The sequence below is a fragment of the Acomys minous genome, assembly GCF_964271855.1.
Source record: "Acomys minous genome assembly, chromosome: 6".
Lineage (NCBI taxonomy): Eukaryota > Metazoa > Chordata > Mammalia > Rodentia > Muridae > Acomys > Acomys minous.
Genome location: NC_140487.1, coordinates 110,514,520 through 110,655,365, shown reverse-complemented (window position 1 = coordinate 110,655,365; position 140,846 = coordinate 110,514,520). Strand labels below are relative to the sequence as shown.

General features: G+C 49.1%; 5 protein-coding genes and 1 pseudogene across 11 annotated transcripts; 2 read left to right on the top strand and 4 right to left on the bottom strand.

The window, feature by feature from the left end:
• The first annotated feature begins 14,196 nt into the window (after positions 1-14,196).
• LOC311600786 (ATP synthase subunit ATP5MJ, mitochondrial) lies at positions 14,197-14,593 on the top strand. Its single transcript, XM_084787820.1, has one exon. It carries the CDS (start codon positions 14,208-14,210, stop codon positions 14,448-14,450), a length of 243 nt encoding a protein of 80 aa, XP_084643946.1. The 5' UTR covers positions 14,197-14,207; the 3' UTR covers positions 14,451-14,593.
• A 53,896-nt stretch (positions 14,594-68,489) lies between these two features.
• SYF2 (SYF2 pre-mRNA splicing factor) lies at positions 68,490-76,827 on the bottom strand. The gene is made up of 7 exons (XM_084788364.1): positions 76,722-76,827; positions 76,459-76,563; positions 72,999-73,124; positions 72,347-72,464; positions 71,896-71,986; positions 70,613-70,711; positions 68,490-69,099 (listed from the first exon to the last, which is right to left on the bottom strand). Exons 1-7 carry the CDS (start codon positions 76,743-76,745, stop codon positions 68,934-68,936), a joined length of 729 nt encoding a protein of 242 aa, XP_084644490.1. The 5' UTR covers positions 76,746-76,827; the 3' UTR covers positions 68,490-68,933.
• Positions 76,828-81,074: 4,247 nt separating this feature from the next.
• Positions 81,075-85,555, bottom strand: RSRP1 (arginine and serine rich protein 1). 3 transcript variants are annotated; one of them, XM_084788354.1, is made up of 5 exons: positions 85,382-85,552; positions 84,696-85,275; positions 83,211-83,344; positions 81,637-81,720; positions 81,075-81,523 (listed from the first exon to the last, which is right to left on the bottom strand). In XM_084788354.1, exons 2-5 carry the CDS (start codon positions 85,228-85,230, stop codon positions 81,407-81,409), a joined length of 870 nt encoding a protein of 289 aa, XP_084644480.1. In that variant the 5' UTR covers positions 85,231-85,275; positions 85,382-85,552; the 3' UTR covers positions 81,075-81,406. The 3 variants fall into 3 exon arrangements, 1 of the variants encoding a protein (XP_084644480.1); XR_014780431.1 differs by lacking the exon at positions 81,075-81,523 and having other exon boundaries at positions 82,807-83,344; positions 85,382-85,555; XR_014780432.1 differs by lacking the exons at positions 81,075-81,523; positions 81,637-81,720 and adding an exon at positions 81,785-82,601 and having other exon boundaries at positions 82,807-83,344; positions 85,382-85,555.
• Positions 85,556-91,782: 6,227 nt separating this feature from the next.
• Positions 91,783-92,243, bottom strand: LOC311600785 (large ribosomal subunit protein eL30-like; annotated as a pseudogene). Its single transcript has one exon. The product of its transcript is annotated as a large ribosomal subunit protein eL30-like (transcript).
• Positions 92,244-93,490: 1,247 nt separating this feature from the next.
• Positions 93,491-109,981, top strand: TMEM50A (transmembrane protein 50A). Of its 4 annotated transcripts, none has more exons than XM_084788370.1 (8): positions 93,491-93,649; positions 95,887-95,991; positions 98,407-98,501; positions 100,788-100,900; positions 104,007-104,074; positions 105,972-106,064; positions 108,256-108,316; positions 109,569-109,981. In XM_084788370.1, exons 2-8 carry the CDS (start codon positions 95,934-95,936, stop codon positions 109,612-109,614), a joined length of 534 nt encoding a protein of 177 aa, XP_084644496.1. In that variant the 5' UTR covers positions 93,491-93,649; positions 95,887-95,933; the 3' UTR covers positions 109,615-109,981. The 4 variants fall into 4 exon arrangements, with proteins under 4 accessions (XP_084644496.1, XP_084644498.1, XP_084644497.1 ...); XM_084788371.1 differs by lacking the exon at positions 93,491-93,649 and adding an exon at positions 93,700-93,913; XM_084788372.1 differs by lacking the exon at positions 98,407-98,501.
• Positions 109,982-110,486: 505 nt separating this feature from the next.
• Positions 110,487-140,316, bottom strand: LOC311601012 (blood group Rh(D) polypeptide-like). Its single transcript, XM_084788325.1, has 10 exons — positions 140,155-140,316; positions 131,930-132,122; positions 129,089-129,239; positions 126,253-126,415; positions 123,749-123,915; positions 121,406-121,543; positions 118,608-118,720; positions 116,894-116,973; positions 115,286-115,359; positions 110,487-113,200 (listed from the first exon to the last, which is right to left on the bottom strand). Exons 1-10 carry the CDS (start codon positions 140,297-140,299, stop codon positions 113,174-113,176), a joined length of 1,251 nt encoding a protein of 416 aa, XP_084644451.1. The 5' UTR covers positions 140,300-140,316; the 3' UTR covers positions 110,487-113,173.
• Between the last annotated feature and the right edge of the window lie 530 nt (positions 140,317-140,846).

Below are 140,846 nucleotides of genomic sequence, written 5' to 3'. Positions count from 1 at the left end.
CACACAGCTAGAGGGAACCCTCCTGTCATGGAAGATGGCCATGGAGGTGAAGAGCCCTCCCAGCGTCATGGGAAGGAAGCTGGCAAGTGGGAGCTCACTGCCCTCAGGAACCCCAACCTTCCCCGTCCATCTCTCAGAGAACTCCCTGCTTCACCTCCCATTAGGGTTCCAAATTTGGTTTCAAACCGTCCACAGATGTCCATAAGGTAGGAGCATCCGGTGTCTCCAGGGCCCTGTGAACCAATCCACACATCTCTAGCATCGTCAAAATAATTTGTGAATGTTATTCTATGCCTACCTTAAAAGGGAAAGGCTAATTATTTTAGAAGATTTACTTATTTATTTATTTACTATGTATACAGAGCTCTGCCTGCATGTACACCTGCAGGCCAGAAGAGGGCACCCGATGACATTATAGATGGTTGGGAGCCACCCTGCGGTTGCTGGGGATTGAACTCAGGACCTCTGGAAGAGCAGTCAGTCAGTGCTCTTAACCTCTGAGCCATCTCTCCAGCCCGGGGCTAATTTTTTAACTGCAGTTTTACTTATTTTGTGTGAGTGGACGTGTAGGCGTGGATGTCAGAGGGCAACGCGCAGGAGTGGCTCCTCTCCTCACACCGTGTGGGTCTCACTCAGCTATCCGGCTTTAGGCTCAGCAGCAGGCTCGTGTAGTTACTGAGCCATCTTGTTGGCCCTGAAAAGGTCAGTTTCTGAAAAATAATATCTTGGACTAGAGGAATTTAAGGGAACATGGAAGAAAAGAGAGGGACAGTCGGGGAGCCGGTGTTCAACGCCTGGGAGGTGTGATTTGGGAATCTCTGTGCTCACAGGCCTGCTATGGCATGGTGTGAGTCTTCAAGACAGAACCTATGCCTTATGGGTCACTAAGTCTCCACCCAAAGCATCTGTGTGATGGCACACAGTAGATGCTAACCAGGGTCCCCTGGACCCACCGATGATGACAAAGATGGGGAAGGGGGCTGAAGCAGATGGCTCAGCTGGCAAAGCACTTGTTATGTAGGTGTGACGAGGACCGGAGTTCGAATCCCCTGAACTGTTGGAAAGGCAGTTGTGGTCGAACGATACCTGTTAATCCCAGCACTCCAAGGGTGAGATGAAACACAGAGACAGAAGACTCTCGAGGGTCTTGAAGAACAGCTGGCCTGGCACAGCGGCGGAAAACGAGAGACTCTCTCCAACGAGGAGGACAACAAGATCAGTATCTGAGCTTGCCCTCCAGCCTCCACATACACACTCCTGCATTCACACACACACACACACACATACACACACACACACACCATAATGTGCACAAATATTAAGAAATAATAAATAAGATATCATTTTTTTTAAAAAGAAGTTTTTCTGGTTATAAAGCCCAAAGATGCTGTTTTCTGCCCTCCTGCTGGGGTGGGAACAGGGCCCTGTGGGTGTGCGCTCTGGGACACCCTGGCCCTGCCTGGAGCGCTATCTCAAAGCCATTCTCAGCCCAGACAAAGCACTTCTCAGAACCCGCTGCCCACGGGGAGGCTCGAAGCCTCACTCCAGGCCCTAAGGAGAAAGCACATTTGTTTACTTGACCTGAGTGACATGTTCATTGATTTATCTGGAACAGTTCATTCATAAAGGCAAATTGGGCCCCTCCTGGGGATGCCAATGGCCTTTTAACAAGCTCCCTAGGGTGGGGGTGGGGGGTGAGGGTGGGGCAAAGGGGGGACCTTCTGAAAATGAGTTGCAGACGAGCCAGAAATGGAATCTGCCATCCCAGCCAGGGAAGAGGTGCCACCTTGTGACTTGGTAGGTCAGGGACCTCCATCTGGCCGACGACTGGGCACAGCAAGAAGGAAGGGCCAGGCTGTTTCACACTGCAGAGTCCCTGCTGGTCACGTTCAAGGAGCTTCTTGCTCCAGCTGTCCAAATTAAGTCTTCCACTGTGGTCAGCCTGAGGGAGTGAACGCAGTGAGAGTCCACATAGATTTCAGTTTGTATATAAGTGTGCATGTATGTGTGGGGGAGGGGTATGCGCATGCATGTATGTATGCATATAGATATGTGTGTGCTTGTGAATGGGTGTGTGTGTCAGGGGTGGGGTATGTGCATGCATGTATGTATGCATGTGGATGTGTGTGTGCTTACAAATGTGTGTGTGCGTGCGTGAGCATGTGCATGGGGAAATCTGTCTATAGCAGTGTGCATGTGGATATGTGTGTGCTTGTGAATGTGTGTGCATGTGTATGTGTGTGCATGGGGAAATCTGTATAGCAGTGTGCGTGTGGGTATGTGCATGCATGTGTGTATACATATGGATATGTGTGTGTGTGTGTGTGTGTGTGTGTGTGTGTGTGTGTGTGTGTATTGATATGGACCAGAAAACAACTTTGATGTTGTTCATCAAGAGTCATTCACCTTGTTTTCTGAGACAGGGTCTCTCACTGGCCTGGAGCTGGCCACGTAGGTGAGGCCGAATGGCCAACGAGGCCCAGGCATCCACCTGTCTCTGCCTCCTCGGTGCTGGGACCATTAGCGTGCACTAGCACACCCAGACAGGCCTTGCCCCACATCGGCTGCTCGTGGAATCTTCTTGCATGCTGGTTCAACTCTCCCTCCACACAGATGAGGAAACAGACGCACAGGGAGGTCACGGCCAGGAGCCCTCCACAGCTGCTCCCCACACACAAGCAAACGGGTCTCTGCCCTCCATGGTTAGGCTTACTCTGTCCTTCAAACAATTGTGAAGCGGTAGCAGCCGCCCGGCATCTTAGTTTGCTTTGCTACAAAGTTGCTTTCCACTGTTCTTATCCTGCCCTCGTTGTCACCTCAGCATTCTGCTTGAGGAAATAGCTTTTAGCCTTTGATGTCTCCAGATGTCCCGCTGTAGCTGCTCCTCAGTGCAGGCTTCCACAGAGGCTCATCCCTCCTCAGCCTCCCCCTCTCCTCCTTTCTCCTCGGGAGCAGCTGGGGAGCGGTCCCCAAAGCAAACAGAGATGAGCCCTGGCTGCCCCCCCCCCAAGCCACTGACTTGGGGTGACCTCAGGCAGACCGGCCACCTCATCTGGGGTTCGACTTCCTCATGTGTAAGGCTTTGAGCTTTGAAATGGCTTCCAGCTGCTCCCCCCACCAGAGAGTTGATAGGCTCCAACTCTGTGGCAATTCTGTAGATTCAAGACCGAAGCCCATAATATTTCTGATCTCTGATCTGTCCGCGGCATAAAAGCCGGAGAAAGTGGGGAGCATCTGTGAGGAGACAGACGGAGGGGGGCAGCCCCCCCCATTCCCGCTGCCGAGGCCACCACCCAGCCTCTCTTGAGACACTGCTATGATGAATTACCAGAACATTCCCACTGGTGAGGGGCCCTCCGCAGGCTGTCACCCGGGATCAGGGGCCATCTCACTCCGCCCTGATTTTATTGTGAGTGACGCGCCTTGTCACTATTGATTCAGCGTTATTGAGAGAGTAGCGACTTATCCCCTCTAAGGGACTGTGGCAGCACTTAAGGCGCTCAGCGATGGCCCCGGCCTCTTATACTCCAGTATTCAAAGTTGATATTAAATTATTTAAAAACTAGATAGTCCTAGAAGACCAAGATTCTCAAGGAAAGCAGCTCATGAGCACAGCACAGGACATCTCTCCGCTGTCCTCCAGCTAATCTGCTTGGGGTTAGGGGTGATTTGGTTTGGGTTGGGTTTTTTGTTTTGTTTTTGTTTTTCAAGACAGGGTTTCTCTGTGTAGCCTTGGCTGTCTTGGTCTCTCTTTGTAGGCCAGGCTGGTCTCAAACTCACAGCGATCCACCTGTCTCTGCCTCCCAAGTGCTTGAATGACAGATGTGTGCCACCAGGGTGGGTGTGCCATAACCCAGTCTCCCTTGTATCATGTACAGATTTGTCAAGACCCATCTTCCGGTGTCCCCTGGAGTGGCTTTGAGGAGCAAGGGCTCCCTGGAAGAACGGATGCTTCAGACCTAAGAGCCTTCAAGGATGGGTGTTCAGTTGCCTCTGGCTTTGCTTTTTCTAATAAAAGAAATGATGGCTTAGAATTCATTTCAAAAAGCAGATAGTATTGGTTTTGATGGAAACATAGATGCTTATAAACTATTTCTTTCTTTTCAAAACTATAACAAACCGCATATCTTATGAGGTTAGAATGTTGTGCTGGACAGACGGCTAAGTGATTAGGAGCACTTACTGCTCTTGCACCCAGCACGGGCATGGCAGCTCGCAACTGTCCATAACATCAGTTCCAGAGGACCCAAAACATGTTTCTGGCCTCCTCAGGCACCAGACACACATGTGGTGCACAGACATACATGCAAGCAAACACTCATACACGTGAGATAAAGAGTAAATAAATCTTTAAGACTGTAATGTGGACATCCCGGGTGGGACATCGCTCTGCTCAACACAGGCATCTTTTGATTTCAGGAAAACCTGAGCGATGGGTGTGGGAAACAGCCACGGTCTTCTCCCCTCCCCATGCTCACGCCTCTTCTCAAGTTCTTTGTCAATAGATTGAGATGGGTTCTCTGTGTCTTGTTAGATTGTGTGTGTGTGTGTGTGTGTGTGTGTGTGTGTGTGTGTGTGTGTGTGCGCGCGCGCGCGCACGCGCCTGAGTGTAGGTTTGGGCACCACATGCACGCAGTATCTGCAGAAGCCAGAAGAGGGCGTGGGATATCAGAGAACTAAACTGGCAGGCCGTGGTGAAGCCGCCACGTGGGTGCCGGGAACTGAACCTGGGTCTTCTGCAAGAGCTCTTAACTGCTGAGCCCACTCTCCAGCCCCAGCTTTTATTTGATTGTAAATAGTGTGTCTGTAGCCGACGTGGTGGCTCACTCCTTTAATCCTAGCACTCAGGAGGTAGAGGCAGGAGGATCGCTGTGAGTTCGAGGCCAGCCTGGTCTACAAAGCGAGTCCAGGACAGCCAAGGCTACACAGAGAGACCCTGTCTCAAAAACAAAACAAAACAAAACAAAACAAAACAAAAATAGTGTGTCTGTATGTGTAAGTACAGGTGCCTCAGAGGCCAGAAGAGGGCATCAGATGCCCTGAAGCTGTGGTTCCAGGCAGTTTCGAGCCACCCGATGGTTCTGGAAACCAAACATGGGCCCTCTGGAGAAGCAGGGCACTCTCTTAACCACTGAGTCATCTCTGCAGGCCCTGCTTGTATTTTGGATTTCTTGTTTGGTTGGTTGGTTTGAGTTTTGTTTCTGTTTTGAAGCAGAGTCTCAGTCTGTAGCCTAAACTGACCCAGACCTCAGATAAGCAATCCCCCTGCTTCAGCCCCCCCAAGGCTGGATTACAGGCCTGAGCCACCATGTCCGGCTTTGTTTAGGGGTCTGGAGTTGGTCATGTGATTTTCTTCGGCCAACAGGACATTAGCAAATGTGATGGAGCAGAAGTATTAGGGTGACCCAATCTTGTTTGTTCAATGAGCTTTTTAAACTTAAACATTTCAGAACAAACTAAATATACATATTGGCTTGCCTACTCTTGCCCCTCTGGGAGCCTTGTGACCATACCCTTGTGCACCTATCCCTAGCAGACTGCTGCTGCTGAAACATAACCCTGCTTCCTCTGTTACCCCAACCTACAGCCACCCCTAGACCTCACCTCCACATACATGCCTCAGTCTCCACTCCTGACAACACCCTGATCCACAGCCCTGCCAGGATGACAGAAACCACTGAAACTCTCATGATGCAGCCCACGCCCACAGAAACCCTCTCTAAGAATCCTGGTCTTCCAAAACAAGGAGCCATATCTCCCAGTGTGCCAGGCAACACCATGCCATGCTGGGTCCAGATTGTCACAGGCCTCCCAAGGCTTTGAATAAGACCCTAGGAACACATGACCTAAGTGAAATTGGACACCATGTCAGAAGTCCAGCAAGTTTGAGCTCACCATGATGTGAGGAAACTCAACTAGCCATGGGCATGTGGCAGGGGAGATGTCCAGGCATCTCCAGATTGTCCCCAGCCACCAGCTGAAGGGATAGACTCATGAACCAAGAGGGTTGTAGTATATCCAGCCAAGACAGACCATAGGATGATTTTGGCACCATTTCTTCTTCTTCTTCTTCTTCTTCTTCTTCTTCTTCTTCTTCTTCTTCTTCTTCTTCTTCTTCTTTGGTTTTTTGAGACAGGGTTTCTCTGTGTAACCTTGGCTGTCCTGGACTCACTATGTAGACCAGCCTGGCCTCAAACTCACAGCAATCTACCTGCCTCTGCCTCCCAAGTGCTGGGATTAAAGGTGTGCGCCACCACGCTCGGCTTCCGCACTATATCTATAAATATGGCTCCAGAGAAGCAATCTCCACAGAGCCATGTCAATCTACAGAGCTCTCCTCCGTGGGAGACAACTACTAATTAACCATTCTTTGCAGCCACTGGGTGTGTTATGAAAGAGTGCATCACCAGAAAAGCTCCCAGAATTCATCAGGAGTCTGTTGCCTCAGCCTTTTTTCCTTGATTCAGTCAATAAACTCTGAAAGCAAGGAACACCGAGTCCAGTCTTTGGGGAGTCACACTCAAGGAACACCCTCAAATCTGTGGCATTAGGCCATTCCCTGCCAGGCATGCCACCGAATTCCCGTCATTTGAATGAGTTGCTAGAGCTGAGGCTCTGCCATCCACATCACACCGCCTGGGTCCAAGTGTGGTGTCAACACTCGCTCCCTGGTGACTTTGGACAGTGAACTTGACCTCTGTTTATGGCTTCCCTGCAGCAGCATAGATGGAACCCCAAGTTAAGTCCCCCACCTACCTACTCTAGCATCTAGGGGAGACCCAAAGGTCCTGTGCCATTAGGGAAGGATGGCATAGAGATGGCTGGGAGGGGTAGCCGGAATCTCAGATGAGGCCCCAGTGACCCCGGCTCTGAGGGAGTGTCAACAACCCACAGACATGTCCCAGGTGGCCTCTTGCAAACAGGCACAGCTAAACTGAGGGAGATGATGGCTGCCTAGCCTAGGGGACTGCATTCCACAAGTGCATAATGCTCCAGTCACCTCGAGGAACTGCTGACATTGACATGACCTTGAGCATCTTCTGTATTGGGGGAACTTCAGGAAGAGAGAAGGCATAGATGGGAAAACAGGTCAGAAGTGAAGCGATCAGCCTTCAGGATTCCCGGTGAGGGTGTGACCCATAAGGCAGGAAACCCCTCAGGAGCCAGGGGGCTCCCAGCTCCTCTTCCTCAGCACTGGGATTACAGGTTTATGCTACCATGCCCAGCTGTTTACTTGGGCACTGGAAATGGAACTCCGGTTCTCCTGCTTGCTGGCCGAGCTCTATAATGCTGACTGAGCCATCTCCTCCTCCCACTTCTGTCTCTCTTAATGTGAAACCTGCCCCGCCCCAAGTTCACACCCCAACTCCACCACTTTCTAGCCTCATGCCAGATGATGGAGATCTCTCTGGACCTCAGTTTCCTGATCTGGAAAGTGGGACTGAATTAGAATAAACTCACACATGCACCCACACACGCGCGCGCGCGCACACACACACACACACATACACACACACACACACACACACACACACACACACACACACACACACCGCCGGAGTTCTGAGGACCACCCTGCCTCAGTTTCCCTGTTTCTCCACTTCCAAACCCCCGACCACCTTCTACTGTCCTACTGGATGCCCCTTATGCACACACACACCTTTCCTGCTCCTGCCTGGCAGCTCATTGCTTTGGGGGTGCCTAGGCAGGGGCCCACTTCTCTCCTGCCTGCCGGTGGGGCCTTGCATGTTGAAATCCTTCCCCTCCACAAGGCCAGACACTTGATTATGTTATTAATTGAAGCAAGATGCTCAGCCTGGGAGATTTATTTTCTTTCTCATATCTGTGGCTATAAATGCCACTCACAGAGCTCAGAGGCCCGTGTCAGCCGGAACCAAGCTCCTGAACAGACGTTTTGTTCCCGATCTGGTCTCCTGGGGGGCGGGGCCTCCTTCTCAGCGGCAGGAAGGAAGTGTGTGGTGATACACGCCCCTCACCCCGATTTCCCTCACTTCATCTGTACAAGGCAGAAAAGGGGGGTGGGAGGGGTGCTGTGGGACTGGGAGGGAATTTTCCAAGAAATTTGTTTTAAGTTTCTTCCTCATCATTAAAGGACTTTCACGTTGCTATTTTTAGCGGCACGAAGGAGCCACACGCTCACCGCCCCCGCCCCAACCTTTGTTTATACAAAGCACATGCTGAAACCATTATTTTAAATCCCCCAAGCCCGTAATTGTTCAGGTAGATGAAGAATGCGGCCTTTATGGATGGGTGGGGGTGGGGGGCAGATGGTGGGGGGACAGGGGGATGGGGGGGAGTACCGTGGCCCGTTCACATTTGGATCCTCCACAGGAGGCCCCAGCAGGGCAGCCGAGCTCCTGTGGCACGCAAGCTCTCCAGTCTAGAGGAGGCGTCAGCTCTGCAGTAACGATGCTGGCTCTGGAAGTCCACAGGACCTCGTGGCTAAGATTCGAACCCAGAGCTCCCAAACTCCTGCGTGGTCCTACTCAGCCTTCTCTTTATACCCAAAGCGGGACGGCTTGCGCTATGGTCCTAAGTGCCACTTATTTGCTGGAAGGCCTCAGACAAGTTCCCAGCCGCTTCTACACCTTAGCTCCCCTCACCATGATGTGAGGGCACTAACAAAATAATACCCAGTTTCCACCTGTGACTGGAGGGAGACCACAACTGGCAACGTGCTGGCCTGGCAAGCATGAGGCCCTGAGTTTTATCCTTAGACATCCTAGAGGTCACATTAGAAAACAAGGAAACAAGCCTGGAGGTGATGACGCACACCTTCAACCCCAGCTTTCGGGAGGCAGAGGCAGCAGGATCTCTTGTGAGTTTCGGGCCAGCCTGGTCTGAACAGAGCAAATTCCAGGACAGCCAGAGCTACACAAAGAGAAACCCTGTCCCTAACAAAACAAACAAACAAAAATCCCACGAGCAAACAAAAAGGGTGTGGTGGTGCAAAGGGTGTGGTGGTGCATGCGTACAATCCCTTCACTGGAGAGGCAGAGACTGGCGGGTCCCTAGGGCTCTGTGAGCAACCAGCCTAACCAAATTGACATTTTGTCTCAAAAAAAAAAAGAAAAACAAAACAAAACAAAACAAAACAAAACAAAAAGAAACAATGGACCAAGAAAAAACACACAAGACTGACCACTGACTCTCTCTCTCTCTCTCTCTCTCTCTCTCTCTCTCTCTCTCTCTCTCTCTCTCACACACACACACACACACACACACACACACACACACCGCCCCATGGTCAGGTGTGGTGACGCACACCCTAATCTCAGCTGGAAGGATTCTCTTACTCATCGTCCTCCCGGGCCCTCCCTAAGTAGACAAGCATTGGCTGTCTGGCCAGCACCGTGTGACTGGCCCTTCATCGACTCCCCCCATCTGTGGATTCAGCTGATCTCAGACAGAAAACATCCCCCACAAAAGCTGCGTCTGTAGCCAGAAAGATGGCCCAGTGGGTCAACGTGCTTGCTGACAAGCATGAGGCCCTGAGTCTGACCCCAGGAATACGCATGGTAGACGGAAAGAACCGGCTCCTGCAAAGTTGACCTCTGACCTCCACACACATCCCATGTCTACTGGCTAGATCTATGGCAACTTGACCCAAGCGAGAACTACCGTTCTCAACCTTTCTAACTCTGTGACCTTTTAATACGGTTCCTTGGGCTATAGTGATCCCCAACCATAAAATTATTTTCGTTGTTACTTCATTACTGCAATTTTGCTACTGTTATGAATTGTAATGTAAGCATCTGTGTTTTTTTGATGGCCTTATGTGACCCCAAAGGGGTCATGGCCCACACATTGGGAACCGCTGAGCTAGAACCATCAGAGAGGAGGGAGCTTCAACTGAGAAAACGCCTCCATGAGATCGGGCTGTGGGCCAGCCTCTACAGCATGTCTTAATTAGTGATCAATTGGGAAGGGTCATGGTGGGTGATGCCATCCCTGGGCCGGCGGTCCTGGGTTCTATAAGAAAGCAGGCCATGTGGTGGCGCACACCTTTAATCCCAGCCCTCGGGAGACAGAGGCAGGCGGATCACTGAGAGTTCGAGGCCAGCCTGGTCCACAAAGCTAGACCAGGACAGCCAAGGCAACACAGAGAAACTCTGTCTTGAAAAACCAAAACCAAAACTAAACAAACAAACAAACCAAAAAAAAAAAAAAAGAAAAGAAAAGAAAAGAAAGAATGCAGGCTGAGCAAGCCAGTAAGCAGCACCCCTCCATGGCCTCTGCATCAGCTCCTGCCTCCAGGCTCCTTTTCTGATTGAGTTCCTGCCCTGACTTCCTTCAGTGATGGACTAGGATGCGGAAGTGGAAGTGAAATAAACCTTTTCCTCCCCAAGTTGGTTTGGTCATGGTTTTTCACCGCAGCAGTAGAAACCCTAATAAAGATACCATAACACGTGTGCTCCCTCTCTCTCTCTCTCTCTCTCTCTCTCTCTCTCTCACACACACACACACACACACACACACACACACTAACAAAGCTGCCTCTGTGCTGAGCAGGAGACCTTTCCCTTGTTCCGGAGACGTGAGGGTGTGACGATCACACAGCGTTTGTGTCCTTAGGTCTCCTAAGAAATCACAGAGCGTCTAAAGAATGCAGGCGGGTCCTTGGGGGTCTGTGCAAATGTCGTACCTCATTACAGAAAGGACAGACACATCCTCAGATCCTGGGATCTGCTGGAGCCCTTGAGCCTTCTCCCCATAGGTACAAAGGAACAACTGCAGATTGCTTCAACCTACCTGGACACCAGGTCAAACTCCTTCTATTGGCCCCAAAGAACCTCCATCACACACTCGCTGCCATACTTGGAGCCAGAGTGAAAGGTGTCCCTGCGCATTCTGGATCTGCGTGGGCTCAACCCAAAGCATCGTAACCAGCAGGGGGACTCCGAACCTCTGACAGTGCGCTAGTGACATGGAACCCCGCCACACAGTCCCTGCTCTGGTGGTCACCACACCTCTGCCAGGATTCTTGTGGTAGCAAGAGCCACTCTGCAGATGAACAGCACTTCTCTTTGAGGAGGCTATGGCCTTAAAGCAGAACCCTGGGAACCCACTTGCTCTCTGACTCTCCCATGAGGCACCTGGTGGAGTCTCTCCACGGGTGAAGTAATGGTCCCTTGGCGTCCCCTCTTGTCTTATCCTGGGTTGACTCTTCCTGATCTATTAGTTGCCACGGTGCCCACCACACTATCTATTTCCCCCTTAACATATCCAATTTTATTGCTTGAGACAGTCAGTCAGCCTGGGGTTCAGTGAGAGATGCTATCTCAAGAAACAGGGTGAAGAGCAGCGTGGGGGAGGGAGCACTCAACATCAGCCTCCGATGTGCACACACACACATATACACACACACACACACACACACACACACACACACACATATCCACACAAAGAATAAAGGGAGTGAGGGCGGTCAGCCTTCTCAGATGTTCTAACACAAATGTAAACAGGGCCAATTTTATCGTTTAGTCCGTGTTCCCAGTTTTGAAGGTATAGATGCTTGAAATGGGCGCCACTGTCTGCGTACAACTAAATTCTCACCAGTTCCCACATAGAACCATGAATATATATATATATATATATATAATATTGGGATCTGGATTCAAATTCAAAACCCATCTCCCCAGATTTCAACTCCTCATTTCTCATTTCCTTCACACACTCACAAAGCCAAGCTCTTACACTCAAGAGATTTTTTTTTAAAGATGTTTTTATTTTTATATGTACAGGTGATTTGTCTGTATGTATGTTTGTGTACCACATGTGTGCAATGCCCACAGAGGTCAGAAGAGGGCGCTAGATGCCCTGGGAACTGGACTCACGCATGGTTGGGTGCCACCAGTGCTGGGAATGAACCCTGATCCTCCATAAGCGCAGCCGTTGCTCCTAAGCCCTGAGCCGTCTCCCCAGCTCCATTTTTGAAATCACTAATGATTCATAATTTCTTTCTTGGAAGAAGGGTGCTCATTTTCTCTGCTCCAAGATTGCAAAAGAGTTCTATTCTTAGACTTGCAAACACCAATTACAAACAACAAGCCAATGATATTCCCTAATTTCTATTTCAGCTCTTTCCTCCAAGCCACCTTAGCAAGAACACCCATCTCTGCCTGTGTCCACTTAGGGACTAAAGAGAATTGAATTACAAACTCAGTTAAGTTCAAGCTTCCTCACAGACACAAGAGACAAAATCTGCGGCTACACGTGGACCAGTTACAACAACAAAACACCTGGGCTCTCGTCCCAGAATGGCGTATGGTTGACTAAGCAGATGCGAACACCACATTTCCTTTTTATTTTCCCCTTGAAATTTTGTTTACCCGTTCATTGTGAGTCTGGAAACAACCCACCCAGGACATTGCCTGTGACCACTCACCACGTGGGACTCCACGTCTGTGGTCAGTTCACCATCTTCATTTGGTGCCGTCGCTTGTCGGGGGCGTGGGTTCTCGGAATCATCCGACCATCCCGGGACATGTTTCTCCATCATCTTTCTCCTTGTTTTCGTTATAGAGGGAAAGGGGCGAAGTCTGACTTCTTTTATGTTTGATGGAAACAAGACTCCCACTGTAAGATGATGATGTCTGACACCCCACCCCCCACCTCACTCAACAGGGTCAAACTCCTGGTGTGCTTTAACTTCTCCACCTCCTGAGTACGAGTACTGCTGGGGTTATAGCCTGGTTTACCCAGGGCTTCCCGCATGCTAGGCAAGCACTCTACTGATCGAGCTAAGTCCAGCCTCCCGCCATGTCTCTCTGGGTAGCCCCGGCTGTCCTGGACTCGCTTTGTAGACCAGGTTGGCCTCGAACTCACAGAGATCCGCCTGCCTCTGCCTCCCGAGTGCTGGGATTAAAGGCGTGCGCCACCACGCCTGGTCTCCTCCATACTCTTATTATATTGTCTGACAATGCAGTGTTTTAGGCCAGCGGATTATTTCCAACTTGCTACCCCGCTTCCCACCCCTCTTACACACACACACACACACACACACACACACACACACACACACACACGGGTACGGGGGGGGGGGGGGGGAGGAGGCGGGTGTATGTTCTGGAGTCCAAGTCTGAAGTGAGTCTGTTAAGATTTGAATGGGAAATATCCCTTATAGACTCGTTTGAGCATTTGGTCCCTGGCTAATGGGCACTGTTTTAAGAGGTTGTGAAACCTTCAGGAAGTGGAGTTTAGCTGGAGGAAGTGGATCGCTGAAGGGCGGGTCTTGACGTTTGTAACCCAGGCCACCTCCTACTCCCTGGCTACTTCTTGATCTGCCCTGATGCACAGGGCAAGCTCCCCACACCCCAGCTGGCAGCTGCTCCTGCCACACCCTCCTCATCATGACGGACTGTGCCCCAGTAGACCGTGAGCCAAGAGAAAGCCTGCCTCCCCTGACTTGGAGTGACACCGACAAACAAAGCCAACACAGGGTCTCACAGGGCTAAGATCAAGCTGTGAGCAGGACTGTGACCTTTAGAGGGAGGGCCGGTTCCAGAGTCTCCCCTGCCTCCGGAGGCCACTCACACCCACAGCTTAGTTTCACCATATTAAAAACCAGCAAGGCAGCTGGGCGTGATGGTGCACGCCTTTAATCCCAGCACTGGGGGTGGGGGGTGGGCGGGGCGCGGAGGGCAGAGACAGGCGGATCGCTGTGAGTTCGAGGCCAGCCTGGTCCTCCAGTTCTCCTCCTTCAGAGCCGCAGCTTCTTGGGTGAGTGTTCTAGCCACACTCCCGGCCATCACGTGATTATTCCAAGTCACCCAGATGATCTAGACTGATTTCCCACCCCCCTCCCGCAAGTCACCCAGATGATCTAGACTGATCCCCGCCCCCTTCCCGGTACTAATCTCATCTTCAAATTCTCTTGTGGTATAAGGAAACATCCGGGTTCCGAGGGGTGGGGTGCGGGCGGCTTTGAAGTCCAACCTGTTGCTCCGCACAGCAACACGCTCAGAAACTGTAGGACCACCACAGCCACGAGGACTCGTGCCATCACGTCCTCCTTCCGCGTGCGTCCGTCACGGCTCCGCTTCCTTACTGTGTTAGACCTTTTAGCATCCCTGAAAAGTAACGATGGGCTCATTCTTAGGCAGAGGAACTAGCCAAGGGTTCTCAAGGGATTAAAAACAAAAAAATTAGAGCCCGCCTTCCCGGCAGGCCCCGGCGGCGCTTGCATGCTCTGTGACCTTTCCCGGTGTGTTGTATACTGTGGCCTGTGGCCTTGGTCCGCGGAGATGCTTCAAAGCCTTATTAAGAATGTCTGGGTCCCAATGAAGCCCTACTATACCCAGGTTTACCAGGAAATTTGGGTAGGAGTGGGGCTAATGACCTTCACCCTTTATAAAATCAGGAGTGCTGATAAAAGAAGCAAAGCTTTGAAAGGCTCCAGCCCTGCACCTGCCCATGGCCATCATTAACCGTTCCACGTGTCCACTCAAGATGAAGCGTGTCGACTAAGCTTAAGCAAACTGTGTTAGGGGGACATGGCCCGTCGCTGTACACTTGTCTAAGTACCACTACAGTGTAGCATTAATAAATGTGAGAAGCACCAAAAAAAAAATTTAGATTAATAAAATCCAATAACTTATCTGAGACTTATGAAACTGCCCAACGGTCTTGCTTGCAAGATTCTTTTATTTTTATTTTTATTTTTACTCTGTGCTGTGGTGGTGGCAGTGGTGGCTGACACCACTCTGTAGCCTGGCTGACCTATATTGGGCAGGACATCCCTCTTGCCTCAGCCTCCTGAGGCCTGGGATTCCAGGTGCATGCCACCACACCAGCTGAAAGAAATCCTTTTCTCTTTAGAAATGACAAGTAAGCTAAACACAGTGGCACACACCTTTGATCCCAGCACTCGGGGAGGCAGAGGCAGGCGGATTGCTGTGAGTTCGAGGCTAGCCTGGTCTACAGAGAGTTCCAGAATAGCCAGGTCTATATAGGAAGGAGGAAGAGGAGGAAGAGGAAAGAGAGAAGGAAAGAAGGAAGGGAGGAAGAAAGGAGGGAAGGAAGGAGGGAGGGAGGGAAGGAGGGAGGGCTAGTACAAATTCACTTTGTTCTTGGAAGACCTCACATGAAGAATAAAAGCTGTGAGGTCACAATCCAGAAAGACAGAGCTATCACAGGAGAGACTTCACTAGGATCCAACAGAGGACCCCAGGCATATCTGAGGGTCAGGCTGAGCTCAGCCCCAGCCCTGCCCACCTCCACATGGCAGCCTGAGTCCCCGACTCTGATTCTCAAGGGAGTCGGCTGTTCATTAGAGAAAATTAAAGTCAAATAAGAAACCCCACCTCAGCCAGGCGTGGTGGCGGCGCATGCCTTTAATCCCAGCACTCGGGGAGGCAGAGACAGACAGATCGCTGTGAGTTCGAGGCAAGTCCAGCACATCCAAGCCTACACAGAGAGACCCTGTCTCGAAAAAAGAAAGAAAGAAAGAAAAGAAAAGAAAAGAAAAGAAGCCCCACCTCCACCCTCTCCCACCCCACCCCCACCCCTATGCTTGTTAGTCTGCTGATGGCATCAGATGAGGATTTCAGTTTTTTGGTTTTGTTTTGTTTGGAGTTTTTTTTGGGGGGGGCGTTGTTGTTGTTGTTGTTGTTTCCGAGACAGGGTTTCTGTGTGTAACAGCTCTAGCTGGCCTGGAACTTGCTCTGTAGACTAGGCTGGCTTCAAATTCACAGAGATCGGCCTGCCTCTGCGCCAAGTGCTAGGATTAAAGGCATGTGCCACCATGCCCGGCCTAGGATTTCAGCTTTTGAAAGACCAGAAAGCCCATTACTTCCCAAATGAAAACCCGGAATGACCCTGGGAGCATCTCCCGACTCCAGCCTCCTGAATCAGGCCCCCCTGGGATGCCCGGACACTGGCATCTCAAGTTCCCCGGAGCCACTCTACTGCAGGTAAGGTCTGCTGGTGATGGATCCGCATGTGTCCACCAGCCCATAGTTTGTGGCCCCTAAGCTGCTTGTGATGGCTTCACACTCAGGCCTGGACCCTTGTCCCCATGTCCTGAGTCTGGTCCTCAGCAGACCTTGAATAAATATTTGCTGAATTTATTATTTCTTTCTGTGTGGGCACATGTGTGTGTGAGCATATTCTGGGGGGGGGGCACACATGTGTGTTGGTTTGTGAGAGGCCTCTCTACTGGCCTGGATCTCACCAAGTCAGCTCGGCCATCTGACCAGCAAGCCCCGAGGATCCACCTGTCTCTGCCTCCCCAGAACCAGGGTTACAAACATACCTCCACACTTGATCTGTCTCTCTGTCTCTGTCTCTGTCTCTGTCTCTGTCTATCTGTCTGTCTGTCTGTCTGTCTGTCTGTCTGCCTCTCTCTCTCTCTTTCAATGTATTTTTGAGGATCAATTCAAGACCTGATGCTTTCAAGGCAAGCACTTGATTGACCGAGTGAACCAGCTCCGCAGCCCCTGAACTTATTTCTATTCTCTAGTCCAGTCAGTAGAGTGAGGAGTATCCTTAGTATCATTAAACCAACAGACCAAAACTCTACACATCTCAAAGTGACACCGGAAATAGGTCTAACTGGGGCTGGAGAGATGGCTCAGGGGTTGAGAGCACTGACTGCTCTTCCAAAGGACCCAGGTTCAATTCCCAGCACCTACATGGCAGCTCACAGCTGTCTGTAACTCCGAGATCTGACACCCTCATACAGACATACATGCAGGCACATAATGCACATAAAATAAATGCACCAATGCACATAAAATAAAAAAAAATAAATTTTAAAAAGAAAAAGAAAATAGGTCTAACTATGGTCCCTCGGAGCAAAGGCATTTCCCAGGTCCTTTTCCACAAAGTAAGCCTATACCTTAGGCCAGCAGGATGCCAAGACACAGGGTGGTAGAAAATTGTCCCAGGCCCCTCCAGACAGTGACTTGCATGCAGTATGCCCCTAGCCCTCAGCAGGACCTGCTGGAGCACAGCTAATACAGCCTCAGTGCTGTGCTGCCTGCTCTCCCTTCATAGACTTCAAGGGCATAAGGCATTGTCCTTGGACTGCAGTTCCTCTGGTCCATGGACCTCGCATCAAGTGCTCACAAGTCCCAGACATTAAAGACAGACGGTACAGGGCAGCTCCAGAGAGTCCTCCCTGACAGCTGGACCGGCTGTGGGCTCCTCTTCTTAGACCCGCCTTTCTCCTCATCCTTAGCCTTTTGCTCTTTGGGAAGGGCACACATTCCTCTTCCAAACTTGAGGGTCACCCAGGAACTGGATGAAGAAAAGGTGTACATGTAGGCAGAGCACTGTATACATAATATTAAATAAATATTTTTTTTAAAGATCCAGGAGTAGTGGCACACTTGTAATCTCAGCACTGGGGCAGCAGAGACAGGTAGGTCACTAAGGGTCACTGTCCAGTCAGCCTAGAATCAGTGATTTCCAGACCAATAAAAAAGCCTGTGTCAGGATCATTGTGAGTTCAAGGCCAGCCTGGTTTACAAAGTGAGTCCAGGACAGCCAAGGCTATACAGAGAAACCCTATCTCAAAAAAAAAAAAGCCTGTCTCAAAACCAAGGTGTACAGTGCTCTGAGGAAAGGCACCTGAGGTTGATCTCAATCCTACACACACACACACACACACACACACGCGCACACACGCATGCTCACACACACATATACATACAAAAGTGGGCACACAAGCACACACAGACACATAAGTGCACACCAAAGCTGGTTGCTGAGGACACATTTCCTGGGCCCTGCTCACATGTGGCCTGGAATGTCCTTTACGTCTGGATCCCACACATCTCAAGTTCACATTGAAAGCATCAGAAGACTCTGCGATGCCTATCCAAGGGCCTATTTTGCTAATTGAGGCAGACCGGAAAAAAATTAAAAAATCGCATAAGGCCACAGACTTCATACTCTTTCCATGTTTCTGGGCTTCTGGAGAAGTCACACGGTCCCCCAAGCCTGTGGAGATCCAAGACTGTCTGCCTCCGCAGCCCAGCCATTGGCCACTTGCCGTCCTGGGTCACCTGACTCGCCTCCCTACCAAGCTGCTTGCCTTGCAGAATATGCCCTGTTTAATGTTTTATTTCTCCCACTGTTCCATTATTGATTCGGCCCCTCGCTGCCGGGTCTGACCAAGTAAGCTGGGAGCGTTTGTGTAATGTCAACTTCATCAAAAATGCACGAGCTGGTGTTTACTCGTCTGCTGCGCACTACCTAGACAGTTTAAGTCGATGGTCGGCGGTTTCAGTGAGCCAGGGAGGGCACTGGCAGCCATGGGCTGGATGCTCTAAAGGGAGGCTGGGTCTGCAAAGATCTGGGGAGCCTAGCATCCCCTAGTCCCTCGGGGGTGGGAATGAGTTTTTTGTTGTCGTTTATTTGCGTGGCTGGTTTTTGTTTGTTTGTTTTCATTTTCTGAGGTAGGTTTCGCTCTGTCATCCTCCAGCCTCGGCCTCCCATGGCTGAGATTGCAGCCCCACTCAGCCAGCACCTGGTAGTGTGCTGTGTGCTTCTATTTATATCCAAAGGTTTGGGGGGGTTTTGTTTTGTTTTTAAAGCCTGTATGTCAGCCGGGCAGTGGTGGCGCACACCTTTAATCCCAGCACTCAGGAGACAGAGGCAGGCGGATCGCTGTGAGTTCGAGGACAGCCTGGAGTACAAAAGTGAGTCCAGGACAGCCAAGGCTACACAGAGAAACCTTATCATGAAAACCCAAAAAAAGAAAGAAAGAAAGAAAGAAAGCCTGTATGTCTATCTACTCAAAGGGGGAAAACTCAGACAGGAAGGAGCAGCGCTGACGTGCCATCCCTGAGTGTGCTGTTTAGTCCCCTAGCTTCTGCTCACCTGAATTACCTGCACTCTTTGTTTCTGGTGCGACATGGGAGAACTGACGTGTCCTTGCGTTCGACTATCCAAGAAAATAGGCAGAGAACCGCAAAGCACTTCTCGCTGGATCGCTTCCATCATCCCAGCTGGGAAATTCACCACATCTTACTCCCTGAGGCACCAGAGGACCACGAGGCCGGAGCACTGTATGGCTTGTGGTGAGGGCCAAGAAGTCTAATGCAATGTCCCCAGATGCCCACCAGCATCCACAACTTTCTACCTCCCTGGGAGTGTGTGTGCCAGCACCCAGCCCTCTAGAGAAACCAAGCTACGCGTGCCTAGGTGCCCTCATACCCACCGAGGCTATTGCTAGCCAGCACCCTGGCTCTGAAGGCCCAGGAGGCAGGGTGATGACAGCCCCAGGGGCTGATGGTAACCATGAAAACAGACTCCCCCTCCACCTGAGGAGTTTCCCATCTGATTGGAGGCTTCCAGTTGGGCAAAAGATGCCCCCACCCCCACCCCAGAGTCCCAGCTTTTGACAGCCAGAGTCTTAAAGGCCAGCAGGCTAGGGAAGAGAAAGGCAGCAGGCTGTGGCCTACAACCAGAACTGGCAGGCATTTGGAGCATTTGGAGGGCGCTTCCCCGATGGGTCCCATTTATAACTTTACTTATGTACCAAAACCCAGCTGCTCATGGCCCACCTGACACCCCATGAATTTGGATGGTCCAGGGCCAAGCAAGGTGCAGGAAGAACCTGATGGAGGAGGAAGAGAAGTCTTCAGAACCATTGGAAGCTCCCAGTGCCTTGGGCTCTGGCACCAAGCAGGCAAGGCACCAGAGTTCCAGCCAGCATCCCTGGACTCATCCCATGGATGGGGTGAGGATCATTCCTGCCTCCAAGACCCCATGCTTCAGCTGCAGATGCCAAGGCTGCTCTCAGCCTTTGAGACCTGCTGGAGACAGGATGGCTGCTTCTCCTGCTGCTCCTGCTACTCCTGCTGCTCCTGCTGCTCCTGCTGCTCCTGCTACTCCTGCTACTCCTGCTACTCCTGCTGCTCCTGCTGCTTCTGCTACTCCTGATGCTTCTGCTACTCCTGCTACTCTTGCTGCTCCTGCTGCTCCTGCTACTCCCACTTTCTACAGAGTTGCTCTTAGTAGACACCCAAAGCCCTCTGAGAGCTTCCACCAGCTGTAACTCTTCTCAGAGGTGTCACGGCCTTGGGCTTAGCACTCGTAGCTACCAAGAGTTCAAATTTGTTTTCTTTAAGTTGGCGGTTACCGCAAGGCAACCTATTTAAAGATATTGCCTTATTGAAGATTGCTAATCCCGAATCAGCAATAAACACTTCCATGCCTCATCTGCCCACCTCAGTTTTGGAAGAATGGACAAGAAACCCAGCAGAGACTGGAGGTGGTCTCAACTTCAGCCATCCTGATAGCAAGGCTGGCACCAAGCACTTTAAACCATTTTATTGTCAACATCATTTTCCCAATAAGGAGTCAGAGGTTCAGAGAGGCCAAGCCACTCGCTTCAAAGTCACACAACCAGGGGACTGTGGGAGCAGCAAGCTGACTCCAGATCCTACACCCTGACCACTCTGCTACACTGTCTCCCTCTCTCTGGTGGGACTTTAGTTGCAGGGGGGGGAGGCATCACTGTAGAAGGGCCCCTCTGCAAACACTGGTGACCTGAGGATGACAGCGTGCTCTGAACACCCAGAAGGTGGTGGTGTGGGACTTCTCCTGAGGAAATGTGGGCACCTGCTCACCCCAGAGTGAACATGGCAGACCGGAGCATTCCCCTGAAGTCCAGCTTGGTGGTGATGAGTTCTTAGTGGGGTGACTATGGGAGTAAAAACGAGGGGTCACTCACAGGGCAGAGATGACGCAAAGATGACCGCATCACCCAAAATCCCATCCCAGCGTGGGTGACAGCTGCTGAAGCTGGAACCCTGCGTACAGGCCGACGGCCTGATGGGAGACAGGGCTCCTTCTAGCAACTGAGCTGGTTGGGCAGTCTTCCACCAACAGCTGGTGACTGTTGCCACAACCTCCTGGAAGGACCTTGTGAGCCTAATCGGTTTCCAGAACTTCCTAAGACTTGCGTTCTTTACTTTCTGGCTGTCATGAGCCGTCTTCCCCCTTCTCCATCCTCCTTTCTCCCTCCTCCTTCCTTCCTCCTCCCTCCTTGATGCAATTAGGAAGAAGTCACGGGGCAGGAGGCAGCTAGACACTGAATCCAGGGACTAGGTGTGGCTGTCAGGTAACCCTAGCTTTGAAAGCTACTCACTCACTGCTCACGTGTGACCTTAGACTTGTTCTTTGGCCTCCCTGGGGCTCTGTTTCCTCATCTTTGACCTCCCTGGGGCTCATCTTAGGGTGACGAGATGCATCATCACACTGTCCCTGGAGATAAACAAACATCTACTCACCTCAGATAGGGAGCTGAGAACAGGAGCCATTCCTTGGTCTCAGTCGTCAGCCAAATGTGTAGCATCTGTGTCAAGGCTTGCCTCAGAGCTTGCAGACCTGAGCTCTATGCCAGGAAGAGGGGCCAACTCCCCCCGAGCTGTCCTCCTACCTGCACATGCGCACTGCACACCCATGCTCCGACACTAAATAAATAAATGTAATTTTTTAAAAACACAAGGAAAAAGGAGGCTGGAGAAACGACCCAGTGGATAAGAGCACTGACTGCTCTTTCAGAGGACCCGAGTTCAATTCCCAGCACCCACATGGCAGCTCACACTTGTCTTTAACGTCATGATCTGACACACTCACACAGACATTCACGTAGGCAAAACACCTATGTACATAGAAAACTGAATGAATAAATAAACAAATAAAAATTTAAAAACAGAAGGAAAAGAAAAGGTGAAAGAAAGAAAAGATGAATAATGAGCAGGGAAACAGCTCGAAGGGCTCGACAGGACACGCCATGCATGTACACACCCCCGGGAATGTTGAAGCGCTGCCGCTGGGCACAGTCTGCCCTGAGTCTGGTTCACCATTCAGAACTTTTATTTCCCGCTTAGAGAAAGAACTTTTCAACTTGGGAACTTAGTTATCTATACTCAAGCGCACCAAAAGTGAAAAGTGACAGACATCAACTGCTTACGGTGTCCAGAAATATCTTCCCGCTGAGCACCCTCCTTCCCCTCAACCGCTTAAACTTGGAGCCCCCGGAAGTTCAGGTTTGCCTACAGCGGCTTCCTCTTGTCAAGTGGCCTTTCCCAGAGAATTCATGAGGGAACTGAAGCTGTGGTGCAGGGTTTTCACCCTGCCTATGGTGTGGTGCTAGAGGCTGGCTTTAGCATCTCGCTCCATGGAGGTAAGCCTGTCAAGTGTGTGTCGTACAGATGGGGAGTGGGAGCTGCAGAGAGAAAAGGCTCACACCCTCAAGATCACACTGCTGGGGGCCAGGCGGTGGTGGTGGCTCACGTCTTTAATCCCAGCACTCAGGAGGCAGAGGCAGGCAGATCGCTGTGAGTTCGAGGCCAGCCTGGTCTACAAAGTGAGTCCAGGACAGCCAAGGCTACACAGAGAAACTCTGTCTCAAAACAACAACAACAACAAACCACACCACTGGGACTTGGAGCCCCCGAAGTTCAGGTTTGCCTACAGCGGCTTCCTCTTGGGACTCAAGGCAGGCGGCTCGGCTCCAGACCCGTGCCCCCCATCCCACGCGCTGGCCCAGGGAGCCTTCTGTCCTCCCAAGACCCCTCCCCATGTGGTCCCCAACCCTGTCGACTTTAGAGGTGGCAGCCCAGTCCTGCTGGGAAGCGGATCTCAGCTGTCAGGCTCAGAGAGACTGATGGTCTTTCTCTAGCCAAGCCTGGCTCTTAGCTCTCTGCACGCTGGACCCTCACATTCAGAAAACAAATGCAGGATGCGTGTGGAAAGAAATCTAATTAGGCCCCGTCGGAGCCCCGGCTCTTCCTCTTATTACATTAGCCCCTTTGAAGTGAGGCCAGACTCATTAGAACAATTCCAACCAAGGAATTGTCTTCTGTACTCCTGAGCTGAGAAAAATGACTTTCACAATTGCATTTATTCGAGTCCCGTGTCCCAGTCTCTCCCAGTGGGACAAGGGGACGTTTCAATGCCCAGAGAACAGATCCTGCTTTAGAGCCTCGGGTGGTGGGGGTGGGGGGGGTTCTAGGGAGCCAGCTTCCCCTTGGACCAGCATCACTGAAGCCAGGGATGGGAGCCCTGTAGGAGTACAGAGAGGGCTATTCAAGTGCCTTGCCACACTCGAGCCATGGCCCTAAGTCAGAAAGCATGCCAAGAATGGGTGGTCCCAAAATGTCTTCCTTGAGCAAAGAGCCCACGGCTCCTTCATATGCTCCCACCCACTTGGTCCACAGAGCACCCCACGGCTCCCCCATATGCTCCCACCCACTTGGTCCACAGAGCACCCCATGGCTCCCCCATATGCTCCCACCCATTTGGTCCACAGAGCACCCCAGAAGCCATAGTGTCTAAAACCCACAGGTTCTTTGGAGGCCCAGCCAGGATTAGGCCCTTGCTAATCCCTAGTGACTGGGACTCTGTTTGGGGACTTGGGTCCCATGCTCACCCTATACCCTGACTCTTTACTGGAGGCCTGGAGAGACTAGTAGGCAGTAATAGAAGGCAAAGTGAGGGCCTCCCAGACTGGCTGAAGACTGTAGATCGGCTCTGGGATCCTGTTCCCTTCCCATCCCAGGGGCCTGGGCTGCCACCTTGTGTCCTCGAGACTCTCCAGCCTGACCTTAAGCTATTTCTGCACACCCTGCGCCTTCACCAAGGACATGAGCTGTATACTCGGGGTCAGGGATCAGGGAGGTGAGGGTCAGGGATCTCTCATCTAGACCTATCTCAAATATAACCTCCTCCCAGAAAGGCCTGTCCCAGACACCCAGGCCTACTCCCATCCAGAGCCTACAGCCCCCAGGCCTCTCCTCTCCCATAGACCCAGCTCCAGATGTTTTGTGTAGGTCACTCCACATCCCTGGCCACGAGGAGCCAGGGTTAGCAGTGTCGTTGGATTTTGTGCATTGGGTAGCACCATGAAGGATACCCCAAAATGGGTCTTCTCAAAGCCAGTCAGGTTCCCCATCCAAGTCTGAGCCAACTGCCATCCCCTCCTCCTGGCATGGGCACACAGCCACAGTCTCTGTCCTAGGCCCCCACCCTCCTCTACCAGCTCCTTGCTCCTAGTGAGAAATCAGCAAACACTAAGGTGTCCATCCTGCCAACAGACTCTCTAAAACATAGCCAGCTGCCCCCCAGGCGATTCCCCTGAGAGGCCCAGATGAGGCTCCACACATTGGTGAGCCTCAAAAAGGAGCCACAGCATTCTCCATTTAGAAAGACGGCTGTCACAGTAGCCCTCTCTACTCCTTAGAGCCCAAGTCATGTTGGCTCACCTTCCTAACCAAGGGCCAGGTCTCCATGCTTGGGGGTGAAAGCTGAGGGGAACAGTAGCTCCTCACCTCCCCCTGCCCCTCCCCCGCCGAGATCTTAAGAACTAAGCTAAATGTTTGGTTCCAGAAAATGATTGCACGAACAGCCATTAGCGGGACCCTGAGATGGAGCAGGTCCAGCCTTTGCATTAGCTTGCAAAGAGTTGTCCTGCCATGGCATTCCAGTGATGTCAGAGGCAGGCATGGGGGCAGCCTACAGCAGGACAGACATCGGAGGCAGCCCGTCAGACCACAGCTTCTTGCTTTCGGTTCTTCATTCACACCCGGTAAGGCTCTGTCTGCACTGTGCCTCAAGGCTCAGAACCCACCAGCCTTCCCAGCAGCCTTCAGATTCCCTCCCATTGGAGTTCTTGCTGTAGGCCTGTCCAAGTATGGACGGTCTTCTGTGACCCCCTTGTCCTTCGGTGACCTCCAAGAAGGTATCATAGCAACTTTAGCATCCCAGGAAGCTGGGGCCAAGAGTGGCTTTGCCATCTCTGCCATCTCGTGAATTTGGGAGAGTCATATAATCTCTACGCCTCAGTTTCTAGGTCTGTAGAATGGGCGCAGGTGCGGGCATGGCTGTAAGTTTATGTATCATGATTGATGTATCAATGGCATATCACGGTGCTTGGCCAAGAAGGAGGTTAAGGGGTGTTTGGGCGCTAGGGAGATGGCTCAGTGGTCGGTACAGAGTAAGGCTCTGACTCAAAAATGAAGTAATAGCAAATAAGCTGAGGAGAGGGCTACATTTGATCCTTAAAACTCACATGAAAATCGGTGAAATCCAGGCCAGCCAGAGAACCTGTCTCAATAACCGTGTGGACAAAGTCAGGGAACAGCAACAGAGGAAAACCTCTGGCTTCCACATGCATAGGTACTTTCATAAACACATACATACACATAGATAGATAGATAGATAGATAGATAGATAGATAGACAGACAGACAGACAGACAGACAGACAAGCATTAGCAAAGCAGGAGGCAGAGCCAAAGTCAAGCCTCTGTGGCATTCAAATCCACCATGCCAGGCAGCCCCAGGGTGGCCTCTGTCCCCACAGAGGGCCGGCTGGCACCACAGAGGACTCATCCAACTGCCAGCAACCCACAGCCTGAGAGACAGCGGCAGCTCCCAGATTCCTGATCTCTGAGTGCAGCTTGGGAGCTTTGCTCAGAAAGCTCTGGAGCCAACGCAAACGTGGGAACTCCACAGTGAAGTCTTACCACTGGAAGGAAATCCAGTAATGTCACCCAATGTGACCCAGCCCTTCCAGCAAAACCACACCAGCCCTGTCCCCGGCAGACGCTAATTAGATGAAGGACTCTAAATGAAAGAATAGTGAAAGAATAGGGCCGGGCTGAGCAGCCATGCCAGGGGTCATTGGAGCTGAATCGCCGTCTAGAGAAGACCGCAGGCAGGATGGGAGTCATGCCTGAAGAGTACACAGAGGAAGCCGGTGGGTCTGGCCATGCTTAACCTGAGCTGACAGAGAAGCAGTCAATATAGGCCATCACGCCACTGACCCAGCAGAGTCCCCAACCTGCCTGCTGGTCCATTAGCCATCCTCCCTCCCCGCCCCCTGCTCCTCAACCGCACACGCATGCGCACACGGGTCTAGGTACTCTGCCTCCGTCTTCCCCTAAGCTCCTGCTCCCGGAACTGCATGGCGGGGAAGACAGAGAGAGCAGGCCAGGGTTACCAGGCCACATGTTCCTTCCCCGTCCTACACCAGGTGCACCATCCCCTATGTACTCCCTGGAGAGGGAGGAACAACAGAAGAGCGAACAGACAAGTGGGCAGAACGTTCAATCCCCGGGGCATCCGTCCAGAAGGGAAAAGCAATCCCTCAGCGAGGAAGGGTTTAGACGGAAAACAGAGGATGGACGTATCTGGGGGTCTTCCACCAAAACCACCAGGGTGCTTTCTACCAAAGGAACAAATACACTACAGCACACAGGAAAAGGAGCCCGATGCCACTCAGTTATAACCGTAGTGAGCCAGGCAGGAGGAGAGTGCACACCTGAAACCCCAGCCCTAGGGAGCCAGAGGCAGGAGAATCAGAGAAGCCAAAGATCATGGGGCCAGTAAGATGGCTCAGCCGGTAAAAGCACCTGTCCCCAGGTCGGCTGGTGGCTGCCATAAAGGGCCCTTGCCTACACAGACTTGTGCATCCTAACTGTGTTCATGTTTGCATCCTGTGGCTGTCGTTTGATAATTTTGCATAATGTTGCTTCGGGAGAAACTGACTAGAGATGCACGCAGTCTCTTCATCGTGTCTTTCTTGCTCCTGCATGCAAATCGCCAACCATCCCCAAATTAGGCATGTGTGTGCTGCTGGGGACAGGGTGCAGAGCCTTGTGTTGATAGGCAAGCCCCTCTCGCTGAGGTATCTTCAGCCCCCTAGTAGTCTTTTTTTTTTAAGTTTTTTTACTTTATGTACATGCGTGCATTCTCTGCATATATGCATGTGAACCACGTGACTGCTGGTGCCCTAAGGAGATCAGAGGAAGGAACCAGATCCCCTGGGGGAGATGAGCCGCCATCCTCTGGAGCTAGCACTATGAATGAGCCACCATGTGGGTGCTGGGAACTCAGCCTAGGTCCTCACAGGAGTAGCTGGCACTCTTAACTGCTGAACCATCTCCCCAGTTCCTCCCATCACTACCTCATTATTATTATTTTTTTTTTAATTTAGAAAGGAGAATGTTGAGGCTCAGTTCGAAGAGCACTGGCTGCTCTTCCAGAAGACCTGAGTTCAATTCCCAGCACCCAGAAGGCATCTCGCTACCACCTGTGACTCCAGTTCCAGGAGATAGACTGCCCCCTTCTGGCCTCTGCAGGAACTGCATGCATGTGGTGCGCAGCCTCAGAGCCATCTCTCCAGCCCTAAATAGATTTTTTTTTTTTTTTTTTTTTTTTTTTTTTTTTTTTTGGTTTTTTGAGACAGGGTTTTTCTGTGTAGCCTTGGCTGTCCTGGACTCGCTTTGTAGACCAGGCTGGCCTTGAACTCACAGTGATCCGCCTGCCTCTGCCTCCCGAGTGCTGGGATTAAAGGCGTGCGCCACCACTCCCGGCTCATTTTTTTTTTTTAATGGGTACGGTTGATAGAACGGCTCAAGTGGAGCAGTCCTTGCTGTCCAAACATGAGGACATGAATTTTCTCCCCACCATTCATTTAAAAGACAGAATATGGGCGTGCACACTTGTAATCCCAGCACCAGAGAGGCGGACAGGCCATTCCTAGCACTCACTCGCCAGCCAGCCTGTCTGTCAAGCTCAGGCCAGAGAGATACCTTGTCTCAAAAAATAAGGTGCACAAAGCTGAAGAACAACACCTAAGTTTGACCTCTGATCTCCATATGTACGTGCACACATGTACACATGCATCTGTGCACACAATACCCATACATACATACAACACACGCAACACACGTGCACGCACTGCCTGAGACCCCGCCAAATTGCAAGATTGATTTACAAGGCCTGAAATGAAGCTTCGGTTTGGTTTTTTGTTTGTTTGTTTGTTTAAGTCTCCACAAGTGTTAGAAAAACAACACAATGAAATTACTTCCAAATTTCATTTGCCTAGAAATTTAACTTTTTAATGTGAAAATGTATCAAAAAAAAATTCAAATGTCTTGTGGATCCAGGCTAGAGTCTGCAGTATCCCCAGCAGAATAGGCCAGAAAGGCTTGGCAGATTAAATTAGGACCCCAGGAGCCTCCTGGTTCTGCTAGCTCGTGGTCTGTGCAACTTGGAGATGATTCCCATTACAGCCAGGAGGCGGGCGAGCATGTGGAAAGACAGGAATGCTGGTTCACAGAGGAACCTAGCCCTTCTGCCCCACAGCGAAATCCCCCAACAAGCCCCCTTGGCTGGCCTTTTGAAGGTGACAAATAGTGTGCCCCCAACAGGGACAGGAACTCCTCTCATACCGTCTATGCAGGAGGCGGGGCAGCTGCGTGGGGGGGGGGGGAACGGCAATGAGAGCTTGGCCTTGTTTTTATTATTTTTCTCCGACTCTCTCCGTAATTAACCGACTAATTATCCTCTTCTGCCTGCTAATGAGTCACTGGAGACCCAGAAAGGAGAAGAATTAGCTGAGGTATTCTGCTGGGAGGTCTCCCGGCTCCCTTCCCAGCTGTCCGCAGGCTCTGCCACCAGGCATGGCTCCTTCACCATTCCAAGCAGAAAGCTGTAAACTTGTGATCTGAGGCCAGTTAACTTCGCAGCCATGTGCTGAGCAGTTAACGTGCTGAGCAGTGCTCCAGGCCGCTTCTGGAGCCAGAGCAGTGAGACGGAAGGTCCCAGGAATTTGTGGTCTCAGAAGCTGAAAACCCACGGGAAGGGAGGTCCCAACTCCTTTCAGAAGAGTCAGCTGTTTGCAGCAGTGGCCCCAGCCACAGGGTACTGACTGGGTTTACATAGACGCTGGGGGTGCACACAGGTTCTCATACCTTACTGACATGAGTCATCTTCCCACTCCTTTCCGGAACTTTCTAAGGACATGGGGAGCATCTCCCAATGGCCTGTAGATGGTTAGTGCAGAGAGACCCAAAGGGACAGGAGGCCTGGACTTCCCGCAGCAGAGAGAAGATAAGAATGAACTGTAGCCAGGCAGTGGTGGTGCCCGCCTTTAATCTCAGCACTTGGGAGGCAGAGGCGGGCGGATCTCTGTGAGTTCGAGGCCAGCCTGGTCTACAAAGTGAGTCTAGGACAGCCAAGGCTACATAGAGAAACCCTGTCTCAAAAAACCAAAAAAAAAAAAAAAAAAAAAAAAGAACTGCAGCATCACACACAGCAGCCCCAGCTTCCCTGAGCGGCCAGGCAAGAGGCGAGAGGCTGGGGTGGCCATTCAGATACTTCCCTAGCATGTGAGAGTTCCCCTATGACTATTTAAAGCCCATAGAAATACTACTTTGTGCCCAAGGCTCTGTGCTACGAGACGTTTTTCAATTAAGTCCAACATTACAAAGCTCCCTGCGCACTAATCCAGGCTTCTCCGTAGAAATGTTTGGGACACACAGCAGGATAGTGTTTCGTTACACACTCGAAACTTTGCTAGGGTTCACTTCAAGGGGGACCAGCTTCAAGAGACCCAGGAAGCTAAGCTACCTGGCAAGAACGGAAAGGCTAAGCTGGCATCCTCATAAAAGGGGGGGGGGGCCTGCGAATCCATCCGGAGACCCAGAGGTGGACGTGGGGAGTGAACGTCTCAGAACTGATGTTGCCCAGGCTGACTTGGGACCCGCAGGCTTTGAGCAGGTGGCGCCACTTCGCACCGCTGTAGCTCAAATGCGGAAGAGGGTTGTGGATAGGAAAGTCCGACAGCCGATGCCTGGCTTCCTATTACCTGATGTTAACCTGGAGTTAGCAGTGAGTCTGTCCCCTTCTGGCCACCTCCCAGAGTCACAGAACCTTAACGTGTATCGGAATAGGAAGGATCCCACAAGGATCAGGGGATGGAACGTCCGCGTGGGGAGCTGGGCGGTGGTGGCGCACGCCTTTAATTCCAGCACTTGGGAGGCAGAGGCAGGCGGATCGCTGTGAGTTCGAGGCCAGCCTGGTCTACAAAGTGAATCTAGGACAGCCAAGGCTACACAGAGAAACCCTGTCTCGAAAAACCAAAAAGAAAAAAGAAAAAAAGAGCACGGGGCTGGACCCCAGTAGAGTCTCTGCCTTACAAGCATGTGGCCCCAAGTTTGATTTCCAGCACTTAGCCCCATGTTGGCTCACCCCTGTAATCTCAATAATTGGGAGGTGGAGGCAAGAGGATCAGAAGTTCAAAGTCATCCTAGGGTATGTAGTGAGTTTAAGGACAGCCTGGGGTACCTGAGACCTCAAAAGGAAATAAGCAGGACCAGTGAGAGCGACTAGTAGGTAAAGGTGCATGCTGCCAAGCCTGCTGACCCGGGTTCAAATCCCCAGAGCACATGTGCTACCCAGACACATTAACCTGAGCATCTGCAGCCAACCCGGTGTCCCTGTCGGGAAGACAGGAGATGAAACTGCAAAGGGAGGCAAGGACAGTCACCAAAAGTTGTTCTCTGATCTCCGGATGCACACTGTAGCACACAAGTCATGTCTACAATCACACACAAAAGATAAATTAAAAAAAAAATACTAAATAAATGGAAGAAGTGGTGGAGGTCCAGTGAAGGAGAGGTCTTGCTCCCAAGACCCCTGGGAACCCAGAACCTCCATTCCAGAGCAGCCCTAGTGTCTGGCATTACTGGCAGAGCAACGACCACAGGAGGATGCCAGGGACTGTTGCTGAACTCCTCCTGCCGTTCTCCCCCCCAGCACAGGCTAGAGAGCCTGCAACTGTACTAGGGGGTCTACCACACACTGATGTCGGCCCTTAGAACCCAAGACTCTGACCACAGGGTGATCTGAGTACATCAGTTGAAAACTGGCAGTGGCGTCTACTTGACTCCTCCCCACGAGTAAAGAAGAAGATGCTCTCTCTGAGCCAGGTGTGGTAGCCCAAACCTGTCATCATAGCGTTCGGGTCATAAGTTCAAGGCCAACCTGGGTGGTATAGCAAGACTCTGTGGTGTGTGTGTGTGAGAGAGAGAGAGAGAGAGAGAGAGAGAGAAGACTTGTGGTTACTGAGGTACCTTCCTTTCCCAATGTATCAGCCAAACACAACCTGCTATGGCCATTAATAAGGATTAAATTAAATAACATCCAAAAAGTACTTAGCCTCTCCTATTGGCAGGTCCTTAGCCTGGGGGGTGTCAGGAGAGCAGGGAGAGGGTGAGGCCATCAAGTCCACTCTAAACTGCAGGATCTAACAGAAAAAAGCCTGGCCTTTAGACCGTAAGCTCAGTAACAGAAAAGCAAATGAGCGAGTGAGTGAAACACTGAACAAATGAATGAACGCATGAGGAAATAAGCACGCCAGACCAAAGGGGAAATCCAGCGCTGGGATTGCTATAGCCTCTATGTACGCGTCCCAAAACACGTTAAGAAGGAAACATCCGGAAGGAGAGTTGCAGGTCGTGTGCTTGCGGTGGTACAAATGCTCTCTAGGCCTTCCGACCTCAAACAACCGAAGGCACCCGCTGGAGACCCGTGAGCTCACCGGCTTGAATACACTCTCAGAAACAGAAGGTGCATTCAGAGCCAAGCACCAATGGAAGGCTGAAGGGTGTCCCTGTACTCAGAAGCCGCAGACAGCGAAGACGAGACACAAAGCGTGGAGCCCACCCAAGGTGAAGGTTTTAGTAAAAGAAAAGAAAAAAAACCCTCTATAAAAAGCTAAGTCCCCACCGGTGGCAAGGTGACTAGGACAAAGCTCTCTGGACTCCTTTCTGCCCCCCCCTGGAGACTGCCTGGCAAATCGCGCTCTGTGGAACCTTGGCGAGAACAGGGTGACACTCCCTCCTTCGAGTTTGTAGGGGAAGCCAACCCTAATAAGAGGGTTTGCAGCCTCAACTCATTTCTAGGTGGGTGGTCTCAAAAATACATAGCCAAGAATTCAGTCTAAAGTGGTCCCAAGGCGGGAATGACCGCAGGCTCCTGGCAGGAGCAGGGGCCCTTGCTAATCCTTCTGTGGGAACCCACCTTCCACCGAGTCTCACAGATCTCCCCAAGGTGTACACCGAGCTATAGGGGGTCTCTGGGCACCCCTCTCAAGTGTCAGCGGAAACAGCAGGCAGTAGAGTGAGACCCCCCAGGACGCTAGACTCTGGGTTCACCCAGCACAGGATTTTATTTGTTTGTTTGTTTATTTATTTATTTATTTTGGTTTTTTGAGACAGGGTTTCTTTGTGTAGTTTTGGCTGTCCTGGACTGGCTTTGGTAGACCAGGCTGTCCTGGAACTCACAGCGATCCACCTACCTCTGCCTCCCAAGTTCTGGGATTAAAGGCATACACCACCACACCCGGCTAGCACAGGATTTTAAAACAACTTTATCAGGCAAAGGCTGTATCCAGCTCACTTTTTCCTTTTTATGCGATCCAGGACCTCAGTCTATAGTATGGTGCCGCCCATATTTAGAATGGGTCTTTCCACCCCAATCTAGAAGCTTCCTTGCAGACATGGCCGGAGGTCTGTCTCTAAGGTGATTCTAGACACTGTCAAGTTTGCAATAGTAACATTGTAGCAAGTACTTGCTATAAATACACCCCAGAGTGGTACTGTAAATGCATCTGCAGATCAATGGGCTGAGGCAGTGGGTAAAGGCACCTGCTGCCAAGACTACTGACCTGAGTTCAATCCCAGGACCCACATGATGGAAGGAGAGAGCTAACTCCTGAATTTGTCCTCTGACCTCCACACAAGTGCTGAGGAGCGCTTGTGCACACATGCACACACACTAATTATAACGAAAAATTTAAATGTGTTTGCTACTTATCATCTGAAACTCAAATTTCACTCGATTCCCATTTGTTTGTTTGTTTGTTTTTGTTTTTGTTTTTCTGGCAGCTCATAGGAGTGAAACTTCCACTCACCACACAAAAAGGCAGAAGTTTCTAAAAGCACTGAAGGAAAGAAGACTAATGACCTCTAGGTCAGACAATTGACTTTTTTGGGATTTTTGTTTGTTTGGTTGGTTGGTTGGTTGGTTGGTTTGGTTTTTTGAGACAGGGTCTTTCTGTGTAGCCTTGGTTGTCCTGGACTCACTTTGTAGACCAGGCTGGCCTTGAACTCATAGTGATCCACCTGCCTCTGCCTCCTGAATGCTGGGATTAAAGGCATGCTCCACCACACCCAGCTCCACAATTGACTTTTTTCTCCCTCTTTTTGTCATGAGCATTGGTGTTTTGCCATTGGTGTATGTCTGTTTGAGGGTGTCAGATCCCCTGGAACTGGAGTTTCAGACACTTGTGAGCTGCCATGTGGGTGCTGGGAATTGAACTGGGGTCCTCAAGAAGAGCAGCCACTGAGCCATCTCTCCAGCCCCACAACTGACTGACTCTTCGAGAGCAGCCAGAGACAGCAAACCTCCATGGAAGCTGCAACCTGTGGGAAAAACCTACCTGGTACAGTGAGACTCAAACAGAGGTGTGTTCAAACAAACAAAAACCGAGCGACTTCCGTCAAATTAATGCTCATCTTCAGAATAAATCACCAAGCCAGGAATGGTGGTGCACACCTTAAATCCCCTGGAGAGGCAGAGGCAGGTGGATATCTGTGAGTTTGAGGGCAGCCTGATCTACATAGTGACAGCCAGGGCTACATAGAAAGACTCTGTCTCAAAAATAAGATAAAATATTAAAAAACAAAAACAACCAAACCCATGACTTGTCAAAGAATGCCCTCTCTCAGCAGGACTAAGGTGATGCCAAGCAGAACTGAGAGAAGCAGGGGACGAGGAGGACATGAGGGAGCACGGCAGGCTAGCCAAAATGCTAACACTGCGAGGGCCTGAAAACCAAGGAGGAGTGAAGACAAATGACAATTAGATGGCCCAGAAACGCTGGAACTTGAGAAGATTTTGTGTGTGTGTGTGTGTGTGTGTGTGTGTGTGTGTGTGTGTGTGTGTAATTTGAGCTCAGAATCTCACCCAAGCTACATAAGCTCTCTACCACTGAGCTACACCCCTACCCCTCTTTTCACTTTTATTTTAAATTTTATTTATTTTTATTTAATGTGTATAATGTTTACCCAAATGTTTGTGCCCATGGTGGACAGAGGAGGACATCGGGTGCCCTGAAACTGCAGGTAAAGAAGGTTGTGTGTAGCCATGTCTGTGCTAGGAACCGGGGTCTAGTGCTCTTAACCACTGAGCCGTCTGCAGGCCATCTGTTTTTACTTGTTATTTTTGATTTTTTTGTTGTTGTTGTTTTGGTTTGGTTTGGTTTTTGGTTTTTTGAGACAGAGTCTCTCTGTGTAACGTTGGCTGTCCTGGACTCACTTTGTAGACCAGGCTGGCCTCGAACTCACAGCGATCTGCCTACCTCTGCCTCCCAATACTTGCTATTTTTGAGACAGGGCCTAAGTTTTGTAGGCTAACCTGAACTTGTTCTGTAGTCCAAGCTAGCTTTGAACTTGTGATCCTCCTACCTCAGTCTCCCAAGTAGCTGGGATTACGGGCCTGAACTATGAGGTCTAACAGATTTTTTTATAAAGATTTTCATATTTGCAAGAAAAGGATAATGATTACCTTTGTAATTTGATTAGGTAGATACATTGCCATTTTTAGAGTTAAATTTAAATTTCAGATGATAAAGAACAAATACATTTTTAGAATTGCTATGTTCCAAAATATTACATGTGGGTTATTTGTACTAAAATTAATGAGAAGCTGGAAGCTCATCACTGAGATCAGGAATAGGGCACGCAAGTCCCCTCTGACACCCCCACTCAAGGTCACACTAGAAACCCTAGCTAATGCAATAAGGCAGGAAAAGAAAAAGATTTGCAGATTAAGAAGGAAGAAAGCAAATAGTGTTTCTTCACAGGTGGCTTTAGTTTTTTAATGTAAGAAATTCAAAAGAATCAATCACCAAATTAAAAAAAAAAATCTTGTAAGAGGCCAGGATTACCACCTACCTCACCCTCCTGAGTGCTGGGACTACGTGCCTCCTGCCCTGTGCTTAGTTTACATGCCCCTTAAAATTAAAAAAAATAAATAAATTGTGTGTGTGTGTGTGTGACTATTCTATTTCAGAATGGCTGTAAATTAACAGAAAAGTTACAAGAACAACACAGAGCATTCCTACCCACCCTCCCCAGTTGTCCCTTACACTTAGCCTCTTACCACTGTGATCCAGTTTTCACTAACAAGGGCCAACATCGGTTCGTTACTATCAAGTACGGCCCGTGTGGATATCTACGTCACTAGCCTGGCCCCTCCCCATGCTCACTGCCTGCCCCTAGATGCCACCCAGGTCATCACATCTTGCTAAGCCATCATGTTCCCTTCTCCTCTGGTCTGTGACAGCTCATCTGTAAAGGACAGAAAATGAAGCACACGCAAAGCCTTTTCTATCTTTTTCGTTTGAATGCTAATGACTTTTAACCAAAATGTTCAGGAGCCTGGGAAAGTGGCTCAGCGGATAAGGGTGCTTCCTGCAGGAGTGTGAGGGTGAGCCTAAACCTCAGGGACACACATAAAAGTCACATGGCCACACGTGCCTGTAACCCTGGCCTTGGAGGGAGAGAAACAGGCAGATCCTGGGGGCTCAGCAGCCAATTAACCCTTAGGCAAAATGATGAGTTTCAAGTTCAGAGAGAGACCCTGTCTCAAGGGAATAAAGCAGAGGGTGATACAGCAGGATGTCTGACATCCCCTCTGGCCTCTGAGGAATAGTCACACACACACACACACACACACACACACCTACCACACATGCACACACCATGCACATATCACATATACACATACCACATACAAACACACCCCATTCACACACACACACAGTACATACACTACACTACACACGCACACACCACATACACACATACCCCACTCACATATACACACATGACACACACACACACACTACACACACCATGGACACAACACCTACACACAAACCAGATACATACATGCACACTACACACACATACCACACACACAATACACAACCATGCACACACCACATACACACACATCACACACGTATACACACATATACCATGCACACACACAATACACACACCACACACACACCATGCACACAGCACATACACACACATGATACACATACCACACACATACATACCCATGCACATACCATATACACACATCACATACACAACACACACACACACACACACACACACACATAAAAGTAGTGTTCTGCAGCCAAAAAAAATGTGAACAAATGTCTGTCTAGACACAGGAATCTGAGTGATCAAAATAACTATGCTTTGCCATTTTCTGCATAACCAAAACCTAAGATCTTAGGCAAACTTAAGATCTGCGTGTACAAAGGCCCTGAGGCAGGCTGAAGCACAACCACTCTACTCTAAGACCAGTGAGCAATAAAGAAGGTGGCGGGGCTGGAGAGTTGGCTCAGTGGTTAAGAGCACTGCCTGCTCTTCCGAAGGTCCTGAGTTCAATTCCCAGCAACCACATGGTGGCTCACAACCATCTATAATGTAACCTGATGCCCTCTTCTGGCCTGCAGGTGTACACACAGACAACACTGTATACATATTAATAAGTAAATCTTTTTTTTAACAAAAGAAGGTGGCATTAGGATGACAAAAATTAAGTGAGATTTGATCCCATAGCCACAGAAGACAACGCCCTTACCACACACTCTAGAGGACCCACCCCTGACAGCTCACAATTTTCCCAAGGGCTCCTGGATCTGTCCTACCCCAGGTCAGGCTCTGCTCTCTCCCAAACAGGACAAGCTCATTGTCTCTCTTTTCCAAAGGCTACTTTTTTCAAAGAGGTGTCTGGAGCCACCAGGTTCCTGTGGGCAGATGCCCCGGGATGCATGCACAAAGGCTCGCTTGTCTGGTGCCCCGAGCTGGACCAGCAGAACAGGATTTCATTTGGTTCAATGGCCCCACATCAAAGAGATGATGTCAAGCCCCAGGAACCACTCAGACACAGCCCAGCTCTGATACCAAGGGCTCCCGGGAGGCTGATCTCATCCTTTAAGGTGAGAGAAGAATAGAAGCAGCTAGCTAGCAGGAGCCAGGGGGCGCTACCTGTGCGTGCTGGGATCCTCGGCAGCAGAACTGCCTGTGCTGAGCTGCCGTTGGCATGGGCATAGTGGAGAAACAGTAACCACAGTGTGTCAAGGTCACACGGCCATGCAAGCAGCCAGCGTGTTGGTTTCCCAGTTCTACATCTTATCTACACAGGACAGCTCTATCCAGCAGGCACAAAGAGACCAATAGAGGGGCTGGAGAGATGGCTCATTGGTTAAGAGCACTGGCTGTTCTTCCAGAGGTTCTGAGTTCAATTCCCAGCAACCACATGGTGGCTCACAACCATCTATAACATGATCTGATGCCCTCTTCTGGACTGCAGGTGTACATGCAGGCAGAGCACTGTATACATAATAAAGAAATATTAACACAGAGAGAGAGAGAGACCAATAGAGATGCCAGGAAAAGCCCCCCAAGTCCCACCACTTAGTCTTAGTCCAAGACAGCACTGGAGTCTTAGAGCTGACGATGGTTTTCTTGAACTTGAACTTGCGGGCTGCTGAGAGACATGTCCGATGTGTGTTACATAGTCAGTCAACACCAGTGCTCATTTCTGTGTATAGAGATGTGAGACCAAAGAGCAGGTTCCAGGTGACAGAGCACCCCTGGGCATCTCTAAGTTGGGAGAAGAGTCTCTCCAAAGGTCCGGCAACCCTGAAGGTTGGCATTTTCTGTGGCTGTAACAGGGTGCTTGCGACTGGGCCTATCATAGAAAATGCAGAATTTGGCCCAACGTTCTGCACAGCCCACTTCCTGAAAAGGCCTTCTCCATGCATGACAACATGGCAGAAATACAGAGGCAGCACCCAGAAACTGCTTTACAGTGAGAGTCTAGAACCAAGCTGAGTTTATCCTTTCCCCAAAAAAAATCCTCTTCAAGAATAACATGTGTCCAATAAGGGGGCTCAGCCCCTGGGCCCTAACCACCTCTTAAACACCCCAGCTGTTCTGTTCCTCTTTTATTTTATCTTTTTTTTTTTTTTGAGGGTCTTGCTACACAGCCCAGGCTGGCCTCCAACTAACATCTTCCCAACTCAGCCTCCCTGGATGGTGAGAGCATAATCACGGGCCACCAAGACTGGTGTTTCCATCACTTAACGCTCTAACAATGACATTTAAATTTCAGCAGGAGCCAGGCACAGAAACACGCACCTAAAGGCCAAGCATGTGGGAAGTAAAGACCGGAGGATCAGAGCTCTGTTTCCATGGTGATTCCAAACACCATCGAGCTGGCAGTCAGGAGGAACTGCCCCATCAAGCCGTGAACGCATCTCAGGTGCCTTACCCTCATGATCTAATCCCAACTGTCTCCAAAAGACTCCACATCCAAGCATTGGAAGATTTTTTAATCTTTAAAATGTGTGTGAGAGAGGAAGAGAGAGAGAGAGAGAGAGAGAGAGAGAGAGAGAGAGAGAGAGAGAGAGAGAGAGAGAGAACACCCAAGAAGGCAAAAAAAAGTGAGATCTCCCAGAACTGGGGTAACAGGCAGCTATGAGCTGCCCGGTGAGTAGCTGCAAGAGTAGCCAACCATCTTAACCGTTGAACCATCTCGCCAGCTGAAGACTGAGTTTCCAGTGCCTGACTTAGAGGGACACATTCAAACCGTCACTTCCCGCAACTGAAAGGCTCCCGCCTCTGCGTCTCAGTGATATCTGGCTCCACAAGCCTATTTAAAAGATCAGCCCCCTCTTCCCACTGTCCCTTATTCGTCATCTGATTTGTGACCTACCTACTCTTCCACGGGAGCAGGGCCCAGGCTGGTTCTGTTCACTGCCGTGTCCCCTCTGCTTAGGGCAGTCCCTTGGGACAGGAGCCTAAGGGAGGTGCGTTGAAGAGATGAATGAACAGGTTGAGTGGGCCGTGTCCCTCCAGGTGCAGCTGGTAAGAAGGAGGTGAGCATCACCTGGGAGACACACTTCAGGGCTTGCCTATGGGAGCGTCTCCAGAAAGAACTGAGTAAGGAAAAGACCCACCCAGAATGTGGGGCTGCACCAAGCCATGGAGTGGGGCCCAGATGACGTTAAGGAGGGAAAGGAGAGTGCTAGAGGAATTCTGTAAAAGGAGACAGAAGAAGGGAGAAAGGGAGGGAGGGAATGAGGGAGGGAGGGAGGGTGGGAGGGAGGAAGGAAGGAAGGAAGGAAGGAAGGAAGGAAGGAAGGAAGGTGAGCTGGGCACCAGCATTCATCTCTCTCTGCTTTGATCATTAAGACATGAGGAGCCCAGGTGCAAGCTCCCACTGCCATGAGCTCAGCACGCTTTCCCAACTGTGAAGGATGCTACTTTCCCACAGCTCCAAGCTGAAACTAACTCTTCCTCTCATATGCTGTGTGTGTGTTAGATATTCAGACACAGTGACAGGAAAGGGAACTAAAGCACCGGCTAGGAACAGATTTGTGACCAGCCTTTGGAACTGGGCCCCTACTCCTGGAGCACAAACAGGGTCCATCACCAAAGGAGAAGACTGAGAGCTCCTGCGGGGGGCAGTCAGCAACCTAGGACAACTACAGAGAGCGCTAGGGAGAAATAAAAGCCATTCCAGGTGGGTAGAGTGACAGTAGGGCTGACGGTAGTCCCTGGAAACTTGTCACATCCCAGGCATTGGGCAGAACACTTCCCTGGAACCCTCCTGCCTTTTCAAGTGGTGGCAAATACAGGCGGTGATGATGGGGACAAGTGACGGTTATTCCCAGAAACGAGCTGTAACCAGGGTTTTACAGAAGAGCAGAGCCAATAGGATCGATGAATGGATGGATGGATGGGCAAATGGATGAATCAGTGGATGGATGGATGGATGGATGGATGGATGGATGGATGGGCAAATGGATGGATCAGTGGATGGATGGATGGATGGATGGATGGATGGATGGATGGATGGGCAAATGGATGAATCAGTGGATGGATGGATGGATGGATGGATGGATGGATGGATGGATGGGCAAACGAATGAATCAGTGGGTGGATGGATGGATGGATGGATGGATGGATAGGCAAATGGATGAATCAGTGGATGGATGGATGGGCAGGCAAATGGATGGATCAGTGGATGGATGGATGGATGGATGGATGGATGGATGGATGGATGAATCAGTGGATGGATAGATGGATGGATGAATGGATGGATGGATGAGAAAATAGATGAATCAGTAGATGGATGGATGGATGGATGAATGTGTAGATATTTGATGAATGGTGGCATGGGCGAGTGGGAAGATAGATGGTTAGATAGATGAGTAGATGGGTGGATGGATGATGGATGGATGAGCCTGTAGATGGGTGGGTAGATAAATTGGTACCTAGGTAGGTAAATGGATGGGATGAATGTGTAGTTGGGATAAATGTGAGATGGAAACAGGGTAGATGGAGTGGCAGACAGGCCAACAAGCAGACAGGTAAATAGATTATTTTAAGGAACTGGCTCACGTGACTGTGAAGACCGCTGTGTTAAAATCACCAGGGCCAGTCAGCAAGCCAGAAATCCAGGCAGCAGCTGAGGCTGCAGCCTGAGGCAGAGCTTTCCGTCATATGGAGGGGAACTCCCCTTTCTTAAAGGCAACTGATAGCAGATCTGAAGGACATTGACAATGTCACCGCGACACCTAAGTTGTATTGTGGGGCCCCCATAGCCTCACACCCCATCCTCCTCACCACACTTCCCGAAGTGAGATCTCCCCCACTTTCCATTTTCCCATCCTTAGCTAGAATTATCCAGGTAGCGTGCCTGACAGGGTCCATGTCAGAGAGGGAGTGGAATAAAGCAAAAAGAGCCGAAAGTAGGGCAGACCCCAGGGTCTGTGCTAAGCAAGCGCTTTGCACCTCAGCCCTCTTACTTCCCAGGCTGGCCTTGAACTTGTCATCTTCCGCCTTAACCTCTCAGGTAGCTGGGGTTACGGACCTGGAACCACCTTTCCCTGCTTCAGAAGGAGTGACTGTCAGGGGCCTGAGACGAGACCTCGATTCACTCCCGAGACCCTGACAAGAAAACCCTGCTTCCCCCAGAAACACTGATCCATCCCTGGGAGCTTGTCTTTTCAGCTCCCTGAATTCCTTGGGACCCGCTGTCTCTCGTCAACATATTTCTGCAATCTGTATTGTAAATCTGCTTCATTTGAAATTCACAGCTAATGACCTAGCCCTCCTCGCATGCAGGAAACGGAGTGAGGTTCCGGCTTTTAGAGGCCAGGAGTCTACTAGCCAGAATATGACAAGTATTACAAAGTATCGGCCGGCTCTAAAAGCACTTAAGACACGGTCTCAGTCAGAAATTTCCAGAATACCTTCAAATAACATCATTTATCTGCCAAGAGGCCAGAGGGGGGGAAGGCTGAAAAAGGGAACAGCCGGCGGGGGGGGGGGGGCAGTGCTGAGGGGAGGGCCAAAGAATAAATGAGTATTTGATCAAATCCATACTTTCAGTTCCCCAGGGAAAAGAATAAATATTTAGTAACCCTTCTCACCCTGGTGAGGCTTATGTTCATGCCTGTGTGGGTAAAGGGGTGTGTGTATGAGGTGGCAAGCTCAAGCCAAAATGTGCGTGAACCAAGGCGGGCAGCCCTTATCAGTGGGTGTCCCCGTCCACCAGCCCCCATGGATGACACAAAGACTCCGCCCTAATCGGAACTCAGTAATTTGATAAAGCCAGCATCCCTGTTTTAGGGGCCCCCCGGCCCATTTAACTGAAACCCAAGGCCGGCTCTGGGGTAAATTGGACCAGGGAGGAATCGATTTGGTTCATCCGCACTTTCTCATTTTCAATAGAGTCAGGGCTTAACCAGGTTAATTTCTGTTAAACGCATTACGCAGGTGCTCTCCTCTTACCAGCCCAATGATTTTGTGTCGGGCCTGAAGGATTGTAATTGGGATGCGCTGCGAAGCCCTCAGTGCGGGGTGATTGAGTGCAGGCTCCGCGAGGGCCCAAGCTGCGCCACCTGCCACTGTGCTGCGCCGCCGCCGCCGCTGTGCTCAGAACCGCCCTCCTTGACTCTTATCAAGACTGATCGCTGAAAGTGCAGAGCAAGACCATGAGGAAAAAGTGTCCCTGGCAAGGACAGTAGTTCGTGCCTTTGGACACTGATCCGGGATCCTCTCCCAGCCCAGGGACAGTGAGGGACTCTCTTTTCTTTCTTTCTTTCTTTTTTTTTTGGGGGGGGGGGAGGGGTTGGGTTTTGGGTTTTAGGTTTTGGGTTTTGGAGACAGGGTTTCTCTGGGTAGCCCTTGGCTGTCCTGGACTCTCTCTGTAGACCAGGCTGGCCTCAAACTCACAGCGATCCGCCTGCCTCTACCTCCCGAGTGCTGGGATTAAAGGCGTGCGCCACTACGCCCAGCTCAGTGAGGGGCTCTTTTATCGGACCGTCTGGGAACTCGGCATCCTAGCTCAGGCTTAAGTATTGCTGGCCAACCAATGTCATACTCATCTCCAGGGTGTGCCCCCCCTAACTACTGAGCAGAGAACACTGCCCAGCCTTCCTTCCTGGTCTCCTCCTGACCCCGGGACTCAGGACAGACCCAGAGATCTTTCTAGACCCACTTCCTGCTTCTCCATGCTCCCACACAGTCGGGTTTCTGTTTGCCCGTTGGTCACCAAGCACGCCTGTGTTCCGGTCTCCTCACCTACTGGGCAGGTGTGGTTCCCCCATGCTCACAGAGAAGTGAGGACACAACCTAAGGAATAGAGTCTGACCAACAGGAAGTGCATTAGAAGCAATATTTCCTAAACCACTATAATTTGGAGGAAGGACCTTTGGGAAGTGGTTGAGCGGTGAGAGTCTGGCCCCGTGGACCTGTGGATTGCTGGGCTGTAGGGTGGGTTTGTCCTCCATGGCCTGTCATGTGAGGCCCTCTGCTGTGTCTGACGCAGAAGGGAAACCCTCGCCAGGTGCCACACAGATGCCAGAGCCAAGCTTCTGGGCATCCCGGCCTCAGAACTACAACCTGCATTTTAAAAGCCCTGATTCACTTGGTTGTGATAACAACAGAAAACAGATAAGGACAATCCACCTTTTAGTGTTAACTGCAGTCGTAACAAGAGGAAATAGCCAGTGCTATGACGGTGAGAGATGCCAGATCCTGGGACACTGCTGATGAGTGAGAAAAATGGCACAGATGCTTTCAATGCATGTTGACATCCTCTTTTCTTTCTTCCTTCCTTTGTTTCTTTCTTGCTTGCTTGCTTGCTTGCTTTCTGTTTGTTTCCAGATAGTTTCTCTTTGTAGCCCTGGCTGTCCTGGAACTCACTCTGTAAACTAGGCTAGCCTCAGACTAAGAGATCTGCTGCCTCTGCTCCCCTAGTGCTGAGACTAAAAGCATGTGCCTCCGCCGCCTAGAAGTTGCCATTTTCTTTATAAGTTTTTTTGTTTTTTGTTTTTTACTAAACACCTAGAAATTTTACCCAAGAGAAATGTAAGCATACGCCCAAGGACCTTTATGTTAACATTCATAAAGTCTCAAAAACAAAAACAACCCACATGTTGTCCAACCAATAGAAGGGGAAACAAGTGTGGTAGGTCCACATCGTGGAATATTATGCAACCATAAAGAGGAATGATATACTGACAACGAAGGCAGAGGCTGGACCCTCGGCTTATCAGAAAGGTGGATGCCATTGCTGGCACTCATGTCTATTAGTTTGCTTTGCCAGGCAGGTTGTAAATCTTCCTTGGAACTGAACAAGCTCATCCCTGTGGATTGGGGAAGTCCTCCACTAGTAAGATGCTAGAGATACATGAAGGCCAGGGATGACCCCCACCCCCGCAGCATCACACAAACATGTGGAGGCTTGCTGCACATCTGCCATCCCGGCACTCAGGAGGTAGCAGCAGGAAGATCAGGGGTTCGAGACCATCGTCAGTGATACAGTTGAATTTGAGGCTAGCCTGGGCTACCTGAGACCCTGCTTCAATAAAGAAATTCATATCTGTGTCATTAATGAAATACTAGTGCAAGTTCACTGGTGAGGGCCCCGTTGGGGTGTTGGAGACACAGGTAGCAGGCCTGGCCTATAATCCGTTAGTTCTCATGCACTGGGGAAGTCTGGGGGACTATCTGCCACTGGGTATCAGACACTCCCCCAAACCCACTGTGAGTGGGAACTGGTCACATGGCCGCAATGCCACGCTGTTCCCGAAGCATCTTCTCATGGTTGATATTTGCCAGCTGGAGGGAGAAGGTGGGAGAGGAGAGATGCAGCCCCACAAAGTCATCCTCTGACCTCCGCATCACATCTGCACATCTGCCCTCCAAGGCAGGGACTGTCTTTACTCCCATTTTACAGGCGGGAAGACTGAGGCCCAGAGGGCTGAGGTGACCGCTCAAGCTACTTTCTGGCAGAGCCAAGCTTCACCTCACAAAGTTTGACTCCAGAATCTGTGTCCTTATCCTATGGGAAGGTTCCAGAAGAGAGTCGGGTTCTCTGTGAGTCACTGAGTAACATTTCTGTTCTGACAGGAGGAAGTCAGAGAATGGACTCTAAGAAACGGGGTTATCCCTAACAACGGGGGGCTGTTTTCAGCCAGTCCCTGTACCTCAGGCTCTTCATCCATACAGTGGGAACAACAGCCACACAGAGCAACTCCTGAGGTGGGGGTGCCTGGGATATCCTGACACACAGCAGGAGCCTCGGAAGTGTTTTATTGAAGTCAATTTGAGACAAGCCCTGGCTTGCTTAGGGGGGGAGAAAAGCACAGACCCGCTCAAGGGAGCTGAGTGGTTAATAAGGAAAATAGACAAACTACCCACTCTGGGGATTGTTGCTTGTTTTGAGAAAGGTTCTCGAGTAGCCCAGGCTGGACCAGAGTCTGTGCAGAATACAGGAATGCGGGGCCACTGAGGAACTGTGTCCTGGTATTTTGGAGAGAAACAGCCACTGTGATGGGGCCATATGCCACCGTTCCCTTGTCACCTTGACTACTGAGGAGAGAAGAAAATCACTCAACCAGGCTGTGGTGGGCAAGGAGGACAGGGGCTGAGGCGCTGGAGGGTCAGCGAAGATAGATTCCCATTAGGGGGGACAGGAAGTGGAGGGTGTGGCTGTAGCAGAGGAATGGTTTCATGAAGTAGCTTTGTGTCAGAGAAAAGCTGGCTTGTCACTGGGCGGTGTGGCTGAGTGTGAGCGTTAGGGGCACGATGAGGGACCAGCTGTAGAGCGGTGTTAGTCATGAAGACGCAAAGAGGGTGATGCAATACAGTTTTAAGCTCCAGTGAGACCCGAGGACCCATCTCTAAGAAGTGGCAGTTGGCTGTTGCCTTCTCCCTCTGCAAACCGCGCCCACTGGCAGGAGGAACCGGCCCTTAAGCCTTCCACACATTTCCGGAAGACAGAAAAAAAAAAAATAGCCATCTCAGGAGAAGGTGACAGGAGGAAGACGAATGGGCGCCTACTGAAGCCAGAGCTCCAGTCTCAGCTGACACCCTACCCCACAACAGCCACTTCCAAGGAGCAGGAAGCAGCTGACCTGGTTCGCTGGGCTGGCCATGAGGCCTGGCCTGGGCGATCATTTACAGGTCATCTGTGCCTCAGTGCCCACCTGGAGAAAAGCAGAGACGATGGCAGTCTCATCTTCCTCCCTCGGCTGCTGCAAAGATTTTATTCAGAAACCCAGGTTTGGAGAGCTGGAGGTGAGGCTCTGTTGGTGCCTTCCCAGATCTGCCCAAGGCCTGGGGGCTGTAAGCTAAGAGGCCAGATCGTCTGAGCTTCACAGAGGGCAAAGAGGCCGGACGCCGTGCACACACCTGCACACACCTATGGGGAAAGTGTAGGGGTTTCTCTGTGTAGCCTTGGCTGTCCTGGACTCACTTTGTAGACCAGGCTGGCCTCGAACTCACAGCGATCCACCTGCCTCTGCCTCCTGAGTGCTAGGATTAAAGGCGTGCGCCACCACGCCCGGCTAGAGGCCTCTTGATACATCACACTGCCTGCCCACTGAGTCCTCCCCACCCTGTTGTTGACTCTCCCTGCCCCCCTCACCCTCCTAAGACCAACCATACGGCCCATGGCCAGAAAGCTCAAAAACATCAAGAGAGGAAACCCCTGAATCCTCCCAGACCGAGGAAAGTCCAACGCCCTGTCTTAGGCCCTCCATCACAGTGTCAGGGATGAAGAGGTAGCTCAGAGTGTGTTCTTTTCCAGAGGAAGTGAGTTCCATTCCCAGTCAGGCAGCCCAAGCCAGGCCTTTCACAACTGCCTGTAACTCCAGCTCTGGGAGACTCTGCTGCCCCCTTTTGGCCTTCAAGTGCACCTGCACTCACATGCACCTACCCAGACACAAATATACCTAATTTAAAAAAATAAAATCTTTAGGGCCAAGCATGGTGGTGCACACCTTTAATCCTAGCACTAAAGAGGCAGAGGCTGTCAGAGGCCTCTGTGAGTTCAAGGCTGGCCCTGTCTCAAGATAAAAGAAAAGAAAAGAAAAATCTTTATATGAGAGAGACTTGTGCCCAAATGCATGTCGCGGTTTTATTCACAACAGCCAAAACATTGAAGTGACTCAAATGCGCTTCAACAAGTGAATGGGAAACAGTGTGGTTTTCCCTGCAGAGAATAGTACTCAGTAATGAAAAGGAATAAGCAATGATCTATGAACAGGACAGGGCAACCTCAGAAACATGATGCTACTCGAGAGACGGTGGCAGGAGGTGACAAACTACAGACTCCATTCACAAAGCTCCAGAACACATCCTAGTCAGGGATGCTAGAGAGCAAAGGCAGTGGTAGAGCCTTTTAGGAATGATGATGATGATGATGATTTTGGTTTTTCGAGACAGGGTTTCTCTGTGTAACAGTCCTGGCTGTCCTGGAACTCGATTTGTAGACGAGGCTGGCCTCGAACTCACAGAGATTCACCTGCCTCCACCACCCAAGTGCTGGGATTACAGGCGTGTGCCACCGCCCAGCTTGAGTGCTGATTATTTTTTGCTCCCCATCTTGGACCACAGTGATGGCTCAGCAGGTGCGTGCATGTGGTAAAAACTTATCTAATCATTTACTTTATATACACACACAGCTGATTTTTTTAACACGTTTACATATGTTCATTTGGGGGCCACAAGCATGTCACGGGCACACATGTGGAAGTCAAAGGGCAACTTTTAGGAGATGATTCTCCCTTTTAACCATGGGAGGCCCAGGGAAAGGACCAAGCGCCTTTCCCCACTGAGCTGTCTCAACCACCATCTTCTCACTTTCTCCTTTGAGACACAGTCTAACTAAGCTATTTAAGCGAGACTTCCAGCTCTAACTCACTCTTCTCCTACCTTAACTGCCCAAGCAACTGGAACTCCAGGCCTGTGTCTTCAGACTCGGGTATACAGCTTGTATAGGTCAATTACACCTCAACAAAGCTGTACATGTTTTTAAACATTAAAAAGTGGGGAGTATCCTGGTCTATGTAACTTCCAGGCAGGGCTACGTAGTACTTTCCTACCTCTGAAAATTTTCAATTAAAAAAAAAAAAAACTTTAACATGATTCAGGGCTCAGAAAAGCGACAGGTTCCAACCTAGCTGAATTACACTGGGCCAGAAAGTAACGGTTCACATCCAGGGTCAGGACGTCGCAAACACAGGCGGATGCAGTGGTGTGAGTCCCATCCTGTGGCCTTTGCCGATTTCTGCGGCGTCACTAATTCCTGCCATGGCCAATTCCAAACCGCTCACGTGAAGTCACTCGGCAGTTTCCACCCCAAGACACGGCAGCGCAAATGGTCTCAGAGCATCCGTCAAGGCAAAGCACAGGAAAGTCACTAGAAGTGGTGAGCTCAGAGAACCTGCGGTCTTCTTAAGTCTGTTCTAATTGTAAACCTGTGACTTGATTCTTAATGATGCCCCACTCACCAGCTACTGAAGTTTTAACAGTTGGGTCCAGCAGCCCTGGCCTGGCCAGCTCCCACGGGACAGAATCAAGAACCCATGACTGAGCCAAAGTCCGTCCCCCCCAAGCCCCCAAGCAATGTCCCACTGATGGAGCAGGACTTGGGTGATAGTAAGGTGACAATATCTGGCTTTACAGCAACAAGGAGCTGGTGGGATGTCCCCGAAGAGTTGGGCCACCAGATTCAGAACCCAAAACCAGAAAAGTGAGACATTTCAGTGGGTATGAGCAATTGCTGCGCAAGCCTGGAGACCTGAGCCCAATCTCTGGGCCCACATGAAAGAGAGAGAAAACTGAGTCCTACACGTTGTCCTCTGGCTTTCACTTTGACATTATAGTGCACATGCATGTGCGCATATAATAAATAAATTAGAAATATATAAATAAATATCCAGCTGGGAGTGGTCATGCACACCTTTAATCCCAGCACTCAGGAGGCAGAGGCAGGCAGATTTTCATGAGTTCAAGGCCAGCCTGGTCTACAAAGCAAATCCAGGACAGCCAAGGCTTCATAGAGAGACCCTGTCTCCAAAAACCAAGAAGAAGAAAGAGGAGGAGGAGGGGAGGAGAAGGAGGAAGCCTGGCATGGTAGTGCACATCTTTAATCTCAGCACTCAGGAGGCAGAGGCAGGTGGATCACTGTGAGTTCAAGGCCAGCCTGGTCTACAAAAGCGAGCCCATGACAGCCAGGACTGTTACACAGAGAAACCCTGTCTCAAAAAACCTAAAAAGAAGAAAAGAAGAAGGAGGAGGAAGAGGAGGAGGGGGAGGAGGGCCAGGCGTGTGGCGCACGCCTTTAATTCCAGCACTTGGGAGACAGAGGCAGGCGGATCCCTGTGAGTTCGAGGCCAGCCTGGTCTACAAAGTGAGTCCAGGACAGCCAAGGCTAACACAGAGAGAAACCCTGTCTCAAAGAAAAAGAAGAAGAAGAAGAGGAAGAAGAGGAGGAGGAGGAGGAAGAGGAGGAAGAAGAAAGAACCGCTGAGTTTAGAAGTCTCCATCTCAGACTGCAGTGGCTCTACCCGAGCCCCCAGGAGACACTAGACTCTCTCACCAACACTCTGCTTGGTTCTGCTTCAACAGTAAGTGAGTGTGGAAAGCTCACACTTGCAGACACCATCCCAGAAGCAGTGCGGGGAAAGGCTTGTTGGATCTTTCCAAGCAACTCTGTAGGAATGGATGGTTATTATCCCTCTGTGACACAGGAGGAAACTGAGGCACAGAGGGTTTAAGGCATACAGTCTGAAAGAGGCAATGCGGAGTTTGGGAGCTAAGCTGGACATCTCTCTCCTGCGGCCTGTGCAGTCTTTGACACTGTCCCCTGGCACAAGCCCCGGAGCCGTCGGCGGCTGGGCAGCAGCATTGATGGGTAAGTGTGATTTTTCATCTTGACAAGTAGCCCTTTCACAATTCCTATTTCCCCTCTGTACCTCAAGAGGAAATGAGAAAGGGAGAAAAAAGAAAGTGGGACGTGGCAGGGCCTGATGGATGTGTAGCTCCATGACACCTTGAAACCAAAATTCCATTGTCTTTTGTCTGCCCAGAAAATGTGTGAGAGTGGGGGGGGCAGCCCAAAGGCACACCCAAGCCTATGCACCTGACAGGAGGACTTGGCACGCCTCTGGATGCCTGGGCAGGGCTCTGTCAGACACCTTTCCCCCCAGGACTGTGCAGGCAGGGAGAAGTAGGAAAGGACATCTGTGCACTAGCATGACACACTTCCAGAATAGCCAGGAACTGCCAAAGCTCCCTGGAGGTATGAGCCAGCTAGACCGGAACTCACTGCTTGTGGGTGACTTGGAGAGTGTCTAGGAAAACTTTTCTTTTTTATTATTGTTACATTTGTTGCTGGGTGCCTGTAATCATAGCTCTTGGGAGGCAGAGGCAGGTGGAGCTCTGTGAGTTAAGTTCCAGGCCAGCCAGAGAAAATGTCTCAAAACAAGGGGCTGGACAGGACTTATTCAGCAGCTAAACGAGTTTTTTACTCTTGCAGGGGACCCAGAGTCAGTCCCTAGTACCTATGTAGTGGTGCACAGCTGGCTATAACTCCAGTTCCAGCAGAACCAGAAAAACTCTTGACCTCCAAGGGCACAGCACACATATGGTGCACAGACATCCATGGAGGCATACACATGAAATAAAAAAGAAATTTTTTTAAAGACCAAACATTTGTTTATTTGGAGTGTGTGTTTGGGAGGGCTGTATCCAAATACGAATACGTGCATGCTGTGGCATACTTGCGGAGGTCACAGGGCAACTTGAAGAAAGTAGTTCTTGCCTTCTACCATGTAGGTTCCAGGAATCGAACTCAGGATATGAGGCTTGGCAGCAGGCATTTTCTCCTGCTTGAGCCATCTCACTCGCCACTGGAAAAAAAATTTCGTTTGGGCCTCAGATCCCTCGAAAACCAAAACAGCATGCTTGAGACCTAGCCTGCTTCTGGGGAAGCCATGGCTAGGAAGCCATCTGTGCTCCTGCATGCAACACCCATCTGGAGACCACAGGGTCAGCCAGTGTCCCCACGGGCTTCCAGGAATAAGCTGAACACACACAGTACCCCAGGCTTCCAGCTGTAGAGGAACATTAATTCAGAACATGGCTGTTCTGGCAAGAGATCACATCCAAAGGTTTTCTAGGTCTGTGTGATCTGGCTGGAATAGAAACATGCCTTTAATCCAGGAGACAGAGGCAAACAGATCTGAGTTCGAGGCCAGCCTGGTATACAGCAAGTATCAAGTAAAGAAAAGCTTAGGTCCAGGCGTGGTGGCACATGCCTTTAATCCCAAACGAAGGTAAAGTTTGTAAAAGGAAGCACCCATGTTTGAAAGTGATATCTAATTGAGTGGCAGAAAAAGTAACAAATCAGAGAAGATTTGACAGAATGACAGAATAGGATACGCCCAACTCTCATGAGAAGAGAGAGGAAAGGGAAGCTACTTGAGAGGCAGTTGTTTTGCCAGGACAGTAATAGAGAGATGGGTTGCAGACAGAGAACTCAGGTGAAGATGGAATGAGCCAGAAAACGAGAAGAAGCCGGAAGACTAGAGCAGATTGCTGAGTTAGTTTGAGGCCAAGCAGAGCACTTCCGGGAGAGAGAGAGAGAGAAGCCAGATCAAATAAGTCAGCTGGGAGAGGAGATTGAGCCACAACAGCTGAGTTAAACCAGCCAGCCCGGAGCTCAGAAAGAACAAGGTGAGCTTATTAAGCAGTAAAGTCTCAGAGGCTGAAAACATTCTAGGCCTAGGTTAGATTGTACAGAGGCTAGAAGCTTCCAGGACTAGGCCTAGGTTAGCAGACAGAGGCAGTTAGCCTCCCAGACAACAATTGAGCTAAGAGAATAAAAGTCACTTTTACAGCCAGCCGTGGGGGCTGGCAGGGAGGGCGGGATAGGTGAAAATTGAGTGAAGAATTGAGTCACATCTGAGAGGCTGAGGCCCAGCTGGTGGAATGGTCACCTAATGTCTATGAAGGCCGGGGTTTGATGGCCAGCATTGCATAAACCAAGTGTGGGGGTGCATAGGCGTAACCCCAGCACCTGAGCCGTGGAGGCAGGAAAACCAGATAAGCACATCATCCTCAGTTGCACAGCCGGTTTAAGGTCAGCTTGGACCATGTGAGACTCTGTCAAACAAACAAACAAAACAAAACAGCTGGAGAGATGGCTCAGCAGTTAAGAGCACTGGCTGCTCTTTCAGAGGACAGAGTTCAGTTTCCGGCACCTACATAGTGGCTCACAACCATCTGTAACTCTCGTTTAGGGGGATCCAATGCCCTCTTCTAGCCTCAGGCACCAGGAACACACACAATGCACATACATGTAGGCAAAACGCTTAGACACGTAAGATTTTTTTTAAGGCCTGTTGTGGTGGTGCATGCCTGAATCCCAGCACTCTGGAGGCAGAAACAGGTGGATCTCTGAGTTCCAGGCCACCCAAGACTATATAATGAGACATTGTCTCAAAAAACCAAAATAATAACAATAAATACTTTTGAATTTTCAAGACAAGCTTTCTTTGTGTGGTCTTGGCAGTCCTGGACTGACTTTGTAGACCAGGCTGGCCTCGAACTCACAGAGATCCACCTGCCTCTGCCTCCCAAGTACTGGGATTACAGGTGTGCACCACCACTCCCGGCTATAAGATTTGTTGTTGTTGTTGTTGTTGTTGTTGTTGTTGTTATTGTTGTTGTTGTTGTTAAAGCAAATTTGCCAGGCAGTGATGGTGCATGCCTTTAATCTCAGTACTTGGGAGTCAGGCAGTTGAAGTCTAGCCTGGTCTACAGAGTGAGTTCCAGGACAGCCAAGGCTATACAGAGAAACCTTGTCTCAAAAAAACTGGGGGGAAAAAAAGAGAGAGAGCAAATTCATCAGCTGTGTATCAACAGTCAGGCTCCAGGCACACAGCAGTGTCTCCCAGAATCCTTCCCACTACTCCATGAGGTACAATCCTCTAAGAATCGGTTCTTCCAAAAACCCCGCATGAGTGACTGATGTGCCAAGATCACAGCGAGTGGCAGAGCAGGGTACCTGAAGATGGGCAATCAGCTCCAGGAGACTAAGGGAGACTTGAAAGAATGAAGTTTGGGGCCGGGCGTGGTGGCGCATGCCTTTAATCCCAGCACTCGGGAGGCAGAGGCAGGCGGATCGCTGTGAGTTCGAGGCCAGCCTGGTCTACAAAGTGAGTCCAGGCCAGCCAAGGCTACACAGAGAGACCTTGTCTCGAAAAACAAAAAAAACAAAAAAAACAAAAAAAAAAAAGAATGAAGTTTAGGGGGACCAGCAGAGACCTTGGGGTGCTTGGGCAGGGAGGGCATGGTACGGGTGGAGGGGTACATGCCCTGCTCCTGATCTTCAGGGACCCTGAGAATCCACCTCTGCCAACAGAACCAGCCAGAAGGGGTTCTGAGTGCTCAGAGCCACCTCAGCAGGGAAGGGACATGTGCCCAGGGGGTTGGGAAAGCAAGGTGGCAGAGCACACCTGCCAGGCCTTGGCTGGAAGCACACAGAAGGGGATGTGGATGGGGTAGGAGTCTTGTCCCCTCCTACCAGCTGGCAGGTATCCCCCTGCCCTGGGGTCTTTGGCTGGGTTTAGCAACTGAGCCTCTTGGATGTCTGTGGCTCCCCTAGAACGTGACCAGCCATGGCGGCCCACCAGCCCCTTCCAGACATCACTAGATGAATGCGGGTGCCCAGATTCACTCTGAACTGAGGCAGACAGGCATGTGACCCAGAAGGGATTTGGTACTCAGAGACCATAAACCACCCTGGTGACAGCAGTGTGACGGGTCAGAGTCCTTGGTGAGTCATCTGCGCTCTGGTTAATGGCTCTAATGATGAGCCCTTAGCTCCTGGGAAGCTGGGAGAAGAGGAAGGAGGGGCCTGTTCTTTTGGGCACTTGATGTTGGTCTTTCTCTCTTAGGGGTGTGTGTGTGTGTGTGTGTGTGTGTCTGTCTGTCTGTCTGTCTGTCTGTCTGTCTGTATCTGTCTGTCTGTCTGTCTGTCTGTCTGTATATCTGTCTGTGTGTGTGAGGTGTGTGTGTGAGTAGATGAGTGTGTGAGAATGTGTGAGTGCACGAGCATATGTGAGTGTGTCTGTGTGTCTGTGTGTGTGTGTGTGTGTGTGTGTGTGTGTGTGTGTGCATGCTTATCAAGGCCAGAGGTACCTTCAAACTCAGAGACCCACCTGACTCTGCCCCCTGGGTGCTGAGATTAAAGGCGTATTCTACCATGCCTGGTTGCCATCTTATTCTTTTAATTATTATATTACTTGACAATTTCACGAATGTAGTCTAACTGCTCTCTGCCCCACCCCTTCTCCCGTCTCCTCATCTCTGCCAAGCTCTCATTGAACCTGGGGCTCGGTGACTTAGCCAGGCTGACTGCGCTCCAGAGAGAGTCGCCTGTCTCCACTCTCCCAGCACTGGGCCTACAGATACGGCTACTGACGATCTGAACTCGGGTCCTCTCGTTTGTACAGCAGGCACTTTGCCGACAGCCGTCTCCCCCACCTCCCCACCTCTTTTCTCTGAGACAGGGTCTCACAGTGTAGCACTGAGGATGACCCTGAAACTGACTGATCCTTCCATCTCTGCCTCCCCAGTTTTGGGATTGCAGGCTCACACCACCGTGTCCAGTTTATTCTGTGCTGGCAATCAAACCTAGGGCTTCATGAGTGCTGGGTGAGCTCTCTGTCAACTAACTACTTCCCTTTTTTTCTCCTGATCCCCTTTGTCCCACCTTAGTAGGTAAAAATCTGACAACAGCTGTCAAGAGCTCGTAACTGCAGAGGACCCAAGTTCAGTTTCCAGCAGCCACTGGTAACTCCAACTACAAGGGCTCTGGTGCCCTCTTCTGGCCTTAGTGGGTATTGCATTCATGTGCGCGCGCACGCACACACATACACACACATACACACACACACACACACACACACACACACCACACACACACCACACCCCCAAGCTCAGACTTCTGATTTAAAATAATAATTCTAACTTGGGGCACAGAAAAGTGACAGCCACCATATGTCTCAATGTTTTTTTTTCCCCTCTGGTCCAAAATATTTCTATGTCCCAAAGCACACAAGCTCACCTTAGACCAGACAAGGAAAAAGGTATGGGGGTGGGGGCGGGGGGGCAGGGGGCGGCTAGGGGACAGGGTTGGAGGCAAAAGAGAAAGTGATAGGGGGGTGACGGAATTGGGGTTAGGGTTCGTGGCTTATGCTCCCACCAGGCCTGCCAACCGCAGTGTGGTCTCAGCCACCAGGCCCTGACTCCTCTCTCCTTGCACCCCAACCCCCAGTCCATCGAATGACCACCAACGTGAAGAGCAGGGACTAGCCCTCAGCCCTTGTCCCATAGCCAGACTCTCTGGGTCCTAGCTGAAGATTAACACAAATCACCCAAAGCCTAATGGGCCTGAGATAGAGGCAGGGATGGAGGGAGGCAGAGCCAGGCAATCGGAGCCGCCTCTGACAGGCTCACTGCCTCCGGAAGGAGTCTAGCATTCCTTGGCAAGTCTGACTGCCTTTTACTTAGGTAATAAATGTGGAACCCAGGAAGCAGGCGCCATGCTCTTGTTTAATCTCTCATTCCTGGGCTCAGCTCTGACAGGCAAGGCTGTGCCGCCTGCCACAGCCAAGGCACGGCAGCATGTGGGCACGCAGGGCCAAGGCTGCCCAAACACACATTCCCTTCTGGTTCCAGCTCTTTCCATGTGGAGAGAGAGAGAGAGAGACAAGCAGGGACAGCAGGCACAGAGCAGAAGCCAGGCGCTAATTCCATCAAAGGCCCTGGTGCACACTGTAAACCACCCAACGCAACCGGAGCGGTTTGTCACCAAAGCCCCAGAGGAATTGACTCAGAAGGCTGTGTTACAAATCCTTCCAACATGAGGCCGACTCTGTTGTCTGGAGCTGAGTTCCTGCTAAGGAGCAAAGCAGGAAGTATTGAGACCAAGTTCAATTGCAAGCCATGTGGTGGCAAGAGCAGCCAAAGGCAGGCCTTCGGCCCTTCCAGCAAGGCCTGAGGTTGGGGGCAGAGGGAGAGACAGGCCTGAGATCAGAAGCCAAAGCCTTTGGGCAGCTGTTTCTGCATTGTCCTGAGTCTGAAAGACTCACACCCCTGGGCCTCCTCACAGAGACTGAAGCTCCCGTGACTACAACACAACAGCCCTCTAACGTCAGGTGGCAGAGAGGCAAGAAAACTGGGAAGAGCTGAGAAGTGTTTGAAATGAAAATCCCAAAAGTTTGATTTTGTGGAGGGGGGGGGCAATAAAGACTCAGGAGCCAGATGCTGGGGTGAAAATCTGCTAGCTCAGAGAGGCAGAGAAAGCAGTCATCTGACCTTCCTACCCATGTCTCAGAGGAAAGACCGAAAAAGCTCACTAGCCCAGCTGACAGCCCAGGAGGAAAAGTAAAAAAAAAAAAAAAAAAAAAAAGCAAAAAATAAATAAATAAAAAGAAAAGAAAAGGCAGATCTTTGTGAATTCGAGGCCAGCCTGGTCTACAAGTGAGTCCAGGACAGCCAGGGCTACACAGAGAAACCCTGTCTCGAAGAAAGAAAGAAAGAAAGAAAGAAAGAAAGAAAGAAAGAAAGAAAGAAAGAGAGAAAGAAAGAAAAGAATTGGGAATTTACAGTTCACAATCTCAGGGATCACAATGGGATCAAATATCCTGCAACAAGGAAGAGACGCCCATTGTAATAGGAACCCAGGCTGCCTGCCTGTGCATCACAGGCCTTGGGGGATTGGGGCTTTGGAGTCTAGAACTTATAGAGAACCCCCAGAGAAGAGCAAGATGGCACAGTGGGTAAGGATGCCTGCCTCCAAGCCTGAACCTGAACTCAGTCCCTGGAGCCCACAGGAAGGAGAGCACAGTGTCCTGAAAGTTGCCCTGTTGCTTCTGTTCACAGGAGAGCTGTGGCACCTGCATGCCCACTCAACACACACACAAATTAATTACTAATTAAATGTAATTGTTTGATACAAGATCCCAAGGTGTAGATTTGGTTGACCTTGAACTGACAGATCCATCTGCCTCTATCTCCTCATCTCTGAAATTCAATTTGGATACCACCAGACCCAGTTTAAAAGAAAACAAAATTTAAAAAAACAAACAAACAAACAAAAAGGACAAGGCGCACCTTTAATCCCAATACTTGGGAGGCAGAGGCAGGTGAATCTCTGTGAGTTCGAGACCAGCCTGGTCTACAGTGTGAGTTCCAGGACAGTCAAGGACAGGACAGACATATCTCAGCCCTGTCTCAAAAGCCCAAAAGAAAAATAAGGGGGGGGGGGCAGGCTAGAGGGATGGCTCAGCCGTTAAGAGCACTGGCTGCTCTTGCAGAGGTCCCTAGTTTAGGCCCCAGCACCCACATTAGGTGGCTTACAACTGCCTGTAACTCCAGGTCTGGAGAACCTGCCCTCTGCCTTGTCCAGTACCCATGATGCACACAAACTCACACAGGCATACACACATGCAAATAAAAAGAAAATCAATAATTAAAAAAATAACGGAGAGTGTGGTAGAAGAAACCGTCTAAGATCAACCTCTGACCTACACGCACACTCACGCACGCACGCACGCACGCACGCATGCACACACCTGCATATGCACATACGCACGTGTACACACACACACACAAGAAGACAGATTCCTTTGTGCCACCGTGGAGTGACAGAGGGACTCTGTCTCTGGGGCTTTCTCTCCTGTGGGAAAGACACAGCCAGATGCGCCATGGCAGCCTTCTGCCTGCTCCCATCACTAACTCTTCTCTCTACAAGAATCCAAGACAGCAAAGGAGATCCCCGCAGAGTCCACCCGACTTTCAAAGAAAAGCAACACGGGGGCAGCTTGTTGCTGTGAATGGCTCGGTGATTTGTTTTTTGTTTTTTGGTTTTTGTTTTTTTTGGTTTTTTGAGACAGGGTTTCTCTGTGTAGCCTTGGCTGTCCTGGACTCACTTTGTAGACCAGGCTGGCCTCGAACGCACAGTGGTGCGCCTGTCTCTGCCTCCCAAGTGCTGGGATTAAAGGCGTGTGCCACCACCGCCCAGCAAGAGCACCTTTCTTGCACAGCACCCGAGTTGAGTTTCTTGTGCTCAGGTAGTGGCTTCACCCCCACCCATAGCTCCTGTTCCCAGGGCCAGACATCGCATATCTTCTTCTGGCTTCCATGGGCACCACATACATACGTGATACACCTGCGTGCATTCATGAAAAAGCACACACTCGTCACATAAGATAAAAATAAATAAATTAGAGTTCGAGCCGGGCAGTGGTAGCACATGCCTTTAACCCCAGCACTCGGAAGGCAGAGGCAGGTGGATCGCTGTGAGTTCGAGGCCAGCTTGGTCCAAAATGAGTCCAAGAAAGTCAAGGCTGTACAGAGAAACTCTGTCTTAAAAAAAAAAAATAGAGTTTGAGTAAATGAGTCCTAATTGTAGAAGGGAAGAGGAAAGAAAATAAATGTATGTGAAATCTAAAAATAAATAAAGAAGTAAATTTTTTAAAATGAAGAGCACTTCTGGTTTGGCCAGATCCAGAACTTTAAAAATACATCTCAAGGCTTTCACTAGATTGGGAGTGATGCCAACAGGGTCCAGGCAATAGTCATTACCAGTTATTTGCGTGTTTCCTTCAGAAGCAACTTGCTTCCATCTGTGCGCTGAACCTGCCCGCCTTCAGCAGCTGCCGGGCGCGCTCCTGGACTCGGCCACCTGGCAGGCACGTGAAGGCAGCTCTGACAGGCAGCATGAATGTGAGAGGCCAGCTCCGATCTGAGCTTTCAAGGACCTGTTGGGCTCTCAGTGGGTTCTGAGTCCTCCAGAGAGGCACCAAGAGGCAGCAGACACACAGGACGAAGGCTGGACATGGTGGCACACGCCTTTAATCCTAGCATTTGGGAGGCAGAGGCAGGGAGACCGCTGTGAGTTCAAGGCCAGCCTGGTCTACAAAATGAGTCCAGGAAAGCCAAGGCTACATAGAGAAACTCGGTCTCGAAAAACCAAAAAAAAGAAAAAAAAAAAAGGACAAAAGCAGATTGTCAAAGGCCAGCCATCCAGACCCAGGCAAGTACCATGTGGTACCCAAGCTCTGGCAGGCAGGCAGTCAAGAGGAGCAGATGGTAGTGCCCTGCCCTCTATAAGAAGAGCTTCACTGGGCGGTGGTGGCTCACGCCTTTAATCCCAGCACTCGGGAGGCAGAGACAGGCGGACTGCTGTGAGTTCGAGGCCAGCCTGGTCTACAAAGCGAGTCCAGGACAGTCAAGGCTACACAGAGGAAACCCTGTCTTGAAAAAAAACAAAAAACAAAACCAAACAAACAAAGAAGAGCTTCAGCTCAGGGACAGTAAGATGTGTGCCCAGGGGACAAGCACTTAGGTCTCAAGTTCAAATCCCAGTCCGCTCAACAGTGGGGCTTGGAGCCTGTAACATAAACCTCCAAGGAGTTGCCTCTTGTCTGTAGGCAAACAACTCTTTTCTAAGAGGCCTTGGATGGATACACCCATCAAGGGAAGCACTCCCCCAAGGCAACTATTCTAAAAACACCAAAGATTAAAAGAGTCACGTGCCTGTTTGTGGTGTCTTCTATTTATCCTGAAGGCAAGGGGGGTAATTGGGGGGGGCTTGGGGGAGGAGTACCTTAAGAGCCCATACCTAAGCCAGGATGACCAAGGCTAAAAGCTAAGACCTGCATTTCCTCCCATAGCCCCACCAGGACAAGTCGCAGGTGCCCCGGCTCTAAACCCAGACCTCTCATCTTTGGCTCCTCTGCCCCATGTCTCAGAGATGTTTGGTCCAAGCCCACAGCCGGCCACGGCCACGCCTCATGGAGGCTTCTGGCTCCTCTCATTAAAGACCTCGATATAACCTAATGGGCTAAACGGGGCACCGGTTCTATATGATTAATTAATTAGGGTCCTACTGGGAAGGATAATAATATCAGAACTTAAGTAAGACTGCAAGGCCTAGCTGTCAGCCTATAAAAGGAAAACCAAGCTAGCGAGATCAGACGTCCAAGATGGAGGGAGCTCGTGGGTAGACATGGCTCTGACCACCTGGCTCTGATCAAGAAATCAACCGGAGTCCTAGCCCCAGAACTGACAAGATGGAAGGGAAGAAGCAGTTCCCAAAAGCTGTCCCCTGTCCGCGTGCACGCGCGCGCGCGCACATACACACACACACACACACACACAATAAGTACAGATAGACGGTTCAAGTCCTGATAGATTAGCTATCACATTCAAAGCCAGCCTAGATAACTTATTTTTTTCAAGACAGGCTTTCTCCATGTAGCCCTGGCTGTCCTGGAATTCACTCTGTAGACCAGGCTGGCTTCGAACTCATACAGCTCTACCTGTCTCTGCCTCCTGAGTGCTGGGATTAAAGGAGTACGCCACCACCGCCACCGCCGACACCACCACCCAGCCTAGGTAACATTTTTTAAAATGCATTCACTGAGTCATCTCCTTGGCACCACCACCCCCCAAAAAAGTTGTGGTTTTTTTTTTTTTAGGGACTCTGTATGTAGCTCAATGGTAAATCAAAGGTAGGATACTTGCCTAGTATTTTGAGGCCCAGGATTCAACCTTCACTTGCAATCCCTAGATTCCATGTCAAAGACAAAAAGAAGCCTGAGTCTTGGTAGCACAAGCCTTTAGTCCTAGCACTCGGGAGGCAGAGGCAGGCGGATTGCTGTGAGTTCCAGGCCAGCCCGGTCTACAAAGTAAGCCCAGGGCAGTCAAGCCTACACAGAGAGACCCTGTCTCGAAAAACCAAAAGGAGGAGGAGGAAGAGGAGGAGAAGCCAGCACTGATGAGGCAAAGGCAGGCATGTCTCTGTAAGTGTAAAACCAGCCTGGTTTACATAGCGAGATCCTGATTGAAAGAGAGAGAAAGAGAGAGAGAGAGAGAGAGAGAGAGAGAGAGAGCCGGGCATGGTGGCACCCGCCTTTAATCACAGCACTCAGGAGGCAGAAGCAGGCATATCTCTGTAAGTTCAAGGCCAGCCTGTGGCCTACAAAGTGAGTTCTAGGACAGCCAAGGCTACACAGAGAGACCCTGTCTCGAAAAACCAAAAAAAAAAAGCTGCTGTACATAGCATGCGAATGAGTGTGGCCCTGTCCCAGTAAAATTGTATTTACAGAAACAAGCCATGTGCTAGATTTGGCTCAAGATTCTATTGCTTCCATGATTAGGGGTCACTTTCTTTGATAACTACGGCTTTCTCTACATAAAACCCAAGTCACGGTTCACTGGGGTCGTTTTAGACACGAGGAAGGATCTAGAATAAGAGATACTTGAGACGTGGGCTTCTTTCAGGGTCTCTTGGTCACATGACCCTCCAGCCCACCACACCTGATAGTCTCTACACCTGCTGTCTCCAGATCACCGAAAGGCTTCGAACTCTCACACGATCTCTGGGGGCAGCAAAATGCCCAGATTGCCCGTCCCCGTGCGAGCAGACCCCAGGTGTAGCCAGAGAACTCCCGTTTCTAACAAACCCCCCCAAAAGATGCTCTAGTAGTCAGAGCACCCCCGGCTGAAAACTGCAGGGCTGAGCGCGGGCTGAAAAACCTGAATGTCTGCTGCCACCTAGTGGGCAGATGACGGCAGCACCTCTGCCAACAATTCCCTTGCTTCTGAAGTGTATCCAAAAAATCACACTTCTTTTTGTCCTGGGGAAGAATCCGTTCTTATGGCCAATCTGTCGTCTGTATACTTGGGATTCCATCACAGTACTCCAAGCTCCTTGAAAGAAACGAGGTGTCACGTTATTTATAATAACATGGCAGGGATTTTAAACCGACTTAAACCAGAAACAGACTATTTTCCACCAAGGGGAAAAAAACATCTTAAATATCTAAATAGAAGCAAACTGCTGCTGGCATCGCACTCTGGCAAATCTCCCATCACCAGATGCTCATACCTCTTCTGAAAAGCAAATCCACACACTGCTCCTCCAGCCCCTGCCAGCAAACCACCCCTGACCTGGTGCAGCCTGTGAGATCCGGCAGGAGGCGGCTTCCTTCCAGACTTCTGCAAACACCCAACAACAGTAGTGCAAATGTCTACCTTATAGGGCAGGAAAGCAAAAGGCTGTTTTTAAAACCAAGGTCATGCTGGACATGATGGCGCACGCCTTTAACCCAGCACTTGGGAGGTGGAGGCAGGCGGATCACTGTGAGTTCGAGGCCAGCCTGGTCTACAAAGTGAGTCCAGGACAGTCAAGGCTACATAGAGAAAACCCTGTCTCGAAAAACCAATAAATAAGAGGCACAGTGGCACACGCCTTTAATCCCAGCACTTGGGAGGCAGAGGCAGGCGGATCGCTGTGAGTTCGAGGCCAGCCTGGTCTACAAAGTGAGTCCAGGACAGCCAAGGCTACACAGAGAGATCCTGTCTCAGAAAAAATAAATAAATAAATGATAAATAATAAAACCAAGGTTGTGGCCTGAGGACTCAGCTCCACTGGTAGATTGTGTGCTTAGCATGTGCTTAGCATGTGCTTAGCATGAAGGAAGGCAAGGGTGAGATTCACATGTTGCCTAGACTGGGCATGGTGGTGCACACCTGCTATCTCAGGATTCCAGAGGAGGCGGCACGGGAATGGGGAATTTGAGGTCATCTTCAGCTGCAGGTTTCAAGACCAGCATGGCAGACAAAAAAAGCCTGCCTACGAATGAATGAGCTTGAGAGGTGATTATCTCTAATTTTCATTTTTCAAGTCACATATGCGTTGGCCTGAGTTTGTACCTGGGTTCCACTGTGCATCCAAAGTTCCCCTCCACTTTCCACCCCCGCCCCCCGAACATCGTGTTCGTTTGTTAGGCATGGTGTTCCATGCCTAGGATTCCTCAGGAGGCTTAGGTAGGAAGATCAAAGGCTACCTAGCAAGACACTGTCTCAAAAAAAAAGGCTGTGAAGACGGCCTGGTGAGATAGCTCAGTCAGTAATGTGTTTGCCATGCAAGCACAGAGCCCTGAGTTCAAGCCCCCCCAGAATCTATACTGAACATAGTGGCATGTATGTGCTTATAAGCCCAGCGGTGCTGGGAAGCAGAGGCAGGGGGATCCCTGGAGCTCAGTGGCAAGCCAACCCAGTGTACTTGGTGAGCTCCAGGCCAAATGAGAGACCCTGTCTCAAAAAACAACAAGATGGAGAAGCTGGGGAGACAGGTCAGGGGTAAAAGTCGTTGCCACAAAAGCGGAGGACAATCGTGTGGAACCCACCCCACCCTCCTCAGCATGCACGCAAATGCTCGGTGGGCACAGCAGGCCGCCTGTAACCCCAGCCCCTGAAATCAGCCAGGGCACCCCTGGAGTCAGCTGGTACAGAGACTGGCAGTCACAGTGAGCTGAGTTTGACTGAGAGGCTCTGCCTCAAAGAATAAGATGGACGAGGAGAGGAAGGAGACTCCCAACACCAGCCGTGGGCCTCTACACACATGTGCATTCACACACATGAGAACACATATCCATACATGCACACTCACACGCGCACACACACATACACACATGCACACACACAGGAAGAGAAACTATATTCTGCCCAAGTGTAATTAGCCACTCCCTCATGCTGGCTCCCACCAAGATCCAGGTCCTTAACTCCAGCTTGCACCAAATAAAGGAACACGCGACCATCCACAGCAGATGACTTGGACTCCAGCTTGGTGGCTTCTGGAGTTTTGTCAGCGTGGAGAAGCATTAGAGCCGTGCTACAAAGGATGGCGTGGTACCAGGAAAACAGAGATGACAGGGACCAACCGGAACGGGTTTTTTTGATGCCAGCAGTTTATATTTGATCTCCAGATGCGAAACAGCTGACAGCTAATTAGCTCGGCTCAGATCTCCATAGAGCCCACCCCACCCCCCCACTCCTGCACACATGCTGCGGGCAAGCCAGTGTGAACACGTGTCTGCCTGGGGTTGCGCTTTGAAGGATAATTCTCTGGAATGAACGCCCTTGGAAACGCTGGAGATCTGGAACCCTGGCATGTGGGACCTGCGTGGTGCGGTCTCTCTCCATCAGGGCTGATCCTGGAGCAGGTAACCAGGGGACCTTTTGTGCTGAGGAGATGATCCTGTCCATCCTAGGGAGGGGAGGGGACACTGTCCAGCTTTGAGTTTCAGTGGAGGAGAACCTGTTAACTGCCCGCCTCGGCGATCCAGAGCTACTGGGCATGAGCTGTGAAGCCGATGATGAAAACCCAATTATGGTACATTCTCTGATGAGCTGTGTGGGAGGGACCAGGGGAAAGGCTCAGAGCAGCCGCTAAACTCCCCACCATGCCTCCCTTCTGTCTGTCTGTTGGCTGGTTCCAGTTTGAAGAGACAGCAGGAGTCTGGAACCCTCTCCCCAGAGGTCTCCAGCTAAGGATGATGCATTTTCCCCTCCCTTTCTCCCCCTCCTCCCTTCACCTCCCACCAAAAAGGTGGATCACTGTGAGTTCAAGGCCAGCCTGGTCTACAAAAGTGAGTCCAGGACAGCCAAGGCTACACAGAGAAACCCTGTCTCGAAAAAACAAAAACAAAAACAAAAGCCAAGCAAACAAACAAAAAACAGCTGAAGAATCAGACTGAGGCCATGAAATGACTCCTGAGAACCCTCTGTAGAACGCTGGTTCTCAGTTCTGTATCATGTAAGTTCCTGGGCTATGCTTGGTCTCCGGCTGAGGCATCCGTGGCCATCCCAAACCCCATGGTTGTCTGGCAAAGGTGACGCACACAACTTGTCTTTCCCTGAAGTGGAATTGCTTCTGTGAGCCACAGGATTTGTTTGGGATCAGTGTCTCAAGAATGGGGTTTGAAAAGTGGGCCTGGAACTCCAAGCTGTGGGCCCGGATTGCCGTAGGCAATCTATAATGAGATCTGATTTAATTTATTATTTGTACAGCATGTGTGCCTGCGTGTTCACCTGAACACCAGAAGAGGGCACCAGATCTCATTATAGATGGCTGTGAGCCACCATGTGGTTGCTGGGAATTGAACTCAGGACCTTTGGATGAGCAGACAGTGCTCTTAACCTCTAAGCCATCTCTCCAGCCCCATAATCAATCTCTCTCTCTCTCTCTCTCTCTCTCTCTCTCTCTCTCTCTCTCTCTCTCTCTCTCTCTCTCTCTCTCTCTCTCTCTCTCTCTCTCTCTCTCTCTCTCCCCCGCCCCCCAGAAGAGAGATGTTTTCAATCTAACACACACCCCTGTCTTGATAAATAGGCTGCCCACCTCAAACTAGTAGGTCCCCCAGTCTTAGACTCAAATCTGGATCCAGGATAGACTCTCTTTACTCACCAGAGTCCTGTATCAGATGTTTTGTCCCAGCAGCAGCTGCTAGCAGTTAAGCTAACTTCCTGCTCTGGAGCCTGCTCTCCGTCCTCTCCCTCCCAAGCTCCAGCTTCCCATCTCTTTCCAGCACCCATCTTGTTCCAGGCTTTAGCATATGGTAATTTATCCCGACCCCCTGGCACTCCAGTCCTAACACTCCTAGCGTGGAATGAGGGTTCACACGCTTTGGAAGCAATGGCTTCATAGATCGCCTTTCCCCTGGAATCTTTTGGTGGCTGAGTCTGCTCTAGGAGCCCCCAGACATCACCCCCAAGTGGATCTTCCAAAAGCTTGACATTCCAGACCAACCAACCGGACCTTCCACATACAGTAGAAATTTCTCACTGTACAGTCATAGGCAAAAACCGTAACCATTTTACTGACATACAATTCACTGACCATAAAGTTGACTCTTTTAAGGCACATGGCTCAGCGGTTATTAGTATTAGGGGTTGTGCAACCATCACCATAATATAATTCTAGAATATTCTTATCACCCCAAAAGGAACCCCCAAGGCTGTTAGCAGTCACTCCCCATCATTTGCTCACCCACCTCTCCCAACCCCTAACAACCATTAGTTTTCCTTCTGTCTGTATGGATTTACCTATTCTGATCAGTTCACAGTAATACAATTAGACAGGATATGCAGTCTTTTGTGTGTGACTTCTTTTAGTCAGTAAAACGCTCTCAATATTTACTCATGTTATAATGAATATCAGTACTCTGTTCCTTTTCATGGCTGAATAATATTCCCTGATCTAGATATAGTAGATATAGATCTACATTTTATTTATCCATTCATTGATTGATAGATGTTTTGATTGTTTACGCTTTTTTATATCATAAACAATGTTACTGTCACTTACAAGTTTTTATGTGGCAGTACAATTTTAACGTCCTTGGGTATGTTCTAACTAGGAAGGGAATTGATACATTATTTGGTTATATGATTTTACATTTAACCACTTGAACATTCTCGCTGTAGTGTTCAGGGTTTCTATTCTTTCACGTACTCCCAGTGCTCTTTTCTGTTTTGGCATTTTTATTTATTTATTTATTTAGGCTTATTTCATTTTAATTATGGATATATGTGTGCACATGTGAGAGTCTGTGGATATTTGAGTGCAGGTGTCCTCAGAGTCCAGAAGAGTCGGATCCCCTGGAGCAGAAGTTGCAAGTGGCTGCGAGCTGCCAGATACGAGAACTGCACTGGGGCCTGAGTACCTGCTCGTAACTGCTGAGCCACCTCTCTGGCCCCTTTTAAGGTCTTGGGGGGGGGGGGGTTGTAGGGGTGGGTTGTTGGTCTCACAGAGCCCAGGCTGACCACAGACTCAGTACATGGCTGAGGATGGCCTTGGACTGTCAGTCCTCAGCCCCCCCCCCACCTCCTCTGTGGTGGGATCGTAGAGCTGTGTCACCTCGTAGTTTTACTTGGTGCTGGCAATCAAACACAAGGCTCAGGGCATGTTAGCAGAGCACTCTAGAGGCCAACCCCAGGCCCTGTGGCTTCCATGGTTAAGGATTTCATGAACTGATAAAGTACAGCACTTCACACTCCACCCCCACCAGACTGTAGGGAGGTTGGTTTTGATAAAAACTTTTTTTTTCTTTCTTTTTTTTTTTTTTTTTTGGCGAGTCAGGGTTTCTCTGTGTAGCCCTGGCTGTCCTGGACTCACTTTGTAGACCAGGCTGGCCTCGAACTCACAGAGATCCACCTGCCTCTGCCTCTCGAGTGCTGGGATTAAAGGCATGCACTACCACACCCACCCAGCCTTTTTTCTAGTTTTCTTAAGGGAGTCTCTCACCAAACTATACAAGCTCACAGTATACAAATGTGACTGATTTTGAATCTGTGCACCTCAAGTCCTATGGGGGGGAGGCCTCTTAATCAGACTCCATCACAGAAAGCCTGCTTACTCTCCCTGGGCCTCTTCCTGTCCTCAGCCTGTCCCTGCACGCATGGCCCCTCAGCACCAGGAAAGGATTGGGCTTCATTTGAGGGCTTCTGTAGGTAAGACTGACAAGTGTGTGCCAGGCAGTGGCGCACCCCTTTAATCCCAACACTTGAGAGGCAGAGGCAGGCAGATCTCAGAGTTCGAGGCCAGCCTGGTCTACAGAGTGAGTCCCAGGACAGCCAGGGCTACACAGAGAAACCAAAATGGGGGGGGGGGGGACCGAAACAAGAAAGAAAGAGAGGGAGGGAGGGAGGGAGGGAGGGAGGGAGGGAGGGAGGAAGGAAGGAAGGAAGGAAGGAAGGAAGGAAAGAAGGAAGGGAGGAAAGTGTGGGGCTGACATGGTGGCTCAAGGATAGGAGCACAAGCTTCTCTTACAGAGGACCAGGATTTAATTCCCACAGCTACCAGTGGTCCCAAGGAACCTAACACTCTGTCCTGGGCTCTTGAGCACACATATAGTGCACAGACAGATATGTGGTCAAAAAAAAACCACACACATAAAATAAATAACAACAACAACAAATAAATAAATAAAATAAAATAATCAAAAACAAAAAGCAAAAAAAATTTTAAAAAACAAAACAAAAAAATAACAGAACTTTTTAAAAAGAATGATAAGTATGAAAGCAGGATATCCAAATAATCTATATTTTACATGCTTCACATTGAATGTGTGTGAGTGTGACAACATGCTTCTGTGTGAGTGTGTAAGAGTGGGAGTACCTGTGTATAAGAAGAGTGAGAGTGTTTGGGACTCTATGTGGGTTGTGTGTTTCTGTGTGAATGTGTGCCAGTGTGTGTGTGAATGTGAGTGAGTCCGGGTGTGTCTTTGTATGATGGTGTGTGTTAGTATGTTAGTGGTTGTGTATGTGTGACTGTGTATGCATTTATGTGTGAGAGAGTGTGAGTGTCTGTGTGGGTGTGCATATTATTGCAGGGGTAATAGTATGTATGGCTATGTTTGTTAGTGGAGAAGGAGAGTGTGTCTGTGTGTCTGTGTGTGTGTGTGTGTATGTGTATGTGTGTGTGTATTTGATATCGAGAGGAAGGGAGAGGAAAGGGGTCAGGGGAGGGAGAGAGAGAACGCCGGCGTGTGCTCAGTGGGAAAAGGCACTTCTGTGAAGCCAGACAACCTGAATTTGAGTTCCAGGACTGACATGGTAAGAAAGAACCAACTCTATTTTGTTTTGTTCTGTTGGTTTTGGCTTTTCGAGACAGGGTTTCTCCATGTAGCCTTGACTGTCCTGGACTCATTTTATAGACCAGCCGGGACTCGAACTCATAGCGATCCGCCTGCCTCTGCCTCCGCCTCCCTGAGTGCTGCGATTACAGGCGTGTGCCACTGTGCCCAGCTCAGAGAACCAATTCTAGAAAGTTGTTCTCTGAACTCCACACATTCTCAGACATATGCACTAGTGCGTTTACAGTTAGTTTCAGCTTGGAGAATCAAGCTTTGTATCCGTTGCCAGTTACAAGCAGTATTGGCCCCCAATCACTGACTCTATGCCCCGCCTCAGTTTGCCCTGTGGTGTCAAAGTTGGCCTTCGACACCTTGCTTTGAAGCTTTCCCAGATACAATCTGTAGTATGTGCCAGACAATTATTCTTAAATTGGTCTGTCCTGAGAAATTTCTGCTGTTAATATTTAGTGCATGCTTACTAGCATTTATGCACATTTTTCTGATCATGTTTTTCTAAACTCAACCTTCCCTGGATCACTGCTTTGTTTCATGCATGTATAAAGGTACTCTACAACTAAAGTAAGGTTGTCTAACTGTTGTCCGTCTCATTTTTTCAGGTCCTCAGATCCCAGGTCCAGCAGACAAGATCTGCAAAGGTTGGCAAAAGTCAATACTACACCCCTTATGTTGAACTATGTAACCAATGCTCTGCTTGTGTAAGTGCCCACAGTGCACTTGTTTTAAACTATAGACATCATTCATGACTCTAATCCAAAGCACTTTATTGTCCTTTAAAAAGGGAATGTTCAAGGCTAACAGTCATGACCCCTGACCCCAGCCCTGGGCAGACAGTGCCAGAACTCCAGGAGCACCTGTGCACCTGTGCACACAAACCACCTGAGCCCAAATAATTCAAAGGTTACATGGTTATGCACATTTAAGATATATAGAAAAATAATAATTAGGATTTATACAAATTAGAGCTTTACAAAACAACATCACTCACTACAAGAAACACATCTTACACCCAAGCACAAAAATGTGGACATATGCATGTGGAAGTGACGGTAAGAAAAGACGTTTATTTCAGAACGCCGGGTGGGGGGCGTGGGGGGTAAGTTCTTGTTTACCGGTCTCAGTTGGAAGCTGCCGTTGCCAGCGGAAGCCCCAGTCCCTTTCCAGCGTCTGCCCTGTCCCTCGAGGTCAGGCTCACACAGCTGTGCCTCTCTCCAGGTTCTGCTTGATCTCAGCCGTGTACTTCCCATAGAACCTCTCGGCTTTCTTGTTGAACTTGGCGTTCCTCTCGTTGATGTAGTCGATGTCAGCATCATCATTGTAAGGACGTCTTCGGCTGTATTTGTCTCGCTTCTCGATTCTGGAGGAAGAAAGGGAGTCACGCGGTTCCGAATCCCTTTCCCCAGATGTCCTCACAGACCCGCCACCTCTGCCCCCCAAACCCTAGGACCGAAGGTCTTCACCACTTTACGGTCTAAAGTGCCTTCTTTTCTGATCGAAATAAAACATGGACAAAAAGTTCAGGAGAGAATCAGCATTCATAAAACAACAACAACAACAAAAAGCAGGTGCAGCTCTCATCATTTGCAGAGGGAGACTAACTGATCAGAGTTAAGCCATGAGGTCCAGCAAGCAGACTCTGCTCCCAGCACTTCTGACCCCTTCCACGGCACCCCACACCTGTACTCCGAGCAAGCTGGAGGCAGAGGCTGGAGGGCAGCTACCTGGTGGAGACCAGCTTAGCCACAGAATGAGAGCCTGTCTCAAAGACCCCCCCAAAAAAGGAATGCTTCTAAATAGCTATGACGCAATGCTACAAGCAAGGACAAAGGAGTAACTTTGGGGTGATACATCCTAACAGGTCTACCAATGGTAATAAGCACTGTACAGAGCTTGTGTCACACACTACTGCATGGTCTGTACAGTCCAAACACATAAATACACTCCCCGCTATCAGAAATAAATATAGCCGTGGACTTGGGAGGCAGAAGCCCAAGGAGCTCTGTGAGTTTGAGGCCAGCCTGGTGAAACTCTACTTCAAAAGAAGAAAAAATTAATTAATTAACATATAATAAAAAAAATATAGGGGCTGGAAAGATGGCTCAGAGGTTAAGAGCACTGATTGCTCTTCCAGAGGTCCTGAGTTCAATTCTCAGCAACCACATGGTGGCTCACAACCATCTGTAATGTGATCTGATGCCCTCTTACGACATGCAGGCAGAGCACTATATACATAATAAATAAATCTTTAAAACAAATAAATATGGCCAGATGGAGATACACACAAGCTCAGAACTACTTGAGTTCCAGGCCAGACCCATTTTAAGCAAACAGACACAAAATGCTAACTACTCTGGTTTGGATTGGACTCCTACCCAGGTCTTGATATTCAAGGCCTGGTCCCCAGCTGACCGGGCTCCTAGAAGGCGCTGGAACCTTTAAGAAGTAGGGTGTACTGAGAGGAAGTAGGGTCCTAGGGGGTATGCTCTTGAGTATGCTCTTGAGAGGATATTAGGATCCACCCCTTCTCCCCACCGATCTGCTTCCTAGTCCTCAGGACAGCGAGGCCTCCCAGCATGCACTTCTGCATGACCCACTGTGCTGCCACACAAGACAATGGACTGAGATCTCAAAAATCGTGAGCCAAAATAAGTTGTTTGTCTTGGGCCTTTTGCTAACTGCTCGACACCGTAACACTTTGATTCCGTCAATATTCCCATTCCTCTCCAAACGCCACTCAGCCTGTCCTCACGGCCCAGCTCCAAAACCATCACATCAGGCTTACTGCGCTCTTCAAGTCACACGAGTGCCCCAGAGCCGCCCGCTCCCCCTCGTGAAGCACGGGACACCGGGCTGCTCTACCGGGTACTTACTGCTTTTCCAGGTCTGAAACCATTCTGTCAATCTCCTCTGAGGAAGGCACATGCGTCCCATGGAGAAGACTGTTGGATGTTGGGAAAAAATCCTCTCCGCTGAGAAGACAGTGAGAAGGATTTCCAGTCAGACATGAGTGCTCCAGTCTAATTTCAGACTACACAACCATTGGTGATGAGAGGCAACATATAAACACACTTATTACATAGCAACGGGAAAGGAAGAAAAGAAAACGCAGGCTCACAAGGGTGAGCCAGGCTGGGTGAGCATGCCTATACGCCAGTCCCAGGCAGGACTCCGTGTCCCAGGCCAGCCTGGCTACACAGCGACAGCTTTAGTCTTCAGATTCATAAACAGTGGCCAGTGTTTGTTAAAGGGTTTGTCAAAGGTCACAAAGAGCGGGCAAGAGTGAATATGCGTGCATGGTGGGAGGGGAGGGGAGTTAGAGTTCCTAAGGTTACTTCTCTGAATCAAAACAGAAACCTGGCTGGGCATGGTGGTACACGTCTTTAATCTCAGCACGTGGGAGACTGAGGCACGTGGATCTCTAAGTTCGAGGACAGCCAGAGCTACAAAGAGAAACAAACAAAGGCAACAAGCCAGGACCTGCCCATCTGCCACAGCCCTGTACTCATGCAACGTCTCTGCTTTGATATCAGAGCTGTGGGCAGCTGTGAGGAAACAGCACTGAGCCCCTTTAGTGCAAATGTGTACCACCTGGTCCGTCACATGGCTGACCCGCCCCGGCACCAAAGCACTCAGCTCCTACAAGAGCACCCAGCTCTGACCTGATGTTAGCCAAGGAAAGTCAGGGCCTAAGTGCTACTCCATGACAACAGGAAAAGTATTATCAAAAGATAGTCCTGGGGGGCTGGAGAGATGGCTGAGTGGTTGAGAGCACTGGCTGCTCTTCCAGAGGACCCAGGTTCAATTCCCAGCACCCACATGGCAGCTCACAACTCTCTGTAACTCAAGTTCCAGTGGATCCGACTCCCTCACACAGATATTCATGTACCAAACACCAAGTGTACATAAAAATAAATATTAAAAAAAAGTCATTGATAATCCACACTTCACCATTAAATTGAGTTTGGTCAGGCAAGCTGGCAAACACATGTAACCCTAGTCCTTAGGAGACTGAGGCAGGAGGATTGCTGTGAGATTAAGGACAGCCCAAGGCACAAAGTAGAAGTGTCTCAAATAGTTTGTACTGACACACGTGTCTAACAATCTGCTTGCACCACCTCCCCAGAGCGGCCTTGCACTGCAGCCGAGGACTTACTGCTTTTCTCTCTGTCGCTCATAGCTTTCCATGTCAGGCTTGATCTGCTTGGTCAGCCGGTGATACTGCCGTAGCTGGGCAGCAGCATAATCTACACAGATGAGAACCAGAGGGGATCTTTGTCTTTATCTGGGCCTTAATGGAACACTACTGTCCTACATGCACAGGACACTAGCCTAAGCACAGCCTCCACCCTGAACAAGCTAAAGAGAAGACTGGCTTTCCATTGGGGGTGGCACACTCCTGTGAACCCAGAAGGCTGCGGCAGGAGGACCTGAGTTTGTAGACTGCCTGGGTTACACAGTGAGACTAAAGGACAAGGCAACAACTATGAAGGCTGCCCTGACACACACCTGCCCTCCTTCGCCTCCCAGAATATTCCATGAAGGGAGCCCAGTGGGCAGGAGCTGTCACTAAAGCAGAGGCCGTGCTCCAACAGTCTACTCGGTACCTGAAAAGCCCAAGTCCGGGTTCTTCTTCTTCCTCCTCCTCTCCCACCGCTCCGCATCCTCCGCGCTGATCTCCAGCAGCTTCACCTTCTCGTAGTCCTCCCCTCTCGCTGCGCACTCCTGGAAAAGATGGGCAGCGCTACCCACTGGGCCACACAGCACTTGCTTTTGTTTTTTGTTTTTTGTTTTTGTTTTTTTGAGCGTAGGCTGACCTCAAACTCAGAACAATCCTCCTGCCTCAGCTTCCCAAGTGCTGAAACAACAGGCATGACGCACCATGCTTAGCTATCTGACCTAGTTTAAATGAAAAAAGATACGAGCCACCACAGCGGTTCAGTGGGTAAGGAGTGCCACTCGTGGCCAGCCACCTGAGGTCAGTATCGGAGGCACGCGGGGGACGGAGGGCTGGCTCCTAGAAGCTGTCCTCTAACCTTCACTTTTGTGCCCACGCGCATACAAAATAAAAATGTAATAAAATTAAAATCCACAACAGAACCACGCAGTTGTTAGACCCTGCCTTCAATGCTTTGCAGATGCTAACTCCTAATCCATTCAGGTAGCCAGTACAGTGCTTGTCTCACGACAGGAAAAGAAAGGCTCCCTTGGGTCTCCGCCTCCCCTGCCTGAGTGGAGGGGCAGCGGAGGCTTGCTCACCTTTTTCTTCTCTTCCTCCTGCAGCTCCCACTCCAACCGAGCTTTCTTGGCTTCCCAGTTAGCAGGCAGCTTAAGTCTCTTGTCTTCTTCCACAACTTCCTGGTGGTTTAACTTCCGAGCTTCATTCTAAAACCGGAAGACAGAAGGCCACCACATAAAACAGGAGAAGGACCCAAATACACTGTCTTCTCTGCAGTGACTAAGTGACCTCATTTAATGCTGCAAGCAATGAAAAGCCAGCAAAGGGTTTTAAGCACAAGAATAGACTCAGAAGGCATACCACGGAGCAGGAGATGCTGGGCTCCAGAGCTCTGCTGTTCCAGAGCCCCGGGGCTACTGTCACTCGTGCCTGTTCAGGTGGGCGGTCCCCACATAGGACCAGAAAAAAGGCTGGCAGAGTGCCCTCACTGTACCACACCATGATACAGCAGCAATCAAAGAGTTTTTACTTTATTTAAAACCTTTTTTATGAATGTGTCTTGTGTGTTTGGGTGTAGACACACACATGTCTGTGCAGGTCAGAGGTCAACTCCTAGACCATCAGGTCTCTTCTTCACCCATGTGGGTTCTGAAGATCAAACTTAGGTCCTCAGGCTTAGCACAGGAAGTGCTGCCACTCGCTGAGCATCTTCCTGGCCTGAAAGAAGGTCTACTTTTAAGCCAGTTTGATTTAAATTAAAAAAAAAAAAAAAAAAGAGCCTCAGGGCTGGAGAGATGGCTCAGAGGTTAAGAGCACTGACTGCTCTTCCAGACGACGTGAGTTCAATTCCCAGCAACCACATGGAGGCTCATAACCACTTATGAGATCTGGCACCCTCTGCTGTGTGTAGGCAGAACACCTCATACATAATTAATAAAGAAATCTTTTTAAAATGTTTTTTTAAACCTGTTTGAATTTGGAGGGCTTTCCTGCCTCTTTACTTTGAACCCTTTGATCTTCTCTCCTCCTACGTCAGTATTTCAGAAGGTTAGACATGAGAAGGGAAAGGAGGGAACACCCAGCACAGGAAGACAAACTCACTACTGCGTAAAATGAGCATGTTCCGTGTTCTTTTTGAAACCATGGTCTAATGCACTCCACCCTAACCTCAATCTCCCAGTGTAGTCAAGGAGAACATGCCATTCCTAGCAACAGGAATGGCAAGTGCAAGCCACAGAGGGCATCATCCTCAGGAAGATGTACGGTAGCTGTTCCTTAGGCCACAGGTTGAGGACTTTGCTCCCAGAAGCCAAGCTTCCCAAGCTCCGGGCACACCTCTGTAAGCATTTGCTCCGTGAGCCAACATTTAAGCATGGTAATATATCATGTCCTTAACTTTTCCTGGACAGAGATTGAAGCTTTGCTTAGCAATGTGAAGGCTGGTTTTTAACATTTCTTTATTGTGTGTGTGTTATATATATGTTCATATGTGTATAAACACATGTTTGCATGCATGTGGAGGCTAAGACGGATGCCAGGTATATTCCATAATCAATCCCACTGGTACACACTGAGGCAAGGTCAGTCCCTTGTCTGGCAGATTAGGCAGCTGGCTCCCAGAGCCTGGGACTAAAGGCGGGCACCACACCTACCTGACCTTTATGTGGGTTCTGGGTGTCTGAACTCCGGCCTTCATGCTTTTGCTGCAAGTGTCCGATCTACTAAGCCTAATTTTGATCCCTGGCATCTAGAAAAGTGGCTCTCCACCTGTGGGTCGTGACCCCCAGCAAAGGTCACATATCAGATACCAGACACACCAGATATTTACTTTATGATTGATAACAGCAGCAAAATTACAGTCATGAAGCAGCAACCAAATAGTTTTATGGTTGGGGTGACCACTGTCCTAAAGGGTTGACACATTAGGAAGGTTGAGAACCACTGTTTACAGTGTAAATTTTCAGAGGTGTGCTGGTTCACTTGTTTTGCTTTATATTCTTAGAGGCTTGAAGATTTATTTATTTATTTATTTATTTATTTTGTTGTTGTTGTTTTTTGAGACAGGGTTTCTCTGTGTAGCCTGGGCTGTCCTGGACTCGATTTGTAGACCAGGCTGGCCTCGAACTCACAGCGATCCGCCTGCCTCTGCCTCCCAAGTGCTGGGATTAAAGGCGTGCACCACCATGCCCAGCTCTTATTTATTTACTTACTTTGGTTTTTCAAGACAGGGTTTCTCTGTGTAGCCTTGGCTGTCGTGGACTCCCTATGTAGACAAGGCTGGCCTCAAACTCACAGAGATCCGCCTGCCTCTGCCTCCCAAGTGCTGGGATTAAAGGCGTGTGCCACCACACCTGGCCTTTTTAAAGATGTTATTTATTATGTATACAGTGCTCTCTGCCTGCATGTAACACCTACAGGCCAGAAGAGGACATTATGTTACATTATAGATGGTTGTGAGCCACCATGTGGTTGCTGGGAACTGAACTCAGCACCTCTGGAAGAGCAGCCAGTGCTCTTAACCTCTGAGTCATCTCTCCAGGCCCCAAAGTTTATATATACACTTCTTTTGAGCTAGCAGGATGGCCCAGTGGGTAAGGGTGATTGTCACACAGCCAGATGCGTGTGTGGCACCCACACGATGGAGGGAGAAAGCTGACTCACTCCTGCTGTCCTCTCTCATCTACACCCAATCCATGATACTTGAGCGCATACATACAAAACCACAAAATAACCAATGAAAAAAGTGTTTTTTTCTTTCTGTGTACACAGGCCTCAGCCTACTGCAGAGGTCAGTAGACAGACAACTTTGGGAAGTTGGTTCTCTCCTTCCATTTTTACCTGAGCTCCAGGGATCAAACTCAGGCGGCCAGGCTCATACAACAAGGGCCTCCTCGTACCATTGAGTCATTTCATCAACCCAAGGGCTATTTCATTAGAGCTCAAGAGAAAAAAAAAAAAAACAATTCAAGCTAGCTGTAAATGTTGGCGGGTGCCGGGAGAAGAGAGAGAGATGCTAAGAGGAAGATACAGCCATGCCTTTTGAATTACTTTCCAAATAAGCAAGGAGGGTCAGCAAAGGGGCCAGGTGGGCAAGCAGTCGCACGAGGAAGTGAATGGGAGCTCTCCTCAGAGAAAGAATGATAATATCCCGAGTGTCCACGCAGCCATGCTTAGGATTTGAGTGGGTATCCGTACAGGAGATGAAAAGTAAGTTATACTTTTTCGGAAAAGAGGGCAAGTGTGTGCTGGATTTTTTTAAGGTGAGGAAGGTCTTGCTGAGAAGTTTCCTCCTATTTCTAACTAAATATTTCCCCTAGATGAAAATGAAGACTTTGTTAGTTAGAATCGTGGACCAGACCTAACTTACCCTACTCATGGAGGTTGGGACGGGGTGGAGCGAGCGGGTGTGGCTTTTGACAGGTGTCAAAGAGTATCTCAACCCGAGTCCAGACCCACCAGCGGAGCTCTTCCGGTCCTGAGGATGGCCTAGCATCCTCCTCCAGCCCCGCGCCCGCCCTGGCCGGTGTCCCCGCCACTCACCCGCTTCAGATGCAGCTCACGGAACTTGCGCAGTCTCTGCTCGCGCTTCTGCGCCGCCAGCTCCTCCGCCGCCGAGGTCTTGTCTTCCGCGCCGTCCACGGGCACCTGGGATCACACCCGCCTTCAGGCTCGGCGTCCGCCCACGGCCACAGCCCGAGCCTCAGCCCGACACCCCGGCATCCCCGCAAGCCGCGCCGGATTCGCCACATGTCCCGCCCCGGCGTCTCCCCGACAAAACCCTGAGCGAGGCCGGGGATACTCACCACAACTTCGGTCGTAGCCGCCATTACAGCCTTTTCCCTACTTCCGGCAACAACACTGAGCACTTCCGTCGGCCTCTAGTCCGCCCCCGCAAGCCCCGCCTTTTCCGTATGACGTCAGATTCTTCGGACGGGCCCCGCTCCTTTTGGGCGAGCCCTCGATGCTAAGTGTAATCCTGCGCAGGCGCAGATTACGCAAGACCAGGGTAGGCCCGACCCGGGTGAAGAATGCGTCACCTAGAACGGAGATCCCGGAAGGAGCCTGGCTGGGCATCACTTTACCTTGGTCACCAGCCCTGAAGTAGATTTCCTCATGTAGGCCATGAGTGCCATCTTCATAAAGTCCCTTCCACAGAACAGATACTTTTTTGATGTCACTGACCTCAGGAGAGCACGACTGGCCGCAGGAATACAACAGGGATATATGAAGCATGGTCCTTTTTGGTTTTGTTTTTTGTGAGACAGGGTTTCTCTGTATAGTCCTGGCTGTTCTGAAACTCACTTTGCAAACCAGGCTGGCCTCAAACTCACAGAGATCCATCTGCCTCCGCCAGACAGAGTAAGGACTACTGTGGCCGAGAATAATAATTCTAGATCACTGTATATTCAGGTTTTTCTAAGATCAAATTTCTCTTCAAGGGGTGCTCTGTGAATGCAGGTGATAAGAGTAGTCTTACTTGCCAAGAGCCACCCTGCTAAGGGAGCTCACCAGGCATGTGGGCTGTCTAGGAGGTGATCTGGTATTTGCAAAGTCTGTACCATGATGCACCCCCAAACTGCTTCCAGCCTCTGACATGCTGTCAGGCACCATTGATTTGGGGAAGTTCAGCAGGCATGAGATATCTCTGGAGGTGATTTGGTATTTGCAAGGTCTGTATCGTGATGTACCCCAGAATTCCTTCCAACCTCTGACTACCCTGTCAATTGTGCATTGATGCATCTCTCTAAAATCTGGCATTAGAGCTGGGCATGGTGGCGCATGCCTTTAATCCCAGCACCCAGGGAGGCAGAGGCGGGTAAATCACTGTGAGTCTAAGGTCAGCTTGGTCTACAAAGTGAGTCCAGGATAGCCAGGACTACATTCATGGCCAGCCAGGTATACAAAGCAAGTCCAGGACAGCCAAGATTACACAGAAAAACTCTGTCTCAAATAGCCAAAAAGAAAAAACATCTGACATTGGTGTGAACTGTTGCTTTCTGGGTATTGACCAACTCTGACTCAGCAAACTTCCTACAGGATTTTGTAGAAGATGTACTGTTTGTTATTCAGATGAATTATTTCCTGATTATGGATTTCCTGATTTGCCTCAAATAGTTTCAAAAGTTAAAGTTAGTTTATGGCTGCAATAAATATCTTTGTGGACCTCCAGATACCTCACTAAGGATAGCTTTGTAGCAAATTTGTGGCTTCAGATAAGCTTCCACTCCAAATGGCATCACGAATCCTGGTATTTCACCATAAATATAGGCAAGTTTGTTTAAACACCCCATAGACCTAAATTGCAATGAAGCTACCAAGAGATGTCTGAATTTACTGTTTCTTAGAATGAGAGACAGATAAAATTATTTTCCTGAACTCATTATGAACTAAGAGATAGCTAGATAATGCATAGTTAGGTCAGTCCTAATTGACAAGTCGTATATTCTTATAAGTTTTAGGCCTTGTCACTCTGAAGTCACTGTGAACTTATGTAATTTATACTTAGATAAGAAATGTTTAGATTTAAAACATGTAACCTGTTGTGTTTTAGAATTCATCTGTTTTCCTAATTAATTGCCTTTGACTATGAAATAATACCCTTTCCTCAGAAGTGCAAGTATGGTCATCTACAACAAACGGTGTAGAGATTGGGAAACGTGACTTCAGTTGAAGTCAAGATGCCTAATTTCATGCATCTTTTCTCTTGAATGTATGTGTGTGAGTGGTTTATTTTTTATCTCTTATTTCCCTGTAGATTCACAAATAAGTTAGCAGACTTCCTGAGTTTACATTGGCTTATTGGAGATCTCTGCAAGGAGGCCTATCTACAGATCAAAGAGCCTCCTTTTACAACCCCTGTGCGGTCTCTAGCCAGAAGTCACTTTTACAGCCTCAGCCATAGGAAAAGTGTGGTCAGTTTGTTTTCCTCTGCCACTGCAGTACAGCCAGTCCCTAGAGAAGGAACCCTGGGCTCCCTTTCCTCTTTCTTCTTTCAGTCCTGATCAGCTGCCTGAGCCATCAGCTCTGGCTACCCAAGAGATAAAGCGAACTGGAAGGGCACCCACATCCAGCCAGCACCAGAGACCCTACCTCTTAAGAGAAGCAGCCAGGCATTAACACTTACAACCTGTACTTTTTGAAGTCGGACTTAACCAGACATGGTGACTCATACCTTTTCTCTCACCACAAGGGCAGCAGAGTTCCAGAACAGCCAGGGATATGCACTCTCAAAAAAGAAATTTAAAAAATAAAAGGTCCTGAGCCTGACATGGTGGCGCATGCCTTTAATCCCAGCACTTCGGAGGCAAAAGCAGGAGGATTGCTGTGAGTTCAAGGCAAGAGAGTCCAGGACAGGCAAGGTTACACAGAAACCCTGTGTAGAAAAACCAAGAGAAAAAAAGGTCCTGCCTCAAACGGTTGTTTTTTTTTTGGTGGGGGGTGGATGGGAGGGAGGGGCAGATATTGTCCTTCAACTAACAATCCTCCTGCCTTCAGAAGTATTGATTATAGGTAGCTCCATGTTCAAGATGCTGGGTTAAGAAACTCAGGGTAGCCAGGCGTGGTGGCGCACACCTTTAATCCCAGCACTCGGGAGGCAGAGGCAGGTGGATCGCTATGAGTTCAAGGCCAGCCTGGTCTATAAAGCGAGTCCAGGACAGCCAAGGCTAGAGGGAAACCCTGTCTCAAAAAACAAAAACAAAACAAAACAAAACACAAAAAACAACTCAGGTTACAAGTATTCTACCAACTGAACTAGACCCCCAGCACACTACTCGTATTTTGACAGCTGCTAGACGCACATTATGTATGCAGTGTTCTGCCTGCATATGCACCTGCAGGGCAGACCTGCAGGTGGTTGTGAGCCACCATGTGGTTGCTAGGAATTCAACTCAGGACCTCTGGAAGGGCAGTCAGTGCTCTTAACAGCTGAGCCATCTCTCCAGCCACCTACTAATTGACTTGTAATGACAGGGCATTTAGTGTTTAGACACTGGCTAATTTTTTTGGAAAATGCAGATAAAACATACAGCATGCCTTTATTATGAAGGTATTTGAGGAGTCAAACAGTACTTGTTCACCATTTCCTGGCAAAGCTCAGAAAACCTTTTGTCTACCATGTAAGAAATGTGTTTGTTATTCACAGTGACCTCCCAACACAGCAGAGTGCAAGCTAAAGGCCTCTTGTCTGAGGAACCAACCCTTGGTAGGTTGCAACTACTTTTATCTCTGAAAAGGGGCAGAGATGGAAGCTCCCAGTCTCAGGAAGACAAACCCAGTCAAATGTGGTTCTGAACCTCACCTTTGTAAGTTTAATAAGAGTTACTGGCAAACTCTCAAATAGGGTAAATGGAACTTTGAACATGCAGCCAAGTTGAACCTAACTGCGCAAAATGAGAATCACTGGATAGTGCCAAGGGGAGGGGTGGTTTGTTTTTCCAAGACAGGGTTTCACTGTGTAGCTTTGACCACCCAAGACTTTGTAGGCCAGGCTGGCCTTGAACTCACATCGGATCCACCTGCCTCTGCCTCTCAAGTGTGCGCCACCACACACGGGTCTCACCATCCTGGAACTTGCTTTGCAGACAATGCTGGCCTTGAATCCCAATATCTACTTGCACCTGTCCCTGCCCTTGAGTGCTGAAATTAAAAGCATAAACTATCACTGTCAATTAATGTAGTCTTTTTTTATTTTGTTTTTTCAAGAAAAGGTCTCTCTGTGTAGCCCTGGCTATTCTAGACTCACTTTCTAGACCAGGCTGGCCTCAAAAGCACAGCAATCCTCCTGCCTCTGCCTCCCGAGTGCTGGGCATGACTAATGCAGTCTTTTTTAAACTTTCAGCCCCAGGAAGGATATCTTTCACACTAACTCTCATATTTATAGAATCTCTACTGCTCTCATGTTATACTTAAGGACATGTAGCACTCAGGAGGCAGAGAAAGGCAGATTTCTGTGAGTCTGAGGCCAGCTAATTTACAAAGTGAGCTGGACAGTAAGGGACCCACATCTACACACACACACACACACACACACACACACACACACACACACACAACCAGCCTCCCCAATCTACAACAGTCATTATATGAATAAACCATGTTGTCTGTTTTCAGGAAGGCTTCTTCCTCAGATGTAGACCCATTCAATATTCATAAAATCAAGACAAATAATATAAAGTTTATTAACAAATATACAAAACCCACAGTATACAATTATATCTTACAAAATTCACTTTTGCGTATAAGATACTGTACAATACTTACAGGTATATACAAGACTCCCACCTGTATGCAATTCTCTGGGTCATCTGAGTTCTCATGTCTTCAAGAGAAAGCTCAACAGTGACCATGTCACCACTGAACATCTTTCTGTAAAGGATTTTAATCACAACATTTACTTCTGTGATTACTCAAACAGATGAGCTCGTGCTAGACATAGAAAACTCTCAATAAAGTGCAATTTTAGGCGACCCCAGCCCTTAGTTTTCCTTTAGACAGGTATCCACAGTCCATAAGGACTTTTTTTCTTATCTATTTTTGGTGATCCTGAGGATGTCTCTTCAGCAGCAGCTTTAGATGTTTTCTGCAGTGGCTTTGCTACAGAATTCTGTAAGACAATAAATTAAAGTCAACTTCCCACAAAGTTTACCCACACAGCCTACATAATAGATTATAACACCACAGACCCAACTTTTAAGAATAATGTTTGGGTTCACTTACATTAGAGCTGAAGACTATATTTCTTTGTGTGGAAGACTTTTCACTGGGATTTTTAGTTCCATTTTCAGTCTGCTTTTCTGAATGCTAGAAAGGAAAAAAATGTAAACATAGCCTTAGATTTTTGGATATTGTATTTTTAAAAAAACAGCTCAATTGTATACAGATGTAGCTGTAGATACATAAACCAAATTCCATCTATTGTCACAGTTAAGAAGCTGTTGTTTCCTAAGATTGACTTAGAAGTAGACAAGTTCCCCATGAATATTCTGGTTCCTGTTGTGGATACAACTCTTTTGAGTTAAGTACAATAGAAAACGCTGTGTCTAAAAAACTGAGGTGATAGCAGTAGGCACCTCAATCATCAAGGAGCCGCTCTTAAGTACTTGCCTGAGCAAATACCAGGCAGCCCCAGGTCTCAGCAATAGATGGACAAACATCTCATTGTACTGTCATCTGGAGACAGGGTTGTTCTGTGTATCCTCTGGCTATTCGGGAATTCTTTATAGACCAGGCTGGCCTTGAACTCAGAGATTCACCTGCCTCTGTCTCCCAAGTACTAAGATTAATGGCATGCGCCACCATCGCCTGGCATTTTCACGAACTTTTATCTTAAATTTCTACAAGCAATTTTCGAGACCAGATCTCTTGTATCTAACCCTTGGCCATTCAAGGAAGACCTTGAACAATCCTGCCTCCCAAATGCTGGGATCACCAGCTGTGGGGCACTAAACCCAGTTTATATGGTACTGGGAAGTAACCACAGGTACTGTGTACCCTAGACAGTCTCTCTACCAACTGAGCTACATCCCCAGCCCAGTGACTGATTTTAAGATCTAGGTTTCACATTTATTAATTTGGAAGTACAGTGCAATGTGCCAATGCACATCCTTTGTAGTTCTGGAGAATTGTAATAAACTTATCTGCCAAGTGAAGCAGGCCTCTTCTTCTGTAATCTCTCAAAACATCTGGAATATATTGCATATATTATGAGAGGGACATCTAGACCACAGATGCCCCAACATCACAGTGCATCTAGGCTGAACTGTCAAACTGCCTTACACAAATAGTCCCTAGCCCAAAACTAGCATGCACATGGACTACTTTCAACAAAGGCTAAGCTTTAGTCTGTGAACATAAACTGACACTTTCATCAACCCATGATCAAATTACCAACAGATTTTCTTCATCAGTCTGGAGACCACATTCATGATTTCTATAAGACAGAAATAAAGCAGATAAACTATACTGTATGCTTAGCACAGATTTTTGGAATATAACGCTGTAAGTGAAAGCTACTGAGAAAACACTCCAGTCTCTAAAGACAGAGTAAGAAAAAGACAAAGCATTATCAATAATATACTCAGTGCTTTTACTGTTATAGAAAAAATCAAATGAAGTGTCAAAACGAAAGCAAGGTCATCACCTTCCGGCTTCACTGAGATTGTCTAGTATTGTCAGATTACAGTCAGTTTTGTTCTAGGCACATGATACAAAGACATCCCAGGAGGGCTGTCTACAGTAAACTAACAAAAGGGTAAGGAGACCTGTAGCAAGAGCATGCTGAAGGTACTTACCTCCACCTTTGCACCACTGCTTAAAACAGCTGTTTCCTTGGCCACACTTCGGAGACTCGCTGGCAAGTCAAAGTTGGCTGTTCCTAGAGCTTTTGCTGCATTGGCCTTTGCTATTTCTAGCAGCTCCATGCGATCTGAGGGCATTAAGACATTCATTATCCTCTAAGTTTCCTGAAGGCTTAAACTAAGTATCTTTTCCAAAACAGTATTTTCCTTTTCTTATGTAAAGCATTTATGGAAAACAAAAACCCCAATTTTATGTTGAGGGGGGAAAAAAAGCAACTTTCCCAAATCTAACAAAATAGTTTTGTTCTGACAAACAGCACTATTTTGCCTTTTTTTTCAAGCATTTAAACTAGGAGGTTGGATAACTTTGTTAGCCCAACTGTCTCTACGACTAAACTAATTTAATTAATTCTTTTGGTTTTGGTTTTGGCTTTTGTTTTTGGAGACAGTGTTTCTCTGTAGAAAATAGCTCTGGCTGTCCTGGAACTCTCTCTGTAGACCAGGCTGGCCTAGAACTCAGATAACTGCCTGCCTCTGCGCCACTACACCTGGCTAATGACTAAACTAATCTACCATGCCACTTGATAGAAAAACTAGGCAAAACCCAATTTTTTTCAGTAAATTATCTGAAAAAGGGCCGGGCGTGGTGGCGCACGCCTTTAATCCCAGCACTCGGGAGGCAGAGGCAGGCGGATTGCTGTGAGTTCAAGGCCAGCCTGGTCTACAAAGTGAGTCCAGGACAGTCAAGGCTACACAGAGAAACCCTGTCTCGAAAAACCAAAAAAAAAAAAAAAAAAGATATCTGAAAAAACTGTCTGGAGTTTTTCCCACCTTAAACTAAGTCACTAACACATTTTAAAGGCTGTACTAAAAACTGCCAGCAAAGTCATTAAGTAATTACTGTACCATCATATCGGGCTTGGACTTTTATTTTTTTCTTTTTTTCTTTTTTTTTTTTTTTTTTGGTGTTTTGAGGCAGGGTTTCTCTGTGTGTAGCCTTGGCTGTCCTGGACTCCCTTTGTAGATCACAAGGTTTCTATACCAAAAGAAACATGCAGGAAGATCCCCCGGGAGCCAGGCAGTCCACCTAGCACATTAAGATGTCCTGGGTTTGCCGGGCAGTGGTTGTGCACACCTTTAATCCCAGCACTTGGGAGGCAAAGACAGGCAGATCTCTTAGAGTTGGAGGCCAGCCTGGTCTACAGAGTGAGTTCCAGGAGAGCCAAGGACACAGAAACACAACAAAACAAAAACGTCCGGGGTCTAAACTTAAATTAAAGCTAAACTGCTCAAAAACAAAAACGTCCAGGGTCTAAACTTAAATTAAAGCTAAACTGCTCAACTATCTAACACCGCGCTGTGGATGAAATGCAGGGAGGGGTGAGGTGGTGGCTCGGCGATACCGTCCTGAGTTCTATCCCGCCCTCCGCCCCCCCCCCCAACCCCAAGAGCACGGGCAGTAATGACACCAAGACTCACCTTTCTCACTTAGGCGAAACGGTGTTCTGCTCCTGCTGCGGGACCTGGTTCTGGATCTTTCCCTCCACCTGGGGCGATCCTCCGGGTACACAGTGCGGCCGAAGCCGTAGTAGCGCCGCCCACGCGTGATCGCGTAGCTCGACCTCCTGTGATGAGACCTCCCACGGGAGCGCGACCTGCTCCGGGACCGGTAGGGCGACGGCGACTGGTAGTACCTCCGCGGGCGCCCGTAGTAGCTGTCTCGGCGGTAGCGGCGGCCGCGGGAGCGCGAGCGGCTGCGTGAGTACGACCGCGAGTAGCGCCTGTACTTGCGCTGGTGGCGCCTGCGGGACCGGGACCGGGACCGGGACCTGCTGCTCCGCCCTGGCCTGCTACGGCTGCGCGTTGACGAGCGGCTGGAGCTGCGGGCCGAAGATCGGCTGCGGGAGCGCGACGACAGGCGGCTGGAGCGGCCCGAGGCGGATGGCGAGGCTTTCTCCTGCGGAGAGCCGGGCCACATGTCGTTCACGTACTTGGAGACGGCGGCCGAGGACATGACTTCCTTCTTGGAACCGGGCTCCTTCCGCAAACGCAACGGCGCCTAGGAACGAGGGCAAGGGTCAAGGCCGGAGGGGCCAAGTGCGCATGCGCGTAAAAACCCCTTCTCCTCGACCACTCGCGACAGCGTCACCCCCCCCCCCCCTCACCTTAAACTGATGACGCGATCACGAAGGCCAAGAGAAAAGCTTAGCGGACACTTTCCTCTCAGATCACAGATCACCGAAAGCGGCGGAGGAGTTCAAGTCTCTAAACCTAGAGAGCGCAGGAACCTCCTTCACCGAAGTCCGGACGCGAACTGAACCCCGGCGGCAACGTCACTGTCGAAAATACTAGAAACCGGCGGGGAGCATGCGCACATCCGTCCGCGCGGCGGGGCGGGCTCTCCTCTCGTCCAATCGCCACGCGACGTTGGCTCCAAGGGCTACGCCTTTCAAGAGACGCATGCGCAAAGAGGCCCTCAGCCACCCGCCTTGCTTCCCCCCCCCAACCCCACCCCCCGCCTTTTACATCCGGGTATTTTGAGGATTTGTTGATTTCATTGTTTTTTTGTTTATGGGGTTCTTAGTTGTTGGTTCCGAGTTTTTGAGACAGGAATTAGCTGTGTAGTTCAGTAAGGTCTCGAATTTGCAGTACTCCTCCTGTCCCTACCTGCCCAGTACTTTCATTACCGGCCTGCGTAACCACGCCCAAATTTGTTTCCCTTTGTTGTTGTTCTGTTTGCTTCACCCTACTGTTTTCGATTTTGAAATTCGGGGAAAGGCGGGATCGCGGACAATTTAGCGGGCTCAACAGTTGGATCAAGGTCGCTGAGGAAAACTGCGACCGGCCCAGCAGCGCTGACCCCTGGCCCTTCGCCTGGCCTCCTGCAGTGGAGTTTTTAGGAGGAGGCTTCACAGGGCCCCGGAAATACAGTTTAAATTTATAAAGGCTGCTTTAATTTCCTTGCTTGAGCTAATAAAGCTAATTAAGGTCGAGACAGGCGTTCCAACGACCACAGTTGACCTTTGAAGAGTAAGAAGGACGGTTGACAGGTCTATTCCTTACGTGTGTGTGTGTGTGTGTGTGTGTGCCCTAGTGAAACTGCAGTATGTGCATACAGGAGGCCACAGAAGTCAGGAGTCAGCTCACCTGCAGCTGGCGTCACAGGCCTGTGGACCACCAAGCTTGTGTGTTGGGACTTGAGGCTGTGTGCTCAGTAACACGGCAACTGCTTTTAATAGCCACTTTCCTATCCTAATAGGTCTGTTCTGAGAAAAGCGTGATTAACACAGGACATGTTAACTTATTTCCAGAGCAGATTACAAACATTCGTTGTCATAAACTGTAACAGTGACCTTGAAAATTGTGGGTGAATCAGCAAGCACTATTGGATGAACTACCTATTTCAACATGGTGGGTTAGTGTCTTCCAAAACTAAGCAGAGTTTTGAAGCTGTAAGAAATAAGGACGCCTCCCTTGTTTGTGTCTCCTTCCCACTTCCTCAATATACAGAGAAGCTGAAGAAATAAAAACCTTATTGGGGGCAGGGGGTGCTGGAGAGCTGGCTCAGCGTTTAAGAGAAATGACTGCTCTCCCAGAGGTCCTGAGTTCAATTCCCAGCAACCACATGGTGGCTCATAAACATAGATAATTTGATCTGATGCACTCCTCTGGTCTGCAGGTGTACATGCAGGCAGAGCACTGTATACATAATAAATACATCTTAAAAAGAAGAAAAAAAAAACTTATGAGGTCCAGAAAGATGGCTCAGCAGTAAAAATGATTTGGGCTGCTGGGCGTAGTGGCACACGCCTTTAATCCCAGCACTCAGGAGGCAGAGGCAGGTAGATCTCTGTGAGTTCGAGGCCAGCCTGGTCTACAAAGTAGGTCTAGAACAGCCAAGGCTACACAGGAAGACCCTGTATCGAAAAACAAACAAAAAAATGATTGTGGTGCAACACTGGCAGCTTGAGTTCCATTGCAGCCAAACTGGAAGGAAAGAACTGACTCCCGAAAGTTATCCTCTGACCTCCAGAAGCCCTCACACAAACACCATACAACAGTAAAAACTCTCAAATTACAGGAGCTAGAGAAATTGCTCAGCAGTAAAGAACATTGATCCCCAGTACCCACGTGATGGATCATATCCATCTGGAATTGCCATCCCAGGGATGAATACCACCCACCAACACACACACACACACACACACACACACACACACAGTGCAGACATGGATGCAGGCAAAATGTAACAAGACCCCTGACGTTAGCACAACTGACTCCATAATGGCATAAAACTCAGCAAGCAGACAGCACCACCTTCCAAAACAAAAAGACCTACTCCATCAAAGTCAGTAGTAGATCTGGGAAAGTCTCTGACTGTGCTAACCTTGCTTTTTGGCCTCTGTGGTTCTGCTTCTGGCCAACTGTTCTTGTTAACTGAAGTGTGTCAGTCCAGAGTATGGTTCTTGGGCATTAAAAGCTCACCCTGAGAAAGGCTCAGGATTATGTTGGGATCCCAAACACCCAGTGTAGTCGATGGATGGCTAATAAAGATTTCCTATTGGTTTACACCCATGTTCAAACAATCTATAAATTCAAACCCTTACAAAAGCCATGGTATAGTAGAGGATATGTAATCCTAGTACCCAAGTTCTCAGGAAATGTTTTTTCTCATCTCATGGTGGTAACCCGGAAGCTGTGTGAGCAGACAGAAACCTAAGTTTCACCATTTACCAAGGCAGAAGTGTGGTAGAGAGAATTAGTGCAACTGCCTGTGATGTACTCCTCCTAGGCTTCTGCTTATGAGTCAGAAGAAGCTGCAGGAGTCTTTGCAGACAATTCAAGGTATCCGCCTTGTGCGCCTGAAAAGCCAGAACTCCCAGACATGGTGATCCCAGCACTTGGCAGGTAGAAATAGGAGGATCAGAAGTTGAAGGTCAGAGCCAGGCTGGGTGTCATTAGACTCTGTCTCAAACCAAAGACTGACTGGAAGGATCCTCGATGTCAACAGACTCTTGAAGCAGTGGGAAGCAGGGCTTTCCCCTCACACAGAATGCTGGTGTCTCTGTGTTCCAGATATAATTGACAGGAGGTAAAGCTGCTGGTGTCATTGTCGTCAATGACACCCGGGGCATCAAGAGCCACAGATGAAGCCACTGATTAGATCTATTGAGAGAGCCCCACACATGCATCCTTGACTTTATTGGGGGGGGGGGCAAGTGAGCAGGGGGTCGGAGCTTCAGGAGGTGCCCCTGTGAGAAGAGGTGGGGCTTACTACAGGGACTTAAGAGTTGCTAGGTGCTCAGGAAAAGGATGAGACACACCCAAGAGAAGAGAGACACTACAGTCTTTACCAAGCCCAATTGGAGGATGGGGGTTGGAGCTTTGTTAGCAGAGATGGCTAGGTAGTTAAGAGCACTTGCTGCAGCCAGGGACATCTCTGTGAATTCAAGGCTAGCCTGGTCTACAAAGTGAGTTCCAGGACAGCCAGGGCTACTTGTGGGTTTGTTTGTTTGTTTGTTTGTTTGTTTTTTGAGACAGGGTTTCTCTGTGGAACTCTCTTTGTAGACCAGGCTGGCCAGGGCCATTTTTCTAAGACAAAGAAACCCTGTCACAAAACAAAACAAAAAACCACTCACTGCTCTTCCAAAGGACCGAAGCTCAGTTCCCAGCCCCCACATGGTGGCTCAGAACCTTCCATAACTCCAGTGTCAGGGGATCAGACACCTACTGACCCCTGAGGGCACCTGACACACATTTCTCTTTACCTTTTTTCTTTTTTCCTTTTTAGGTTTTTCAAGATAGTGTTTGTATAGCTCTGGCTGTCCTGGAACTCACTCTGTAGACCAGGCTGGCCTCAAACTCACTGAGACCATGCTGCCTCTGCCTCCCAAGTGCTGGGATTAAAGGCATGCGCCACCCTCCCCTGGGTCTTTATGCCAGTCTTAACTACTAGCATTAACTCTCGGTCATACAGCACACAATAAATCTATATGTATGTAGATGTAGGTTATAGAACACTCACAGAGGGTAAAGAGGGCACAGATGAGTCCCAGGCAGTTGAGAGCCACCACATATGACACAAGCAGAAGGCTGAGGCGGAGACCATCTCTGTGGAAATACGATAACAAACCCTACTGGATGTCTGCTGAAGCTCCAGGATCCCAGCTGGGCAGAGGTCAGGGTCAGATGGAGTCCCCAAGCCAACGTGCAGGACTATTGAGGCCACTGAGGCAGCAGAGGTGAAGGGCAGGACAGGGTCCACATGGACAAACAGGCAGGCGAACGGATGGCAGAAGTATACAGATGAGGACAATTCTAATAGGGGCCACCTCAACAGCAGGGCTGGTCAGGTGGAGCTGAAAGAGTGTTTGTACACTTCTTTTTGGGGGGGGGTTTGTTTTGTTTTGTTTTGTTTTGTTTTTCGAGACAAGGTTTCTCTGTGTAGCCTTGGCTGTCCTGGACTCGCTTTGTAGACCAGGCTTGCCTTGAACTCACAGCGATCCGCCTGCCTCTGCCTCACGAGTGCTGGGATTAAAGGTGTGTGCCACCACCGCCTGGCTTGTTTGTGTATTTCAAAGAAGATTTTTAACTGCTAATCACAGGAAGGCCAGTCAAACACAGAAAAGGGGCAGTAAGTGGCTATTTAGGGGGCGTATTTAGCCCAGAATAGTCTGGCACTAGACCTGCCACATTCCATCTCGCTAAGTCAGGCTTGTAGGATGTGTGATCACCTACACCTCTCTCTGGGCACTGCAGATCATGGCTTCCTTCATAGTCTTATGAAATAGCAGGCACAGGGACTGATATCCTTTGGTTGCCTTGGTCTGCAAAACAGAATGAGAAATGTGCCCCCACAGTTCTGGGCATTTGAATATTTGGTTCCCCGTTGCACTGTTTGGAGAGGTGTAGGCGGTGCAGCCTTGCTGGCGGAAGTTTGTCACTGGGCGTGGGGCACGAGATTCCAAGGTCTTATCCCATTCCAACTTCTGCAGCGCTGCCTCATGGCTGCTTAAGCCACTATGCCTGCCACTTGATATCACACCCCACCTCCCCGCCCCCCCCCCCCCCCCCCCGCCACCTTAATGGACTCTTCCCACTCAATCTATAAGACAAAATAACCTTCTATAAGTTACTCTGGTCATGGTGTTTTATCACAGCAACAGCAAAATAGTCACCACAGCCATTAAAGAAGTAGAGAAAACACAAAGAAAATGGGGCATTGATGCCTTTCCTCCCAGTTCTTAACTTCATAAGTTTTGTTTTGTTTTGTTTTTTTGTTAAGAGCTGTTTTTTTTTTGTTTTGTTTTGTTTTGTTTTAATGTATAAGAGCCTGGTGTGGTGGCACACACTTTTAATCCCAGCACTTGGGAGGCAGAGGCAGGTGCATTGCTGTGAGTTCGAGGCCATCCTGGTCTACAAATTGAGTTCAGGACAGCCAAAAATACACAGAGAAAGCCTGTCTCAGAAAACAAACAAAGATACAAAATCTACCTTTGGGAGCTGGAGAGCACTGGCTGCTCTTCCAAAGGTCCTAAGTTCAATTCCCAGCAACCACATGGTGGCTCACAACCATCTATAATGAGATCTAGTGCCCTCTTCTGGTCTGAAGGTGTATATGCAAACACAACACTATATACATAATAAACAAATAAATAAATAAATCTTTGAAAAAACAACATCTGTCTTTGAAGCTGGGGAGTTGAGTTGGCACACACCTGTAATTCAACTCTCAGGGAGGCAGAGGCAGGAGGATCACTGCGAGTTCAAGGCCAGCCTGGTCTACAAAGCAAGTCCAGAACATCCAAGGCTACAGAGAATCCCTGTCTCCAAAAATTAAAAAAACAAGGTGGCGCACACCTTTTATCCCAGCACTCATGAGGCAGAGACATGCAGATCTCTGTGAGTTCGAGGACAGCCTGGTCTGTATAGCGAGTTTGAGGACAACCAAGGCTCATAGAAACCTTGTCTCAAAAAACAAAACAATCTGCCTCTGGGCCTGGGGCTAGGGCTCGGTGGTAGAGTGTCAACTGAGCATGTGGAGGTCAGAGGACTAACATCCTCAGCAGAGACATAGAGAAACAGACACATGTACAGAAGGACTGCCACTGCCTAACCTAGACTCCCCACCTTGAGACATTAACCACTCATTAGCCAGGAAAAATAAGCCTTTCTTTCTTTCTTTCTTTCTTTCTTTCTTTCTTTCTTTCTTTCTTTCTGAGACAGGGTTTCTCTATGTAGCCTTGACTGTCCTGGACTCGCTTTGTAGACCAGGTTGGCCTTGAATTCAGTGATCTGTCTGCCTTTGCCTCCCAAGTGCTGGGATTAAAGGTGTGTACCACCACCGCCCGGCCTCTCTTTAAAAAAAAATTATTTATTATTATGTAGACAGTGCTCTGCCTGCATGTACACCTGCAGGCCAGAAGAGGGCATCAGATCACACTATAGATGGTTGTGAGCCACCATTTGGTTGCTGGGAATTGAACTCAGGATCTTTGGAAGAGCAGTCAGTGCTCTTAATCTCTGAGCCATCTCTCCAGCTCCCTAAACCTTGACTCTTTTTTTTTTTTTCTTTTTGAGCTCTGGCAAAGTTTTATTAAAGGAAAACTTTCCTGGTTTACTTTTCACTAGTCTGTTCTGGCATGCTTCTAATAATATCGGATCCCCTGGGTCAATGATAGCTAGTGTGCATGCTCTGTAATATTTTCCACACCCTGTGCCCAATTCAATATCATTGCCACTGTAGTGATGGACACCAGTTTTAGCCAACATGGCATAGTACTCTATTTCAGATTTCCTCAAAGCTAGGCAGTTGTTGGCGAGGATAACCAATTTGGCTTTGCCTTGTCTGATCATCTTCAGAGTCTGTTTGTATCCCAGGACATACTTTCCACTTTTTATAAAAAGCTGGAGCCCAGAGTTGATTGGCTCCAGAGACTTTTTCGTCTTCTTTGCGGCCACCATCTTCCTGCCTTAGGTGTGGGACAATCCCCAACCAAGATCAGCCGCCAAGATGGCCGGGGAGCGAGAAAGCTAAACCTTTACTCTTTTTTTTTTTCCGTTTTTTTTTTTCTCGAGACACGGTCTCTCTGCGTAGCCTTAGCTGTCCTAGACTCACTTTGTAGACCAGGCTGGCCTCGAACTCACAGCGATCCACCTGCCTCTGCCTCCCGAGTGCTGGGATTAAAGGCGTGCGCCACCACGCCCGGCTTAAACCTTTACTCTTAAGTGCTAAGAAACACGTCCATTTAAAAATAGGTCATGGAGGAGCTGGAGAGATGGCTCAGTGGTTAAGAGCACTGGCAGTTCTCTCTGATGACTCAGGTTCAGTTCCCAGCACCCATAAGGCCACTCACAACGGCTGTGACTCCAGTCCCAGGCACCTCTTCTGGCCTCCAGCCGCACGAAGCACCAAGTGGCGCACAGATGTACATGCCTGCAAAATACCCATCATGTAAAAATGTGTAGAAATTGAATAGTTAAGGGGCTAGGCCCAGGGCTGGGTTCGAGGCCCAGCACTGAGGTGTTGGGGGGAGGGGTCAACTTAATAGTTTAACGTAATAATCAGCTAATGTCCCACCCCAACTAAAGCTACATAGAGATAATGCATCAAAGGAAAAGCCAGGGGACTGGAGAGATGGTCCCTAGTGCCTAGTTCTGCAAGGCAGTGAGCCCCCCCCACCCCCTTCAGTGCCGCAGGGACCTGACGCTACCTGCCACCTACATGGACAGCGGGCCAACCCCAGCCTTATTAAAATCACCATTGGGCTGGAAAACTGGCCAGCGCACTTGCTGTTAAGTCAGATGACCTGAGTTTGATGCCTGGGGCCCACATGATGGAAAGAGAACTTACTGCTGCAGGTTGTCCTGTCTGACCCCCACACAATGACAACAAAACTAAATAAAAGTGTTATAAGAAATTAAAACAAGGGCTGGGCGTGGAGGCACACGCCTTTTATCATAGCACTTGGAAGGCAGAGGCATGTGGATCGCAGTTCGAGGCCAGCCTGGTCTATGAAGCGAGTCCAAGGACAGACAAGGCTACACAGAGACCCTGTCTCGAAAAACCAAAATAATTAATTAATCAACTAATCAATGAATTAAGTAAGTAAAACTAATGGTGTGTACTATAGCCTCTCTTCCTCGGTCCAATCCTAGAAGGTAAGTTCCACTCTAATATTTCCCACGGTGACAAGAAGGAACAAGAGAAGGGTGTTCGAGCATGCGCAGACGAGTAGGCGTGGCGAGCATCATCTACAGGCCCCGCCCCGGGGCCCGCCCTTCTCCCCAACCCGCATGCGCACAGGCTGGGGGCGGGGCCGGCACATCCACATCCGGGAGTCTGGTTGCCTGTGGCTGTTTTGTTTTCTTGCAGAACTGGAGTTAAAGTGAGACTACCAAAAGCTCCGCGACTCCAGGCTCCGGACTTGAGCGTGAGTGTGGACGGGAGGGCGGAGCAGCGAGCCGGGCTGGGCGGGCCTCGAACTCGAGGCGGTGGCTGCTCCCCAGCTCCCGGTTGCCGCCGGCGCGGCTGAGATCCCGCGACTTGCCAGGCGGTTTCCTGTCCCCGGGTGTCAGCCCCCGAACTGCGAGGCAGAGCGTGCAGATCCCCCGGCGACGCCGCGCGGCCGGCCCACGCGTGGCCGCGCCCGGTTCCTCCAGAGTCTGCAGGGCGGGTCTGCCTTTGAACGTGTCATGTAATTATGCAGTGAGAAATGGACTCGGGTGGGGCCTTTGGGGGGGGTGAACCGACAATTACACATAATGGGTTGCTTTTCTTTCCAAGCATCAGATAAAAACGGATGTATTTTCAAACCCGAACGTATCACAGAAGTCTATCAGTTATTCCCTTTAGCTGTTCAGAGGAAGCTAAAATTGAAGTCGCACTTTTTAGGGGGGGTTCTGTGGGAAGTGGGGCGTTCATTCCCTGTGCTCTTGCGTTGTGGATTGTTCAGGCTTTCCCATTTCCTTGTGAAATGAAGATCTCGGGCTGCGCCTGCACATTTGAGCTTGAAGGAGGGTTTTATGTAATTCGTTAAGAGAACTTCGGTTGATCGTGGTAATTTGACGTCTGAATTAATTTTAGGTCTGCGCTTTTTATGGGGTATGCTGAGCCATCCTCAGAAGCGCAGAGTTAGAGATATTAAACGAGATGGGTGCCCTTTACAGAGTAATGACACCCTAAGGCAGGCTTGGGGAAGGGACACATATTGTAAAAAGACATGAGGTAGAAATGAAACCTGTAGTTCATCGTTTCTTTTCATAATTTGCACGTGAAGAACACATATCCATGATAAAATGTGCAAAGTCCTAGGAGGAATATTTTTTCCCTCCAAGTCAGTTTTTAACTGAAAACCGAAGTTTATCTCGTCCTTATTCAGCAAAATCAGATAGTAACCTTAGTTTGGAACTAAAGCTGTAGAACACGGGCCTGGAGAACTCCACATCGTAGTGACCACTTATTTAAAAGACTGCTTAAGTTAACTTTATAAATGTGTTTTTAATTTTTTTGTTTTTTAAGATTTAGTGTATTTATTATGCATACAATGTTATGTATACAATGCATGTAACAGTTGCAGGCCAGAAGAGGGCACTAGGTCTCATTATAGATGGTTGTGAGCCACCACGTGGTTTCTGGGAATTGAACTCAGAATCTTTGGGGAAAAAAAGCAAGTGCTCTTAACCTCTGAGCCATCTCTCCAGCCCCATGCTTTCTTATTCTGGTTTGTTTTTGTTTGTTTGTTTTTTTCAAGACAGGGTCTCTCTGTGTAGCCTTGGCTGTTCTGGACTCGCTTTGTAGACCAGGCTGGCCCTGAACTCACAGCCTTACAAGTGCTGGGATTAAAGGCGTGGGGCTTTGAGGATTTTGTTTTGTTTTGTTTTGTCTTTTGAGACAGACTGGCCAGAAATTCACTGTGTTGCCCTTGCTGGCCTCTGACTTAGTGCAGTCTCCCTGCCTCAGTCTGCCGGATGCTAGAATTACAGGCAGGACTTACCACATAAAACCATGTTTTAAATGAAAAATATGTATATGAGTGCCTGGCAGTCGGCCACATACCTTTAATCCCAGCACTCAGGAGGCAGAGGGAGGAGGATCTTTGAGTTAGAGGCCAGACTGGTCTACAGAGTGAGTTCCAGGACAGCCAGGGCTACACAGAGAAAAACTCTCTCAAAAAAACAATGCTGGGTGCTAACACAGAGAATGCCAAGGCTAACAAGAGAAACTCTGTCTCAAACCTCCCCCCACAAAAAAACCTACAATAGCAACAGAAAGTATGTATATGTTGACTGAATCCAAAACTTGTTTTCCAGAGTTAGAATGTGGCAGTTTATCAAACTTAAATCAGATCTGGCTTGGTGGTCCACACTTGTAATCCTAGCACACAGGAGGTTGAGGCAGGAGGATTACCTAGCTTTTGAGAACAGCCTGGGGTCTTCGTGTATTTGTAGCGTGTGTCCCTAACATGCATGAGGCCCTACGTTCAATCCCCAGGACCTCACTCCCCCCAAAAGCTACAGTAGACCGTCTGAAGAAATAAGTAGGGACCAGAATACAAAGCGCTTGTGACTTGCATTAGATTATTTATTACCGAGCCGTTATTTTGCAGGAACATGGCCAAGTTCGAAGCAAGTAAACGGAAGTACTTCATCTGTGTTGGTTTTGTTTCAGTGACCTGAGAAGATGTCCGGGTTTCTAGAAGGCGGGCGGTGCTCGGAATGCATGGACTGGGGAGAGAAGCGAAACACTATCGCCTCCATCGCAGCGGGCATTCTAGTAAGTGCCCTTGGCGCCCTGGCTCTCCTTACGCTGACGTGTGTCTGTAGTGAGAATCTGGGGGTTTTTAAAGCACAAAAATAAGCCAGGTACTGGTGGTGCACGCCTTTAATCCCAGCACTCGGGAGGCAGAGGCAGGGGGAGCACTGTGAGTTCGAGGCTAGCCTGGTCTACAAAGTAACTTCCAGGACAGCCAAGGCTACACAGAGAAACCCTGTCTCGAAACCCCCCCCCAAAAAAAAACCTGAAATATTATAGGAATATGTTTTAATCTCAGGCGTGGGGATACGGGGCCGCTTCCCAGTAGGTGACTATGGTTTGCTTCCTGCTCTAGCAGAGGTGTGATTTTTGCCAGCTGCAGATTCTGCGATTGTGTTATGTGTAGTGTTTGGAATTCAGGGAATTTTTTTTTTCAAGACAGGGTTTCTCTGTGTAGCCTCAGTTGTCCTGGGCTCACTTTGTAGACCAGGCTGGCCTCAAACTCACAGCGATCCGCCTGCCTCTGCCTCCCAAGTGCTGGGATTAAAGGCATGCGCCACCACGCCTGGCTTCAGGGAACTTTTTAGAGGGTATATAAATGCTAACACCCCAGAAGCAGGGTGAGTTGTTCGTTGTGGCTTGTCAAGGAGTTGAGAAGAAAAAAATGAGATATCCTGACAGCAGAGGTCAAGCTTGCCCCCAAGGAACTCAACACCCCTACTCAGCAGTAAGTAGCCTAGCAGTGGCATTAGCCCCTGTCCCCTCTGTCCTTATTTCTCTCCTATCTAATATTAGGGGGTTGAAAGAGAAGAAAAGGGGTGGAGAAGGATGGAAGGAAAAGGAGCCCACCAAGTAGCCAAACACGCCAGTTACATGTGTCTGTGTGTGTGATGCTTTAAAATGTGTACACTTTAAAAAATAACCCATCACTAAACTTACTTTACTCAGTGATGTTTTACTTTTGGTAGTAGTGTTAATAGCTGGCATAATGAAACATACATTTCATAGTAATAATAATGTATTTAATAGTAATAAACATAATAATGATAATCACATGTTTATTTATTGACTTGGTGAGTAAGAAAGGGTTGCAGAGGGCCAGATGTGGTACAGAGTGAGTCCAGGACAGTCAGAGAAAACAGTGAGATGGTGTCTCAAAAAAAGAAAAAAGAAAGAAAGGGTGAAAGAAATAATCAGGTTGAACTCTTCATCTTCCTGGTTCTCCTTCCCAAGTGCTGGGACTGTGGTGTGTGCCATCTTGACCTTTATTATATAATGCTCAGAGGCGATTTGCAAAATGAAATCATTATTTACATAGCAAATTCCTTATGCCGTCTGATATTATGGTTTAAGATTTTACCCACATGCCAGGCGTGGCAGTGCATGCCTTTAATCTCAACACTTGGGAGGCAGAGGCAGGTGGATCGCTGAGAGTTCGAGGCCAGCCTGGTCTATAGAGTGAGTCCAGGACAGCCAAGGCTACACAGAGAAACCAAAAAAAAAAAAAAAAAAGAGGAAGAGGAAGAAAGACTACCTCCTGCTGTCTCTTTTTTTGAGACAGGGCTTCTCTGTAGCCTTAGCTGCTTAACTGTCCTAGAATGCTTGGCAGTAGAGGTCTTTTTACTGTTTTTTTTTTTGGGGGGGGGGTCTTGTATATCTCTCCCTCCCTTCTCGCCCCAGTCCCTTCAAATACCCCAACACCACGTAGGAGAGAAAAAAGGTTAGTGGAGAGAGGGAATGTTCTCTTGAGCTACTTCTGCTGGTTAGAGTCGTGGATAGCTCCACCTTCTCCTCAAACTGCATCATCAGCAACAAGACACACACGTGCGCGCACCCCTCGCCCCCGCCCTCACCACCGAGCTCTCCTGGCTCTGGCATTTATTTCTTCTCCAGAGTCCTCAGAATTAAACTATCTGCATCTGACAAAGATCACCCCCCTCACAGAGCCTGCAGGAGGCAAACAGTGTGCTGCTGTGGAGGAGCCGGAGCAGCCCCATATCCCACACCTGGGATTAAAACAAAGCATGTTTATATATCACAGCCGAGTTTTCAAAGACACCAAAACTCCCACTACAACTGCTGCCTGTACTAAAGAGAAATAACTTGACTAGACTCTGGATCAGGACCGCACACAGAGCAGGCACGTTCTCTGTCACTGAGCTAGAGCCTCAGCCTGGGAGGAAGACATGTTAAGTAAATGAATGACTGGAAACGCAAGTGTAAATATCTTCTCTTTATCTAGTCTCTTGCCCTTTCCACAATATGTATTTGGAAAAACATATTTTTCCAAAGTCATGACAACATTTAACACCACTTTAGAAACTCGGATTTTGAAAAGCTTTAAATTTTAGTCTAGAAATAAAACACTGTGAATGAAGGGCTGGAGAGATGGTGGCTCAAAGGATAAAAACATCTGTTGTTCTTGCAACAGTTCAGTTCCCAGCACCATTGTGGTAGCTCCCAGCCTTCTGTTATCCAGCTTCCCGGCTTCTGATGCCCTCTCCTGTGCTCCATGGACACCAGGCACACTGGTGATGCGCAGACAGACTTAAGTGTAGGCAAAACACTCAGACACATAATATAAAATAAATATTTTAGGAGGGAGGAATGGGAGGATACAAGGGATGGGATAACAATTTAGATGTAATATGAATAAATTAATAAAATATTTTAAGAAATAAATATTTTAAAAATGATGCAGTGGTTAAGAACACTAGCTACTCTTCCAGAGGACCAGGGTTCAATTCCCAGCACCCACCTAGCCACTCACAACTGTCTGTAACTCCTGTTCCAGGGGATCTGACACCCTCATACAGACTTACTCAGTCAAAATAACCAATATTCACAAAATAAAAATACAATTATTTTTAAAAGTTTTTTTTTCTTTTTTAAGACAGGGTTTCTTTGTGTAGCCTTGGCTATCCTGGACTTGTTTTGTAGACCAGGCTGGCCTCAAACTCACAGCCATCTGCCTGCCTCTGCCTCCCGAGTGCTGGGATTAAAGGTGTGCACCACCACACCAGCTGTTTTTTTAAAATCTTGAACATAAGATATGGGACTGGGTATCCAAGCCACTGCTTGTACTATCCAATAAAAGCATAGTTTGCAAGCGAATGGATCTGTCTATAACCTGGTAATGGCAATTTGATGGTTTAAAATAACTTTAAATCACCAGAGGATGGTGGTGCTCAAGGCTCCTTTCAGTTGTCAGTGAGGATGGGAAAGGAGGCTCCTTTCAAACCCTTGTAAGCTATTGGTCCGTGTTTGGTTAATAGCTTCTTGTGTGTGTGGTGCTGGGAATGGAAGCCAGGCCATGTGCACACCAGACACCAGGCTACATCCACAGCACACATGATGGCCATCCAAGAGTCCTGTTCAGGTGGGTTTGTTTTAGTGTAGAGTGTTACTGCTTTTGTTTTTTAGATGGATGGATGGATGGATGGATGGATGGATGGATGGATACAGTACTCTGCTTGCATGTACACCTGCAGGCCAGAAGAGGGCATCAGATCACACTCTAGATGGTTGTGAGCCACCATGTGGTTGCTGGGAATTGAACTCAGGACCTCTAGAAGAGCAGTCAGTGCTCTTAACCTCTGAGCCATCTCTCCAGCCCGAGTTTTATGGCTTTTATTTTATATTTTTTCTTTTAATAATAACCAGAAGAAAGTTTAGTTAGGTAATACATAATCTTGTGTTCCAGTTGAACTGAAAACTTGTATCAGAGGGGCTGGAGAGATAGCTCAGCAGTTAGAGTCCTGGCTGTTGTTCCAAAGGACCTGAGTTCAATTTCCAGCATGCACGTGGCCACTTACAATTGTCTGTAACTGATACTTTAACACCAACCCACATAAAATAAAATTAAGTAAATTTAAAAAAAAAAACCTTGCTGGGCAGTGGTGGCACACACCTTTAATCCCAGCACTGGGGAGGCAGAGGCAGGCGAATCGCTGTGAGTTCGAGGCCAGCCTGGTCTACAAAGCGAGTCCAGGGCAGCCAGAGCTCTTGTTACACAGAGAGATCATGTCTCGAAAAACAAAAGCAAAACAAAAATCATTTCTGAAACCACCAACTAGGCACATGAATAAGGAATTGCAGACCTGTTGTTTCATGACACCATGATGTAGTCAAGATTCTTCCCATGGTAACTGTTCTTCCTTCCCACAAACCTGCTTTTTTTTTTTTGAGACAAAGTTTCTCTGTGTTAGCCTTGGCTGTCCTGGACTAGCTTTGTAGACCAGGCTGGCCTTGAACTCACAGCGATCTGCCTGCCTCTGCCTCCCGAGTGCTGGGACTAAAGGCGTGCACCACCACACCCGGCTTGAGCCTATTTTTTATTTCAGGGAGGCCTGTCTTGATGGATAGCCCAAGCTGACTTCCTGCCTCTGCCTCCCAGGTGAGGCTGTGCTGCCACACCCCACTTTATCTGCCTAGAGGCCCATGGTAGAGCTGCGTCGGGGAGTTTACCTCCATCAGCTGGGATCTGAGGTTGACCTCGAACTCAGTGCAGTCATACTTGAGTCCCCTGAGCTCTGCAGTCTACAGGCATGAGCAATCCCTTCCCCCCAAACGTCACTCTCCTCCCCAGGTCAGCCTACAGATCTGTAAAGTCCGTACTAGTGAAAGCAGAGTTAGGTACTTGCTGTTTAATCAGCCGGCGAGCCACATGCAGATCACAGGCGTGCAGCTGCTGGAGTGCCCGGGGAAACTGGCCATTCCATCCGAAGGGGTTTCTTGGTTTAAATACCCCACAGTAGCACATGTGCTGTTGCTGTCGCGTCTCGCTTGGTGCCACCTTATTGTCTGTCTGTCTTTAGTTTTTCACAGGATGGTGGATCATCATCGATGCAGCTGTCATGTACCCCGCCATGAGTGACTTCAACCACTCGTACCATGCCTGCGGCGTCATAGCAACCATAGCCTTCCTCATGTAAGTGTTAGCGTCGCCCTACCCGCCTAGAGTGTCGCACACGAAAATGGCCCTAGACACAACTTAAACTTCTAGTAGATGGGAAGGGTAGCTGGGCAGGGTGGCGCAGTCTTGTAACCCACAATCCTAGCCCTCAGGAAACAGAGAGACAGGAAGATGGCTGCAAGTTTCAGGCCAGCCCAGTCTACTTATGAAGTCCCCTGCCAGCCAAGGGACTTGGTCTCAAGAAATAATACAAAGGGTCTGGGGAGATGGCACAGTGGTTAGAGCATGTATCGCTCTGGCAGAAGACCTGGGTTTGATTCCCAACACCATCGTGGTGGCTCATGGCCTCCTCTAACTCCAGTTCTAGAAGATCCGATGCCTTCTTACAGCCTCTGCAGACTCTCATACATACACGCAGCTAAAACATTCACGTGCATATAAATAAATAGTCTAAAAGAAAGAAACGAGACAAAAAGCCCAGCACTTGTGGAGGTTGAGACAGTAGGATTGCTGTGAGTTCAAGGCCAGCAAGAAGACACTGTCGTGAGGAGAAGCGACCGTCCTGGATCTCTCCTTGCCCTTTCTTCTACCTTCCCCCCAAGGCATCTCCCTACTTTCCTCAGCTGTGCTTGCTTCTGTTGTAGCAAAGTTCAGAACTCCCCCCTCATCTCGAACACTCTATAGGTTCCTTGTGGATTCTTTACCACCCCCACCCCCAGCAGGCACTTACTAAGCTTCACAGTCCGGCCTCTGTGCTCAGTATGAGAATTGGTGTGGCTAACACGGGAACAGTCTGTAGGTGAGGGGCGTGAGCAGTGACTAAGCAAGATTAAGTTACAGTGTGTCAAGTGACTGCTCGTGCCAAAGAGAAAACCAAAGCAGATGAGGAAGCAGAGGGGAGGGAGCCAGAGAGGCGAGGGGACAGGAATTAGAGGGGAAGGTCAGGAGCTGGAAGGGTCAGGAGCAAGGGGGGCAGGTCCAGGAGCCAAGGGGGGTAAGGTGGGGAAAGTCATGGAAGGCAAAGAAAGGCTCACTGAAGCTGTGACTGCGGGCCTGAAATTGTCCGTTTGGTTGTGGCCTTCTAGCTCTGCATTAATGATTGTGTTTGTCTTCCTGGTGTTCCTGTCCGCTGTCCAGGGTAAGCTCTCAGACTTACCGTCTGTCCCTGATGAGTTGTCTTGGCTGCCCATCTCTTTGCCCTTTTGTGCCCCTTTCCAGATCACCCCGGGTTCGTCTCCCGTCCTGTCGAATGAATTCCAAGGCCTTTTCCCTGTGCCTTGCTTAGTTCCAAGAGCTTCCTCTGGGACCAGCTGTTGTTCTTGAGACAGGGTCTCACTATGTAGCCAGGCTAGCCTGGAATCGCTTGTTCTCGAACCTCAACCTCTCCCTTGCCGGAGTTACAGGTGCAGGCCCGGACACGGGCCTTTCTTTAGTGTGCTGCAGTTCTCTGTCTGCTAACCCTCGGCACCGGTCTTAGGAAAGGAGCCTGAGGTCGAGAACGTTCCAGTCCTGGTCAGGGCTCCAGCTTGGGGTGCGGGGCTGAGGGGCTGCTGGCCCTGAACACCAGGTAAGGGGGCATCAGTGCTCTCAGCAGTGGGAATTCTCGGCAGAACATCCTTTTGGTGCTTAGGAGAAAAGCCACCTACCCCCCTGCTTATGAGGACCAAGTAGTTGCTAGGCCTACAATAGGCCAGAGGGATTGAGAGATTATGATTGCAAATTGAATTCTATCGGGACACCACCACGCCCTGCTGTCACTCACTGTCTGTGTAGTTTTCTTTCCATGCATCGTGTGTGTGTGTGTGTGTGTGTGTGTGTGTGTGTGTGTGTTCATTCTCCTTGTGGCCTTAGCATGCTGAGCGAGCATGACATAGCCGTAGCCTTATCCTTACCCCGTGGGTGCTTGCTGTGATGGTTATTGGGCAGGCCACAGGAGAGTTGCTCCTTAGACCCCCCACACACACACAGGCCTTCTGATGGTCCTTCCCGTCCCAGTTCTTGCTCCCCACAGTAAGCCTTCCGTTCCCAGCCTCGTGCTGTGCCGTCTCCACGCAGACAGGGTGCGAGTTCCTTGTTCTTCCCATCCGTTCACACGTGCCAAGAAGCTTCCGTCTGCACATTCAGACCCCGCATCCTTACTGTCTCTATCAAAATCTCCCGCTTTACTCCCAGGGTGGGGCGAGTGCACTTGAGGTCTGAGAGTAAGTCAGAACACTTCCATCTCCCCAGATGTTCCATCTCCCCAGATGTTCCTCCATGTCTGCGTCTCACAGACAGAGGCCGCATGCCAGGGGGAGGTGAACATAACTGCTGCTCCCGCAGACCAGCTCCGGGAACCGAGAGGAGGAGGGAAGAGAGGTGGATCCGGGGAAGGGAGAACTGAGCAGGCGGTGGACGGCTGGTGAAGGGAAACCAACCGTTGGTTAAACAACTAAGTAGAGGAACTAGTTGTTGAGGAGAGGTTGAGGAACGGAGGAAAATGAAATACTCGGAGACTCAGGCATAAGTTGTGGTACAAGCTGAAGGTCTTAAAGCCCAGGAGAACTTTATTTTCTGGCTCTTTGTCTCGCCTGCTGTCTCTCTGACTCCTGGCTCATTGTCAGCCATCTTTCTATCTCTCTCGCTGTTATCTCACTCTAGCTTACTCTCTCATGTCTGTTACTGGCTGCCATTCCCCTTGGGCTAACCCCAGTATTTACTAAAATAAAGTTCAGATCACATCATGATTTTTCTCATCTTTTACAATCAATAAGGCTTTCAAAAATCAATAAAATAAGAGAACAGTCTAACAAGGAAATACATAAAGTCCTGTATAACCTACAGTAAAGCATACAGCATATAGATGATGATAATGATTTTTTTTATTTATTTATTTATTTTGGTTTTTTTGAGACAGAGTTTCTCTGTGTAGCCTTGGCTGTCCTTGACTAGCTTTGTGGACGTGGCTGGCCTCAAACTCACAGCGATCCGCCTGCCTCTGCCTCCTGAGTGCTGGGATTAAAGGCGTGCGCCACCACCGCCTGGCTATTATCCAAACCTATAGCATTTAATAATTTGATGGTATAGACAGCTTCTCCTTGGTGGGAGAGCCCCTGATTCCCTGGTTTTCTTCCTCCTGCAGGATCAACGCAGTATCGAATGGACAAGTGCGAGGTGACAGCTACAGTGAAGGCTGCCTGGGCCAGACAGGTAAGCAGGCGCTGACAGCTTCCTACAGAGCTTTCTTCCCTGAACTGCGACTCCTCCACAGAAGGGTGCTTGTCAGGCTTTTGGGGTTCCAGCGTAGGACGAGGAGACCCTGGGTTCCTAGGCATAAGGTCATAGCAGGCTGTGGGCACAAAACCCAGCAGGCTCGAGTGTATGGCCTCAGCAACCACAGGTAGCCTCAAGTGTCTCCAGGCTGCAGAGTGAGCGGGCGCAGGAAAAGTGAGCAAAGCAGCACACCCACGCCCCCACTCTACCCCTCCAGCCCCCCACCCACCCAGCACTTTAACTACTCTAGACATGATTGTCTTTTTTGACAGCTATATTTGGTTGTATGACCATTGTTTGCTTGTTTTTCTAGATAGGGTCTTAGTATATAACCCTGGCTGGCCTGGAACCCATTCTGTAAACCAGGCCAAGTTTGAGCTCACAGAAATCCACCTGCCCCTGCCTCCAAGGTGCTAGGATTATAGGCATTTGCCACTTTATCTAACTTACATTAGCATTTTGAAATGTTTTATAATCTTAGGCTTTTTTTTTTTCTCTTCATTTTTCGGGACAGGGATTCTCTGTGTAGCCTTGGCTGCCCTGAATTCCTTTATAGACCAGGCTGGCCTTGAACTCATATTGATCCACATGCCTCTGCCTCCCGAGTGCTGGGATTAAAGGCGTGCACCACCACACCTAGCCTTAGACCATTGTTTTAAAATATGTGTGAATGCTTTGCCTGCATGTATGTCTGCACACCACGTGGCTACCTACCTGGTGGCCACAGAGGCCAGACAAGGGTGTTGGATCCCCACGTGGGTACTGGGAACCAAACCTCGTCCTCCAGGTGTGCAGCCAGTGTGCTCTCAGTCACTGAGCCTTCTCCACAGCCCTGCAGCTGGCTGTTTGAGAAAGTTAAAGGATAGCACTCAGGCCATGAGGCTTGCCTAGCAAGCACACCTACCCACTGAGCCCGCTCACTGGCCCCTGGCTTTATTTGAGACAGGGTCTTGGGTAGCCTGGTCTAACTTCAAGCCCTCCATGTAACCAAGGATGGCCTTGAATTGGAATTGGTCATCCTACACCAACCCCCAAATGTGTGGGTCACAGGCATGTGCCAGCTTGCCTAGCCCATTGTGGGTTTGTTTGGTTTATTTTTAAGATTTATTTATTATATATACAGTATTCTGCCTGCACATACTCATGCACACCAGAAGAGGGCACCACATCTCATTATAGATGGTTATGGTTATATGTGGTTGCTGGGAATTGAATTCAGGACCCCTGGAAGAGCAGCCAGTGCTCTTTAACCTCTGAGCCATCTCTCCAGCCCCGTGGGTTTGTTTTTTATATTCAACCCCCCCCCCCCCCCCGTCTCTCTCTGTCTGTCTGTTTCTCTCTCTCTCTCTCTCTCTCTGTGTATGTCTGTCTGTCTGTCTGTGTACTATGCCATGTCATGCCTGTGAGCGTGTGTATGCTATTTGTGGGTTTTGGTTTTTTGTTGGCTCAGAGTGGCATTCCTTCTACCTCAGCCACCCATATCTGGCAGGAGTGGGGAGCAGGGGTGTTGTGTGTGTGGCTGCGCACACGCCATGGTGTGTGTATGGAGGTCAGAGGACAGCTTATTGGAGTCAGTTCTCTCTTGTTACCATTCAGAATCCAGGGATCAGTCTGAGTGAGATGTCAGGTCTAGCAGCCTGTGTCTTTACCTGATGGGTCCTGGTAAGCCCTTTTGTTTTATTTTGAGGCAGGGTCTTATGTATGACAGGCTAGCCTTGAACATCAGACCCTCCTGCCTCTACCTCCAATTGTTGGGATCACAGGCTTGCACGCACATTCACCTTGGACTTGGAGCTGTCTGGGGAGCAGCTGCGATAACGCGGTGTCTTTGCAGGTGCTCGCATCTGGCTCCTCATCGGCTTCATGCTGGCTTTCGGCTCCCTGATAGCTTCCATGTGGATTCTCTTTGGAGGTTATGTCGCCAAGGGTAAGAAACGCTGGCCACGTCTTACTTTAATTTCACACTGGAATTTTACATCAAAACTGGCTATTTTAGGATGAATATATACATGTATACTATATATATATATATATATATATATATATATATATATATATATATATATATATATATATATATGCCTGCCAGCTACTGCGGTATGTTTTAGCTAGAGATTTCTCCCATCACTAGATAGTTTTATGTGTTTTTCTCCAGCCCAGTGCTCGGAGGGAATGAGCTACAACTTCACACCTCGATCTTGACTCTAGAGGAGTAGAATCTTCATTATCACAATTGCTTTTTTTTTTTTTTTTGGAGGGGGTTTGAGTTAAGACAGGATTTCTCTGTGTGGCCTTAGGTGTCCTGGACTCGCTTTGTAGACCAGGCTGGCCTTGAACTCACAGGGATCCATCCACCTGTCTCTGCCTCCCCAAGTGCTGGGATTAAAGGCCTACGCCACCACGCCTGGCTTTTGAAACATTCTTGATGTATACTGGCCTGAAATTCCCATCAGTCTTCTTGCCTCACTCAGACTCCCCAATTCTGGCACTGGAGACATTCACCACCACACCCAGGATGAGTTCTTGCTGTGTAGCCTAGGGTGGCCTGGAACCCGGGTTCCCCTTCTCCACTTCCCACGTGCTGAGGTTGCGTGTGTTTGCCAGGTTGCCCCAGTTCAGTGGACATGTATTCAGTTACACCTCATTGGCAGTAACTCTGTTGTTTTCTTTTACATGGAAAAAGTAATTAACAATTAGGCCAATTTAAGGCCAAATCTGGAAAAGGCACTGGGTCCCTGGTTGAAATTCCACTTTGAGGGAAAATAGAAAAATAGGAAATGCCGGGCAGTGGTGGCGTGTGCCTTTAATCCCAGCACTCAGGAGGCAGAGGCAGGTGGATCAGTGTGAGTTCAAGGCCAGCCTGGTCTACAAAGCGAGTCCAGGACAGCCAGGGCTACACAGAGAAGCCTTGTCTTGAAAAACAAACAAAAAGAAAGAAAGAAAGAAAAGAAAAGAAAAATAGGAAACTTATTAGTAATCTATATAAAATAGACCAAACAGACCAAAGCTATCATAGTCAAAACGTAACGCTGCTGCTTGGCAAAGCCTGAACCAGCCTAGTCTGGTTTTGTTTGGTTTGTTGCTGTTGTTATCACAAGACACTGACGTATTCTGCAGAGCAGGCTGGCCTCACAGAGATGTACCTGCCTCTGCCTCCCAAGTGCTGGGACTAAAGACATGAGCCACTAAACCTGGAGGTGGTAATATGTGTTAATTTAGAATAGTAGAGTTCTAGGCAAAACCCCAGGCTATTTTGGATGAGAGAGAGCTGTGGGTCTTCTGTGCCTCTAAGCTCTGAGTTGTCAGTTAGCAAGTGCTCCTGACAGCCTGGGGCAGAGATGCTGAGACCCCCCAGTCCCATGCTCAGAGTTCCTGCAGAAACTGCAGTATCTCCATCCTCTCAGTTAAGGTTCCTGTGTCCTTCCAGATGTGTCGGGCCCCTCACTGCTGCCCCCTGAGCATCCAGTCCGGGGCGCAGTGCAACCTGTCTCTGCCTACCTGGCAGCCACCTCTTAGCATCTCTATGGCTGTCACCCTGTTCAACCCAGCACAGTCTCTTCCTGCTCTCCTGAAAGGACTTCCTAGCAGGTTTCCTGCCTCTCCCTTTGCTCCAGTGGGACCCTTTGAGAACAACTCAGCTCAAATCACCTTTCCCCCGTCATGACCGCCTGGCCTTATGGGACTGTCCTCATCTCCCTCCTCTTATCTTTCCAGAAGCTATTCCCCCTCCTGTGCCTGCTGCTCCTACCTCAGGGCCTTGGCCCTCACTTGTTCCTGCCTCTGCCCTTCCTAGGGTCTTCCTGGCCTCTGGGTCTGTCTCCATGTGTTGGGCTGCTCCATCTTCTCCCCTGGTTGTTCCAGCAGGAGATGGCGCTACCCCTTAAGGGCCAGACAGTTGTCAGTTTTGTTCTTTGGGTCCTCAGCACATCCCCTGGTGTTCCTTCCTGTGTCCTGTGCCCTGAGGGAGGGAGCTGCCATTCACTAAGCCAGTGCTGCCTGCCATGGTTTATGTCATGTAATTTTATAGCCACTACCAGAAGAAAGTTGTGCTTTCTACTCGATCTAGACCTAACTGTTTGGAGATCGTAAACGTCTAAATATTACAATTGCTTTTACAGAAAAGCCCATAGTGTATCCTGGAATTGCTGTGTTTTTCCAGAATGCCTTCATCTTTTTTGGGTAAGTTCTGATTTTTATTCTTTACCGTGTGTGCGTGCGTGCATGCGTGCGTGCGTACACATGTGTAACATGCGTACTTCTCTGTGTGTCTGTCTGAGGGTGGCGTGTGTGCTTTAGTTAAAGGAAAGAGTTCCTCTCTGAAGCCAACACCGGACCCAAACCCCTTGCCTCAGGAAGTCCTTCAGCTCCCTCAGTAGCTGGAACTACAAGTGTGTGCCACTAGGCCTCATACATTCTAGGCATTAGTGCTACCATGGACCTCTACCCTCCCCCCCAGCACCACCACCCCCAACCCCTACCTCCCTACCCCCCCCCTTATCCCTTGGCTTTTTTTAAAGATTTAATTTATGCATGAGTGCTCTATCTGCATGTACACGCACATGCCAGAAGAGGGCACCAGATCACATTATAGATGGTTGTGAGTCACCATGTGGTTGCTGGGAATTGAACTCAGGACCTTTGGAAGAGCAACCAGTGCTCTTAGCCTCTGAGCCATCTCTCCAGCCCCCAGAGGACAACTTTTAACAGTTGGTTCACGCACGCTTTCCACCTTCACATCGGTTCCTGGGAACTGAGGCTGTGAGGGTTTCACAAGTTTTACCTGAGGAGCCGCTGTCCTGCTCCTGTCTGAATCACCTCAGAGGATTCAGAAACTGACAACAGAGCATAGTGGTTTGTGCTGCTAATCTCAACCTCAGAAGGCAGAGGCAGGAGAATTGCTATAAGTCCAAGGATCCAGCCTCCCATTTCATAAAAACAAAAAGCAGAACTCGTTCAGGAAGAATTGAGCTCTGTGTTTCCGGCCTCCTTGGTGTTTGGTATATGTGCCCCCCCATCCCCCTCCCCCCACCCTCATCCCCGCTGAGGTATGTGACATGAGTTATCAGATTTGTCTGTACGGGCCTCACACACCAAGGCAACCAATAAAGGTGGAGGGATGGGTGGGGGTGGGGTTGCACCTCAGAGCTCGCATGCTCAGCCCCAGGCCTTGGCTTCCATCCTCCATCCACTCCCATAAAGCTTTGTTGAGTCAAGTAGGTAACACCGGCTGGCTTTTCAGAAGCCTCATCAGGGAGAGCTCAGGTTTGGGGACAGTGACAGTAAAGCAGTTGAGCCATCATAAAGAGTTCATGTCTCTAGGACCGTCAGTGTGTGTGGCTCTCAGGCGATGTTTCTGCAGTCACCTACCTCTTACTGTTCTCGAAGTTTCCCAGCCCAAGCAGTCATGTTGTGTTTCTTGCTCTGTCCACAGAGGGCTGGTGTTTAAGTTCGGCCGCACGGAGGACTTATGGCAGTAAAGATGCCTGCTTCTGCAGCACAGCCACCTGCATGGGATTTTTCCCCCCACTGCTCACTCGGTCTTTTGTAATACTGTTTTCTAAACTGATCTCTGAGGATAATGTCAGCTTGAAATCGTATAATGCTAGAAGGAAGAGAACTCCTATGTAAACTGCAACAGCCCAGTGTGCTGTGCCCCGTCGTCGGCTTTGACGACAGGGAAGGAAACTGCTCAGCTTCTATCATGGTCTAAAGAGTTGATTATGGAGAAATGGTGGGGTCTTCGGGGTGAGCATCAGCTCTGGGGTCCCAAGTGTTTACTAAGCTCAGCTTCTTCTGTGTCCGATGTTGAATAATGTATAAACATTTTCTTGTTGTTAAAAACTATTCAGTGGTCAGAGTTCTTTCTTGTTATATTTTGTATTTGGTTTGTTTGGTTCTACTGAAAATTCTGTGGCTACCTTTTTTGTAGGGGAATTTTAATTCAGAACATAGCTGGGTTTTGGCAAGAGATCACATCCAAAGACCTTCTAGGTCTGTGGGATCCGGCTGGAATATAAACATGCCTTTAATCCAGGAGACAGAGGCAAGTAGATCTGAGTTCAAGGCCAGCCTGGTATAGAGCAAGTATTAGGTAAAGAAGCTTAGGTTCAAGCAAGGTGGTACATGCCTTTAATTCCAAACAATGAAAGTAAAGTTAGTTTGTAAAAGGAAGCAAGCACCCATGTTTGAAACTGATGAGTTGAGTGGCAGAAAAAGAAAGGCACACGCCTGTAATCCCAGCACTCGGGAGGCAGAGGCAGGCGGATTGCTGTGAGTTCGAGGCCAGCCTGGTCTACAATGGGAGTCCAAGACAGCCAAGGCTACACAGAGAAATCCTGTCTCCAAAAACAAAAACAAAAAGAAAAAGTGATGAATCAGAGAAAATTTGACAGAATAGGATTCACCCAACTCATGAGAAGAGAGAGGAAAGGGAAGCTGCTCTGGGGGAATGCAGAGAGAGAGGAGGCAGGTGGCAGCGGGAGAACTCGTGTGGGGGGCTAGGGCTGGTGGCTCCTAGTGGGGGCTTCCACTGATGGTGGTAAGCATCTAAAAAGAAAAAAGGAAAGGAGAGAAAACATACACACACATGCACACGCACACGCACACACACTTACACTTGATGAAGACAGGTGGGTTCCAACAAGCTTCTTCCTTCAAGCTTCTTTTATTTTGCACAATCATACACACATATATGTACATACATACACATACATATGTGTGTACATATGTTCATACATATACATACATACATGTACACATTACACAAATCTTGATGGATGGAACAAACTGCAAAGAGAGAGTTCCAACCCAGCCAGCTATTGTACATATGCACATATATACATATATACATTTAGTGGAGGGAACAAACTCAGAAGAGCAAGTTCCAACAACTTTATTATTTCTCCCACATCTTATATATCCCAGTAAGATCTTTCAAGCAGTATAAAAATCACAATGTGCTTACATTCTATTTTTCTTTAAGTAAATGATTACAATGAGTATACATAAGAAAACCATGCTCCCCTATACCTTCACATGAACAAATGTTTTACGTACTGTAGGTGAGAAACAAACATGAAAAGTAAGTTATTTCCAAGAACCCATATACATTTGTTACTAAGCAACTTGTTACATATTAACAAAGTAAGAGCAAGCAAAGTGATTTCTCAGCCAGCTTTTCTTTGCTGGCAGGCTGCAATTTGCAGTTACAAAGAAAGAATCAATTATCTTAAAAACTCATTTTATAAAAATCTTAAAAGGATCGTAAATCTAAACTTCTATATAAGAAACAGCCATTTCTATCTTAAGTCCTAAAGGTGCTTATCTACTCATTAATAATTTCTATTAAATCATATCAGGAAGCTGAGGGGAAAAAATAAGTATAAGAAATTAGTTTCGCCAGGTACAGTGGCACGTGCCTGTAATGCCAGCACTCTGGGAGGCAGAGGCAGGCAGATCGTTTTTATTTTTGAGGCCAGCCTGGTCTACAAGCAAGCCCAGGCCAACCAAGGCTACACAGAGAAACCCTGCCTTGAAGAGAAAAAGAAAGAAAAGGAAAGAAAAGAAAGAAAGAAAGAAAGAAAGAAAGAAAGAAAGAAAGAAATTAGTCACCTTAAAGTCCAGCCTCAGTGAGAATCACATCAGCTGGTGCTAATTACGGTCCTATCTTTGCTCACCAACCTCAAAAAGCTTTACTATTAAGAGTACTTTTTCTTGTATTTTTGGTTGGGAGCTTAGCCTTTAATAGCTGAGCCATCTCTCCAGCCCAAGTGTACTTTTTCTTAACCTCCAGCCCAAGTGTACTTTTTCTTAACCTCAAATTGTTCCCTAAAAGATTTTCTACATCAACGCCACTAGCAAAAATATCGTTAGAGGAATCTATTTCCCCAAGGAAATATGAGGATAGTGGTCTTTGTTAGCAATCTGCGTCTGTGGGTCCTTTTCTAGGGTGATGGTTGAACCATCTGCTCCAGCAACAAAGCCTGAAAGAGATCAAGCACTGTTCTGTCCGTGCGTGCGTGCGTGTGTGCGTGCGTGCGTGCGTGCGTGCGTGCGTGTACACGCACCGCATTGATGTTTTGCCTGCATGTATGTCTGTGTGAGGGTGTCAAGATCTTGGAGTTACAGACAATTATGAGCCGCTATGTGGTTGCTGGGAATTGAACCTGGATCCTTTGGAAGAGCACTCAGTGCTCTTAACAGCTGAGCCATCTCTCCAGTCCCCCAAGCACTGTTCTTATGTCTGCCAATAATGATATTCCCCAATGAGGGGCTGGGAGCCCCCCTTATAGTACTCACCCAATTCATATATTAGGGTGATTATGAGGACCGCAAGGGTAACAAGCAGAGTTATGCTCCATAACAGCATGAAGTCCTCAGGATATAAAGTCCTTGGGGTTCTGCCTCGCCAAGACACGCCCATCCTGGGGTATGCTAACCAGTGGGTTGCAGTCCGTGAGTTCTAGAACTGTTTGCGGCTGCTCTTGTAAGGACCCCAGCATTGGGAGAGGGCGAGGACTTTGTAAAACTACTGGATCCAGCCAGGCGTGGTGGCGCACACCTTTAATCCCAGCACTGGGGAGGCAGAGGCAGGTGGATCTCTGTGAGTTCGAGGCCAGCCTGGTCTACAAAGTGAGTCTAAGACAGCGGGGGCTGTTACACAGAGAAACCCTGTCTTGAAAAGCCAAAACAAAACAAAATTACTGGATCCAAAGCCTGTGTCCAGTGACCAGATGGGAGTGTTCTTAATTTCCCTGTAGCCCTACTCTCACCATAGCTAGGAGTTAGCCACCTGGGTAGCAGCTTTATTGAGTATGTGAAGAATGGAACAGTTGTGGCGAGAATTGGACCAGAACTTTAATGCAGCCAAAATAATAATAATAATAAAGCATTGATAGTACCTGTCATGAAACCAAACATATTATTTAAACTGAGATCACCACTTGGAAGACTTTCTTGTAACACATGTGACAGACACAAAAGGAACGCAAGGAAAGGCACATCTCCACGCCCAGCCTTGTTCTCAGACATTTCTGCTTAAAATCCAACAGCCAAGTGAGGGAACTGTGAAGGCAAAGCACACAATTATTTTATTTTATTGAGTTTGTTTGTTTGTTTGTTTTGAGACAGAGTTTCCCTGTGTAGCTCTGGCTGTCCTGGAACTCACTATATAGACTAGTCTGGGATTAAAGTACGCACCACCACACCTGGATGTGTGGTTATTTTTGCTTTGTTCACTTTTTTTTTTTTTTTTTTTTTTTTTTTTTTTTGAGACAGGGTTTCTCTGTGTAGCCTTGGCTGTCCTGGACTCCCTGTGTAGATCAGGCTAGCCTTGAACTCACAGCAATCTGCCTGCCTCTGCCTCCCGAGTGCTGGGATTAAAGGCGTGCTCCACCACCACCCCACATCTTTTTTTTTTTTAACTTTTTGTTTTTGTGTTTTGAGACAGGGTTTCTCTGTGTAGCCCTGGCTGTCCTGGAAGTAACTCTGTAGACCAGACTGGCTTTGAATTTACAGAGATCCATCTACCTCTGCTTCCCAAGTGCTAGGCTCAGAGGTGCGCACAACCATGCCCGGTTTTAATTGTGCTTAATTTAATAAAAAAAAACAGGTATGTGGAGGTTTTGCTTGCATGTATGTGTGTGCATTGTGCACATGCATGGTTCCTGCAGAGGCCATAAGAGGATATGTGATCCATAGAACTGGGGTTACAAATAGTTGTGAGCTGGAGTCAGGGTGGGGCTGGAGAGATGGTTAAGGGCATTGACTGTTCCTCCGGATGTCCTGAGTTCAGTTCCCAGCAACCCTATGGTGGCTCACACCCATCTATAATGTGATCTGGTGCCCTCTTCTGGCCTGCGGGTGTACATGCAGGCATAGCACTGTATATATAAAAATACATTTAAACTCTTTTAAAACTTTTTTTAAAAAAATGGTTGTGAGCCAGGCGTGGTGGCACACGCCTTTAATCCCAGCACTCAGGAGGCAGAGGCAGGCGGATCGCTGTGAGTTCAAGGCCAGCCTGGTCTACAAAGTGAGTCCAGGACAGCCAAGGCTAACATAGAGAGATCCTTTCTCAAAAAAACAAAAAACAAAACAAACAAAAAAATGGTTGTGAGCTGCCATGTAGGTTCTAGGACTCAAAACCACGTCCTCTGGAAGAACATCAGTACTCTTGACCACTGAGCCATCTCTCCAGGCCTGCTTGTTTTCACTTACGTATACTTGGGTGTCTGTTTGTGTACCACATGTGTGCTGTGTCTGAAGAGGCCAGAGGTGGCACCAAAACCCCTGGAACTGATGTTACAGGGTGTGGGCACCAGGAACCAGTGACCCCTGGGAGATCTGAAACCAGATCCTCCATAAGAGCCCCGAATTCTCTCTCCTTTTAAAAAAAATATTTTATTTATTTATTATTTACCCAGTACTATGCTCCCATATATGCCTGCAGGCCAGAAGAGGGCACCAGATCTGATTACAGATGGTTGTGAGCCACCATGTGGTTGCTGCGAATTGAACTCAGGACCTTTGGAAGAGCAGACAGTGCTCTTAACCTCTGAGCCATCTCTCCAGCCTTGAGTACCGAATTCTCCTAACCACTCTCCAAGGCCCAGCGCTGTCCCTGCACCTTCCTTAGCTTCCCTGCTGCTGGGGTTACAGATGCGGACCACCACAGCAGCTTCATTAGTGCTTTGATTGTATGTCTCCAGTGACAGGGACTCATCAACAACCGCCCACTCCATTTTGGTTTTTCTATATGCTGTTCATGTGACTGAGGGAGCCACGGGCAGCCCCTGGTGTAAGTTCCTACAGTACAGGCTCTTTTTTTCTCAGTGACAGGAAATAAGTGAGATGGCCCCATGTGACGTAGGGGGTCAGGAGACAATTCTCCAGCAGATGCCCGCCTCCCATTTGGAGCCAAACACACCCCCTTGTAGCCCTCTGTGCCCTTGATTTGATTGGCTCTGTCACTCTGGGCAGGTGACTTAGTCTCCAGTGGGCCCTCCATTTCCTTATCATTAAGCCTAGGGCACCCAAAAAGGGCTCCCAGGTGTCCTCTGATTCCTTGCACACCCCCACTCTCACTCTCAGTTTCACACTAAGTAAAACTAAATCTATCATGTTAATACTGTAAAAAAAAAATCTTACCTCCCAGAAAGTCTGGTCATCAAAGTATTTGGCAGCGTGGGGAGCCCTCCACACTTTGGCAGTCAGGAGGCAACCTTAAGCAAATAATACTTACATGTTAAGATACACAGAGGTCAAGTAATCCTGTCTCGAGAAAAAAAAAAAAAAAAAGATACCCAGAGCTCATTTCGTACTTCAAAATTACTGAAATCAGCTGGGTGGTTGGTGGCACATGCCTTCAATCTTAGCACTTGGGGGGCAGAGGCAGGCAGATCTCTGTGAGGCCAGCCTGGTCTACAAAGTAAGTCCAGGACAGCCAAGGCCACACAGAGAAACCCTGTTTCGAAAAACAACAACAACAAAAAACAGGCCGGGCATGGTGGCGCACGCCTTTAATCCCAGCACTCGAGAGGCAGAGGCAGGCGGATCGCTGTGAGTTCGAGGCCAGTCTGGTCTACAAAGTGAGTCTAGGACAGCCAAGGCTACACAGAGAATCCCTGTCTTGAAAAAACAAAAACAAAAACCAAAAAACAAAACTTGAAAAACAAACCAAACAAAACAAAGGCTAGGGGAGGGACTTCCTGTGCTGATTTTGATGCATTGTGATCAGTGCACGTGCCCACTCTGGGAGGCTGGGTAATTTGCTCTGTCCCCTGTGCCTAGAGTAACTAGCTCATAGTAGAGAGCAGATACGGAACTGTTGAGTATACTAGCACAAGGGTGCCCTGGGGGAACGAAAGGCAGGCTTGAGTCATAAAGGTTCCCTTGGCCTTCTGTGCAAGGCTTGGTACAGTCCCTCCTCCTAGGCTCAACGATGCCACTTGCCCCACTTAGGACTCCAGGGAGAGGCTGAGCATGATGCTGCGTAATAAAGAGGCAGAGGCAGGTGGATCGCTGTGAGTTCCAGGCCAGCCTGGTCTACAAAGTGAGTCCAGGACAGCAAAGGCTACACTGAGAAACCCTGTCTCCAAAAAAAAAAAAGAAAGAAAGAAAGAAAGAAAAGAAAAAAGAAAAAGAAAAAAAGAAAAAGAAAAAGAAAGAAAGAAAAGGAAAGGAAAGAAAAAGAAACAAAACCAAGAAGAAGAAAAAAAAAATCAGCATTTGAGAGTCTGGGGGGATGGCTCAGTGGTTTAGAGTACTTGCTCTTCCAGAGGACTCAAGTTCAACTCCCAGTACTTACATGGTGACTCCCAGCTGTGTGTAGCTCTTCTTGCCTCCACGGACCAACACTAACACACACATGCAAGCGTTACACAGACATACACGCATCTAAAACCCTCATACACATAAAATAAAATGAAAAAAATTCTTTAAAAAAATAATCATTGAGCCGGGCGTGGGGACGCAAGCCTTTAATCCCAGCACTGGGGAGGCAGAGGCAGGTGATCTCTGTGGGTTCGAGGCCAGCCTGGTCTACAGAGTGAGTCCAGGACAGCCAGGGCTACACAGAGAAACCCTGTCTTGAAAAACCAAAACCAAAACAAACAAACAAACAAACAAAAACAAAATCCAAAACATTGTTTGAGCAGTCTACTTTACCAGAGGAAGGAAGGGGCTGAGCATGCACACATGTACTGGGGCATGCACACGTGTACCAGGGCACTCTCTAGTACATAAACGTGTACTGACCTGTTAGTAGTCCAGAGAGCATCCCCATCGCCACGGCAAAGCTGAGCGCCCCAATGTCATTGACCATCAGGTTGAGCATCCTAGAATAGACAAAGCAAAGAGGCCACTCAGAGGTATCTGGCTACAGGCATCGGTGATAAACACGACAGATGGCATTAGTGGTGACATTGCCAGGGAGGGTTGGGAAGAAACCAAGTGTCCTTCCCCTAGCTGGCATGCCCCTGCCCTTTTCCTGTAGAGCTAAGCAGATGTAGCTGGGACAGGAGGAGACGTTCCCCAGTCCTCTTTGTCACATTAAAATCCCCAGACTCTGGGGATCATCCCAAGCCTGATCACCGATGCCTTTTCAGGACAATTACTACAGTCAGAGGCATTGACCAACCAGCTTTCATGTCTTCCCCTCAGAGTTCATTTAGTTCAGGCCGGCCTCAAGCACACTACGTGGTAGACTCCACCTCTACCAGGGAAGGGATGATTCTGAACTGCTGGTCCTCCTGCCTCCACCTTCCCGGGGCTGGGAGTCCAGGTGTATGCCACCTCCCAGTTCATGTGGTGCTGAAGGGTGGAGGCACTCTGTAGGCTGAGCCACATCCCCTTCCCCCAATCAAGCCGCTTTGAAAACTGCTCCTCTTTCTCAGCCCAACACTCCACAGGCAGGTAGGAATACAAAAAGAGAGAAAGAGGCAGGTAGATCACTGTGTGTTCGAGACCAGCTTGGTCTACAAAGAGAGTCCAGGACAGCCAAGGCTACACAGAGAAACTAGAAGAAAACAGAGAAAACAGAAGAAGGAGGAGGGGGAAGGAGGAGGAGGAGGAGGAGAAGAAGAAGAGGAAGAAGAAGAAGAAGAAGAAGAAGAAGAAGAAGAAGAAGAAGAAGAAGAAGAAGAAGAAGAAGAAGAAGAAGAAGAAGAAGAAGAAGAAAAAGAAGGCAGAGCTCACAGCCCTAGCCTGTGTTTTTCAGCTCGGAATCAAAGTGCATACCTGGTTTAGCCTCCTCTCTGAAACCTATGACAACTACAAGAGCTTTGGAACACTAGGTACAGTTTTAAACTCTCCTCTGCCCCCCAAAGCTTTCACCACCACCCATAGGAATGGCTTCAAGGCTACTCTCTTTTGTTTGATTGGTTGGCTTTTGCCTTTTTTTTTTTTTTTTTTTGAGACAGAGTTTCTCTGTGCAGCTCTGACTGGAACTAGCTCTGTAGACCAGGCTGGCGTCGAACTCACAGAGATCTGCCTGCCCCTGCCTCCTGAGTGCCGGGTTTAAAGGCACGCTTGGCGTGCCCTGTCTAGACTTGTGAGGCCTCAAGACTATGTACCTATGCCCTATTCCTAAGATGCCCCTTTTCGAGAAGATGTGGCCTGGGTAGCTCCATACAAGGAACACGTCTGAAGCCAGGTGAGGTGGCGCACACCTGTATTCCCAGCACTCAGGATGCTGGGGCTTGAGTGAGTCCCAGGCCAATCTGATCTACAGCGGTGGTGGCGCACGCCTTTAATCCCAGCACTTGGGAAGCAGAAGCAGGCGGATCTCTGTGAGTTCGAGGCCAGCCTGGTCTACAGAGTGAGTTCCAGGACCAGTCAGGGGCTACACGGAGAAACCCTGTCAGGGGTGGGGGTGGGGGTGGGGGATGGGGGCGGTTCCTGAATAAACTGGCTCTGATGATGTTTTCGCACAAGTTGTGCGAAGGTTAAGGGAAGATACAAAGCAACACACTTGAAATTAGAGTATCTGTACTGTAACAGCAGGAAGTAGGTGGCCCCTCCCAGCAGACCAGGCAAGGCGAAGGCGTAGTGGATCCCACTGGGGTTCTGAATCTGCAAGCACACCTAGGACAAAAAAACAGCATCATAAGGAGATCTGTAAGTAAGACCCACAGTCCCATCCTAACTCTCCCACAGGTCCACGGGATCAGGGCCACCATAGGGAGAGGACATGGAGGCTCGCAGAAACAAGCCCTAAAGGCACATTCACACTCCATACCAGGAAACATTTAAAATGCCAAGAAGGAGGCTGGAGAGATAGCTCAACGGTTAAAAGCCCCTGCCTGCTCTTCCAGAGGACCTGAGTTCAATTCCCAGCAACTAGGTGGTGGCTCACAACCATCTATAGTGAGATCTGGTGCCCTCTTCTGGCCTGCAGCTGAATATGCAGTCAGAATATTGTACACATAATAATAAATACATTTTTTTTTAAATGCCAAGAAGGGGGCCTGGGGAGATGACTCGGCCGTTCAGCGGCCAGCATCTGTAATTCCAGTTCTAGTGAATCCAGCGTTCTCTCTCTGGCCTCAGCATGCTACCCACAGTGCACAAACGCATATACAGGCAAAGCGCTTATACACATAAAAATTAATGAAATCTTTCTTTTTAAAGCCTGAGAGAAAGCCGGGCATGGTGGCACACGCCTTTAATCCCAGCACTTGGGAGGCAGGGGCAGGCAGATCTCTGTGAGCTTGAGGCCAGCCTGGTCTACAAAGTGAGTTCCAGGACAGCCAGGACTACAAGAGAAACCCTGTCTCGAAAAACAAATGCAAAACAAAACAAAACAAAAAGATGCAAGGCCGTGGGTTCCAGCCACAGGCAGGCATGCAAACATGCGCACACCTGTGCACACACATGCAGAGGATCAAGTGACTGTGGCTACGGAGTGAGGACCAGGATTCTGCAATTCTGACAAACTTCCAGGTGACGTTGTCACACTTGGATTGTGACATGGCTCCCACAGGTTTATGGGGTTGACTATCTACCCCCCCCCACCCCACACCCTCATCCTGTTCTAGGAAATGGTAGAGCATTTTAGGGAGCGACATCTGGCAGCAGTTAAGTTCCAAGCTCTCCCCTTCGCGGTCCACTGACGTGTGAGCGAGCAGCTGCTCCTTGCTCCCGCTGCCAGAGAGCTGCTAGTGGCCATGCTTTTCCCACCATGATGGATGGTGTCCCTGCAAACCAGGAACCAAAAGAAATCCCCCCTCCTCACTCCCCTGCCCCTCAGTTGCCAGTGCTGACCATCTCCTGGTCACATTCTGAGAAAGAGAGTCTCTAACGCAGATGCCATTCACCCTGGAGGCTCTAATCCTGTGTTGGGACTGGGAGACCACCCTCTGTACTGTACAGAGGTGAGCAACACCCCTGGCTTCTAGCTGCTACGACTCAACAGCGTGCCAACCGAGAATGTCTCTCCTTGCTGCCAAATGTCCCCTGTAAGTTCTCCTAAAGGACAACAGGCAATGAGAAGTCAGGATGACAGCTTCTATCCACATGGCACCCTCTGTCCTCACAGCCCCTCCACTTGTGCCCTCAGCAGGTCTCTTCTCTCCTTTCAGTCTCCACTATCTTCAGAGTAAAAATCCAGACCCCTGGTTATTCCAAGAGATAAGGCCAGTACTTCCCACCTCTTTATTTATTTATTATTATGTACAGTGTTCTGTACTGCATGTACACCTACAGGCCAGAAGAGGGCATCAGATCACATTATAGATGGTTGTGAGCCACCATGTGGTTGCTGGGAATGGAACTCAGGACCTCAGTACCCTTAACCTCTGAGCCATTTCTCCAGCCCCGGTCCTGGGTTCTATAAGAAAGCAAACGGAGTAAGCCACAGGGAACAAGCCAGCAAGCATCACTTGGTCTCCACACTGGTTCCTGCCTCCACATTCCTGTCCTAATGTCTCCGAATGACAGACTACCAACTGTAAGAGGAAATAAGCCCTTTCTCCCCAAGTGGCTTTTGGCCATGGTGTTTTATCAGGGCCTGGAGATGAACCACGCTCTGCTGTATAACATCTGCTTTCAACCTAAGCTTTCAAAGCCAGAAGAGATAGAAATAGGAGACATTTGTTTCCACTCCAAGTGAAAGGCAGACGGCCCTAGCTTTGATCAAATCCAATAGTTGGGGGTTTTTTTGGTGTGGTTTGGTTTAGAATTTTGGTTTTTCCAGATGAGGTTTCTCTGTGTAGCCTTGGCTGTCCTGGACTCACTTTGTAGACCAGGCTGGCCTCGAACTCATAGCGATCCACCTGCCTCTGCCTCCCTGAGTGCTAGGATTACAGGCGTGCACCATCACGCCCAGCAATGTAATGTTTTTAAAGATTAAAATGACAGAAGGGATTGGAGAGATGGCTCAGTGGTTAAGATGGTTAAGATGAGTGCTGTCTGGGAGTTGGGGATTTAGCTCAGTGGTAGAGTGCTTGCCTAGCAAGCGCAAGGCCCTGGGTTCTGTTCTCAGCTCTGAAAAAAGAAAGAAAAAAGAAGCACCTGCTTTTGGGTTTTTTTGTTTGTTTGTTTTGTTTTATTTTTCTTTTTTCAAGACTGGGTTTCTCTGACTATAAAGGCTACTTCAAAGCCACACTGTCACAGGTGTCTTTCCCTGAGTATGCTTAAGACATCCCAGCTTTCTATCTGACTTAAGAAAGCAAGTGTCAATACCTGCTTCACGCACCCATGACCCACCCGGTGACCTCCATACCACTAGGTTGAGGCAAAGCAAAGGGTGGTAGCATTCCAGTCCCTTACCAGGCGGCACTTGGTTCCCCCGATGGAGATCAACCCAGCTGCGAAGCCCAGCAGCATGGCAATCCAAGGGGAAGTAATCACGAAACACGGGGCACCCATGGCCACGCCTCCTGCCAGCACTGCGTAGTGGATGTGAATCTGCAAAGAAACAGCTTGTGGGTGGGTGAAGCAGAGGTCAGACAGAGCACTTTCCTGCCCACAGCCTTTCAGCACTGGCCATGAGCAGCCTCCAAATGACCACATGAGTAGCCTTTCTGCCTGAGCATCCTTACTAAGGGCCACCCCTTAGTAACACACCCTTTAGCACTTTAAAGGATAGGTTTGGTTTTGGTTTTTTGTTTGTTTGGTTTTGGTTTTTTGAGAGAGGGTTTCTCTGTGTAGCCTTGGCTATCCTGGACTCGCTTTGTAGACCAGGCTGGCCTCGAACTCACAGCGATCCACCTGCCTCTGCGTCCCGAGTGCTGGGATTAAAGGCGTGCGCCACCACGCCTGGCTCCCTTCAGTACTTTAAAGAATAGGGTTTGAGCTGTGATGCTAGCCTGTAATCTCAACACTCACGTGCCTAGGGCAGGACTATCTTGAGTTCGAGGCCACACTAGGGCTATACGGTAAAATCTTGGAGTTGTCTTGGTTTTGTTGGTTGTTCCAAATAGGGTTTCTATTCTCTGTGTAGCCCTGGCTGTCCTGGAACACTCTGTAAATCAGGCTGGCCTCAAACTCAGAGATCTACCTACATCTGCCTCCCCAGCGCTGGGATTAAATTTGTGTGTCACCACCACCCAGCTATTTCTTGTCTTTTTTTTTTTAAGATGTATTTATTTATGTACTTTATATACATGAGTGCTCTGCCTTCTTGCACACTAGAAGAGGGCATCAGATCCCATTACAGATGGTTGTGAGCCTCCATGTGGGAATTGAACTCAGGACCTCTGGAAGAGCAGACAGTGCTCTTAACCACTGAGCCATCTTTCCAGCCCTCATCTTTTCTTTTCTTTACTTTTTGTTTTTTGTTTTTTGTTTGTTTGTTTTTTTCAAGACAGGGTTTTTCTGCATAGCCTTCACTGTCCTAGACTTGCTTTGTAGACTAGGCTGGCCTCGAACTCACAGTGATCTGCCTGCCTCTGCCTCCTGAGTGCTGGGATTACAGGCATGCGCTACCACCCCCAGCTTTCTTTCTTTCTTTCTTTCTTTCTTTCTTTCTTTCTTTCTTTCTTTCTCTCTTTCTTTTAACTTTAAAAAGATTTATTTATTTGTATGCTTCTTTATGGGTGTTTTACTGCATATGTTTCTGCACTATATGCACGGCTAGTGCTGTGGAGCCCAGAAGAGGGCCTCAGAGCTCTGGTAATGGAGTGCGTTATCACAGCACTAGAGTCCTTGTGAGCACTGAGTCAGACCTTAGCCTGGGCTCAGCAGCCACTGTTACCATGTTCATTGGCACTAGCTACTTGCTGCTTAGGCCCCTGTGACGCTGTCCCTGGCTCCTGGGTCACATCTCCACCATTGTCCTCTGTCCAGTAGAAGCAGAGGACACTTGCCTTCTGTGACCCCTCAATTCTGGGCCTTAGAGCTCTGGGCTTTCACCTGACTCCTTCTCCCTCTTAGCCTTCCTAAGCAACCCTGCCTTGTCTGCCTCTAGAATTCCTGTCACCACCAAGTTCACTTGTGGACACACCAACCTCCCCTAGTGATTACACTGTGCTGGGAGCCTGGCTCCCCTCAAATCCACCCCACCCCTGTTCCTACCCCATCAGTCCTCTCTTCCAAGTGCCTCTGGCTGGCTGAGCCTGACTTTTGTCTTTCTCCTCTCCACAAAGTGTCCCCCAATGTAGCAGTACAGCACCCACTCCATATTAAGTACTGTTCCTGTATGTTCATGTATTACCTATCTTTTGGGTTTTGTTTTGTTTTGTTTTTTTTTGAGACATGGTTTTTCTATGCAGTCCTGGCACTCATTCTGTAGACCAGGTTGACCTTGAACTCACAGAGATCCATCTGCCTTTGCCTCCCCAGTGCTGGGATTAAAGGCTGCGCCACCACTGGCCAGTGACATTTCTTGAGGGAAGAAGAAAGGCAGGCTAATTTTTGCTCTGCTGACTGTTGCTCAGTGTGGTTGCCTCCAACAACTAACAGAATCAGGGCCCACTGTCCCGGTCTGCGTGATATTAACACGGATTGATTTAAACACACACACCAGGCCCCAGACAGCCTGCCAAGACACGGAAGGTCCCCATCACGGGAGCATTTCTCACCCATAGCCTGGCCCTGCGGGAGAGCCACAAGCATGTGTCTTAGGCGCAGAGACACGCATCCTGCCCAGGAGGCAGCTTTCTCACTCCTCACCATGTTGATCTTCCCTTGGGGGTGAGTCAGGGCTGACATGGCAGTGGCTGTCACTGTGCTGACTGCAAGGGCGCAGTAGGTGTTGAACACAGAGTAGTTCTTCTCATTTGACCCATCCAGGAGAGCAGAGTTGAAACTCGGCCAGAATATCCACAAGAAGAGGGTGCCTAGAGGGCAGAGGGCCATTAGCCAGGACTATGCCATATTGGGAGGGGGGAGTGGGGGGGGGATTGGCAGTCTCCCAGGGTGACCGGAAAGGCCTGAAGCTAGCAAGGGAGGCTGGTCACCTCCCCTCTGAAGGCTCAGGTTGGTGGAAAATAGACGACACATTTGCCGGACAAGCACTCAAATCTTCAAAGGCCAGGTCTCACTCTGGTCTTTGGTGGCCAAACGCTTCCTTTTAAAGCACAAGGCAGAGGCTGGAGAGATGCTGCAGTGGTTAAGAGCACTGGCTGCCCTTACAGAAGACCTGGAGTTTTCTCCCAGCACCCACATGGTGGCTCACAACCATCTGTAACTCCAGTTCTAGGGGATCCAAAAGGCACATACGTGATGCACATACATGCGTACAGGCAAAGAAGTCATACACAAATCTAAGTCTTTTTTTTTAATGTCTATTATTTATATAGTATTCTGCCTGCAGGCCAGAAGAGGGCGCCAGATCTCATTATAGATGGTTGTGAGCCACCATATGGTTGCTGGGAATTGAACTCAGGACCTCTGCAAGAGTAGACAGTGCTCTTAACAGCTGAGCCATCTCTCCTGCCCTTTTTTTGGGGTTTTCGAGACAGGGTTTCTCTGTGTAGCCTTGGCTGTCCTTGCTTTGCTAAATTATTTTTTTAATGCAGGGCAGGTGTGTGTGTGGTGGCTCAGACATGTTACCTCAATTCTTAGGAGGCAGATGTAGAAAAGTTACAATGAGCTCAAGCCAGCCTGGGCTTCATAATGACCTACAGGCTAGCCTAGGCAATTATATGAGATTGCCCCAGAGCAAAGATCTTCTTCCTAGCCGGGCGTGGTGGCACATGCCTTTAATCCCAGCACTCGGGAGGCAGAGGCGGGCGGATCGCTGTGAGTTCGAGGCCAACCTGGTCTACAAAGTGAGTCCAGGACAGCCCAGGCTAACACAGAGAGACCCTGTCTCGAAAAACCAAAAACCAACCAACCAACCAAACAAACAAAACAAAACAAAAAAGATCTTCTTCCTCCTGCCATGTGTCACAAGGATGAACTCAGATCATCAGTTTTGGTGTCAAGAATCTTTATCCATTGAAACATCTTGCTGGCCCATAACTCCCTATATTTCTTAAAAGGTATAATCTTTTAAAAATATATTTATGCAGCTGGGCGTGGTAGCGGAACACCTTTAATCCCAGTACTTGAGAGACAGAGGCAGGCAGATCTCTGAGTTCAAGGTTAGCGTGGTCTACAAAGTGAGTCCAGGACAGCCAAGGCTACACAGAGAAACTGAGTCTCAAAAAAAAAAATCCAAGAAAAAGTGTATATATATATATATATACACACACACACATACATACATACATATATAAGTTATATCTATGCACACATGCATGCTTGCTGCCTGCAGAGGCCATAGGATCCTCTGGAACTGGAGTTACAGGCAGTTGTGAGCCACCATGTGGGTGCAGGGAGTAAATCTAGGTCCCATGCAAGAGCAGCCAGGGCTCTGACCAGGAAGCCATCTCCCCAGCTCTTCCCTACAGTTCTTTATCTTTTTTCTTTCTTTTTTTTTTTCTTTTTTTGGTTTTTGTTTTTTGTTTTTTCAAGACAGGGTGTCTCTGTGTATCTTTGGCTATCCTGGACTCACTTTGTAGACCAGGCTGGCCTCGAACTCACAGCGATCTGCCTGCTTCTGCCTCCTGAGTGCTGGGATTAAAGGCGTGTGCCACCACACCGGCCCCGCAGTTCTTTATCATAATTCTTGATTTTCCTCATACTTTTTCCTTGCTCATCTTCTTTTCTGTTAGAGACAAAAAAATACATATAAACTTATTTAAAGCCAAATGTACTGAGCCTCTCTGAACTTTTTTTTTTTTTTTTTTTTTCGAGACAGGGTTTCTCTATGTAGCCTAGGCTGTCCTGGACTCACTTTTATAGACCAGGCTGGCCTCGAACTCACAGTGATCCTCCTGCCTCTGCCTTCTGAGTGCTAGGATTAAAGGCATGCGCCACCATACCCGGCCACCTCTCTGAACTTTCAATCCTCCAGCCTCTGCTTCCTGAGCACTGACGTCCAGGGGCGCACCACCACCGCCACACCATATCTCCACCGAATACTATTCAAGAGAGGTTCCCTAAAATGAAAGGCTTAATCCAAAGCTATAAGAGGCCAACAACATTATTAGAAAGAGAGGGGCCTTTACGGATGGACGGGATCAGAACACTTGGGGTCAGAGGCCACAGGAAGATTTCTCAGCAGGGCTTGTGTAGTGAATGTCACCACTTTGTCCAGGCAAGGGACTGCCCAGCCCTCTTGTCCTTACCCAGCATGGCGAACAGACTGGAGCTCGTGGCCATCTGGATTTTCTCTGTCTGGGCTTTCTCATCCACTCCCTTGGGCAGAGACCTGGAGAGGCACCAAGCCACAAGCAGCCCAAAATAGGCCCCAAACACGTGCCCGTGCATCATGATCGTGTGTTCCTCCATCTACAACAGAACACAGTAGTTTGGTTGGGAAGCCAAAACAGAAGGCTTATAAGTTGACCTGGTGTTCAGAGTTTACCCAGCCCAGTCAGCTGGCTCCCCCCTCAGAAGAGCTCAGGGACAGCTAAGCCTGGAGTGACAAGTGACACAGCCTCCACCCCCTCCTCCACCCCCAACTACTTCCCTCCCCCACCTCTACCCCCCATCCCCTTACTCCCCCCACCCCCACCCCAAACTATGCATAGTTAATCTAATAAGCCTTAGGCCTCATTCTTGGTGGGTTTGGAGTAAAGGCTGCTTTCAGGGTCTTCCAAAAACCCCTCCAAATTGATGGGCTCTTCACCCACTCCCCACTGATGCTAATTTTGTATCGTTCCCTAGTCCCCTTTGCCATCTGTTATGTCTTTGAATCATTGGCAAGGACCGTGGTGTGGTGTACTTACTACTTTTGGTTCCTAGATTCAAAACTTCAGAGCAGAGTATACAGCATAGAGCGATTGGAGAAACCAAATAATATAAAGGAACCATGGTGTGTGTTGGGGGTGGGGGGGGAGGGGTGGGTGGAGATGAGACGAGAGAGAGGACGCAGATGATGTGAGTCGATGTGGTGCCTGAGCAGGTGGTCATGGGTTATATAAGAAAGCAGTGGTGGCGCAATTCCTGTAATCCCAGCACTCGGGAGGCAGAGGCAGGTGGATCGCTGTGAGTTCGAGGCCAGCCTGGTCTACAAAGCGAGTCCAGGACAGCCAAGGCTACACAGAGAGACCCTGTCTCAAAAAATAAACAAAAAACAAAAACAAAAACAAAAAAAGAAAGAAAGAAAGCAAACTGAGAAAGCCAGTAAGCATCAGTCCTCCATGGCATCTGCTTTGGTTCCCGCCTTGACACCCTGCCCTAATTTCCCTATGTGAGAGGCTGGAAGCCATAAACTGACATAAGCCCTTCCCTCCCCTAGCTGCTTTGGTCAGGGTATTTGTCACAGTAGTAAAGCCGTAATTAAGAGTCTCTCCTTCTCCTTTGATGTAGGATTTGTGTGTGGGGGGGGTGGTATATGCATGTACGTGTACAGATTCATGCAAACAGGCCAGAAAAAGACATCACGTGTCCTGCTCAATCCCTCTCCACCTTATTTCCTTGAGGCAGGGTCTTCCCACTGAGCCTGGAGCCCACATGGCAGGCAGCACACCCCGGCAATAGCGCTTGTAGTTATGGCACATCCTCAACGGCACCTAGGTTTTTAAACAGTGCTGGGGATTTGAACTCAGATCCTCAGGCTTGATTAGCCCTACTCTTCCACACTGAGGCAGCTCTTCAGCTCACAACAGTCCTGTCATTGTGACGCTCTGTGGCATATCAGGGGATTTAATACGCGTCCTCCCCGGACCTCTGAGGCAGTAGCGCCACCCACCCGGAGCAAATGAAGAGGCTGGGGTAAAGTTATTGTAATGGGTATCATGGGGACTCTGCTGGGGCCAGAGCTGGGGTACACACCCCCATCTCTGACGGCACATCCAGTGCCATTTGGACCATTGGCACCATTACAGCTGGCTTCAAACCTCAGCTTCCAACAGCTCCTCACCTCGCAGCAGGAAGGTTACACTGACCCTGAGCTGTTTTAAAGGAAGCCGTGAGGGCTGGCCTTGGTGGCGCATGCCTCTGGTCCCAGTCCTCTGGAGGCAGAAACAGGTGGATTTTGGTGAATTTGAGGCTAGCCTGGTCTACATAGCAGGTTCCAGCCTGGCCAGGGCTACAGAGTGAGACCCTGTCTCATTAAAACAAAAACAAGCCATTAAAAAAAAAAATAAAATAAAAAAGACAGTCAACATGTACCTCTCTGGACTACTGCCAAGGTGACTCTGCGATGACCACTCTTGGTTGTCGACAACATCTGGAATTAGCTGAACCCCAAGAGGCTGGGTGCTCCCGTGAGCAATTTTTCAAGGCAGAATCACTGAAGTGGGAAGACCTACCTTAAGTCTCAATCTTTGGGGTGGGAAGTTCCACCTTAAATCTGGGCCACTCCTTCTGGAGTAAAGGACGTGGGGGCAGGGTGGGGGTGGTGATAGGGGCGGGGAGCTCTCTCTCTCTCTCTCTCTCTCTCTCTCTCTCTCTCTCTTTCTCTCTCTCTAAGTCCACTCCTTCACTGGCATTCAAGCCTGCTTCCTCAGGACTCCAGGGTCTACTGAAGACCAGCTGAGACATCCAGCCTCATGGGCTAAACAACTAGTGGATTCTTGGACTTTCCATTGAGGAAACAGCCATTGTTGGACTAGTATGTCTACCGCCGGTAAGTCACTCTAATAAATTGCATGTGTGTGTGTGTTTTCTATACATACGTACACACACACACATACACATGTGTGTGTGTATATATATATATATATATATATATATATATATATATATATATATATATATATTCTATCAATTCTGGCTCTCTAGAGAACCCTGATTTATATATGTTGGGAACTCATCTTACGCATCCCATAATAACCATGTGATGCTCCAGGCCTTCACTTGCTGTGTTTAACCATCCATAGCGTGTAACCACTTGCAGCTCCACTTGGGGCCTGCCTTCATTTTCAAACTCCAAAACTTCTTCAAGGTGGGGGCCCACCGTGTCCTACCTTCCCACCGTCTCGTCTCCAAGGTCCCCCTCACAGCCCCAGGACTCACTTGGAAGATCTCCTTGTCTGCAAACCTGAGGGCACCAAAGGCCACGGCCTCCATCAGCAGCATCACAGACAGCTGTACCAAGTTGACCTTCCCCAGGACAGCGCCCGCTGAGATGAGCAGAGGGACGGTGCTCAGGGTAGCCATCTGGATGCTGGGAGGGAGGGGGGAGGGGAAGGGGAAGGGAGGGAGGGGGAGAAGGAAGAGGAGGGGGAGGAGGGAGAGAGGGAGAGAGGGGGAGGGAGGGGGAGGAGAAGGGGAAGGGAGGGAAGGGGAGAAGGAAGAGGAGGGGGAGGGAGAGACAGGGGGAGAGGGGAGTGAGAGAAAAGGAACATGAGGAAGTGTAGTCTCAGGTGCAACCACAGGAAGGCCACTGTCTCAGAGGTGTGGGGTGGGACAGGGCGACAGTCTCCTGCCCAGTCCCTCCCCAAGGCGGCACCTGTGATCTGAGTTTTCTTTGCACACACACCCACTGTACAGGGAAGCTCAGAGGCTCCGAGCCTCTCCTACAAAGGATTCAAAGTGCCTTCTTCTTTCCTTGGGACAAGGGCTCTCTGAATCCCACCCCTAACCCCGGGCTCCTTTTCTGCTGTCACCACTCTCAGATGCCCAACAGGGGGCGCTCTGCACCTGCTGGCCCACCACCGTCCTAGGTTCTCTCCTTGGGGGGGGGGGGGGGGACTAGGCTGGAAAGTTTGGAAGTAGTTTAAGCCCTGGCTTCCTATCCCAGCTACACCACCCAAGCAGCTGCTTAATCAAACAGAGCTTCCACCTGTAAAATAAGATGCCAGAGCTATGGCAGGGGTTAGAAGGACGGCTTTGCCTATGTGTGTATAACACAAAGACTGTCAGGCACTTGAAGAGGGGACTTGTGGTTAGAGGCTACCGTCGTGAAGACTCTCAAATCTTTCCTCCCCTGGACAAAGGTGCAGGTTCAGTGTGGGAGTTTGAGTAGAGAAAAAACATTTTCTCTTTCAAAGTGCTTCTGGTTTGGCTGGGGAAACACATGGATCCCTGAGAGAGCTGGGCCCTACTGGATTTCGCATGGAGGGCTTCCTGGGGGGAGGTAGCCCTGAGCTTTCCCCTGAAACCTCTCCTCCATAGGGATTTAATGATACTGGCATCCAGAAACCGGTGAGATGCCCGAGATTAAGGGTCAGTCCTCCATCGGATGGTGCTAGGTTACCACTGAGTCCCTCACTGTGTACAAGAGAGCATGGAGCTGGAAAGACAGCCACTAGCGCCGGGCATGGTGGCACTCGGCTGTAGTCAGTCCCAGCACTCGCAGGGGCACTCAGCTATAATCCCAGCACTCGCAGGGGGGATCTCTGGGAGTTCAAGGCCAGCCTGGTCTACAAAGTGAGTCTAGGATAGGCAAGGCTACACAGATAAACCCTGTCTCAAAAACCAAAAGTAAATGAATAAATAATAATAAATAATAAAATAAATACATCCATGGAACCTGGGCGTGGCTTAGCCGGCACAGTGCTTGCTTCATGTACACAAAGCCCTGAGTCTGATCTGCAGAACCATAGGTATACCAAGTGTGGCAGTGTCTGAACGCCTGAAAGCTCTGCTCTCAGAAGGTTGAGGCAGGAGGATCAGAAATTCAAGGCTGTCCTGTCTGGGTTACCTGAGCCCATTTCCCAAAAGAACAAATAAAATCACCAACAGTAGCCCAGCGTGGTGGTGCACGCCTTTAATCCCAGGACTCAGGAGGCAGAGGCAGGTGTATTGCTGTGAGTTCGAGGAGGCCAGCCTGGTCTACCAAGGGAGTCCAGGATAGCCAGGGCCACACAGAGAAACCCTGTCTCAAAAAACCAAACAAACAAACAAAAACCAAAAACCAAAAAACCCAAATCACCAATGGTTGGGGATGGAGCTTGCCTAGCATTTGCAAGGTTCTGGTTTTTTTTTTTTTATCCCTTACACCAGGTGTGCCAGGTAGTAGAAATCACTCACTGAAGAATCCTTTTGTCTTCATTTTTTAAAAAATAGTTCATTTAATTTTATTTTAGTGTGAGGGTGTTGCCATTGGAACTGGAGTTACAGACAGTTGTGAGCTGCCATGTGGGTGCTGGGAATTGAACCCGGGTCCTTTGGAAGAGCAGACAGTGCTTTTAACCACTGAGCCACCTCTCCAGCCCCCTTGTTTTCGTTTTTTATTCCCATGAGCATTTACCAAGTCCTTACTGTGTGAGGAATCCTGAAGGCCTCTGCCCTATATGGATTCATTTAGAACCCATTTGGCACCAAGCCAAGGAGTACACGTTTGAGTCAGGCCAGGGAGCAGGGCAGGCAAAGCCCACAGGCAGATGGGTGCCACTGTACAAACCTGCAGAGCCATTGCCAGCTAAGTCACAGCTGGAAGGATAGCATGGCAGCCAGGTGGCAGGGAGAGACAACAGGTCCCTGCGGACATCACAGGGGAACAATCCTGAACCGCCTCTGTTCCAGTCTGCCTGTGTGCCAAAGGCTAAAAAGCTTTGTGTGACCTTAAACAGACGCAACAGAAGCCCCAGCCAAGGGCCTCTGCTGTCAGAATCTCCAGGGTGTCCTTTGACACAACCCAAGGGGTATCCAATCCCCACAGGCAGTGGCTCTAAATCGTTTATTTTTTTTTAATTGTTTATCAAGACCGTGTGTCTAGTAGCTCAGGCTAGCCTCCAGCTCACTACTTAGCAGAGGGTAACCTTGAACTTCTGATCTTTCTTCCTCTACTTCTTAATCACTGGGATGACAGTGTGCCACCATGTCCAGCTAGAAAGAGAGAGAAGCCATGCTCTTCTAGAACCTTCCCTCTCCACATTCTAAGCACCCACACGACCAGTTGCTTTCAGTTACCTGCGCAAATCAAGCTCGCTCTTGACATTCCACTGGGAGAGCCGGCTCAGGAAATGGTTCAGCAAGATTGTCCCCTGCACCCCAAGGACCAATATGAAGAGGTTGAAGGCCACGCTGCTCCAGCTGTGTCTCCGTAAGGATGAGGAAAGGAAGGCGAAGCCCAAGGCTGCCACAAGGGTCAAATCCTGCAGGACTGTGAGAGGGGAGGGGTCAAGACAAAGACAGAAGGGGTGAGTGTTGTCCTGAGTGGTCACCGGACGGGACATCTGAGATCATTTAAGAGAACTTGGTCAGAGGCTGGAGAGATGGCTCAGAGGTTAAGAGCACTGGCTACCCTTCCAAAAGTCCTGAGTTCGATTCCCAGCAACCACATGGTGGCTCACAAACATTTGTAATGAGATCTGGTGCCCTCTTCTGGCCTGCAGGTGTACATGCAGGCAGAGCACTATATACATAATAAATACATTCCTTTTTTTTTTTTTTTTTTTTTTTTTTTTTTTTGGTTTTTCGAGACAGGGTTTCTCTGTTTAGCCTTGGCTGTCCTGGACTCACTGTGTAGATCAGGCCTGCCTCTGCCTCCCGAGTGCTGGGATTATAGCCGTGCGCCACCATACTCGGCGTCCTCTGTCTTCTTAGATAGTGCTCAAAGCCAATCTCCGAGCATGCTCTGAGCAGCAAAGGACACAAGCCCTTCAAAGACACAAACTGTCAGGCCCCCAAGAAACCCAGGACAAATGGCTAACAAATAGCACACCAAAGTACACAGTGGCCTCAGGCTCACTCAGTACTTTCGGCTCCTCTCTGCTCACTTCATCCCTGCCCCTTACCCTAAACTTCTCCGACCTACGGAGCTTCTCTTCCCTTCCCCCAGCTTCTCTTTCCTATATAACCCTGACATTTTGGTCACATGCTCGCTCCCGCTCTTGCTCTCCTGTGCGAGCCCTCTCTCTGGTCTCCCTCTCTCTCTCTTTTTCTTTTTCTTTTCTTTCTTTCTTTCTTTCTTTCTTTTTTTTTTTCTTTCTTTCTTTTTTTTTTGGTTTGTCCTTTTGGTTCACTCCTGGCTTGCCCCACTCTGTCCTCTCTTCCTCTTCCCATTTCTCTTTTCTCGTGTAGCCCGGTTCCGTCTGGACCCTTGCTACTTGCCTCCAGATGTACTCACTCATCCCCATGGCTACACTACAAACCTCCTCCTCCTGCTGGTCTCGGTGGCTGGCGGCGCACGCCTGTAATCCCAAGCGCTCTCAGGAGGCAGAGGAGGGAGGGTCTCTGAGAATTCAAGTCAGGCCAGCCTGGTCTACAAAATGAGTTCCAAGACAGCCAGGGCTACACAGAAAAACCCTGTCTCAAAAAATAACCAAACCACCACAACCACCACCAAAACCTTCTCAACTATGTCCTCATTTTCATTCACAAACTACATGACAAGCTGACCCGCACGCTATGGTATCAGCACACCTGATGGCGGTTACTATGGTAACCACAGTATAAATGGTGTGCTGGCCACTCCAGCCTTCTGTGCGAAAGAGGCCTCAGCCGCATGACAACCTGATTGGGCAGTTTCTTTCCCAAATCCCAGCCAACAGAATGCCAAAGAATGGAACTTCTGGTGAAACGGATTTTCCCACTCTCTATGCATGGTGAGATGTTCCTAAGTGATCTCTGAGGGGACTCAGGCCGATGCGATGGAGGAGTCACTATTGAAACTGTTCCTCCAGGGCCTGGCATGAGGAGAGAGCTATTTACATCAATCACTACAAGAGGAAACCACCTGCCTCAGGTCTCAGTCTTGACTCTGCATACTGTTAGCCAGGTGTGACAGGACCACCAGGCTCACTCTCTCTCTCTCTCTCTCTCTCTCTCTCTCTCTCTCTCTCTCTCTCTCTCTCTCTCTCTCTCTCTCCCCCTCATTTCCTGTGGGCGCTTTCTCACTCTGCTCACACCCTTTCTTTTCTGTCTCCCTCTGCACCTTGACTTCACAGACCCCCCCCCCCTCCTGTGAGGTTGGGGAGCCTGCCCAAGAGCCGCCCCCCAATAAGCCTACATTTATACTTTAATTTAGTTTGAAGCGGCTCATTTCGACCTCGGTCGGCGGGAGAATACCTTTCCCATACAAGGCGGACACTCTCATTAATGCCAAGTTCCTTTGGTGTCAGAGGCCACTGAAAGGCACGGCCATTGTAGAACACACACACACACACACACACACACACACACACACACACACACACACACACACAGTGTCGGACATAGGCCTTCAGTGGGTGATGACATCCCTGGGATGCAGGAGGTGGCCAAGGATTAAAGCCTGCCCCGGGATCTAGTGCCTTAAGCGGAGGCTGTACCTTCTCCCCTGCTGTGGGAGGAAAGGCACAGCGCTAGGGTCCCTTCTCCAGCCCATCTTCTTAGCAAGACTACAGGGTGAGGGGAGGGATGTGGCATCCTTTGCACACATCCTCTTGGAGTGGTTCAAACTCCGCAGGAGCCAAGCAGGAACAGGGCAGTGGTGGCGCACGCCTTTAATCCCAGCACTTGGGAGGCAGAGGCAGGTGGATCCCTGTGAGTTCGAGGCCAACCTGGTCTACAAAGTGAGTCCAGGACAACCAAGGCTAACACACATACACAGAGAGAGAGAGAGAGAGAGAGAGAGAGAGAGAGAGAGAGAGAGAGAGAGAGAGGGAGAGAGAGAGAGGGACCCTGTTTCGAAAAACGGGAGAAAAAAAAAAGAAAAAAGAAAAAAAAAGGAGACAAGCAGGAAATACCTGTATGAGGGTCCGATGCACCCCGCATCCCCTACCCCCGGTACAGTTCAGCCTTTGGCTGCACACTGTTCTTAAACACAACCTGCCTGCCACTTTGCAGCAACGGAGCGAGGGACCACCAGAGCAAGCTCAGTGACTTTCTCTCAGGGCCACGCAACACAACAACACACCGCTCTGCTTTGTGCCTCATCATGCTAAAGGACCTCATGCAAGTCTTTTGCCCTTTCTGAGCCTCAGTTTCCCTCTCTGGAAACCATAGGATTGGGCCTGATAGTCTCTAAAGAAGGGATTAAGGGGCGGGAGAGAGGAAGAGGGTGGGTGGAGCCTGATGGTTAGAAAGTGAGAGGATGGGGTGGGGGCATTTCCTGGTCCAGCTGCCATCAGTTCCAGGTATGGGGGAGGCCTCATAGGGTCCCCGAGGAAGAAACTGGTGCCTTAGGCTGGAAGAGGAGACTTAGCGTACCAGTTTGCAGACAGCTGTTTCGGGAACCTGTGCAGCTCTTTAGCGATAACATCTGGCTTCAGGCGCCCTCCCCGCCCCCACCCCCACCCCCGCCCTCGGCTTTTCCTCTCCAGCCTCCTTGAGGCTCCAGGCTCAGACTCACTCTTCTCTGGCCTCATGCCCAGCTCTTCCCACCCCCCAACCCCAGGCCTGAGTCCCGCTCAGAGACACCTCAATGGGCGTCAGCCTCAGCCCCTCAGAGCTATTTGGCACTACACCAGCCAGGGCTGATAAACTAGTGGACTGCAAGGTGTTTGGAATTTGATAGGGAGTTGAAAGGATGGGTGGAGGAGGAGTTTCTCTGTCTACCTCAGAGCAGAGAGAGTCTTCCTCGGAGCAGAGCAGCAAGGCACGAAGCCTGGGAGGCAGTCCCTAGCATTCCCGTGCCAGGACCCACTTATTTCTATTATTATTATTATTATTATTTTTTTTTTTTTGAGACAGGGTTTCCCTGTGTAGCCTTGGCTGTCCTGCACTCACTTTGTAGACCAGGCTGGCCTCGAACTCACTGCGATTCTCTGCCTCCCGAGGGCTGGGATTAAAGGTGTGTGTCACCACACCTGGCTTCAGGACCCACTTCTTAACTTCACAGTCTGAGACAATCGCCACTTATCTTTCCTATTTTACAGATGGAGGGAGGCAGGCACAGAGGGCCGCTGTGACCAGCACAGGTCACACAGCTGGTAAACGATGACAAAGCGGTTCGAACTCCTCACCCTCTTGCTTCTCCCTCGGTCCCCTCAGGTCTAGCTCAGCACGAGCATCTCATTGCTTGTCTACACCACATCAGACCCCCGAGCTTGCCTGTCAGGCCTAAGGCCTACTTCTCTCTGTGTGTCTCAGCCCCCTAACCTGTAAAATGGCTAGTGACCCCTGCCCATTGGTTTCTGCAATGGTGCTGTGACCAGAGCACCGTAGGTTAATGTATGGAGCCTGCTGTCCGTTAGATGCATTGCTTTAGTGACAGTTCCCTCTCTGAGCCTATGTATTTAGATAACTACAGCTCAGCCCTTGAATTTGTCCACACAGAACTCTTCCCTTTTTCCCCTGTTCTGGTCCTGCCCACCCACTCTAGCCCCTTCCTGACAGCCTTGGGGGGGCCACAGCACTATGCACCACCCCCTTCTCCAGAGTCTCTGCTCCATCCCATCCCACCATCACCATAGGAATAGAGCTTTCCCTGAGATGAAGGTACCAGGTGTGGGGTACTCACTCATCCCTGGGAAACCCCTCCTGTTTTCCCATAACCCTTTTCCCTGCCCCCCACCCCAGGCCAATGGGTACCTTATGAAGCAAGGGTCTCAAGAGATAGCTCCCCAGTTCAGCAGCCCTAGGATGGGCCGACTGTGGTAAACTGCTCTGGTAATGGCCCCCAGTGGAACATGCCTCTGGATGTAGGTCGCGCCCACGTGAGCTCGGCCTTGTAATTACCTTTAGACAATGGGGCATCAGTAGACATTGTACAAACACCTCCCTCCACCCTGTTGTCTAGGCTGGCCTGATGCTCCCAACCAGCACCAACTGCTTGCCACGGGGAAGTGAGGGCAGGTGAAGCCATCTTGGCCCACTTAAACTTCTAGGTTTAGGATAGGTGAGTGACCCTAAGTGAAACTGCCCGCTCGCTGAGCCACAGAATCATGGTCAAGGGTAAGTGAATGGTTGCTTTTGCTTTTTTGAGACAGAGTCTCTCTGTGTAGCCCTGGCTATCCTGGAACTCATTATGTAGACCAGGCTGGCCTCGAATTCAGAGATCCACCCACCTCTGCTGGGATTAAAGGTGTGTGCCACCACTGCCCGGCTTGACATAGTTGCTTCTTTAAGGCACTTAAAGTTGGGGATGTTTGTTACACGGCTATAGGTGACTGATAGATCCTGCTTCCCTTAAGCATCTCACTGACATCTCCACCCAGAACAAACATAACATTGTTCATTTACACCAAGCCTGGCCTCTGTTTTTGTGTTTCTTACCTTAAGAACTGGCACAGTATGGTGGTTTGATTCAGAACAGCCTCCATATGCTCACGCGTTTGAGTTGTTGGTCTTTTACTGGACCTGTTACTTTTTTTTTTTTTTTTTTTTTTGGTTTTTCGAGACAGGGTCTCTCTGTGTAGCCTTGGCCATCCTGGACTCACTTTGTAGACCAGGCTGGCCTCGAACTCACATCGATCCACCTACCTCTGCCTCCCGAGTGCTGGGATTAAAGGCGTGCGCCACCACGCCCAGCTAGGACCTGTTACTTTTTGTTTGTTGGTTTGGTTTGGTTTTTTGTTTGTTTGTTTGTTTGTTTTTGAGACACGGTTTCTCTGAGTAGCCCTGGCTGTCCTGGACTTGCTCTGTAGACCAGGCTGGCCTTGAACTCACAGCAATCCACCTGCCTCTGACTCTGAGTGCTGGGATTAAAGGCGTGCGCCACTGCCGCCACCACCACTACCACCCAGCCGGCCTGTTAATGTTTGAGAATGTTGGAGGAGGTGTGTTACAGGGTCAGGCTCTGGGGCTTGAAAAGCCTCCTCCCATCCTTAGTGTACTCTCGGCCTACTGCCTCTGAGATGTGAGCTCTCAGCTCTTCCTGCCTCCATGGCCCTCGCTCCACCCACATGAACTCTAAGCATCTGGAGCTGTAGACCCATCAAATGTTTTCGTTCATAAGTTGCCTTCGTCGTGACGTTTCACCCCAGTAATAGAAAATAACATGCACAGCTGTAGTCCAGTCACATGCCTGGAGTCTGGTGATAAATTTTGTCACCCAGACATGGGCAGCAGCAGAAGAAACATGCTCCCTGAAGAGGCTCATGCTCCTTGAAGAACCTCAGGACGGTCCTTACAGGTTGGTGGAAGAGAACATTAGCACCTCCAGTTTTGCTTTGTTTTGTTTTTAATCTAAAAGCTGATGGTTCTTATCTTTCTATACATGTTAGTTCTTTCTTTTTTTTTATTTTTATTTTTGACTCTTTAAAGACAGTACTTTTCTGTGTAGCAGCCCTGGCTGTCCTGGAACTCTCTTTGTACACCAGGCTAGCCTCAAACTCTCAGAGATCCACCTGCCTCACGAGTGCTAAGATTATGGTAAATTTTTGAATCCTTTTTATTTATTTAATAACAATAATAAAATTATTATTATTATTATTATTGTTGTTGTTGTTGTTGTTGTTACAAAGAGGCCAGAAGTAGTGAGCATTAAATGTCTTAAAGCTGGAGTTGCAAATGTGTTTGGTGGAAAGCTGGGCATGGTGGTGCACGCTTTTAATCCCAGCACTCAGGGAGTCAAAGGCAGGCAGATCACTGTGAGTTCAAGGCCAGCCTGGTCTACAAAGGGAATCCAGGACAGCCAAGGCTACACAGAGAAACCCTGCCTCAAAAAACAAAACAAAACAAACAAACCAATCAAAAACCCAAAACCAAACCAAACCAAATGTGCTTTGTGAGAACTGAACTTGGGTCCTCGGGCAATTAACCCCTTTACCACTTCTCCAGCCTTATCTGTTTATCTTTTTAAATATCTGTTTTATTACAGAGATTTTAAGAATACATCTATTCTGCACAGCTTTAATCCCAGCACTTGGGAGGCAGAGGCAGGTGGATTGCTGTGAGTTCGAGGCCAGCCTGGTCTACAAAGCAAGTCCAGGACAGCCAAGGCTACACAGAGAAACCTTGTCTCGATAAAACACAAAAGAATTTTTTAAAAAAGAGAGAGAGATCTGGTGTCCTCTTCCAGTGGGCAGGCATACATACAGGTGGAACATTGTATACACAATCAATAAATAAATCTTTCTTTCTCTAAAGATTTATTTATTTATTGTTATGTATACTGTGCTCTGTCTGCATGTACACCTGCAGGCCAGAAGAGGGCATCAGATCACATTATAGATGGCTGTGAGCCACCATGTGGTTGTTGGGAATTGAACTCAGGACCTCTGGAGGAGCAGTCAGTGTTCTTAACCACTGAGCCATCTCTCCAGCCCCTTCAATAAATAAATCTTAAAACAAAAACGAAAACAAAACCACATAGGCAAAAAGAAAAGGAATTACAACTGCCAGGAGCCTCGGGATGACCTCCTATGCCTCCAGCTAACTGGTCAGCTCACGTCACAGAGGAACAAGCCGCCACTCAGCCAGGCTTGGGCCGTAGCTCTGTCTCTGAGACAACCCTCCAGGAGCATCACTGTTTATCATGAGCATCCTGTCAGCCTGGGAGAGGAGAGGCTTCCGATGTGTCGGGATGTTCTGTGCATTTGTGCAGAAGCAAACACACACCACGATGGATGTGTGACTTGTTTGAGTCACTCTCACTCCTTACAGACACACGTAAAATAACCCTCTCTCTCCACTCCCCTGCAGCCATTCTTTCTGGCTCTAAATTCACATCCAAAGCAGGCTTTCCAGCCTTGGAGAGGGGGCAGGGAACAGGGCAAATGGAGTATAGGAAAAGAGCCAGCAAGGGGGCGCTGGAGAGGCGGTGCAGGGGCTCTTTCGCGTTTGGTTCCTAGCACCCCATGTTGAGTGGCTCACTATTAAAACTCCAGTTCCCAGGAGATGTGGTGCATCTGGCCCCCCAAGGGTGTCTACATTCATATGCACGTACACACAGACACATGCACTTAAGTTAAAAAAATTTTTTAAGTAAACTTGTCTTTTTTTTTTTTAAAAGAAAGGCATATAGGAGACACCCCACAACACAACATAACAGTCATTGCCACAAAGGAGAGAGAAGGGAGAGTCAGAAAAGGGATGACCATTTGCACAGGGAATTCAGGATCACAGACATGCAGATGCTCTGCTCTGTACCCAGAGATCTAGGTGGAGCTTACGGAAGAGAGAAATCCAGGGTCTTCCTGGAGCCCCGCCCACACTGTCTCCGTGTAACCAATGGGAATGCTGTATAAAGGAGCCCCTGTGCCCTTGGAGAGCCCCAGACCTCCCCCCCCACCCCTGCCTCGTCTGACCCACTTCCCCAGGCCCCTCACCTTGATACAACACCATGAACTTCTGATCCACCGAGGGGGCGTCATAGGAGATGAAAAAGGTGAAGAGGAGCGTGAAAGCCACCTGCAGCAGGAAGGCCCACAGGGGCAGGCAGAAGCGGAGGGACCGAGGGTACTTGGAGCCCATCTTGCGTCTGTTACTGCGCCCAGGTTCTGCCGGCACCAGGCCTCACTGGCGTCCCCCAACACCCACTGGAAGGAGCGATAGGAGAGACACCCGCCAAAGGTCTTATCTCAAGCTGCAGGGCCAGCTGGGTTGGCCTAACATGGTGTGTAGGGATCTCATGGGAAGAAGAGACCACACGTTTATTCAACGTGGTTGTTGTTTCAACCGGTCCTGGCTGGATTCCTGGTGGGAGCTCCTATCATGTTCAGTTTTTTTTTATTTATTTAATTTTGTTTATTTATTTATTTATTTTTGGGTTTTTCGAGACAGGGCTGTCAGGACAGAGCCTTGGCTGTCCTGGACTCACTTTGTAGACCAGGCTGGCCTCGAACTCACAGCGATCCGCCTGCCTCTGCCTCCTGAGTGCTGGGATTAAAGGCGTGCTCCACCACGCCCGGTTTATTTATGGTTTTTTTGAGACAGGGTTTCTCTGTGTCAGCTTTGGCTGTCCTGGATTCACTTTGTAGACCAGGCTGGCCTTGAACTCACATTGATCCACCTGCCTCTG

Bases quoted from the DNA above. Each gene is read 5' to 3' on its own strand.
- LOC311600786 (XM_084787820.1), top strand. From the start codon at position 14,208: ATGCTCTGTGACCTTTCCCGGTGTGTTGTATACTGTGGCCTGTGGCCT.
- SYF2 (XM_084788364.1), bottom strand. From the start codon at position 76,745: ATGGCGGCTACGACCGAAGTTGTG. The intron at 76,564-76,721 runs GTGAGTATCCCC...GTGTGATCCCAG, and splicing joins CGGCTACGACCGAAGTTGTG to GTGCCCGTGGACGGCGCGGA. The intron at 69,100-70,612 runs GTAAGTACCCGG...TTCTTCCTCCAG, and splicing joins GTTTCAGACCTGGAAAAGCA to AATCGAGAAGCGAGACAAAT.
- RSRP1 (XM_084788354.1), bottom strand. From the start codon at position 85,230: ATGTCCTCGGCCGCCGTCTCCAAGTACGTGAACGACATGTGGCCCGGC. The intron at 81,721-83,210 runs GTAAGTACCTTC...TTTCCTTTCTAG, and splicing joins GCAGTGGTGCAAAGGTGGAG to CATTCAGAAAAGCAGACTGA. The intron at 81,524-81,636 runs GTAAGTGAACCC...ATTGTCTTACAG, and splicing joins ATATAGTCTTCAGCTCTAAT to AATTCTGTAGCAAAGCCACT.
- TMEM50A (XM_084788370.1), top strand. From the start codon at position 95,934: ATGCATGGACTGGGGAGAGAAGCGAAACACTATCGCCTCCATCGCAGC. The intron at 100,901-104,006 runs GTAAGTGTTAGC...TTCCTCCTGCAG, and splicing joins GCAACCATAGCCTTCCTCAT to GATCAACGCAGTATCGAATG. The intron at 104,075-105,971 runs GTAAGCAGGCGC...GTGTCTTTGCAG, and splicing joins AGGCTGCCTGGGCCAGACAG to GTGCTCGCATCTGGCTCCTC.
- LOC311601012 (XM_084788325.1), bottom strand. From the start codon at position 140,299: ATGGGCTCCAAGTACCCTCGGTCCCTCCGCTTCTGCCTGCCCCTGTGG. The intron at 123,916-126,252 runs GTAAGGACAAGA...TCTGCCCTCTAG, and splicing joins CAGTCTGTTCGCCATGCTGG to GCACCCTCTTCTTGTGGATA. The intron at 116,974-118,607 runs GTGTGTTGCTTT...TGTCTATTCTAG, and splicing joins TACAGATACTCTAATTTCAA to GATGCTCAACCTGATGGTCA.